A 130,833-nucleotide genomic window follows, 5' to 3' on the forward strand; every position below is an offset into this window, starting at 1 on the left:
TGTGTGAGCCCGTAGCCGCGTGCTGCTGTGTATGGCACGAGTAACAGCCGGGTCGAGCCTCCTCGGGAGCCCGCCGCGGCCCCTCTCCTCAGGCGTCGCGCCAGGGTTTCCTGTCAGTGATGTACCGAAAAAATTGAATTTTCTTCTAAGCAATAAAAGTGAGCCATGCGAGCCTGGCAGAGCAGAATTTGGCGGCCAGAGGAGGCAGCTGAGAGATAGGGAAGCTTTTTTTTTATGACTGTATCCTTGAAGAAGAGCTGAGAGGCTGACAGAAGCAAACATTGCACCTCAGAAGACACCAAGAAGTGGGTGATAAAGTGCATAGTCAAGGAGAACTAATTGGGATGTTGATAAGAACTAAGTGTCCTTTACGTGAACTATCCTCATTATAATACTAAAAATCATGCCCATAGGCCAGGACCCCCCTCACCCCCCAGTCAAATAAGCACCTCACTCTCTGAGCATGGTGGTAAATTTAAAGGGAGCTGAAATGAATTGAGATTTGAGTTGAAATGAGAAAGAAACTAACCAATGATTAGCTGAGGGGTGTGAATGTTACCTGTGACTGACACACTGAACTGTATAAATGCCTTGTAGCATCTCGGTGTGGGGTGCAGCTGTGTGGGGTTACTGCCTGGCACCCACCTTTGCGCAAAAACGAGTTAAATAAAACGTCTCCGCTTTGTGTGGAGTTTGGCATTTTGCACACCGGGCAAACAGACCTGCATTTTGGGATAACAGCCATGCAAAAGACACCTCTAGGCTCTCCTGTGCCCGCAGGCTGTGGTCGCTCCTTAATCCATAAACTCCTACCAGGCAGCACTGAAAACTAAACCTTTGCTAATTCAGCTAATGGCATTTAGAATTTGCCTGTAAATAACCTAGTGCCTTGGCTTTTTCCTTGACACCTTCCAAGCTGCCCGCGGCCTCAACATGGGGCAGCCGCCCCTGATGTTATCAACTCAAATTTCAACTTATTTCAGCTTCCTTTAAGTTTACCACATATGCTCAGAGAGCAAGGTGCTTATTTGACACAGGCCAGGTGTTTCCTAGCCTATGGGCATGATTTTTAGTATTATAATGAGGATAGTTCACGTAAAGGACACTTAGTTCTTATCAACATCCCAATTAGTTCTCCTTGACTATGCACTTTATCACCCACTTCTTGGTGTCTTCTGAGGTGCAATGTTTGCTTCTGTCAGCCTCTCAGCTCTTCTTCAAGGATATAGTCATAAAATAAATGCTTCCCTATCTCTCAGCTGCCTCCTCTGGCCGCCAAATTCTGCTCTGCCAGGCTCGCATGGCTCACTTTTATTGCTTAGAAGAAAATTCAATTTTTTTCGGGTTATCGGAGGGAGGGAGTCCCGTTACCAGCCCGCCCCCCGCAGCAGGGCCCTCCCTCAGGGCCCTGGGCTGCTTCTCCGTGTTGGAGAACCGGGGCGGGCGCCCACGCAGCAGCACCAGAGAGGGACCCCCGGTGCTTGCAGGGCCACCCCGTCCCGGCATGAGTGAGTCACGGCGGCCGACAAGCCGGGCAGGTTCTCCGGGCCACGTCCCCGCCTCCCGGTGGGGTCCCGGCCGCCCTTCGGCAGCGGGGAGGCCCGGGAGGGCTGCGTGCGGCTCGGCGCGTAGCCGGCGGCGGCCGCGCCCCCGGCGAGGGGCGGCGCACGGCCCGGTGCGGCTTCTTCAGCCGGCGGTGGCGGCGGCGGGGACGGCCTGGGAGCGGTGAAATGGCGGCGGGGAGTGCGGCGCTGCTGCGGGCGCTGGGGCTTGCCGTCTTGCTGGTACCGCCCGTCGTGCCCCGTGAGTCTCCCGGTGCGGCGGAGAGACGGTGCTTCTGCCAGGTGGGCTCTGCCGGAGGGACGGGACGGGACGGGACGGGGGTGCTCTCTGTGTGGGGCTGGGGCTCCTGCCCCCGGGGAGGGCCCAGACCCTCCCGTGAGCACCGTTGGGTGCAGGTGTCTCAGTGCGTCGACTCCGAGCATCCGAAAGCCTGCTGGGACATGCCTAGAGCAAAGGGACTCGGGGGGCGACTTCTGCCTGCTGAGCGGCCCCTTCCTTGCCCCCTTAACTATATTTTTTCTCTGTCCCTAGCAGGAAAGGTGAGTGTTTCAGATAGGGGAGCAGTTCTTCCCTAACCACACAGGTGCCTCTCGTCGGATGTTTCAGGAATATGTGTTACTATAATGTCTGGGAGCTGCCTCATCCTCTCTCCTGCAGGTCTGCCTTGCTGTTTCTCCTGTCTCCTCTGTCCAGGAGAGAGCGTGGCTGCAGCAAGTGTGCCAGCACCTGCTCACCCTGCCATGCCTGGGGGTGAGCTGGGCTGTCCGGCTCATTAAAGCTCTTCCAGGGTTAATTCCCCTTACTGATGTGCTAGGAGTGTTATCATGTGGTGCTTGGTGCACCTTCTGTTGATGTACAGCAATGAGAACTGGGTATAGTCAACCAAGAGATCAGACCAAGCAGCTGGATTTGGGGCAGTGGTCGCTGTACAGGCTTTTGACTTAGCTTTGCACAAGCATGTTTGCATGATCAAGGAATGAAGACAGTAGAATGTACTTAGTGCTTTGGTTTTGTTGCCTTTTTTTTTAAAAAAAGGAAGTTATTGTAGAGCTGACTGTTGTTATATTCAAAATTCAGTGCTTAATTGTGAGTCAGAAATTGAGACTGGAGAAAGAAGGCAAATGCAGTTGTGTGCTTGGCTTCGCCTTGTGGGTGGCTCTCAACAGTTTTGTGTGGAAATGGTAAATACAAGCTATGCTGATAAAGAATTAAAAATCACTCATGTAGATTCTCTTATCTCTATGGGGGTTTTGCTTGTACGCTTCCTGTTTAACAGTGAATTTTGTCTCCTAAGGATCAAAGTATGAGTCAATAGTGTGGTAGGGGATAAGAAGCCCTAACCACTCAGTGAACTGGCGTTCTGGCATAGTAACAGCTAGCAGGCTTTTTTCCTCGGAAGAGGAAGTTCCCTCCTAGGAGGAACGGGCATTGTACTTGGTATGCTCTTGGTTTCTTGCAATGCGCTTCTCGTTTGTGGAGTGGTGTACGCTTCAGTTTAGTTTTCAGTACAAATGTTCAGGTTCAAGATTTTTTTTTCCAGGCTTTATGGCCTTTGGGAAGGCATGTTATGTAGGGCAGCATTTCTCAGCCTTACTAACCACTTAACCTTCTAAAAAGACACCTGAGGGCTGTCTCATCTTTTAGTAAAAAACAATCTGCCAATCATCTGGTGCAGAGCTGGTCTGGTGGTTTTTATTTACCACCGAATAAAATATAGGGCAAGCCTTAAATGGTATGTTTTACCCTCCTTGGCTTATATACTTAAAGGCCTGGGTATAGCTTTTGGTTTCCTCCTGTGAACCATCTCCTGCTGTCTCATGAGCTTGTCAGATAAAGAAACCTTGATGTAGGGTGAATGGAAGCGCTTTGACTTGTCTGTCAGCCTGCGCTGGGAGAGTTGACAAAGGCCACTTCTGAGAGCACTTGCTGTAGTAGTATTTCAAATGCTGACTTAAGCGGGCCATAATTCTGGAATGGATGTTGTGCTCTTGTCTGTACTAAGAGCAATGCCTCACCTGCTTTTTTTGTCTGTTATTTTAGCTCTTCATTTACTTAGAGAGGTTGCTAACCAGTCCTGAAACTTTTATTAGAAACGTCCATCTGTTACTAAAACACTTAAGTTTCATGTACTGTTCCTGCTTTCCAATCTGTCTCGTTAGCACTGAATAACATTTCAGTATCAGAGTTTCCTCGAACTTTGCAGGCACCTCATCCCCCACCCAGATATTCCTGTTTGCGTTAATGCTTTAGTCAGCCATGAATCAATTCTCTGTATTCCTAGTAATTATTTCTCATTTGCTGTTTACAGACTGATGTAGCTGCATTAAGCTGATGTGCTGCAGGTGTCTGGCACACTGGGATTTTGACTAGGTTTCCGGTCTGGCAGAGGGCTGGTTTTCTTCAGGGCCATTTCTGTGGTCAGTGAGCTGTCATTAGGGGTGAGTCCAGGCATGGAGAGTTACCTTGCTGTTACCTGAACAGACTTTCGAGCCGCTCTTGCATTCTTGTTGAATTGGTGTTCACCCAACAGCCTTCAGGGCAGGAACTCATACCTAGCACAGTTCCCAGCTTCTATGGGGTGGCTCAAGAGGCAGCGTCCAAGTCCAGAGCAGCTGCAGATCCGTCTTTGCCAGCAGCTGCTTGGAGGTGCCATCTGACAGCACTTTGGCTTCTGCGGTTTAACCCCATCCTGAGGCTCCCATGTGAGGTTTGCTTCTGTGTGAGCTCCAGAAGCTCCAGTCCTTGTTTTCTGGGCAAAAGATAGGGGGGAAAAGCACTGAGCCGGCATATGCTGCTTCCAGGGCAGATGCTGGGCATGACTGGCCTCACCTGGCTGCCAGCTACGTGATCCAAGTGCGCTGGCAAGGATGAAAGGGAGATGTAGCCGGACTGAGTGCCGCAGGCAGAGCCACAAATCCCTTGTGCGGGGCGATGGCAAGGAAGAGTCTGCTGGGGCGGCAGGGAAAGCATCGGCTTGCCATCAGCCTGGGACTGGGGTGGCTTGACTACAAGGGCAGGCAGCTGCCAGTGAAGTTGGTACAGGCTAAAAGCAACTACTCAGCCACTGTTGTATTCCTGTCCCTGTACCCTACTGTAGCTGCAAGTCGGAGTTGCAGAAAAGAGTTTGCTTTGTTTCCTGCCCAGCTGTGCAGTAGATGGTGGTGTATGGGTCTGGGATGGAGCCCGTAGCAAGAGAAGAAAGCCCTAAATCCATGGCCTAGAGGATATTTCTGTGACACTGGGGGAAGCAGAAAGAGGTGGGGAGAGACAGACCAGCAGAGCAGGGGAGAGCAGGCTGTCAGGAGCCTGGGATGGAGGTAAAGGAAGTTGAAGCAAAGGCCAAAACCAATGATTACACCGAATCCTCGTTTGGGGTGTTTCAGCCTGTGTTATGTCCATGAGGTGGGTACATCGGTGTTAAGGGGTTGAGAGCGGCTGTTGCAGAGGGCCACCAAGCCTTCCTCAGTGCTTACTCAGCATCTGGAGCCACTTGTGTCACATATGTCCCGGCAGCTCTGTTGCATCTCTTCCACTGGGCAAACCCAGGCCTGCCCGTCAGTCTCATGCCAGGCTCTCACACCCCAGCTGGGTGGAGCGCGACCCGCCGCCGCCACTTGGCTCGGTGATTCACGGATGCCAGCAAGCGTATGGCACATGTTTGGGACTGGATCAATGTGGATTTCATCTTAAACAACTGTTCTAATTATTACAGGCTGAAGATGTAGATAAATATTTTCAGGAGGTGGGGGGGGAAAGTGTTTTAAGGCACCACCCATTGCAGGGCATGTTTGACAAGTGCTCAACTGCTCTGATGGCAGGAATTGAAGTGCAAAACAAATGAGTCTCTGCCTGTGTGCAGGGCTGACAGAAACAGGTTCTTGGGTGGCAGGCAGTCACAGAGCAAGAGGGAACTTCTGGGGTGAAGACCATGCCCTGCCAAGTGGTCCGATGCTGCCCGCTTCCCCGTGTCTTAAAGCAGGTCAGCACTGTTTGGGGGCAGCATTGCTGGGGCTCTTATCTTGGTCTCTGTGGAGCCTTGGCTCTTGATGCCGTCTTCTGTACTCCTTTGGCAGTGAACTTTGGTAGGTTGGGTGCCTACAGGGGCTGTCACCCGGCCTCGCTGAGCTCTCTTTCTCAGCAGCCTGGTGGCTTAGGAGGCAGAACAGGAAGGTAAGCAGGCCAGTGATACCTTATTAGCCATGTGCAGGCTAGGGAAATTGCCCATTTCTGCACAGTCTGACTGAAAGCTTGGAGGAGGAGGAAGTTTTCCCTCCAACTTGAGCAGAGCTCGAGTTCTCCCCAGCTTCCCCTTTGCCCGTGCAGCCCCTGCAGGTGCGTTCTTGGTGACATTGTGGCTGCTCTTCCCACCAGTGCTTTTCTAAACCAAGCCATGGATATTTGGAGATCTCCAAAGCATGACCCCCATCTACTCCTGGGTATTGTGGGAACATCTGCAGCACTTTGCCCCACATTATTTTCAGGATGATGTTTTGCCAGGTTGGTTCTGGCTTGAATTGTTCACTAGGCACAGCAAAGGCAGGCCTGGTGCAAATGGTGTGTGCTGCCTCAGTTGAGGGCTGGCTGGATGCCCCACTGTTACCTCTCACAGGGATGTCACTCCCTTGGAGTGACATGTTTGTCTAGCGTGGGTATAGAGAGCAGCTGAAGATTATCCACGAAGCTTTTTGTAGGCCACTTTTAGACCCAACCTATAAGCTGCTTGCCTCAAAGGATGCCAAATTTTCAGGAAATAAAAAATGGTTGGTTGGGGTTGTTGTTGTGGTTTGGTGGTTGTTGTGGGTTTTCTTTTTAATTTTGCCATAGCTTTAAATTAAATTGGGTAACTGGACTAGCAAATTGGTGCTGTTTTTCACAGGGGCAATTCAGGCTAGTGCAAAGCTTAATTGCTATGCTGTTAATCTTTGTTACCATGCAAAATACATGACAGAATATGGTACACATGTAAGGATGAGGCGGTGGGCTTCAGTGTGAATACAAGATTTAGAAGTGAGCTTCCAAATAAGGTGTCTTAACAAAAACTATTTGCTCAAGTGAAGTGGGGCATTCTGACACACTCTGATAGATTTTTCCTTTGCCACCCCTTAGATTAGTGTGTCCAAAATATCAAAGCCCTTTTGAAAAAAGCTGTTTCCAAAATACAAATTCCTGCTATGGAGCAGTGCGTGTCTAGAGCCTGGGTTCCTTCCTGCTCTGTCCAGGGTGGCAGGAGGAAACTTATGCTTGCCTTGAAGGTGCTCTATGCTTAATCCAGGCTATTTTTCCTCCCCCCTTCCCCATTTCGTGTGACTGTGTGACCTGAAGTCAAGTGCTCCACTTCTGCCTTCCTTCTGGGAAGGAGGGCAGGGAGCTTCCATTTCCACAGCAGCAATTATAATGGTTTTATTTATGCTGATGTGTAGCTTTTGCTGAGTTACCTGAGGGCTCTCCAGAAATGAGTCAGGGCAGGTGGCTCATGTTTCTCATGTGGCGCTCTTTTCTCTCTGTACGCAATGTGTTTTGCCCTAATTGCAAAGGCTGGAGTAGCACCTTTACTTTGGATTTAGGGAGGCTTTTTCTTGAGGCTTGCAGGGTCTTACTCCCTCTCCTGGTCCTGACTGCTGAGATGCCTGTGAGTTTGGTCAGCTGCTGCCTTTCCTGCAAGAGGGGTGATACCTCCTTCTCTTTGCTGTCCCACAGTGTTCAGCAACCCTTAGGCTGATTGTGTGCTTTAGAAGTAAGAAAAGGGGGAGCCCCTTCTTAGTCCAGCACCTTCTTAGGTCTTGTGCATCCCCCATCTGCCTGCTTGTTCCTGGCATCCCCTGGGGAGCTTTTATGCCACCACTCTGTCATGTTTCACAGGAGCTGCCTGTGCTGATGTTTCCAGGCTTATTCTGCTTGCCTCTGCTTCCAGCTTTCTTATGTACAGAGAGCAGGTGGAGGTTGGGCACAACCCCTGGAACAGTAGTGTGGGGTACATCATTTCTGTGCTGTCTGCTACCAGGGTTTTGTAGGCTTTCTGGGATGGAAGCGGCAAGAGGGTTTCTTATCACAAACTGTGGCAAACATCCCATTCTTTGCTTCATAAATTAATAATATCAATTTAAAACAACTGCCTGATCTTAAAACCCTGAATTTATCTGATACTGGGGAATGGCAGCTTGCCATGTGTTGTATTACTACATCAACATCCAGGAAAAATCCCTGGTGTGCTGTTGAGAAGGAATGAGTAGTAATACTTGATTTTGGCCAGGGTCATTTCCCCAAGTACTCGTCAGGGGTGTGGGGGAAGCAAAACTACTTCTGTGTTGTGCAACTTTGTCATCCAAACAGTAATCTACGTGTCAGAAAGCCATAGCTGAATTGTGCTACTCTTTTTTTTTTTTTCTTTTTTTTCTTCAGGACTTGCACACAGCTTGTTGAGTCGTTCAGGATGATGCAAGAAGTATTGGCTTTCTACAACAGATTTAGAACAAATGTTTTCCTGCCAAATGGCTCTCTGAGGCAAGGAGAGAGACTGTTGCAGTTGCTGTGGTTCTGATTAAACCAAACAAATGGCTACAGCGCAGTTGGTTAACAACAAGGACTTTCTCTGAGTGCTGTAATTTTTGGTGGCATTATTGTTGCCTAACCGGTCCCTTAGGCAAATGCCAGCTCTCACCTGCTTGCCATCGTGCCAGGAGTGGCATGCTGAGGTGGCTAGTCTCACATGGGAACCAGAGCTGGCAGTGTGTATGGCTCACCGCTGTTACAGCAGCCGATACGCAGAGTCTTGCTGGATTTGGCCCTGATGGAAACATTTGTGACTGGTATAACTCTGTGTGGAGTGCAGACAAGGGCTGTGTGTGGTTTTGTGTGTGTGTGACACAGTCTAGTTGAATGTGTCTGTCATCTCTGCATTTTAGAGGTGGAAGTGTCTGTCTGATGCCTGTTGCTCAGACATCGGCGAATTCGAATACATCAATGTGTGTTAGAGCAAAAGTGTTCCCAAATAAAACTGCAACAAGTACAGGGCGTGTCGTAAAGGTTGCATCAGAGGAAGTTCTATGCTAATTCAGCACAGTCTGGTTTAATGTTGTTTATTCCTGGTTAAACTTAACTAGTTGACTCGCTGGTAAAAGGGAAGAAAATCGTGATTTGTTTTATTGTCTGCAGTGTTAAAAAGTACTGGCTAAGTGTTCATATTCAGTTGGTTTTTTTTTTTAATCCAACAGGTTACTGGTCATTTGGATGACTGCACCTGTGATATAGAAACCATTGATGCCTTCAACAACTATAAGCTTTTTCCTAGACTGAATGAACTTCTGGAAAGTGACTATTTTAGATACTACAAGGTAATTTTCTCATACGAGAATTGTATTTATTATGTGTGTTGCTGTTCTCTTTTTTTTTTTTTTTTTTTAATCACCCTTGATGTTATTGCTGATCTCTTTAAGATCAGATATCTACATTTCAATCCTGATCTTTTAAGAATGCAGTGAGTAAGTGGGACTCTTCTGTTATCAGGAGAATCTTAATGTGGTACAACATCCTTACGCGATGCACAGTTTTAAAGATATTTTCTTAGGCATTTCTCCCCCTTAAGAACTTAAGCAGCAGGCTAATGAAATGGCTTTTCTTGAGCTGTGGCTCAAAAATGTCAATGGCTGGAGATCCGCACTGCATGAGAGTGTTCATAGTGTCTCCCCATCGACATGGGAAGCCCAGTTTAGTTACCAGACCATAGTCATGAAATGGACTCTGCCCCTATTCAGTGAGGTCGCATGTATATGACTAAATGTGGGGCTTGTTTGAGTGTGCTTGGGTTCTGGGGCAGTATTTTACCTGCTGCATACAGGTACCAAACAGTGACTGGTGTCTGACTGTTTCCACAGACAAAACAAGTATTTACTCTGCTGTAAAAACTTTATAAAAGCTTCTCAACTTCACCACACCGCAAACTAGAGCAGGCCCATATATAAAAATCACTGGGGTAGAGCTACTTTTTCCCTGTGCTTTTTCTCTACCAAACCCACAAAATCTTGTTAAATATTAATTGTTCTGGAAGAATGATACTTGATACCAACTCAGAAAAGACTAGGACTTTTTAAAGAAGTTAATGTCCTTTCAGTCTTGAGATTTGTATTCCCAAGAAATGCTAAAATTGGCCTGAATGAAGCATGAATGGAAATGTCTGTGTAAAAGCACCAGAAGAAACAGCAGAGCATGGATTAAAAGAATAGTCTGTACTGATGACAGGGGCAGGAGCGATAGCAATCGATCTGGTAAATGCCAAGGAATTATTTGTTCCTGTCAAGCCCAGAAGGCTTGCACACCAACAAGTCAAGAACACAGATGACTTGACAGCAGGAGAATCATAGAATTGTTAGGTTGAAAAAGAACCTCCAGGATCATCAAGTCCAACTGTAAACCTAACACTGCCAAGCCCACCACTAAACCATGGCCCCAAGTGCCACGTCTACACATTTTTGAACCCCCCCAGGGATGGTGACTCCCCCACCTCTCTGGGCAGCCTGTGCCAGGGCCTGACCACTCCCTCAGGAAAGACATTTCCCCTAATATCCATCTAAACCTCCCCTGACGCAGCCTGAGGCCGTTTCCTCTCGTCCTGTCACTGGTGACTTGGGAGCAGAGACCAACCCCCCCCTCACTCCAGCCCCTCTCAGGCAGCTGCAGAGAGCGAGAAGGGCTCCCCTCAGCCTGCCCTTCTCCAGGCTAAACCCCCCCAGCCCCCTCAGCCGCCCCCCAGCACACTTGTGCTCCAGACCCTGCCCCAGCCCCGCTGCCCTTCTCTGGACACGCTCCAGCCCCTCCAGGGCCTTCTTGTCCCGAGGGGCCCAAACCTGAGCCCAGCATTCGAGGTGGGGCCTCCCCAGGGCCGAGCACAGGGGCCCCATCCCTGCCCGGCTCCTGCTGGCCACACCAGTGCTGACACAAGCCCGGGGGCTGGTGGCCTCCTTGGCCACCCGGGCACTGCTGGCTCATGCCCAGCCGGCTGTCAGCCAGCACCCCCAGGGCCTTCTTCGCCGGGCACTTCCCAGCCCCTCTGCCCCAGGCCTGGAGCGTTGGATGGGGTTGTTGTGGCCCAGGTGCAGGACCCGGCACTGGGCCTTGTTAAACCTCACACAATTGGCCTTGGCCCATGGATCCAGCCTGTCCCGGTCCCTCTGCAGGGCCTTCCTACCCTTGAGCAGAGCGACACTCCCATCCAATTTGGTGTCATCTGCAAACTTACTGAGGGCACGCTCAGTCCCCTCATCCAGATTGTTGATAAAGATATTAAACAGAACTGAGCTCTGGCCACAGGAAGATGGCAGCAAGGCTCCAGCACGTCCTCTTCCTGCTCCTCTAACAGGGAGGCAGATCATAGTCCGAAGACACCCAAAAGAAGGAAACAAAATCAATGGGGAGCAAACTTCCCCTAAGATTCATGCGGGATGAAGTGAGCAATATTCCAAGGCCAAAGATTGCCCCATAGTAGCTGTTGGCTCCTACAGGGTAGAAACCACCCAACCAAAACCCAGTTTGTCAATGCTCAACAGGAGCCGCGGGATGCAATTAGGAATCAGTGCTCTCTGTGTCCTGTCTTCTGTGTTACCGCAAACAGTCCTGGCTGGGCTACACGGGCACATGCATCTCACATGAGAAACGAGGGAATGAGTGTGATCAACTTTAAGATAAATAACACCATCCATTTTCACACTCTCTGCACTCAACTCTGTGTTGTTTTGTTACCTGAAGTCTTGCACTAAGGTGCTGAATATGTGTGTTGGTAAACTGGTGTGGAAGGTTGGCTCAGTTGTGTGGAGGAAACATTTAATAGGATAATATGTTCTTTGTAGGTAAACCTAAAGAAACCTTGTCCTTTTTGGAATGACAACAGTCACTGTGGAATAAGAGACTGTGCTGTAAAGCCCTGCCCATCCGTAAGTACCAAATCCATTCTTTTACCTATTTTCTGTATTTGGCTTTTGCAGACCAAGGGGAAGAAGCGGGCAGATGACTTCTTATTCTCGTTATTGTAGCTATAGTAAAACTGTGGCTCCGATGGAGCTCTCAGGTGCAGTAGTACTGGTATCCATGAGAAAGGTCACAATACTAAAGTCTGAAAATTTAAAGAAAGGCTAGGCTTTTAATAGCTTGACCCTCTGTGAACAGCCAAAAACTTGTCCTGGTAACTCTTTTATTTTTTATTTTAGTGAGGTGGTTTTGGGGCAAATCCACTGTTGTTATAATAAATGCCTTTTGTGTTAGTTGCCAGGATGTTCACCCTGTTGGCCCATGAGCTACACTGTGATTGACAGTTTTGGCTGATGAATTTGACTAAGCCCTTTCCAGCCCTCTCTCTTCACGTGAAATGGCTCTTTCCAGTTCTCTGTTTCTCAGTACAAAAGCAAATACTCTTCTCCCTGTATCCTGGACGAAAGGGTTTTATTTGCTGAGGTAAAAGAAAACATCTTGCCTGCAGGTGTCTGCCTGAGAAGAAGGAGCCAGGAAAGCCAGTGAATCAGCTTGGTTGCTGGGTCGATAGAGGTGGTGAAAATGCCACCCAGCCTGGCATTGTGGATTGGTAGCCAGCAACAGACCGCCTTATGCTCTTGCTCCTGGGTCTCTAGAGCAGTCAGTGTGTGTGCTGCTGGTGTGCAGGGCTGTGCCATGCTGCTGCTGTGATGAGTGCCCTCGATGAGAGGGGCCTCCCGATGCTACACGCATGCATTTTTCCAATTCGCTGGTTTATTTTCCTGTATGATTTAAAGTATGCTGCAGTGAAGCAGGTGTCTGTCCCCCTCATCTGGTAGCTCTGTGGTAACCTGATGTAGTGTAGCTGTTGGCTGAAAAAATATCTAAGCTCATATGGTACCGTGAAAGATTCTGGTACAGGTGTGTGTGTGTGGAGCATCAGTTGTTAGATAAATTCTCATATGTATGTTAAATTCATTTGTCCTCTCAGCAACTACCCTACCTCTCAAACAAGTGTTCTTTGCTTCCCTGGTCTTCAAAAAGCACCTATTTTAGACCCAAAATGGAATGATGATTCCCCCCCCGCCCCCCCCCCCCCCCCAAAATAACCATAAATTTTGTTTAAATACTTTTTTCCTTAAACAGGATGTTTTTGGTGGTGATGATGACCAACATGACAAAGTAACATTACAATTACATCAGTATTAGCTTGAAGTTCTGATTTTAAGAACTGTGTCACTGCTGGTTTTAATTATTTTGATTTGAGTCTATTTCATCCTGAAAGCACAAAAATAACTGTTATTCATTGCTTAATTTTTCTCTTCCTGTGCTGTTTGCCATCATAGGATTTGCTCCTGCAGTGTAGAAGTGGTTTTACTGCCTTCTTACTGCTGGAGGAAATGGAAGTTGAGCAGAATTTAGGACTTGATTGTCTTGCATGTACTGCTGGGGTTGTGCGGGGCTGGCAAGCCTGACATCATGTGCTGGAGTGGTAAAAGGGAAGTTTTTGAATGACGTGTATCGGGGCTGGGAGTTGCAATATCTGAGGAGGCGCCTGGGCTCCTGCCGGGAGCGCCGGCATCACCAGGAGGCAGGATGCCAGACATCAGCTGACCGGAGGCAAATCCAGCTCCTCTGAAGTTTATACCGGCTTCCCCAGCTTTGTGCTTGGGTAGGCAAAACATAACCTGACATGGCACCTGTGGAGGGCTGCTGGCCTTTTGAGAAGAGGAGTCTTGCGAAAAATCAAAATAAAACACGAAGAATATTGCTTAACCTTAGTCTGTGGAGGAGCCAGAAACTGGATATGTTGTAAGCTGGGCTGAGTGCTTTGATTACCTTCTGATTTCTAGAAACTGTGATGACCTTGCTAATCTTTCTCAAAGATTAGGCTGAAAGGCCTCATCCGCCCCACATGTAGCACATGCTCAATTTTGCCTTTCAGGATGAAGTCCCGGATGGAATCAGATCTGGAAGTCACAAGGTAGGCGTGCCTGTGTGCCCAAAAGGGCGCAGCTTATAGGGCCATGGTTGTGTCACTGATAAAAGCTGCCTTAACCAGATGGGCAGTGTTTGTCGGGATGTACTTCGTGGCTAAATTTTTACCCTCTTCAAGTGTTTGGCATGCCACAGAGCCTTAGAGGTGATGTCCTGAAGTCAGGTGTTCCTCTGCACTAGCATAGGGCAGTTTGGGAGACTCCTCCAGGAGCGAGTACCATCAGGCACAAAATGCTCCTCCAGCAGTGCCAGAGGCTGCTGTGAGTCCCTGCAACAATCATCACAGTTGCATAAGCCTCTGAATATCTGCAGGCATCCTGTGGAAACACAGGGTGGGATGATTCATAAAAGGGTTTCTGATGCTTAAATTGGTTAGTGCATTAAAGGCAGAATTCTAACAGCAGAAAAACTGCTTTTAATCCTCCTCTCTCCCCACCCCTTTGCTTTTCAACCCAGTATTCGGAAGAAGCCAACAGCCTTGCTGAAGAATGTGAAGAAGCCAAGAGACTTGGAGCTGTTGATGGCTCTTTGAGGTTTGACTTCTTTTTCCACGATCCTTACTTGTCTTGAAGGAAATTTCGTATCGGTCCGCTTTCTGATAGTCTTTCTCCACTCTCCCTGCAGCAAGGAAACCCAGCAGGCAGTGCTCCAGTGGACACAGCACGATGACTCTTCAGACAGCTTCTGCGAAGCTGATGGTATAGGGACCTGTTTGATCTGACAAGTCTTGTAATGGGATTTTAAGCTCCTCTGCAGAATTTCAGGCCAATGAGTAATATTTCAGCAAATCTGGAGTACATATAGCATTTCTTCTGTTTTCCACCCCCCTGCCCTCAGTATTTTGAAAATAATATGGTGCAAATCTAGCTAACAGGATGCTCAGGGGACTGGAGCATCTGCCTTATGAGGAAAGGCTGAGAGACCTGGGTTTTTTCAGCCTGGACAAGAGAAGGCTGAGGGGGGATCTCATCAATGCTCATAATTATCTGAAGGGTGGGTGTCAAGAGGATGGGACGGGACTCTTTTCAGTGGTGCCCAACGACAGGCCAAGGGGCAACGGGCACAAGTTGGAACACAGAAAGTTCCACCTAAACATGAGAAAAAACCCCTTCCCTGTGCGGGTGCCAGAGCAGTGGCACAGGCTGCCCAGAGAGGCTGTGGGGTCCCTTCCCTGGAGACATTCACCCCCCGCCTGGACGCGGCCCTGTGCCCCTGCTCTGGGGGTGCCTGCTCAAAAAGGGGGTTGGACGGGGGGTGATCATCAGAGGTCCCTTCCAACCCCTACCAGTCTGTGATTCTGTGAAATATTTCTGATGAAGCTTCGTTGCTGCTCAGGGTCTTGCTGTGTTTAGCAAGTTAGTGGCTCGGATGGAGAATGCTCAGAGTCTGCTTTGCCATCAGCAGCCTTGCACTCCGATAGCTCCAAAGGCTGGAAAGCTTTGCCCTGCTGCAGTGGGTTGACATGTAGCAAATATTATGCACCTGCCTCCCTGGAGAGGGATGAGCTGGTCTCTGCTGGCAAGGCTGTTCAGAATGCAAAGGGGTGGCTGGATCATTCTTGGAAGATGTCGTTTTCCTTCAGATGTTTTTGTCACTGACCCAGCACTCTGCTTCACAGACATCTATTCTCCTGATGCGGAGTATGTGGATTTACTCCTGAATCCTGAACGCTATACTGGCTACAAAGGACCGGATGCCTGGAAAATTTGGAATAGTATTTACGAAGAAAACTGCTTCAAGTAGGTGCTTCGGGAGACAGGTTCCACAAGCCTGCATGTGCTAATCTTGCAGAGGGGCTGCATGTGCTTTAACCGCTCCATTAATCCCCATCCTCCTGTCTCTGCTGCAATGCTTGTGCGATGTGGACTGTCAGAGGAGGGGACAAGCTGTGTGGCTGCCTTGTGAGCTGCCCTTGGCTGTGCTCTGCACCACAGCTTGCCCTGGTGCAGGCTCCCAACGCAAGCCCTGCAGTGTGGCGAGACAGCAGCCTGGCAGGGGGTGCACATCTTGTGGGTGATGTGGTCCTGGGCGCACAGTCCTGTCCTCCCTGGTCATTGCAAGGAGCTCTCTCCCCGCTCTCCGTGCTGGTTTGAACTCTGCTATGGGTACCCCTGGGGCTGATGCCCATGTCGGTCTGTAGTCTTGCCTGCTTTCATCTCTCTAGTGATTTCCTCCCCATTTTTTCTAGTGTATCCTGTTGCACCAAGGCCATGGGATAATGTCCACTAGCACCTCTGTTAAACACTTGAGTTTTCCTAGCCATTCTTCCTAAAGAGAAAAGGGAAAGCCACATTTTGCTCTACCCCTTTCCTGTCTGAGCAAAGCTAAAGCATGGGAGGGGTTCTTAGATCTCCTTAGGCTGTTTGACTGCAGAGAAGTAATGAGTTCTGCTGTGCTGTGTTTCTGCACAGCAAGGAGACAGTCACTCATTTACATATCTTATTTAAATTAATTTTTTTTCCTCTTAGGCCTCAGAGTGTAAAAAGACCTTTGGCATCTGGTAGAGGTAAGTAATTTATTTATCTCACTAAGTGGTTTAGTAGTGTGCTGATCCTAGCTCCAGCAGCCGTAAATGCTCTCTGATCTACTCCTACTGAATGAGAAATATATTGTAGCTCTCGATATCAAGTCTAGAATTTTATGGCTAATGCAAGGGCACCTGGAAGGGTGGCTTTCTAGTATCCGTCACGGAGAAAGGAAGTCTGATCCTCCACTCCTGGAAGAAATGTGAGCTTTGGAGGGACTGGGAGCAGGACTGAACCCTGAGCTGTTCCTGGGTCCCTGGTTTCTTTACTCGGCAATGCCAAACCATCTGCGACGGACTGAAATAAGAACCTGGCTGGGATCCTCTGTGGAAACCATCCAGTAAGAGAAGCTCTGTCTTAGAGACTGAGGCTGAATGTGTAAATGAAAGGAGGGAAGGGCTTTGGAAACATAAGAGCTTCTTGCCCAAGGCTGCAAAAAGACCCCATGTCTCCTGATGTCCCACCCTGCCCAGACATCTAGAACATCATCAGTCTCACTCCCCCTTCTTTTGACCAGAACACCGCTCCAGCAGGTACCCTCTGGGATGATCTCTTGACTTTTCCCTAGAGTACGTGCTTTCTCTGCTCCGTTGACCCTTGTGCACTTCAGGAGCAGCACTGGTGAAGGAAATGTACAGTGTCCTTTAAAACATCAGTGCTTCCCTTGACCACCCCTGTTGTTTAGGGCAATATCTGACTGAAATAACACAGGTATGTTGAGGGGAGAGGGAAGGACTGCTGTTTTGCAGATGAGGAAGCAGGAGGACATGAAAACAGAGGATCTGACCTGCAGAAGTTGTTGTAAATGACTAATAAACTGCAGGAGACAGGGATGGGATCCTTGAGGATCTTGTCGGAGGTCATGCAGGAGATTCCTGGCAGAGGCAGACACCTGTGTCCCGTTTTCTGGCCTCTACTTCAGCCATGCAGTGGTTTTACTTCCTTTGCAACTATTGATCCCTCCTGCGTTGGTCAAGTTATTCGGTAGCATTGTTCAACTGGTGCATTTGCTGCTGTGGTTTGAGGTGATGTTTTCTGTGTTCAGAACATTTCTAAACCTCCCTGGAGAGGCTCGCTCTCTTGTCAGAGCAGATTAACAGAGCAATCTTAATGCTTGTGCTTTGGAGTTTAATTTTGGTCATGTGTAATTTTTAATCTCTTTTCTCTCCCACCACCACTCATGGTTTTTTTTCATCAGGAGATGATGGAGGTGAGTGGCACTCTGTTTGCTTTTACTGATAACAGAAACAAATGTGGCATCTTTATCATGCTGTCACAAGCTGTACCATTAGATGACACACCTGGTTAGCAAAAACATTATTCAGGTAAAATCAGAAGCTGTCTTGAAATTCTGCTGAGTTTGTGACCCTGCAGAGAGATCCCTCTGAGCACCCTGGCGTTGAGGCCAGCCCATCCTTGTGTGGAGGCCTTAAAAACCACCAGCAGTTTTTTAAGAGTACAAGTCCTATTTGAAGGTAGCCGCTGAAGTGTCGTAAGCCTTCAGGAGCAGGACTTGCGGTGTGGGTTTTGTTGTTTTTTTTTTTCCCCAGCACTTCTTATTGCTGAGAAAGCAGCTCTTGGGTTGGAGCTTTGGCAAGATTCATAGTCCCAGCTGCCTCTGACAGCTGGTAGGAGGTAGATGCCCAGCTCCCCTAGGCCCTGCAGGGCTCATGTCTGGGAAGGGCTGTGCCCTGAAGCAGTTTGCCCTCTGCAGCGCTGGGTATAAGGCTTGTCTTCAGTTCCAAATTATCTCCAAATCATTTTATGTTCTCCAGATTACTTTCAAGCATATAGCAGATGTGAAACACTGACTTGTGTGATTGTACACACTTGATTGCACTGTGTGGTTCTTGGTTTGTTGTGGGGGGTGTGTGTTTCTTTTATAAAAATACCCCTCTCCCTGCCCTGGCTAGAAGAGATCCATAATCCTGGTTTCCCCCTATGCTGTGCCATTCTGCAGTGCTGCTGAGATCCCACCCTTGCTGAGATGGGTGGGAATGCCCACGTGTTGTGTTTTGCTAGTGCCACACTGCATTGTAGAAGCATCAGCCAGAAGGGTGAGGAGGAGAACTATTTTCACGCTCTTCTAATGCTCCTTTACCTGCCTCTGCAAACTGGAGTGGGCAGAGGTCCTCTGGGGGCTGGCCTCAGAGCTGGTTTTGGGGTATCAGGCTTGGGTGTTACCCTCCCCTCTGCTGGTGCCCTCCCACGCCGCAGAGGGGAGGGCACTGCCCTGTTGCATTCGTGTATCATCCTGCTGTGCTCTGAAAGGTGTGGCCAAAGAAGTAGCCTAAAACACAACACAGTGTGTTAAAGCCCTCCTGCTGCTGTAAGGCATCTCAAACTAATGTGTTTGTTTTCCTTTTGTTTCCAGGGCATACGTTTTACAAGTGGCTGAAAGGTAATGCTTTTTCTAAACTTGGTTGCTCTTCCTGGCATGAATACAAAAAGGCACGGAGGGGGTGGGAGTCACTGGCCATGCTTAGACAGGATTAGATTTCTGTCTGACAGGCAGGAGAGGGGAGAATTCAACGTATGCTTTCAGTATCTTACAGTGCCGTTTCTTTTCAGGTGTTTGTGTAGAGAAACGAGCTTTCTACAAACTCATTTCTGGTCTCCATGCAAGCATCAACATCCATTTGAGCGCCAGGTACCTTTTGCAAGGTAAATACTACTTTCTGCCTTAGCTCTCCTGCATCAGTCCTAAATTGATGCTTCTGTGGCTCTGCTAAATGCTACCTGGAGCCCATTCCAGCAGGGTTCAGGCCTACTTCTGTGCTCTTCTTCCTGCCTCAGCACAGAGGTTGTGTAACAGCATCAGGAATGCAGTTACCATGTGCCTTCAGGGCTGAAAATGGCTGGACTGTGTTCTGTACCAAGTCCTCCAGCATGTGTTCCTTCTATTCTTCCTCCAAGGTTATTTTGGAGTGGGTTTCTAACTGCGTATCGAGGCTGTCCCTTCCTAGCCTGTCTTTATGACAGTCAGTTTAGCAATAATCTCACCTAGACTGTGACATGCTTGCCTGGGCTTTCCCAAGAGCCTTGGTCCCTTTCCGTATGCCACGTCCATTTCCTGTGCGTGCCTTTGCCCATGAGTAGCTATCTGAAGAATCTAAATTTCAACCCTGGGGTTGAAAATTCTAGGGTGATGTGAAAACATGATATGTGTGCTTACGTGGCCAAGGGCTGTGGCACACCGCTCGTGCAGTGTGCGATGTGGGTTCTGACTGACTTCCTGAAGGAGTTAGTCCTGGTAGTTTATAGAGTGCTACCAGTGGACCAAGCCTACCACATTTATCCTGTTAAAGCTTACAAAAATCAAGTACAGATTTAGAGATAGCTGTTGGAATTTGGATAAGTAATTTAGATTTAACTAAGTAATTATATTTCAGTCTCTACAGCCCATGGAGACCTCACCTTGATGTCAGTTAGACTACATTAGGGTTGGGAGATTGATGGTTCTCTTGTTATTCTAAGGCAAGCAATGAGTCGGGACTGCAGGGGGAATTGGCAAAATAAGGTTTGATAGACAGCCAAGTGTCTTTGCTTGGCTTGTGTAGAAGGGGGTAGCTTCTGCTGGTGAAAGGCTGCCCAAGGCGGTGTCTGCTCCGAGCCGGTGTTCCTTGGCTCAGTGTGGGTCCATGCAGGGATTCCCACCTGCAGGTGCTGTGATTGCCTTGTCGAGAGGCTGCCTCAGCTGGGGGTTGGGATGGAGTCCTTTCCTGCTGGGCTGGTTATCATGCGGTGATTTAGAAAATAGTTTTAGTTTCTCCACCTCCCCCCCCCTTTTTTTTTTTTTTTTCTTTCCTCATTTTCATACATCAGCTTGATACAAGTGTGTCATATCTTCCACTGCATACTTTATATAATTAAGTACACAATGGAATGAGAAAACAGAAATATTCTTTGTGAAACCTGTGGTCTAGATCATGGAAAATAGAGTCCAGTCTCCTCCACTCCGTGGCTGCTTTTGTTCTCTTGCATTTCCACAATAGAAGGAGTTGTCTTAAGACATCCCTGCTCACTAGGGAGCCTCCCAGCCCTGGCCCCCACGCTGCTCCCCAGCGCAAGGTGAGCAGGAAGCCTGCGCCGTCTGCCTCTGCAGAGGCTCAGATCAAAGCAGAGACCTGTCCCGAGTCCTGCACTAAGTTGGTGGCTTTTGTGGGCTGGAACAAAGGGGCCCTCACGACCCGTCCAATACTTCCATCCAGCCCTCTTCACTTGCAGACGAATGTTGAGCTATCGCCAGCTTACCTAGAACTGCTCTCAGAGGCAGTCAGCTCACCTGATGAGAAACTCTTCAACTGATTTAACTCTGTTTAAAATGGGCAGCCTCAGTTTTTAGCTTTTGCTTGTAAGCCTGGCTCATGTTTTAAACCAACTGACAAAGGTCTGCGGGAGTTCTGCATTTGTTGGGATTTGAGTTTGGTTAAAAGCATGCCTCTCAGCTCTTGGAACAACTTTCAGTTAGCGAAGAGGCTGAGACTGTGGTAAAGCTTGGATCACCCTGGTTAGGGTTTACATTTCACCATTTAGCATGGGATGGTGGGAGGAGCTGAACCAGAACTATACCCACCCGCTGCGTGTCTGTGTCTTCTTGCTCTCCCAGATACGTGGTCAGAGAAGAAATGGGGCCCCAACGTTACCGAGTTCCAGCAGAGATTCGATGAAGTCATCACCAGAGGGGAAGGTCCCAGAAGACTCAAGAACCTGTATTTCCTCTACCTGATAGAGCTACGGGCCCTCTCCAAAGTGCTGCCGTTCTTTGAGCGCCCCGGTTTCCAGCTGTACACAGGGAATAAAAGTCACGATTCGGAAATGAAAAACTTCTTGCTGGAAATTCTCCACCTGGCCAAGTAATTACATTCGGTACCTGGGGAGAATGGCTCGCTCAAGACCAGCATCTCTGAGCGTGCTTAACCTTTCACTTAAAGTGCCTAGAAAGGTGGGGTCTGGGTTCGTTCTTGCAGTGGGGTAGTGTGATTTGTGCAGTCGGGTAACATTGCTGGCAGTACGTTGGTATCTGTATTCAAATTGCAAAACAGGGTAATTAAGCCTACAGTTTAATAGTCTAAGCTGCCTTTTTGATTTAGCAGAACTGAATTTAATAACCACCTATGTGTCAGCCCTGAAACTGGCTACCTGTCTGACTCATCTGCGGAATACCAGTGCTGGCTTCATGTTTTTGACTAAAAGAAAATCCCAAACATGTTGCTTAACAGAGGTTTGGGCTGTTGGACAGAGTTTGGAGTAAGAGGAATGGAAGATAGCGAAGCCAGATGGAAATGCGTGTCTTGTAACGCAATTGATGTTTGAATTTATCTTGTCACACTCCCGTGCCTTCAGTGCTTACGTCTGTTAGAAAACAGGCTACAATTGCTTAGAAACCGTAGAGCAATTGCTGAAAATGTCTCTAAGGTGAGATGAAAGCTGAGATTTACAGCCTCCAAGAGATTTACAGAACAAGCAGCTTGGCTTAGAGATGCCCAGTGTGTAACAGCTCTCAGTTCCATTTGCGTACCTCACCAGAGACTTCCTTGGATCTGGACTTCAGCCGCACAAACAAGCTGTGGAGAGATAAGACTCTTTCTCATTCTCTTTCAGGTCTTTCCCACTGCATTTTGATGAAAACTCATTCTTCGCAGGGAATAAAAAGGAAGCTGCTAAACTAAAGGTAACTGGCCAGCCCTTCCCTTTGGGGCACTTGCTACATACAGGATATTTTACTAGGGATAATACTAGATCTGAAAGGGACCCCAGCACACTCATGGTACCCGATCAGGTATTTCCATTTCATATTGCTTTCTGAATGGTTTGGGTACCTGTGGGTCACTACAGACCGTAGGGTGTGCCGTAGGGAGAGAGGTGAATTCCTGCTGAGGAATTTTCCCTAACGGAGTCCCACTGAACTTAGCCTGAAGTCCAGAACTAATATGTTATTGGACTTGGATTAATACATGGAAGAAAAGTGCTAATTAGTGCATAACCACGATCAACTTGAATGTCTTTTCTCCTAGGAGGAATTTAGGCTACACTTTAAGAATATTTCTAAGATAATGGACTGCGTTGGCTGCTTCAAATGTCGCCTGTGGGGGAAGTTGCAGGTACGTGTTGTCAGCAGCCGGGGACGTGTCTGGAAGCACCTCATCTGATGGGACTCTGGTGCTTAGGTATCGGTCGGCTCCTAGGCATAGGCCAGGGCTGCCTGAGCCGGTACCCGGTATCGGTCGGCTCCTAGGTACAGATCAGGGCGTTACCCAGTCCCATCAGCAGGAAGCAGCGTGCTGATTCCAGCTTGCCGGGCCTGGCAGCAGCTGCCAGTTGCCTTTTGCAGTTGAAAACTGGGTTAACCTGGTACAGCTGCTCCCTGAGGGAGGGAAGGGGGCGCAGAGCCTCTGGCAAGTGAGGCAGAGGGTGCTGTAAAACTGGGGGTTCGGTAATATCTGCACTGAATGTTACACGTGGTCAAACCGAGACAGAAAGCCTCTGTGGGGCAGCTCTGCTCTCACAGTAGCGCTCAATAATTGAAGCATCGTGGCCCTGTTCTGCTCCCTTCTCTGAGCTGTGGTAAGTGAAATCCACGTCTGGCTCTCTTAATATGGTGTCAGCAGGAATCCTTGCAAAGATGAAGGAGGGAAGTTAAACTCTGCTTTAGTAAAGTCAGGCTATCCAAGATCAGAGTGAGAAAGACTATCCAAGTCAGGTCCTGGATGTTTCCCCGCTACTAAATGATCTTGTTTGTCGTGTACAGACGCAGGGCTTGGGCACGGCACTGAAGATCCTCTTTTCTGAAAACCTGATAGAAAAGATACCTGAAAGCGGCCCTTCGTACGGATTCCAGTTGACAAGACAAGAAATCGTTGCCTTATTTAATGCTTTTGGAAGGTTAGTTTGAGACTTCTTCCTCTACTTTTACACAAGCTGCTGCGTTACATCTCATTTAAGCTTAAACAGCCCGTTCTCGTTGGCGGTATTTGTGTTAACTCTGGCTCTGATCATGCTGTCTCATAAAGAAGCTTTCACATGTCAGATGATGTTAATGTGGAGTGCAACAGTTGGAACAATTTAAAACAACTTCTTTGTTGTTCTGTAAGGAATTCAAGGAAGCATTTGTATTAAGATACAAAGAATTTGGTGATTTTTAAGAAACTCTGTGGCTCTGTCCTCGGAGCATGTTGTCCCCAGACAAGGGTTGCTGTTCTTGCTGTACATTCACTTGAGAGCTATCCTTCAAGCTTCTCACTTCCACCAGTTCGTTCCCAGATCTCTTTGCAATGCTTGCATTTAGCAGGAATCCATCAGTCCGGCCCTTGTGGAGAGCTGGACGAGGAGGTTTTGGCAGTGAAGGAGGGTAATGAGGCCTTTAGGACGGAGAGGAGGTTGCAAGTCACTCCGGTTATATGTTACTGCTTAGCGGTGTTGACAGACCTGGCGTTTCTGGCAAACGGATTTTTCAAAGGATTCCTCGGGTTTGATGTTTGAAGCTCAGGGGTTCTGCTGTGTCTCACTTCAGACCCACCATCTGTGCCTTCTGCGGTGTGAGCGGCCAGCACGGGCAGACCCCGATGCGCATCGGTCCAACTGGGAAAACCCAAAAACGCTCTTCCCTGGGGATGTTGTGGTGCCCCCCTCTGGCGCACAGCTGCTGCGTTCCCCTTAGGCCAGAGGAGCAGGGCTTCCTCCTGCCTTGTCGACACAGCCTTTGGAAGCAGTGTGCAGGAGACTGACAGACCCTCTGACCATCTGTCTGCAGAGGGAGCTGAGGGCTGAGGGCAGAGAGCCTTTTTCTTTCTTCCCTTTCCCGCTCTGCTGTGTGAAAAGACCGGGGGCGAGGCAGCTCACGCTCAGACTGCAACCTCAAGTCCTACCTACCTGGATTAGAGGAGCCTTTTAAAACAGACCTCCACCTTTTGCTTTGTTGTTCACAAGGGATTTGGGTTATTCCAAACTTTCCTAAACCAGAAGTTTTTGCTGGCTGGGAAGGGCCAGGCCTCTCCTTCACGGAAGAGGTGCTCACAGGCCACGTCCTCGGAGTCCAGTCTGGCACCTTCCCCAAAGCTCCAGGGGCACAATGCATTCAGCAAGAAAATGAGGTAGGCGATTTAAAAAGAGAAAAAACCCTTCAGAAGAAACAAGCTTATATTGCAAGGAGACCTGCCCACACAGCTTGTAGTATTATGGTCTGTTTCTTGACCTCTGGTTAATGGGTTTGTCTGATCACTGCTGAGCTCTCTGTAACATCCTGTTCCGCTGCGTTTCTCAGTGTTTGCTTGAAAAAGAGTCTGCGAAATTAGTGAAGGGCCTGGCTGTAACCAGAATCTAATTTAGCTGAAATTCTAAATTCTCTCTTCCCAAGCACTTTTTGGAGCTTTACTTGATAGCAGTCCCTTTCTCTTGAATTTTAAATAAGGCGTGATGCATATGTTGCTCTAATGCTTTCCTTTTGCTTTCCTTTTGCTTTCCTTGCACACAGGATCTCAACGAGCGTTAGAGAACTGGAAAACTTCAGGAACATCTTACGAAATATGCGGTGAATTCTGCTGGAGAAAGAGAGACTTAAAGCGTTACTGCTCGGCTCTTCTGGGTTCTCTAAAAATGGACAAGCGCCTTTGTTCCATCGCACTCCCAACCCCTACGTGGTGAAGGCCTCTTGCTGGAGTGCCTGTTCACAGCTGTTAGTCTGTAACCTGCTGATGGCCAATACTGTGTATGGGGGGGAAACTACTTTTATACAAAAAAAAGGTGGGGACTATATGTAAAGTTTATTTTATATATTGGAAGATCATTTTGAATAACTTCTTTAAATATTGCTGTGCTGTTTTGATGGATGAAACCCATCTCTGCCTCCAGAAGCTGAAAAGTTAGGGTGAGAACTGTGCCACTGAATAAATTTGGGGAAAATTCCTTGTCCACTCTGTGATTCCACCTAGCCCTCACTTACGGTGTCTCCGCACTAACAAAAGAACTGCAAGCGACTGTCGGAGCCCCCCATGCTTCAGTGCTGCTGCTGCGCAAAGGTGCCTTCCTCTTCCTCCTGCCACTTGTTCCTGGTCGTCTCCACAGTGCTGACTGCGTGTTGTAGACTTCAGCAATCACTTCCTTGGAGAAGGTGAGGGGAGACAACCCAAGCAGCAGCGCGTGGAGGAGCCCTGCTATGTGCTGCTGGGGCAGGAGTCAGTGGGTGTTCGATGAGGGAAAGCAATCACAGCCCTCTTCTGCCTGCTCTGCTGTTGGGAACCAGGGCTGTGGCAGAAAGCAGGGCTTTGTTACAGACCCTGCAAAGCTGCTCTGCTTCCAGCCGGCACCTGAAGGCACCCCCCGCCTCATCTAGGGAAGGGAGCCCACAGCCAGCTGCACCTCTGCACCCCACCTGACCAGCTGCTGCCAGGACCCAAGTCACAACCTCACCTGCCTGTTAAAGCAGGTTTGCTCTCTTTTGGGATTGTCTTGTCTTATGCTGGTAGCCAGATGGGGCTAAAATGGGAAAGGATGTACCCGCCACAGGGCTGCTGCCCCTCAGAGGCAGTGCAGAGCTGCTCAGCGTCTGAAGCCAAGTTGAATTTTGCCACTCCAAGGCCAAGCGGCTGGAGAACTGCAGTGGCAGAGCAGAGGTCGGGTGCAGCCACCCATCTAGCACAGAGAAGGAAGGGATGAGCCGCCCCATCCTGCTGCCAGCCAGGTCCCGCAGGGCTGGTGCCAGCCCCCATTGCACCATCCGCCTTCACAACAGGGGCAAAGGACAGGCTTGCACATGGTTGGCGCTGCCAGATGACAGACAGCCTGGGCAGGCATCCTGCTTTTCACCCCAAGCCCCCAAAACACACTGCAGGGGGCAGGCGCTGCCGCACAGGAAGATGTGGTGTGTGTTCCAGCTAAGCCACTGCTATTTGTGGCGACCTCAAGGCCGCACAGATAAACCCATGCAAGGAAATAAGCACTGAGCTGGGGTTTTCAGCCCTGAGAAGGGGACAAAGCACAGCCCGTGCCTTGGGAGCCATGTGTGCAGAAGGCAGGGAGGTACAGAGGACATGGTTTGAACACCTTGCACCTCACAAGGTGGGGACGAGGGGAAGCCCTGCACACCTCTAGGCCACAGCCAGCCCCAAAAAACCCCAGAGAGTAAAGCACACTGTGAGGGGCAGGAGGAAGGAAAAGTGGTCTGCCCTCCCCAGCCCCAGAAAACCACAACTGCAGCAGGGAAGCTGCGCAAGGGCCCCCTTGCAAAAACCACCTCTGGGTGTTCTGCACCCAACCACATGGACACCTGGTGAGGGACACACTGACATGAGCTACCCCAGCTACACCAACATGTCGCAGCAGAGCAGTCAGACGTTGGGGTCCTGCGCTGGCACAGGCAACGAGGGGGACAGCAGTCACACCAAGCTAGGTCCTACCGAGCGCAAAACACAGCCAGGCCTCCAGCAACTGCCCAGAGAAACTATATTTTTTTTTTATTTCAACAGAGTAGTGCTTGGTTACAGTTTAGTGAAGAACAAATAGGTACATTCATTGGCCACAGCTTCCTGTTGCAGCCAGCTGCTGCTGCCTGCAAAGCCAAAACACTGTTAAATCATACCAAAAAGAAAAAAATTTAATGAAAGGCAACTATGCATTAAAAAAGTCATTGTACTTCTCAGCTATAAATTACTTCAGTAAAACATGGGACCGGCTCCAGCAGGAGCAGTCAGAGTTTTGAAATCACCGGCCATCCGTACAAAGGAATAAAACCAAAACGCTTCCCCAGTCACTCACAAGTATGTTAGCAACGAGACTCACTGCCCTGACCTGCCCTCCTAATGCCAGGAAGATCGTAGTGTTGTTGTGTGCTTCAGTGCAATATGAACAATGAGCCTGTAGCCCTTTAATTTTTTTATTTTTTAATTTTTTTTTTTTTTGCACTACACTCCTTTCCCTCCAAAGAAAAACTTAAAGTGCTCCTAGTGCTTTGGAATTTAAGCAAGAACAGGGGCCACTAGTGTCACTTACTGTCTTTGGTGACTTATGGGAGAAGAAAGAAGGGCAACGCATCAAGTCCGGGCCCTTCATTAGCTTTGCCATAAGTCAAGCGGTGATTGAGATGGAGCAACCTGTTTCCGCACCTCAGCCGGGGCACGGAGACTGGTCCTGTACACCACGTAAGGTGGAGCAGCCAGGAGAGCCACGGCAGTTGGGGCAGAGCTCTCCTGTTCAAGTACTAGAGCGAGAGGGGTGTGCCAAGAGCCATCATCTCAGAGCCTTCTCCAAAAAGAAGCAGGCATTGCTCCTTTTTTGGGGCCAGCAAGAGCGGAGCAAGCGAGCAGGGAGAAGCCCACAGGCCAGCACAGACCACGCAGAGGGACAGGGTGTGCTCTGTTGCTCGGTGCAAGCCAGTTGGGAGCACATGGCAAGCGAGGAGAGGCCGGGGCTGCCTCAGGGTCCCTCTGGCACACAACGCCAGCCCATCCTGCACCCAGAGCCAGGCAGCACCGCACCACTCCATGTGTGGGCAAGTCCTTCACCCCAGCTGGGTCCTTCAGTGTCAGACTTGGCTCCAAGCAGCAGGAGCAGCTCTGGGCAGGCTAAAAGCAATTCCAGTTCAGGTTGTCACTGGAGGCCCCTCCCTGGACCAGTGCCTCCATCCAAGTCTGTGTCCAAAGCTGCTTTGCTCATCCACGCACAGGGCTCAGCAACAAGCCAGGAATAACATCAAGCCTCATCACAAAGAGCCCAATGGAGCCATAGGCCAGGTCAAACTTGGCTGTTTTGGTTAAAGAGACAGAGAAACCTCCTCCCAGGCTGACCGAGCACACTCAAACCCCCTGTACACCACTAAGCCCTGCTGACACAGCTACTGGGGCAGCAGGAAGACCCCAGGCCCAGGGTCCTGCCCCACAGCAGAGGAGAGAGCAAGGAGCCCAGGAACCAGATCTCTGCTACTTCCCTCCACAACAGTGGGCATTGCCCCCACAAGCAGACAGACACCTCCTGTGCCTCAGCGGGGACCCCACCAGTTCACATTCACTTCAGGTTAAAACTCTTGGTTATCTGGTAAATGCAATTTAATACTGAGGGGGAGAAGGGGAGCCCCACTGCAGGTGACGAGGAGGAGGGAGCAGGACTGCTCTCACCACCCACCCATTCAAGCAGCCCTGGTTTTACAGACGCTTTGGGCCGCACACGTTCCTGCACGCACGCTCTCGCTGAGCCAGCTCCAGCTCTCCCGCAAGGCGGCAGCCTATAAAGTCTTGCCTGCTCCCTTCCTCTGCCATAAGCTAGTGGGTTGGTTACAACGTAGTGATCTTAATGCCAGTAGGAGCACTTGATCTCGCCCTCACAGGCCTCTGCTAGGATATGCTTTGAGCTCAGCTTTGAGCCTGCAAGTCGTAGGTAGGACAGTTCAGCAATCAGGTGCAACAAGGACCGGCAGTCAGAGCAAGACCACACTCAGCCCAGAGGCATCAGCCCCGCTGGGTGTGAATATGGCACAGTACGCTTTGACATTCACCGCAGGAGGCCCTGCCCATAACGCGCTCGGCTGACGGAGCTTCACACTCCCAAGTGAGTCAGGATGCAGAGTACTTCACGGAACACGTCTTTGCAGGAAGACAGTGCCTCTCCCAGCTATGGATGTGCAATTAAAAGAGTAACTAGAACAGTCTCAGACCAAGCACAGTCTGAGCAAGATTCATTCCTTCCAAGTGTGCAGATAAAAGTGCAAATATGCATTTGATGTTTCTTTTCTAGTGAGGAAGCTCTGGTGCATTTAGCTGCCAACATCTTGAAGACCAGACCAAGAAAAAGCTTCCAGAGAGTTCAGCTTCACTTTGCTACATGGTACCTTAAAGTCACAGTTCTCTTGCTTACCGCCTGCAGCCATAGGCTCAGTCCCGCTTACAGCTGCAGCAGGTAGTGGAATGTTTGTGTCAATGAGTTAGATGCTTCAGGGAAGGAGGAAAGAGGGAAAAAAAACAAACCAGGTTACAGTCCTATACATGAATGCCACTTCTGGAAAGAAAGGGACCTCACCACCTCTTCAGTTCTGTGGTGCAGGGTATGAGCTGTGGTGATTATTCATCTCCGAGCTGCCTGCAGCAACCAGCAAGGGGGCACTGTCTGTAGCGGTTCCACCGAGATGGGGACCCACCGTGTAGCTGTCATTGCCAGCCAGGGACCCATAGCAGCTGGAGCACTGAGGGGTAGCCAAGCTGTGGGGAGAGACAGAAAAACCAAACAGACTCTTAGAGGTGAATAATTTGGCTGTGGCAAGTCTCTGCTGCTCGGAGGAACTTCTGCTCCCAGCAGTGACCAGGGTAGCCAAGCCTGCAGAAGCAGGCTATGACATGCAGGCACAGTATCTCCAAGGGACCCAGCTTTGAGGAAACAGGTACAAGAAGAGCACCAGGCCCCATGAAACTGGTCAAGAAGAGCTAGAAGCTCCAAACCCCTCACTACCCCCAGGCAGGCAGAGGCCAGGCCCCCTGAGCAGCAAGTGAAGGACAAGGCTGTCCAGTTTCCCCCCACTGTTTTGCTGGGGATGCCAGACCATTCTCCCCCACACCAGGTTTTCCTGCAGGGCTCTGTCCCAGTTGGCTCCCAGAGGCCACATCCCTGCCAGGGCTTCACCACCGCTCACTTCCCAGTGGAGGGGCCCCTCTGGAGGACGTTTAAGAGCCTTCTGTGCCCCCAGCTGAGGAAAGATATCAGCAAGATCAGCCCTCCTGGATGAGGCCTCCTGTCTGTAGCCGCTGTGCATTTCTACCCGTGAGCACCCAGTGCAACAGCCCCCTCTCCGAGCTGGTTGCTTCTAATAAAAATAGCTCCTTGTGAGCTGCCGAAGGGAACAAAACCCAGCTCAGTCAGAAGGCTCCTTGCCTCACCCACCTTGCCCAAGCTGCCTCTTACACCAAGATTTTTTCCTAAGAGCAGAAGCCAAGAGCTCTGTTGCTTCCACACAGCGCAGCAGAATGGCAGCTGTGCTTTCAACTTGCCCCGCAGTGCTTACCCTCCTTCTCTGGCCCCAAGCCGCGACAAGTCATCATCACTGTCATAGCGCCTCGGATTGTCAAAGAAGTAGGCTCTGGAGCTGTAACTGTGACTATTGACCATCCCTGCAGGAGTCTGTCAAAGAGAAGGGAGTTAGGCCAGACATGAGGTATTTCTGACAGTCTTCCTAAAGGCCTGCCACCCCCACCCCAGGTGCTTCAGAGTCCTCAAGCTACAGCAGCTCACTCAGGCCTACCAAGTTCTGACTCAGTCTCTGAGCCCGGAAGAACAGCACCACAAAAGTCGTTGGCACCAGCTCCCAGAGGAAGAGGACCACTCCAAACACCACGTATTCTTCACTGCTCACTTCCACGTGCACCTGTGGGCAGAGGTTAGAGGTCTCTGTATAATCCTAGCCACCGGCAGAGCTACACAGCTCCTGAAGCTGGACACAGCTTAGAACTAGGAATGCAGAGAAACCCTTATGAAGGCAGGAGTCCCTAAAGCAGAACAGTGACCCTCACCTGACTGCTGCTACTGGTTTTAGTGAGATAGTTCTCTTCAGTGTGCTACCAGGATGCTGTTCACTCCCTCCCCACACCAATGCCTTTCCCTTCCACACTGCCACACCTGATTAAGCATTGCTTTTCTGCACTAGTTGACTCATTCCTCCTCTCCCCCAAAAGAAGAGTTGGCAGACTGAAAATGAAGAGCACAACAGGGAATCCCTCCTGAATAAGTAGCCAGATAGAGGAAGATTCAGGTTTGCTCTGGTGGAGAGAACAAGCGGGCTTCTCGAGGCATGAAAGCCAGCTTGTCCGGGGATTCAGCGAAACAACTCCGCCCCCCCTAGCCCACTTTGCCCCTACACACACCCTCACAGAACAGTTGAGTTACTGCCTTTCACTTCACTAGCTCTGCACTGGGGGTCACAGACACTTACCTTGTCTGAAAGGTTGTCCCAGCCATAGTTAAAAGGACCAGGAACATTGTCTGGAGATATGGCCACAGCTACCAGGTTATAGCAAGCCCTTGAGGAGTACAGAAGAGCGACTACAGATCCCACAAGAATAGCCTGGCAGACAGATGTTCCCTAGAACAGGAACAAAAACAGTTTTAGCACAGACCTTCCTACAAAGCTGCAATTCCCCCCACCCCTTAAATGCCTGAGAAGTTGCACAGGCAAGAATGACCTAGAACATTTGCATGTTGTTGCTAAAATATTCAGAGCCAGTTAAGTGCTTCCGTGTGTGAAGGGTTCAGTGCGGTAGCAGAGCTATACAGCCAGTGTTGACAGGGAAGAGGGAAGACTTGAGGCACAGCAGCATCATTCTCAGGATCTTAGTTTCAAAATTGTGGTCCAGAGAGATGCAATCGCACCCACCGCCTTATTGTGGTAGTCTGCATAAGGGCAACCAACACCATTAAGAAAATCTTACTGCTTCTACATCCTCATCAGACGCTACAGCAGAGACATCCACCCGGCTCACCCACTCTGCAGCAGTTTGGCACCCCCGACATCAAACACAGGGTTTGCCTAGGAAAAAAGCCCAAATATCTGGGGTGGGCAACTCAGAACGGGCAGAAAGACCCAGCACCTGAACCCCAGTGCTGCTGTGGGGCAAACCAGGCTTTGCTGTGCACAGAGCAACATGCTAAAGGGTGGCTAGATGTTGCAGGACCGCTGCCTCCTGCCAGCTGTCCCATGCTGGTGAAGGACAGCTTTCTCCACAGCATTTCAGGCACAGTGCTGTCAGAGGGATAGCTGCATGACATTCCTGAAGGTCACGGTACCTACCTTTCCTGGATGGTTAGCCTTGGGAGAGGAAGCCACTTGAAGATCTACAAGTGTCTCCATTTCTTTGCTAAATGCACCCACGAAGCCTTTTAACAGCTTCTGGTAGCCACCAGTCACTGCACAGCAGACACCAGTAAGCAGGCAGACAAACATCCCAGCAGCTGACTTGCCACTGTATTTAGAGAGACATTCAGCTCAGGAAGAACGTCTCATTGACCTGCTCCATATCCAAGCTACGGGTATGCTAGCTCTGTTTTCCCAGCTTTACAGCACTCAGGACTGTCTTGGAAGAGTCAGCGTGAAAGTGCCGCTAACAGACAAGTACCTGTGTCACTGCTGAAGCACAAGAATGCCGCCTGTTCTAGCACTGTTAGCTGACCCCTTGGTATTCAGGGCAGAAAGGCTAGGGAAGCAAGTCTCCAGCTGACAAGGACCACAGTAGAGGATCTGGCAGCAGTTCAATAGCACAGTCTCTTCTCAAGCATCAAATGGCTCAAACCTTCCTACCTTCAGTGGAGGCAGCAGCCTCACTGGGCCCCTCCAGCCTTGCTCTACTATTTTGAGTCAGCAGGTTCACAGCTGGAGTTCAGGAGGCAGGACAGCCTCTTCAGGCATTTGGGTAACACTTCTGCTCATCTCCACCCTATTTTTGCAGCTTCTCCACACCACAAAGTCAGGAGATGCCTCCAAGGCAGGGAAGGGAGACAGCATTTGAATGCAAGAGACCTTTACCAGACAGTCAGGTGGAGCATTCAACCTGAGAGCAGGCTTCTCTAGAGCATGTTGTACAGGAGCACAGCCCCACAGGCAGCCTCAGGCATGTAACTAGAGGAAGTTACTGCATTCATAAACTACTGCTGGGTGAGCTTGATAAGTTAATTAGTGTCCAGAGCCAGTCAGAGCTGGATACGTGGCCCATGCAAGCAGGGGTGCAAGCAGGTTCTCAGCTTAGTCATGGCTCCTCTGCCTCACTTCAGATCACCTGGCTACGATCTGCAGCCCCTGTGGACAGCTGTCACAAGAGCCAGCTAGGCAGCCACTCCCAGCAGCCCATGGCCCACACACCCTGGATTCTGGGCAACCACCGATGCTCTCTGCTGCCTAAGAGAGTCAGACTTCTATGGAAAGCCTCAGCTTCAACTTTGACAGCACAGCTCCAGCCACCCTCTCTCAGAGGACAGTCCCCCAGGCAGTCATGCAGCCGGCCTGCTAAGGAGCAAGGAGATGCCTCCAGCCAATGCAAGGCAGCCATCTGGATCCAGACTGTCTTTGTAGCAGCGTCTGCTGCAAGGTGGCTTGTCACCCTCTTCCTGAGGGGGGACAGAGCCATCCAACAGCCTCCAGGAGCTCTACACTCCAGGCAGCCTCTTGCCTGAGCCAGGCATGGCAGTGCTTTAAGCCCATATTGATTCATCTGACTGAAGGCCCATCAGAAATAGTCTCTGCAAGAGACCTGAAACACAGCAATTCAGAGCATATGGGGTGAGGAGCTACACTACTGGGAAAAGGCAGTCACTCAAAAGTACTAGGGCCAGGCAGCTGGCTTCCCTAAGCCTGACTAAGCTCAGGTGCTCAAGTTTTATCCCCACAGATGCTTCCAGGCTCATCAAGAGCCTGCTGTCCACCCCCCTCGGCAGGCCAGGTCCCTACCCTGCAATCACTGCCTTTGACAGGAGTGATAGGGCTTCCCAGAGGAAGAGGCGGCAGCTCAAGCACACGCTTAGCAGCAGCCTACTGCGACTGGCTTATCCACTTTCCTCCCTGCTTGAGAAGTGTTGTATATTTCAGACCCTCACCTGTCCTTCTGCTTTGGGGCAGGACCTAAAGCAACTTCTCTTCCCCTTTTAAGACACTCATCACTGCCTCCAGCTCAAGCAAGGAGGCAGCTAAAGCTGGACTGCTGGGGGGATCCCCTTTGCAGAGAATAATTATGCATCTGCCAGAGATAACAATATGCTGCAGACTTTACTGTCCTTAGTGGCAATACACTGCAGAAACAGCATCTGCTACTCTTAGAGAACCCTCTCTTCCAGTCAAACCCTAAATTATACTTCTAAACTGGAAAAGCATTAGCAGCTCATGAGTCTCCTGTCATGCCAGCAAAGCTGCAGACAATGTATTCCCCTAAAACACGAAGGGCATTTCATTCCCACAGCAGGAGCATGCACTTTCTGGAGGGAGGAGTCCAAGAGCTGCCACAGCCACATTAGAAGGAGTATTTGAGCAGGAGTAGCTTGGCCACCAGGCCAGCATTGCTCCAAGTAAGCACACACAGACCTAGCTGATGATAGTGCAGTTCCAGCATAGTTGTTAAGGCATTTACCTTAGACTCGAGGTAGACATTCGCTGAAGACATCTTTCCCAGTTTGCACATGCAGCAAGCCAGCGAGATGGCACAGAGGATGAAGAGGCTGTCGTTGACTAGGGCACGAGCAAGGACGGTCCACCTCAGCTGGTTCTCCGGGACCTCACCGTGGATTAACATTGCACAAGTTAAGTTCACAACTAAGAAGAGGAGGCTGGTAAATATGGAGCCCAGGTACAACAGGACCCTGGAGAGACGGAGGGGAGAAAAAAAATGGAGTTCAAGTCAGACAAATCTAGGGTCTTTCTTCACTGCCCTGCTGTCTCATCAGGCAAGAGGACCTCCTGGCACGCCCAGTGCTTTGCTTGCTATGAAGATCAGACATCCCAGCAAGTTTCGGTGGTTGTATTGACAGCCCAAGCCTGCAGAGTATTTGTCTGAGCTGCTCTTGTAATCCATGAGCAGTGTAAGTAGTCATGAGCTGCAAGACATCTTCTGACAGTCAGGTTCTTATCTTGCAGATTTTAAGTATTGCTCTAGCTCTGCATTAACTTCAGTCAATAAGCTGTGACTCATCACAACCACTGCAACTTCTTTACTGAAAGCCACTGGAGCTTGCATCTTCCATTGTGGGTTCCCCTGGAAATGGCTAGGAAACACCTGGGCTGCACAAATACAGGTCCAACCTATTGCTCAACCTTACCCTGCAGACCTCTTTGGGGTGGGACAGCTCAGAATGACCTCAGGAGTCCATCTGGTTTGCTAGCAGCACCGGTATGGGACGCTGATGACATGTAGTGAGGCATGCAGCACACGCTTTAGCTTCCTTGGTACCCTTGAAGCTCCAAGGTACAACACTGATCCTTTGTCAGAGCAGAGCCAGGTATAGCGTTAGCTCTGTTCAGCCTTTGGGGTCTGAAGCTCCCATTCCTAGCACTGCAGCGTGAGTTCACCTTAAGCCAGCTTTGGAGGTAACGTTCAAAAGATATCACTTACTTGTATTTGTTGAATTCAGCTGCACATTTCACTTTGAATATGACCTAGGGGAAAGAGTTGTACAGCATTACTTAACATGACCTACAGTTCTCCTTTAAGCTTAGTAAAGATATATACAACAGGAGAGCCAGCATCCACTCAGGCATCTTGAAGGACTCTAGATTATCTGTTAGCACCAAGTCTTGCACTGGAGCTACTTGTATTCTTTTTCCTGCAAAAGCCAAGCCCAAACATAGGTGTTCAATAGGCACAAAACCATTTAGGTTGGAAAAGACCTTTAAGATCATTGAGTCCAACCATAAACCTAACACTGCCAAGTCCACCACTAAACCATGTACCTATAAAATTATTTAATAACCCATATGCAACAAGGACTTTAATAACAACCACACCTAAGGACTTCAAGAAAAGCAGGGAGTTTAGCACTCAGTAATCACTAAGATAATTCAAAAATACATTTCCTTTGCCCAGTGTTCTGTGCTGCATATTTTAGGGCCTCAATCATGCTTGATTTCTGTTAGAGAAGGCTGCTCCCTCTGCCGTGCTTTAGCAAGACAAGTAGCTGATCTGAAGTAGCCCTCTGGTATTGGATTATGGACCTGCAGGCTGTAACAAGCATTTGGAGCTCGCAGCTCCTCCACCCTGAAGATGTTTGCAGGCCAAATACACCTGAAAAGTAACTCTGAGATGGTAGGAAGTCCTCCAGAGGTGGAAGGCCCAGCCTACCAAGTTGCATGGCACACTTGACAAGTATATGAGATGAGTCAGTCACAGACTATTTCACTCCTCAGAGAAACATGCACTCTGTCCAGGAGTGGATCTGGGTTCTGTGAATCTTCTCACCACACAAGGAACTGGGAGACTCAAGCTGAAAGTTGCCTAAGAAGGACCAGTGCTTCAAAGCAGAGGCTCACAGGCCTCTCCTGAGACCGCAGGGGACTGGAGCCATGCCTGCACCCCCAGCCATTTGGGTTGGAAAGGCTGGAGGACAACCATCAGCTCACACTCAGGCAGCCCTACAGCACTCTCCCCAAGATGGCAGACAAGCCTCCATGTTCCTTGGGGCTGGAGGATGGCTCCTGCTGAAGCATACAGGGGCAGGACTTTTAGCCTAAGGAAGTACAGACAGTTTAGGAAGGTGCAGACACACTCCCAAGCCACAGCTAAGTTAGGAGCACAGAGGTCCTGCTGCAACCTCTTGCAGGTGACCAGCGCTCACACATGGTCAGGACAAGCAGCAGGAAAGCAGCATGCTGACAGAGCTCTGTGGAGCTCACTTGTCACACACTGATTCAGCCCAGCCATGGCAGGAACTGGGTTTTGTCCTGTAAGAAACAGATCCTGGTACAGACGCCACCAGGAAGGACCCCAGAGCTGAAGGTCACATTCAGTCTCAGACAAAGCTCGCGTCCTGACTAGACTTTGAAAGAACTTGGGAAGAGGTTGAGAGCCAGCCAGCCAGCACCAGCAGACATGTCCTCATGGTCAGCATAAAACCACTGTGGGGTCACTGCACCAGTGCAGAGGCTTAGTTTCACTGCTTCTGCAAGGAGTCCTACCCATCAGCTTCCAGACTGTGGCTGCAGTAAAGGATCACTCATCTCTTACAAGGCACCCTTAGTCAGCTTTTTTCTGATGGGATTTCTTGGCTCCTGCCTTCCAGTCAGCACTGAGGTAGCAATGGCACTCTGAAGCTTCAGAAGTCAGGCTCCTGCCAACAGGAGTTGCAGAGACATTTCAGGATTTGAGGGTCATCTGATCCATTGTAGTAGTTTCAAGCATTTGAAATATCTCCTACAGGGCATTGGTCAGCTTCAGCAACCTGTTCTGAGAGCCTGTTTCACTGTCTGGCTCCTCTCCCCCAGTCTGAGGGAAGACTAACTCAAGCAGCACTTTGTGGGGAACAAGACAATCCCTCAGCAGAGGGAGGTACCCAGCCCCCATGGCAGAGGGGCACACAGCTACAAGCCATCCCTGAAGCCCTCTACTCTGCTGTCCCGGCCTGTTCCAGCCCAGAGCAGTACAGAAGTGTGGCAAAATCCACACTGAGCCCCAAAGCCATCCAACAGGCCTTGGAAGGACCATGCAGTGACTTCAAAACAGAAGAATCCCTGAATCCTGCTCTGTCCTTAGTTTGCCTGTAGGCTGTATTCAAGCACTTTGGGAGCACTGGAAGACATCAAGGACATCCAGAAGGGAAACCTCTTGGTTCAGCACCCCTTCACGCAGCACAGGAATCCATCCGAGGTTTGTATTTCATCCTGACTCCCAGAAGAGCAGTCTGTAATCGCAGTCTCCGAAGAGCAGAGCTAACGAGTCCCTGACTTCTATTCCAGCAGATCACCCTGGGTGAGAACAGCCCCTCAGCTGAGCAGGGACATGCCAGTGGCTAACAGAATGGAGATGCTGGCTTCCACTGCTACAGTAGCCCAATGCAAGACAGTCTCCCACAACTCTCCCCCACAGTCCCAAGCCTGGAGACACAAAGTTGTCTCAGGATTAAGAGCAGAACAGCAACCTGAGACTCACACTTGGACTGCTGCCACTAAAGAGTGGTCAGAGACCATAGCACCAGCCTTACGCTTTTATTAGCCCCCAGGTATTTAGCCCCTTAACTTCAGGAAAAGAACAGGCACCGCTTAGTTTACAGTGGTTTGAGTTATGAAGACATGATAACTCATCTGAAGGTTGCTTTTTCCTCACAGAGGCTGGGTCAGTAGGTGACACTAGTAGCGTTCACAATGCACCTTTGGATTCTCATCCTTGAGATAATCTTGCAAGCCTTTCAGTGCTGGACTAGCTCTGCTGCTTTCAAAGCTCAAGGACAGCTGATGGAGAGGGTTCTGCTGTGAAGCAGCCAGTGCAGAGCACTCAGGGTAGTCCTATTCCTCATAAAAATAGGAAATCCAGACGCCTGCCCTCAAACAGGTGCATTATGCTATGTTGCTAGTAGCAAGCCTTGCAAACTGAACCATTCCTTCAGTTCCCAGCTGAGAGGCCAGCCCCAGAAGTCATGCAGTTGCCTGCTGAAAACAAGGAACGGACATCTCTGCTAGCCCAGAGCAGCAGGACTGAGACTGTTTACTCCTAAGCAAGCCTTTTATAACAGTTAGGCAATACCCAGTTGTCTTTCTGGAGCCACAAGCCCTTTGAGCACTTCACATCAGCCACAGACTTGGGAGAAAGGGGTGGCCAAGAAGAGCTACAGACCTCAAAGTCCCCTGTGATGCTGGAGGCTTTTGTTTGTGTTGAGTGGATATATTTCACAAAAATGAATACCTTGCTCACATCACTGAGCCCAGAAAGTAAACTTGCTACAGGTTCACAGAACAGGTCTCAGAACATTGTTTAAGAAACACACTCATCCTTAGAAGGTGTACTGGAGGTGTCACAGCTGCTAAGAAGATGAAAAGTGACAGATGCTTATCCCTCAGATGGCTCTAAGGACCACTTCCAGCACCTGTACAAGCCAGGACCTTAGCTCTAATGTTGAGCTTCAGACAGCACTTCACCTTGGTTTTAGTACAGCCAGTTGCAACAGATCTGAGAGATCCAGGAAAGCCAGAAACTTGTCCAATAGAATCAAAGTGTCTTTTGCTCCCTAAAGAAATCATGAGTTTGGGCTCTCCAGCTCCAAGACAACCATGTCCTGCCTCAACATGAACACCGCCCTCACTCAGTGGCACGAGCATCCACAGACAGATTAGATTCCTTCTCCCACCACAGTAATTCAGCAGCAAGCGTCAGAGCAGAGCACAGACTATTTTGGGACCACACCCCATAGCAAGTGTTCAAGCCCCCACCCGCCCCTCAGGAAAAGCTGGAACTATCTGTGAGGAGGATCTCTCACCATCCCCACTAATACTGATATCATCCTAGGCCGTCGTGAGCTCAGGGTGCCACTTGCATGTACCCTCATTTCCTGGAACAGCTGGTCGCTGGCACGGCCACCTGTTCGTTTGGGAACCATGGGGCCCATGGGAATCATCAACTGCAGGACAGAGGAAGTTCTGAGTTTAAGTGACCCCTTACCAGCCATCCCACTGAGGCAGAGGGCATGTGCTAGGTGTCTGCTAGGCAAGGAAGGTGGAAGAGGGCACGAATGGATGGAGGCTTTTCTGGTTTTCCATCTGAGGAGGCAGGAAGATACAGGAGAACAAGGACAAACAGCTCCCAGGCTGGATGCTCTTTCCATGCATGTCTGCTCCAGCACAATTAGAGCAGCAAGGGATGAAAGAGGCTGATGTCATCCCATCGATGGAGCACTTAAAGCAACCCAGACAGGTTGAGGGTTACGGCCACGCCAGTCTGGCGGAGCAGCCTGTCAGAGCTCACCACTTCAGCAGAAGGCCTTACTCATTGTTGCACACAGTTGCTGACTCCCAAGTGAGGCAAGGATGCCAAGCACTCAAAGAGGTCTTTGAAAGGGTCAAGATGGAGGTTGTTGTGGCTACGTTTCCATGTACTGTGCTCCTGACAGCGACCTGGGGAAAAGCAGGAACTGGCAGACTCTTGGGGAAGGTGGCATTACTCAAGCAGATGTCTAGCTGGCAGCAAAGGAGCTATCCCAAGAGGGAGAGAAGCACCCTAGGTTGGATATCTGAGCCACTGTTCTGCCTGTTTGAGGCAAGACTAGAAGTGGATCTGAGGAATTCTGACCTGATGTACTCTGAACTCCAGATTTCCTAGAAAGGAACTCATTCTGTTACAAGCTGAAGCAGAGAGGAAGAGATGCTCCCAAGGAAAAGGCATTACACCATTTGATGTTCCAGGTGGAAATAAGACAGTGACAAAAAAAACCTGTCACCACCACATAAGCATCCCACACACATTTTGTCAGGCCTCCATGTCCCCTCAGGGATCTCAGGGCCAAGAGGGGATAGGAAAAGCCGAGCCTCTCCCCATAGAAAGGAGGAATGCAAGGCAGTCTCATGAGTTTGAATTTCAGACCCAGAACAGTCTGGAGTGCAAAATAATGTAGTTTTCCATGGTTATTTGTTGTTTCCTGGAGCTCTTCCCCCACCCAGCACCATTTCATCCTCAGCTTGTACACAGCCCGAGGAACTCCATAAATCAAGCAAGATCAGCTCAAATAACATAGCACAGGACACATTTTCTTCCACTGCTTACACAGATGCCATCTCTCCAGCATCTTCACAAAGGAGGCACTGTGTACAAAGCCAGTTAGCCAGACCTTCAGCACAGACACAGCCTATGCTTTCATCTGAGGACCTCTCAGCCCAGGATGCTGCCTCCAGAGCAGCAGAGCCCCAACATCCTTCTACAGGTCACTACCAACTGGTCCTTAAGAACTGGGAACGGATGGGCCCTCCACAGCAGGTCCTGCTTGAAGTCACACCAGTGAACATGCCAGACATCTCTAGATCTAGAGCTACTTCAGCTGAACTGCTGTGGTTCCCCCATAGCTTCTCTCCTTCCTCCAGGTATAGATAATTTTGTTTAATTACACCCTAAGCCCCCTTAACACAACTCCTCCTGCGCTTTAGGAGAAGCACTGAGCAGATCCAAGCCAGGCACACCTCATCTACCAGCACATGGCACCCTTCTGTCAAGGAAGAATGGGCTAGTTTTATCAGCCTGTTCTCCAAGCAGGGGAGGCCAAATATCACTACTTGGCATTACTTTTGTTCTTAAGTGGAAGCCAGAAAAACACCAAAGGCTTTCAGTCCGCCTAAGCTGCACTCTTTGTCCAAACCTCTGGGCTTTCAGCACTTAACCACCACTGTGAGATCACCCACAAACATCAAAGTGCTGGACACCCATTCTGCTTGCAACAGCCAAGCGTCAGACCCTCTCTGTAACTAAGCCCACAGACCCATTTTAATAAGTCATTTTAGCCTTTCCCAATCTAGATTCTGAGCTCTTATTCCCTCAGACAGGATTTCCCTTGGCTCTAGGTTTTCAAACAGAAAGAAATGGGGTATATTCAAGCAGGGTCTACTGAAAAACAGATATTGTGGGAGGAAGGGAAGCCTGGGAACCGATTTGAATTGACTTTGCCATTCTTTAAAGGAGCCTTCTAACAAGCCTGCAAAAAGGCAAATCTGCTGTCAAGTCAAGTGACTTGGAGGAAAACAGAAATCCAGCCACTTTGTAGGACCAGAACATGGGATCCCTTCCTCAGCTTGCCTTCCAAGGAACACAAACACCTACTAGTTGGAGCAACCAGTAGGTCAGGCTCCCTGTAACAGACAAGATGGATTATGCATGTTATGCACCATTTGGTATTTTGCTGCCACTCAATCAGCAGTGTATCTAACACGGACAGCTTTTGCAACGGGCATTTTATCCCAGCTTCCAGGTGTTTATGTCAGAGGGGGAAGAACCAAACAGCTCAACAACCCAATTGCTCCAAGTCTCACATCATCATGTGAGCACTGATGTCCTCGGGAAAATGAAATCATAACTCCCATCAGTGACACATCGGAGCGATGGAGCGATTTCGCTGTGTGTTAGCGATTCCTTTGTGAGGCTGGTGAACAGCTGAGAGCTGCAGAGCAAAGAATCTGAACAACAACAACAAAGCTGGAAGGAAAGTACTGCCTATTTATGAAACAAGTCACCAAACTGGAAGGCAGGCAAGCAAAGGGCTGCTCACAAGAAACTGGAGCAGAAACAAAATATTCAGAGGAGGGAGGGGAGAGCCAAGGCTTTAAAAAGATAAAGACAAGTGAAAGGACTAGAGAAAGAAGGATAAAAATCACAAGATGAGTGATGGGAAACCCAGAAAAGGAGGAATACAGCTCAGCAACAATAACAAGCAGCTCTGCACTGTCCCGGTAGCAATCATTGTGCTAGGAAGGGGCCCACCTCTCCAGCCCCTGGCTGTTGTCTGAGGAGACAGGGGGATCTCAGGGCTTTTGTCTGACAACAAGCCGCAGAACAACAAGCCCAGTTCACAGCAGAGCGGAGAGATGGAGAGAAGGAGGGAGCGCAGCAACAATAGCAGAAGAGGCTCTAGCTGGTGACGTAATGGTTGGCATCACTCCAGGCCAGAGCAGCCCCTGCTGCTGCCACTTTCTAGTCCCCTCTAGAGAAGGGGAATCAATTAAAAAACAAAAAGATGCAAAACAGTACCCCCCCAAGAGAGCCCCCGTGGCACCGCCACCCCTCATAGGGCTGCAAAAGGGGGAAAGCCCCACCGGGGAGCAGGGCACATCTCTACGCCCCCCCCAACCCCAGATTCAGGGCATGAGCCTGCCTGTGTCCCCCCACCCCGTGCCACCCTACAGAGCCTGCATCCGAGGCACACCCCTGCACCCCACCACCCTGAAGCTTCGGTGATTCGCACTTTTTGTTCACCCCCATCCCACCCCCAAACCTGGATTCAGTGCATACTCTCTATGCTTCCCCCCCAGCCTGGATTCAGGGCACACCCCTGCATCTCCCCCACCCACCCCGAAGCCTCCACACTGAGGGCAGACCTCTCAGCACCCTCTCCCACCGAGCCAGGTCAGAGCACAGCTCCCCCCCACCCCCAGCAAAAACCCCCTCCATCCCACCCCAAAGCCTGGCTTAAGGGCACAGCTCCCCACACACAAAAACCCCCTCCATGCCACCCCAAAGCCTGGCGTCAGGGCACACCTCTCCAAACCCCCAAGTTTGGGGGGGTTAGCTGAAGGGGAGGGGGGGGGGGGAAACTTACCTCAGCGAAATAGAGGTTGAGGAGGCAGAGGCTGGAGAAGAGCAGGCAGCCGGGCAGGCAGTAGAGGAGCCAGTGGGCGAAGGGCTGCTGGAGGCGGAGGGCCTGCAGGGAGTTCTGCAGGTAGAAGGAGAAGAGGGTGGTCCTGAGGGCTGCCCAGAGGAGGCAGAGGAAGAGGCAGAGCGTGTGGTAGCTCAGCCGCCGCTCCCGGTAGTAGAGGAGCAGCCAGAGCTGCAGGTAGGCGAAGAGGAAGAGGGCGGCGTAAAGCGCCGTGTGGAGCACGGTCAGCCCCAGCTCCACCGCGTAGGGCACGGCGGCCCCCTCAGCCAGGGCCGCCCCCTCAGCGAGGGCCGCCGCCGCCGTCGTGCTCATGGGGCAGCGGGAAGGCAACGGCCCGCCAAGGGTCGCGGCGCCCGCCCCTGCCCTCCCCTCAGCCCCGGCCGGACACCCCCATGCAACAAAGGGGAGCCCGCTCGCTCGCCCGCCCGCCCTCCTGGCTGCGCGGCGCGCCCGCCCGCCGCCAAACAACTCTCCGCCGGGGACAATCAGCTGAGCCCGATTATTTGAGGCGCTCGCTCCTGACAGCGCGCGCTCCCCATTGGCTCCCCGCCGCACCGCCCCCACCGCGCCCATCCTCTTCGCCGACTGGTCGCAACCGACTGTCACTCACAGACGCCCCCGTCGGTCTCTTCTTTGCTTCTTGGGTTGCCGCCGCCGCCCGCCTCCTCGTTCTCACTCCCCGCCTACCTCCGGCGGCGGGAGGCGGCACCGCCCCCCACCCTTCCCTCTCTCCCTCCCTCGCTACCCCGCCCACTCTGGGGCGGAGCGCGCGCGGCGCCGCTGGGTCTCGCGCCGCGGGGCGCGCGCGGGCGTGGGTGCTCCTTGCAGCGGGGTGCGCTTTGCAGCGGGGTGCTCCTTTCAGCGGCGTGAGCCTTGCAGCTCCAGGGCCGGCCCTGGGGAGCCCCGAGCAACTGGGGGTTGGGGGCAGCTCTAGGGGTCCCCGCAGCAAGAGGGGCAGGGAGCATCTGCCCTGGGTCGGCTACCTCTGGGGGCTCGTCAGGGGTTCCTGTAGGAAGCAGGGGGCTTTCCTAAAGGGGTCACTGGAGCTGTGCAGGGGATCTGGGCACCCCCAGCAGCCTGCGTGGGTGTGAGGGGGGTGTTGTCTTTTCTGTATGGGCAGCGATCCCTGTGGCTGTAGGGAAAGCTCAGGGATCATAGCAGTCCCGTGAACAGCTGAGAGACCCCGGCTACCGAGACGTCTCAGCTCGGGTCTCAGAGATCCCACCGCTGGAAGGGCCGGACTGGCACAGACCTGCCAGCTTCATTTTTGGCATCCCATTGCCAGTGTGTAGGACGAGGCCGCCTCGCAGATTCTCCAGCTGCACAGCCAGGCCGCCGACCTCAGGGGGCTGCTGGGGCCAAGGGGAGACCTCGATGCGTGATGCTCTGCTAGCAGCCGTGGTGGAGGGACAAGGACTTCAGCTCAGGACACCCAGGTAGGTGACATCCATAAGCCATCTTGGAGGCAGCTCGGCAATGTCCATCGTCACAGCGCCAGCTGCTTTCCAGGGATTTTGGGGGGGCTGATCCCCAGGGACAGATTAAATGGGGGCAGCGGTGCGGCAGCAGTGGGGGATGCTGAGGGCTGTCTGCTGCGCACGGGCATCAAAGCGCTCCTCTCCCAGCATGGGCAGAGGGAAGGGCTGCAGCGTGTCCCTCCTGCAGCCTTGGCTAGCAAGCGAGGCCCAGCAGGGCTACTGGGTGCTGGGAAGTGGGTCCTGGAAGTGAAAATGAAAGTGAAACTGTCCGGGAAGTGGCAGGAGATGAGGCAGCATGGGAGCATCACTGCAAAAAAAAACAGTGAGGCAAAGCACGCTGGGCAGCAGGCTGGGATGCACTTTGATGTCGATGTGTTTCCCACCTCTGCTGCTGATCCTTGGGAAGGATCCCTGCGCTGCAAGATGCTGCTCCCGCCGCTCACCGCAGCCGCCCCTGTAGGCACCCTTGTCCCCTTGACTGCAGGCCCGTATCTTGCATTTGCACTGAAAATCAGGCCTCTCTGGTGCAGGGGGCCAGAGGCTGGGGGAGAGGCGGCGGTGCAGAGTGGAGCTCCGTTATCATCTGACATGATGTGCCAGATGTGCCTCCGGTCTCGTGAGCTGCCCTGGCATGGATTTGCGCCATGGGCTGATTACGCAGCAATCTGCAACGTCCTTAAAACGCTGCTGGATGAAAAGTGTGCCTGTCTGTGCACAAAAGGCCTGGCAGCGCTCTGGCTTGAAACAGCCTTTGTGGATAAATGCAGGATAAATACCGCTGCAGCGAGGCTCTGGTTTCTGCCTGGAAGCAGTGCACGAGTCTGCTGTGCGTCCCAGCGTTGCTGGGAGGCTTGTCGGGGTGTCCAGCACGGGTGGAAACATTCCCACAGCTGTAGGGACACGGCTGTGGCAGCACACGATGCGGGGGCACAGCTGCCAGAGCCTCGCAGTTGCAGGTTGCAACCCCTGCCTCCTCCGCAGGCTGCTGGAGAGAAGGGACAGGTGGGAAGGGCCAGCAGGTATTTTGGACGGATGATTGCAGGCCCATCCCAAAGTGATGGGGAGCAATCTCAACGCTGTCCCAGCTCCAAATGCTGAGGAACAGCAGCTTCTTGACCTTATTCAAGCCAGTCGGGTCAAAGAACTTAGCTTTGGAAAATTTGGAAGGAGCTGGGTTGAGCTCCTTTCCAGCAAAACTGGGCAGTGATAATTAACCTGACCTGTCTGCTGCTTAGGAGAAGGCTGGCGCTGGCTGCTTTCTCAAAGGTGAGCAGGAAAGGGGAGCATGTAGTGAAAAATGTGCAAAAAAATTTGCAGTATTTGGTAAGGAAGTGAGGTTATTGCTGGGCAGCCACAGGATTCCATAAAACTAACAGATAACCCCACCCGGCAGAAAAAAAGACTTAAATATTGTTTGACTTCAGCGATATTTCAGCAGTTGTCAGCAGTATATGTTCACAGTTATCAGGCAAGTGACTTGGAGTTGCGTGGTCTTCTGATGATTTAAAAACCCACAGGACAAACCTACCCCCCCCAGGCAGCGAAGTGGCTGCAGGGTGACAGTTTCACATAGTGAGTTGTCACCAGAGAGTCAGCGCCATCCAGATACGCTTCAGTGGGATCCCAGGGGTGGTTTCTTTGGCCCCCAAGAGCCAATTTATCATGTCTTCAGGAGAAAAGAGATTTTCAGACAATGCAGCTGTTGGGACAGCTTCCGTCTTGGGGCAAGCTGGCTGCAAGCAAGTTGGATGTGTTTGGGAAGGGTTTGCTGGTCGGGCAGTGACGTGTGGCTGAAGGGATTCTCATGGATCCGCAGAGCAGAGGGCTGGAACGGAGAGCTTTTCAGGGAGTTTTTCTGGATCCCCTAAAGGAAACCTGTGTGCATGGTCCAAAGTGCAAGAAGAGCTGTCAGCGTTATGCTCTCCCGTGCATTTTTCAGCAGCAGCAGCAGCAGGCGGCTGATTTGGGCTGGGGCAGAGTGCTTCAGCCTGCTTAGCTTGCTGTAGCTAAGGAGTTGAGTTGGCTCCGCATGGATGTTGCGTGTCCCCTCTGCCAGCAAATCTGGGAGGGCAGCACACTGGTTAACTGCTGCAGGAAGGGCATGAAAGGCAGGCGAGTGCGGCTGCCAAAAACAGTACCAGCTGGGTGCGGGGTGAATGACCTGCTGCAGCAAAAGGCCTGATCTGTGCTGATCGCCACAGGAGAGGCTGAAGTGGCTCCTTTTAGGAGCATCCTAAATGCTCCTGATTTAAGAACATCTGCCTTAGGAGTTAAAACTTGTTAACTGAAGGTTCTGCAGGCTGGAGGATACCGATATCACAGAATCCCAGAATCCCAGAATCCCAGGTTGGAAGGGACCTCAGGGACCATCTAGTCCAACCTTTCTAGGAAAAGCACAGTCTAGACAAGATGGCCCAGCACCCTGTCCAGACGACTCTTGAAGGTGTCCAACGTGGCCGAGTCAACCCCTTCCCTGGGGAGATTATTCCAATGGTGACTGTCCTCACTGTGAAAAATTTCCCTCTGGTGTCCAATCGGAATCTCCCCAAGAGCAACTTGTGTCCATCCCCCTTGTCCTCTCCATGGGACTCCTTGTAAAAAGGGAGTCTCCACCTTCTTGGTAGCTGCCCCTTAAGTCCTGGTACATGGTGATGAGATCCCCTCTGAGCCTCCTTTTCTCAAGGCTGAACAAACCCAGCTCTCCCAGCCTACCCTCGTATGGCAGCTTCCCAGTCCTTGGATCATCTTGGTGGCCCTTCTCTGGACCCCTTCCAGCCTGTCCACATCCTTTTTGTACAGCGGGGACCAGAACCGCACACAGCACTCCAGGTGTGGCCTGACAAGCGCTGAGTGGAGCGGGATGATGAGTTCTTTATCTCTGCTGGCGATGCCCTTTTTGATGCAACCCAGCACCCTGTTGGCCTTCTTGGCCGCAGCAGCCACTGTTCGCTTATGTTGAGCTTCCTGCCCACCAGCACCCCCAGGTCCCTTTCCACAGAGCTGCTCTCCAGCCGGGTGCATCCCAGTCTGTGCTGCACTCCTGGATTATGTTTTCCCAGGTGCATGACCTTACACTTGTTCTTGTTGAATATAATGAGATAAAACAAAGGGGAAGCAGCAGTGTAACATATTTGGACCACATAAAGCGTAGGTTTTTTGTAAGAAGGTAGCTGAACACCAGGAGGAAAATACCCTGCTGAGTGATGTGGGAGATTTTACATCACTGGCATTTAAGTCCAGGCTGGTGGTGTTTCTCCAGGGTTCAGGGAGGTCCATGGATGATGGAACTGGTACACGGCTGGCTGTGCAGCCCAGGACAGTGGTTCTCCCTTGCCTTGTTTATCTTAAAAGCCACCTCACATCACCCTCTGTTGAATGAAATATGCTGCAGCTTCCTCAGTCATAAATATTGGCAGCCAGGGCCTTTGTGAGCAAGGTGTCAGGGAAAGCAGATGGGAACACAGAGGTGATGCTGGGATCCCAGCCCGTGGTTACCGCTGCAGGATTCCCAAGCAAAACTGATGCTGCACGAGCAATTTATGCCAACACAAGAGTTTGTGCTGGGTGTCTCTGGTGTATTTGGTTATATTTTAGGTCATCTACAGTGGCCGTAACCACCTTGCCTGGCTCTGTCTTGGAGATACGACAGTGAACACACCAACCAGGTCTTCCGTACCATCTATGCTGTGCTAGGCTGCCCTGTGGCTCGTGGTCTTAAGGGTTTCCCGGCAGTGACACATTGCTGGTTCACACATCCCTGGTATTTTCACACATCTCTGATAATCCTGCAAGTGGCTGCGGTACAGGGTTCTGGCAGTTTCCAGCCCTGTGGTGTTAATTTGATGTCGATGGAAAAAAGGTGACAGAGGAAATGACCTAAAAGCTGAATATTCAAGTCTGGATTGATGGGGCACAGGGGCAGACAGGGCTGATTTTGGGAGAGGTGCAAAAAGCAGCAGTCACACAGGGATGTGGAGAGGGCAGAAGGTGGATGCTAGAAAAACTACAAGAGCCAGAGGAGGCATGAAGAGTGATCGGGGCTGGGTAGAAGCTGGAGTTGGTTTTAAACTGCTGGCACCCTCCAAGTATACTGCCGTGAGGTCTTTGAGTCATTGAGGGCTGCTCCTCTTGTCTCCTTGACAGTAAGCTTCCCCATTTGACCTGGGCTGGTTCCCACATGCCAGGATTGAGTTTATTTTTCCATCCTGCTGTAGCCAAGTTTGTCTTTTAATAAACATCGCCCCCCCCGCCCTGATCTCTGTCCCCTCTGAAAGCCAGAGGAACAGATGGGAGGGCAAAGGACCGGAAACGCCTGGCACTTCCCAAAGCTGGAAGGGAGAGAACTAGAGCTTTTTACAGATGAAAATTAAAAAATTCATGCCTTTCTCAGCTCTGTCTTTGTTCCTTTGTGCCATTCAGGCCTGATCCAAGCACCCCACCTACATGAGAGGGACCCTGTGAAGGTTGAGCATGCCTGGCTTTCACTAACTCCCTGCTCTTGCAGCAAGGCAGAGGGGCTTTGCCTGCTTGTTTTTGAGCTTTTGGGTTTGGGTTCATCACAGAACAGCGATAGCAAGCTGGCAGTATCTGGGTGCTGGAGGGAATGACAGTCCATGGACACAGGGGCGTTTGTTACCGAAAAATGCTGCAGCTTATGACGCAAACAGCTTCTACATGGCTTCAATTCCAGCTTTGTCTCATTGTTGACCAGGGGCCAGCGATGCTCCAGCACACTCAGCAGCAAAAACCAATACCTGAAGAGCAGGCTGCGAGGAACCTGGTATTAAACAGGGGAATGAAGTGCAAAGAAGGTGTTCTCTCATCCTGTAGTAGTTCTCCCCATGAAGCTGTCCTGAGCCCCTTAATTTAAGCAAGAAGTGTTAAACAGCTGTGGCTGGGCAGCCTGGGGAGGGCAGCTGGTGAACCCTGGCAGCAGGCTTGCACTCTTGGTCTTTGCCCCGCTCTCTGAAGCATCTCACAAATTTCCTTGGCTCCTTTCCTAACCAGCTTCACGTGGAGACCCGGTGTGGAAGGGAGACTGCTGGGACTGCCCCGCAGCCTGGTGTGGGTCATGGGCTTTGCTCCCATGCCACCGATGTCAGAATAACCTGAGGCTGGACCAAGCAAGGTGTGATAAGCCTGAGGAGTTTGCACAAACCCCTCTCGCATTTGGTGTGGCTGAAACCCCGAATGGCGGAGGGATGGGGCAGGCACTAGAGGAGGGCTCTTGAACCTCCCCCCATCATTTGGCACGGTCTGAAGCAGGCAATATGGCCTGTACCTTTGTGAACACCTCTTTCAGTGGCACATAAAAGGCTAATGGCTTCCTCAAAGCTTTTTAACAGGAATTGGGACAGTTTGGGTGGGTTTTTTTTTGTATGATATGGCCACTGTTTTCTGCCTGTGTGTGTAATACGTGTTTGACTTGAAAGAAAAAAGAATAGGGAAGAAAAACAGCACTAAACTGAAAGCACGGAGGGTCCATGTGCTTGCAGATACTGCTTAAGGAAAGGGAATAGCCTTTTCTATCATCTTTACAGTTGTCTGAATCACCTGCTATTCTAGTGACTAATTCATGATGTCCTCGAGACGTTTGTGTCACATCTGGAAGTTACAGTCATCCTGCACCTACCTAAGTGGAAGGCACTCATATATATTTGTGCATATATGTGTATGGTTTTTATTTGTTTTTCCCAGCTGTGACTCTCCCGTGCCTGTAGCTGATAACAGCCATGTCAGCCCGAAAGGACAGATGGGTTTTTTCCTTCTTTTTCCTGCTCTTCTGTGCTTCCTCCATCCGGATGCAGGGAAGTGCAAGGCTGCTGCAGGAGCTGAGCCCCCAGGAGTATTTCAGTAGCTTGCAAGCCGGCAGAGCATCCCTGGCTTATTTCAGCCACAATGGTATGTATTTAGCAGTATGCGTTTACATCAGCCCGGGTTTGCAGCAAAGGCATGTGTGAGGGTGTGTGTGAAAGTGGGACAATGGGGAGGCAATTCTTGAGACTTTTAAACGCAAAGTGATTTTAAAGAGCTGGCCGAGCTCAGCTGGTGAATCTGTGTTTGCACAGCTCTGAGTGCTCCTGACAGGCAGAGACCTCCTGGGGTGGGATCTTTCCTGGCTGAGTCCCCAGGCACACTCCTTCAAGCCTCTTCATTAATTTTCTGGTTTATTTTCTGGACATACCATGGAAGAGAAACCCAGCCTCCTAAGGAGTTGTCCCCTCAAAGGGGCTGGGTTTCTCTTCCACGGTACCTCCCACAGAAAGGGGGATCCCCTGCACAGAGGGGAACTAAGGACTGTCAAGAATTACAGGGAGATCCTTGGCCTTGCCTTTCTTACTCTGCTCCTGCATGACCCCCAGGTATGGTCTCCCAGAGATATTGGCATGGGCTGAGACACCAACACGGCTCCCACGCCAGCATCAAGAGGCTGGGCTTGGTAGAAAGGAAGGTGGGGAGTCTGTGGGCGTTGGTGTTGTTGCCCATAGTTAGCTTTGCTTCAGTAAATACCTTACCCTTTTTGAGTAAGAGCAAGACCATATCGTGTCAAGCACTGTCTCAGTGTGTGGCAGGATGATGCTCTTGACTCTGAGGACCTGTGGCCCAGCCCAGCAGCACCCATCTGACAAAACCAGTCCCAGTCCATCTGCCTTCCCCAGCCAGCACCCAGCCCCTCTGCCAGCAGCACGCCACAGCTCCCTGCTTGCCCTGCTCAGGTCAGCTCGGATGTCCCGGGATGTTTGCATGGGGACCTCAGCATGCTGTTACCATGCCAGAGCAGAGACGGTGCTTGCCCTGAAGGTACTCTCAGCTGCCTCATCTGTAAGGGGAAGGGATGGAAACCAGGGGGTTTTTTTTGTGTTTCAGTTTCTCCTGGTGCGCAGCCCTTCTTGGAGCAGATCGAGAACTCAGCTGAGGCCCTCCAGGACTACGGCATTTCGGTGGTGAAGGTAAATGGGGATGAGGAACGGGACAGGCTATTTCTGCAGATTTATTTCTGCAGGGCTTCCTGTGGGGTGAACAGAGCTTCTCTTGACCCACCTTGGGGACTGACAGCAACGGGACCCCACAAGAAAGCAGGTGTTGGCAGACCAAGGCATCCCATTTTATCCTGGCCTTACATCTACTGCCTGTGGGTTGTGTCACACCTTCTGCCTGCAGGACACGGGCAGGTTCCTGTGTCCCAGAGAGGCTCAGTGTTGTGCCTGTATCTCCAGACACAGCAGAGGACTGGCAGTGCTGAGGGTCAGGCAGGGGCAGCCCTGAGCTTCTCCTGGGCTCCCAGTCACAGAATCCTGGACTGGTGGGAGCTGGAAGGGCCCTCTGGAGCTCATCCCATCCCACCCCTGCGTGAGCAGGCACCCCCAGAGCAGGGGCACAGGGCCGCGTCCAGGCGGGGGGTGAATGTCTCCAGGGAAGGGACCCCACAGCCTCTCTGGGCAGCCTGTGCCCCTGCTCTGGCACCCGCACAGGGAAGGGGTTTGTCCTCATGTTCAGGTGGAACTTGCTGCGTTCCAAATTGTGCCCCTTGTCCCAGCATTGGGCACCACTGAAAAGAGTCCAGCCCCATCCTCCTGATATTTATAGGCCCTTCAGATAATTATGAGCATTGATGAGATCCCCCCTCAGCCTTCTCTTCTCCAGGCTGAACAAATCCAGCCTTTCCTCCTAAGAGACAAGCTCCAGCCCCCTCATCATCTTTATAGCTCTCTGCTGGACTCTTTCCAGTAGTTCCCAGTTCTTGAACTGGGGAGCCCAGAACTGGATGCAGCACCCCAGATGTGGCCTCCCTAGGGCAGAGCAGAGGGGGAGGAGAACCTCCCTCGCCCTGCTGCCCACACTCCTTTCCATGCACCCCAGGACACCGCTGGCCCCCTTGGCCCCAAGGGCCCGGTGCTGGCTCAGGGTCACCTCGCTGCCCCCCAGCACCCCCAGGACCCTCTCAGCAGAGCCGCGCTCCAGCAGGTCACCCCCAGCCTGTGCTGGTGCGGGGGGTTGTTCCTCCCCAGGGGCAGGACCTGGCACTTGTTGAATTTCATCAGGTTCCCCTCGGCCCAGCTCTCCAGCCTGTCCAGCCTGTCCAGCCTGTCCAGGTCAAAACAGTTGATCAACATGTGCACATGGGCTGAGGGAACATTCAGCTACTCACATTTTTCCCCGCAGATTGGACTTTTTCATGGGCAACCCCGTGTATTAGGCTTAGCTGGCTGATCTAATCTGGCCTCCCAGCAGCTGGGTGGGTCTGTGGAGCTGCCTGGTCACTGCTGTGTACCTGTGGGCATGGTGCAAGGAAGAGAAGGCCCCCCAGCGTGCTGGACAGGAGGGCATCAGCCTGCTCGTCTCACGCAGAAGGTGGGACTTGCCCAACTCCCTCCACAGCTCCCTCCTGCCAGCTCAAAATGCAAAGAATGATGGATGGGTCAGTTCAATTCTTCTCAATTAAGTGCAATAAATATTTCATATAAAGGGGTTTTTAGCTGAAACTTTATGCAGATTTAGGTGAGGGAATGACAAATTCAGGCAAGTGTAATTAGATTATAAGAAGTGCTTATATATGCATGTGTTTGTGTTTAATCCCCTCCAGACACAGGCTGGGTTTGATAAGCAAGCATCAATCTGTCACTTTGAATATGCTGGGTGGATCATAAGATCTCTTGATCCTGTCTGACCCAGTTCAAGGCAGGCTGAGCTGGAGAACTGAAGTACACACTCCAGTCCCCAGCTCTGGACTGTGTTTTATTGTATTTTCTCTCCCAGCAGGTTTGGAAAGGCTGTATTGACACCCCTGAATGGAAGTGAGCTGTAGTGGTATGTTTGTAGTCATTTGTAGAGCTGAATGTCTAATTACATGGTTTCAATGTCTAGGTTAATTGTCCCAAAGAGGATGTCTCAAGATATTGTGGAGAAGAAAACGCATTAAGGAAAGCTTACCTGTTCAGGTGAGGGGGATTTTCTGGGCACCACACTATGATTGCTTTCCAGTGCAAATGTCTGGAGGAAAAACGCTGTCAGTGATTGGAGGGATGTCTGCACAGGAAGAGAGGAGCCATGAGGACGGCAGTGACATACAGAGTTCAGCGAAATCCTCCATCAGCGTTGTTCTGTCCTCGCGGCCTCTCACCACCAGGTCTCCCAGAGTTATGCTGTGTTTTGGATCTAGTCCTAGAAAGAAACACACTTCGGTGCTCCTCCTGTTGGTGTGGTTAGCTCGTCTGCCCTGGACGCAAAGGTTTAGCTCCTGGTCTCTCCATGGGTTGTCAGCTGGATCTTGTCCGTGTGTCAGCTCAGTTCTCATTGACTGTTGTACATGACTCACAGAAACATTTCTGCTGCTGGGGAGGGTCTACAGGGTGATGCTTGGTATATGAAGACCTTCTGTCAGTCTGGGCTAGGCTTCTCATCAAGGCCCCAGAAGCTGAGCGAGATGGCAGTGACCGAGGTGACTTCACTAAAACAGCATTGCCTGGACACCTGGTCCTATGAAATCCCCAAATTCAATCCTGACATTTTCTCTCCAGTCACACCTGCCAGCAGATATCTGGAAGTGTTCAGCAGGGTGAAAATTAATTTATTATGTGTAGCTAATCTTTCGTAGTTTCTTTGGTGATACTCTTTCTTCTCTCCCCAGAGGTAACATGCTGATCAGAGAGTTCCCCACCGACGCCTTGTTTGACGTGGACTCCATTGTTGCTAACGTTTTGTTGTAAGTACCGACCAGATGTATCTCTGTGAAATCCTTTACTTCCCATTTTTCCTTGTTGATATAGAGTTATGCATAAATACGAACCCCACATATTCCAGAGGCTGATCTCCGCCCAGCAGAAGGCTGCCTCTCTCTCTGGTATGATTTGACCCTGTTAAATCTATATCCTTGAGACGACTCACCAACGCACATCTGGGCAGTTGTATTTTGCTGTGAATCTTCAATCTGCCAGCAAGAAGCTGGAATTTTACCTTGTTTTTCACATCACTGTTACGTGGCAGCAAAGTCACTCTTGAAAGAAAGCAGTGCTAATGAGGTTTTTTTTCTGACTCCTCAGTGCCCTCCTCTTTAATGAAGTTAAATACGTTGAAACACTGGCAGATCTTCAGAACATTGAAAACGCGTTGAAAGGGAGGTCAAACATGGTCTTTGCCTACGTACCAGCTACCGGCACAGCAGGTATTAACACTCAGCTTTTCATCTTTGCTCTCCTCCCAGAGCCTTTTTTACTGAGGTACAAGGGAGCTGGGTTTCTGACCCTAAATCCTGCAAATGGAGGATCAAAGAAACCTGAAAGGGCCAACTAGACACAACTTCCCCACCTCTCTCTGTCTTGCTGTGTTTCCAAACGGATCGGTTGCAGCAGAAAAATTTTGCTGTGAGCACAAAAACTTTCAGGACGTGGAGGTGCTGGAGCATGTCCAGAGAAGGGCAGCGGGGCTGGGGCAGGGTCTGGAGCACAAGTGTGCTGGGGGGCGGCTGGGGGAGCTGGGGGGGTTTAGCCTGGAGAAGGGGAGGCTGAGGGGAGCCCTTCTCGCTCTCTGCAGCTGCCTGAGAGGGGCTGGAGTGAGGGGGGGGTTGGTCTCTCCTCCCTCCTCTTCTTAAGAAGAAATGGCCTCAAGTTGCATCAGGAGAGGTTTAGATTAGATATTAGGAAAAATGTCTTCCCTGACAGAGTGGTCAGGCCCTGGCACAGGTTGCCCAGAGAGGCGGGGGAGTCACCATCCCTGGGGGTGTTCAAAAACCATGTAGACATGGCACTTGGGGCCATGGTTTAGGAGGCCTGGGGGTGTTGGGTTGGGGGTTGGACTTGATGATCCTGGAGGTCTTTTCCAACCTTAATGATTCTGTGCTTCTATGATTCAGAGCTGGACTCGAGAGGTTGCTGTCCTAATAAATAAATGAACCCTTTGGCAGACCTCTGGTTATGCAGTAGAACGGGTTCGCTTACACCACCTGTGTGTTTACTGGGGGTCAGCAGCTGGGTTCAGCGCCAGTTACTCAGTTACCTTCATAGTGTGTCTTCAGACAGCTGTGGCTTTTTACTGAGAGTTTCTGAAAGCCTGAGCCTTGATATTTACAACTGGGAAAGATGAAGAGAGAGGTCTGGAGGGAGCTGAGATGAGTTGGGCTTGCTTTTCTCTTTCCAGAGCACAGAGCTGTGATGGAGGCAGCTTTTGTCTATGGGACTGTCCACCAGTTTGTTCTGACAACTGAAGCAACGCTGTTGAAAGACACTGGGTATGTCCAAACACACACCCACCCACGCCAGGTAGAGCTGCTCACGTGCGCTTTTTGCTCTACTCTTGGTTTCTCAGATCCCCATGTCAAATCTGGGATGGTGTTAGGATGTTATGCCAAGGGTGGACAGTCAGATCTGTTTTGCTTTTCCAAAACCAGCTGCTGCTTGTGTTCCTGGACTTGGACTGGCCATGTCATTTGTGACCAGTCATTGAATAGGATTTTACAGGAGATGGGCCTACTGTCTCCTTTCCAGAGCTGACTGATCAAACCTTAGCCATGGGTTTTCGGTGAGGCTGATATAGCTGATGTTACAGTCTTAAAACACTCAGCCTTGTGCTTTGCTGAGCGAGCCTGGCCAGCTGAGAAGGGTAGGAACTGTTATAGTGGGTCGGAGCAAAGCCCACCCAGCTCCATATCTCACCTCTGTGGTGGCCATAATGCTTACCAGGGGTGTGAGGGAATAGGTGTGTGTTGCCTGCAGCCTCCCATCTTCTGGCAGTCAGATGTTTAAGGACTTGCAGGGGTGGGAGCTGAACCTGTATCATGGTGTTAACGGCCACCAGAATTTTTTAAACACATTTTTACTTTTCACCTCCACAACTCCGGGCAACAGTGAGTTCTGCAGTTCAGCTGCGTGAGACACGGCTCCCTGGAGCTCTGCATTTGGGAATTCCCACCCAATGGCTTCACTGGAGCTGGCCGGCTCAGGCCATCCCCTTCCCACGCGGGAGGAGCTGCATTAGAAGGGCAGATCCTCCTATGCGGCTTGCTGCTGATGTGACCTACTGCAGTCAGGAAACTGAGAGGGAGCAAGGTTGGAATATCACAGAGCACGTTGCATCTTCAGCAAAGCATTTATACAACAATTTGCCTGCTTTCACAGGTGACACTAGGGCGTCCTTGCAGGGTCACGATCAGGGATAGCATTTTGTGGCTGCCACTAGATGGCACGGTTGTCATTTGGACAGGAATTGGCTTCTTTATGCTTAAAGCAGGGAGGACACCAGCAGGCCACCTCCTTAGCTGATGAAATGGTGGTAGCTTCACCGACGTGAATAGCTTTCAGCCAACCAGGGTGGCAGGCTTCGAGGTGTTAACACTGCACCCTGCTCTTCCATAGAGAGATCTTAAAACCCTTTGCAGAGAAGGTGATCCCTGTTGTAGAGACGGGGAATGGGTGCGTAAGGAAAGTAATGTGACCACCCAAAGCTGACCTTCAGGCTAACCAGCGATGGTATCAAAGCAGGAACCACTAACCAGGGAACTATCCAGGGAACTCGATCTCACTGCTTCCTTTGGTGCAGCCAAAACCAATGCTGTTATAAGGTGCAATATCCCTTATACAGTCTGTAAGATGTCATCAGTGAGGTAAAAGACATAAGCAAAGCTGTACTTCAGCTGTCCTCCTCTGGCCAGGGTCTCCACTGCAGTGGCACGGCTGGTTCCGCTGAGAAAAGTTCAATTTGTGTCCTTCTTGAGCCAAATATTCCTGGATTGAGGTCATTTGCACCCAGAGAGCCAGAGTGTTTATTAGATGGCCAGCACAATTTTGAAAAGCACCTGGACACAATTGTACCTATCAGTAGCAGGGCTCTTGAAGAGGTCCCACAAGCCTGCCAAACCCTAAACAGGGTGTTTTAAAACCCGGCAGTGGATGCCTAGCTCAGCATGGTTTTTGTTTTCTCTCACAGCAATGATGAGTCTGATGTGTTGTCTGCTCGGCTCTTGTTCTGCCACTGCCAGCAGGCCACGGACTTGGCGCAGCCCTGCAGGAGGACGGCCATGGGGCAGACTCTGACGATGCTCAACATACACAGGCACCTCAAACTCATGGGGGCTCCTCTGGTGGTATGGCTGGGGAACAGGAGCTACTTGGGCTGTTTGGTGTGAGGGCAGCTGGGGTGGATGTGAGGACGAGGGAGGTGTGAGCGGAAGGTAAGGCTGAGCGTCAGAATCTGCCCCTTCCCTATGAAGTTAATGACAAAGCTCCCAGGCTGGGTCCAAGCAAGGAACAGGCATGGGGCTGGATGGGAGCGACACTCATTGCACTGCTCAGCTTCCTTACACCTTTCCGGGGAGCCCTGGCACCCATGTATGCTCTTCTAGTTGTCTGTAAGCACTATGAGTGGGAACGGGGCGGAGGTGCCCCTTGGACTTGGACATCAGGGAGGGGAGGGGAGAGGAGAGGAGAGGAGAGGAGAGGAGAGGAGAGGAGAGGAGAGGAAAGGAGAGAGCACAGTTCAGTTGGAAGGGACCTACAACAATCATGTAGCCCAACTGCCTGACCACTTCAGGGCTGACCAAAAGTTAAAGCAAATTATTAAGGGCATTGTCCAAATGCCTCTTAAACACTGACAGGCTTGAGGCATCAATTGCCTCTGCAGGAAGCCTGTTCCAGTGTTTGACCACCCTCTCAGAAAAGAAATGCTTCCAAATGTCCAGTCTAAACCTCCCCATGCGCAGCTTTGAACCATTCCCACATGTCCTATCCCTGGATCCCAGGGAGAAGACATCAACACCTCCCTCTCCACGTCCCCTCCTCAGGAAGCTGCAGAGAGCAATGAGGTTGCCCCTCAGCCTCCTTTTCCCCAAACTAGACTAACCCAAAGTCCTTGGCTGCTCCTCTAGGCTCCCCACAGGAGGCTCTGCACCCTGGGGAGTTTGATACCAGTCATTCCTGCCTTGGTGAGCACAAGGGGCTTGAGGCTCCCTCCTATCTCCTTTTCCCACTGGGCAGGGAACTTCAGCAGGCCTCCAGTTCCCACAGGTGACATCTCTGCCCAGCCAAAAGGACGGGTGGATGAGCTGGGAAGTGCCGCCTTTGGCCGGCCCCCTGGGTTAGGCGCGTGGAGGGAAGGCACTTCGTTGAGCAGCTCCGTGCTGTCATGAAGCAGCATGTCCAAGGCAGGAAGGGAGAAGATGCCAGCTCTTGCATGTTGCGGCTGCGGTTTGCAAACTGCTCTGGGGAATGGATGTCAGGTAAATAAAAATTAATGGAGATTTGACATCTGGAGTTACTAAGTCACAAAAAACATGCATAATAAAGCCCAGGTTTTTAACAGGGAGGGTCGTGACAGGTTGGAACAGTTTAACCAGGGTTGTGTGGGTTCAGCTTTGATGGAGGTTTTAGAATTGGGGTTGGAGGCTTTTTTCTCGAGGGTATCCTTATTTCTGTGGCTGGGGAACACATGGTGGCTCAGGCTGTGGAGGGTAAGAGTTGAGGTACCTTCAACAGCATAGAGATGTGCTGCAGTATAACCATGTCTCTTCTCCAGACAGAGGTTGCTGAGGACCCAGAGAAGGTTTCCACCGTTCACTTACAGCTTGGGCTACCACTTGTGTTCATCCTCAGCCAGAAAGAGACCTACGAGGCTGACAGGAGGACAGCAGAGTTTGTGGCCTGGCAGCTCTTGGGGAAAGCGGGAGTTGCTCTTTTGTCCAGGTATTTGCTCTCAGGTGTTTTGGGGTTCTCCTTGCTTCTTGTGGTGTTCCTGAGCTTGGTTACCCCACCACCAGGACAATAGTCAGTGGTCTTATTCAGATTTGTATCAGAGGCAATAAAACTAGGTTATATCCTGTGAGAGAATGTCACATTTAAGGACGTGTCCAGAATCAGATTAGGTTGGTTTCAGACTGGCTGAAAGTGTTTGAGGCTTTTGCTGACTTAGAAGTGGAAAAACAGTCAGACTAAGAGATATTTTGGAAAGGAAACTTAGCTCAGATGGTATTTTGCCCTCGGATTAAGGGCACAAGATCTGGTAAAGGAGGTGGACTGCGGGTGCTGGGACATGGCAGGGGTCTCTGCTCAGTAAGTGGTGCCTCCTCAGTCAACAAGGGCTCTCATGAATTAGACCAGCACACTTGTTCCCCAGGAGGACCGGAGGAGACACTTGTGGCTGGCCGTAGGGCAGCTGTGCTGTGGAGATCTGTTTGCTTCCTCTGCAGTCGACCACTGGTTGCTTATCTCTGCTCTGTGGGCTCAGGAGTAGCCTGCGTACACCAGACTGGCTTGTGATTGCAAATGCTTCTGTGGTGTCTTGCCAAAAGAGGTGTGCGGCCCCCGTAAGCGTGGTTGTATGGCCTTTGGGGATGTCTGCTGGCAGCCGTGAAAATGGGAGGAGATGGAGGAAGGATGGGTGTGGGCTCTCTTCTACCAGCTTTCTGCCACCGTGGTACCTCCCTGTACGTAGGCACTTCTTGGCCATATTTACTCATGAGCTGAAATCCACCAGCAGATCAGCTGCACTGGGACGTGGCTACCAGTGCGTGGGCAAAGACCCAAATCACAGAAAGGGAATCCAAGCCCCTTGTGAAATAAGCATATTGTGTACCACACATGGTGTCAGTCCCCCCAGGTCACTTGGAGCCTATTTCTCCACCGTTGATGCTGATTCTGCGTTCCTGCAAGTTCTCTGGGCACTGAAGCACGCCGCCGTGAAGACGTGGTGCTGCTGAGAGAGGCGGGCTCGCCAGCCAGGCAGGCTGAGCGGAGGGGGTGATCTTGCATATCACACCATCTAATGTTCACTTTGTATTTTGAAAGGGACCTTGTAGATTTGAATATTCTGCTCCGGTCAAACGTCGCTCTCAAGACACCAGATGAGGTTAGATGCTGGATTTCTTTATTGTACAACTCTTGTTTCCCTATCTGGGCATGGTGCTCTTGAGAGGTGTTGGGGTGTTGCTCACCTCTGTTGTTATTCGTCAGCCTTCACAGAAGCTCAAGGGGAAGTGTCTTTCCCTAGATGCACGCCTGTATTTGGAACTGCCTGAGTTTGGTACTGCAGAGCAATCGTGCCTACTCACCAGAGACAAAGGAAACTGTTTATTTTGGGTTCAAAATGTAGGGTGACATCTCCGTTACACCTTAAGGCAATGGAAGGTTGTGAACTACCTAAGGTAGTAGTCCAAGTGCAAATTCCCCAGAGATTTGGACTTCTAAAGGCCCTTGGCCCCTTAGGAAAGGCATTCAAAAGATGGGGATGAAAATGAGTGAGAAACTAAGAGCAAACTAAGAGCAAACAACCAAAGGTTTGTGCTGAACTGATGTAACCACATGCCTCTGGCAGTGATCTGGGGAAAGGGCAGGGTGTAAGTTAAATGAGGTTGATGAAGATGAGCTAAACTCTGGAGGGACCTGACCCAGCTTGTGAGGCAAGATGGAATTCAGCGCCAACAAATGCCAGGGAGCACACATTGCCCCAGATTACCTGGACTGTCACACTTGTGATTGCAAAGTTACAGGATCAGACCTGAAACTGAGTGTCCCCTGAGGGCTTCCCCTGCCCTGGTGAGAGACGTGCACGTTGCGCTTCTCCTGTTAGAGCCAATGGGAGGTGCCAGCAGTTTGTCATTTCTCTCGGCTCATTATAAAATTCATTTTCTCTGAAGTGCCTTTTGCTGAGACAGTGCCAGAACTGGTTTTAAGCCGACAAGGTCTCATTTCTGAGAAATACATTTTGCTCTTTCTTTCCATGGGTTGGCAGCCCATGTACACTTGGGAGCACTCTTCTTTGTTGAGCTCTGTGAGATAAAGGACTTTTTGTGCCAGTTTCCGAGGCTGTGATGGGCTGCTCTGACCCAGCCTCACCCCTCTAGAGCAGGGACAGCCAAATGGACCCTGTACTTCCCCGCTCCCCTTCACTGTTTGGCCACAGGCCTTTTTCTCACAGTGGTGGGTCCAGGTTAAGACGCTGGGAGGTGGAGCATGTTCACTTTCACCACAGGATCCCACATAGCCACAATTTCTTCCTGGCAAGGAAAAGTCAGTCTGGAGTGAGAAAAACTCAAGCGCAGGTGAAATTGGATCATAGAAACACACCCCAGAAGCTCCCCTGTTTGGCAGGAATCTGTTGACATACCCCAAAAATAAGGAGTTGGGTGACGGTGCCCAATCAGCCTTGAGTTTGGTTTGCAGACAGAATAGGCAGAGGGTGATGTTCTACCCCCATTGATTCATTCTGTTTTCTTTAGGGAGAGCCAGTCAAATACCTGGTCTTGGAAGACACTGATGAAGTTATAACCCTGGTGGAAGATAAGAACAAGGTTGAACAAATCCAGGAGGATGAAGAGGAGAATGAGGAAGATGAGGATGAAAAAGAGAATAACAATCAAGGTGTGCAACTAAACAGTGAAAAGCTGATTGTCATCAGGTAGGACATGCAATCAGCATCTGCTAGAGACAGCAAACGTATGCTAAAGCATTAGAGAACACTTTTGCAAATCCATGGCAAACCGTCAGAGTCACATCAAGGTTGTACAAAGTGACTCTCTTATTCTCTGCAGATCACTGAAGTTTTGTGACAGACAGGCAAAATTTTTAGGGAAAACACCAGGAGAGAAAATCAGCAGCTGTTAGAGGAACAGTTGCGGAGGTGCTGCGTGAGGGAGAGGGGGGCTTCTGCGTGAATGCATCCAGCTTCACAGTTTAAAGTGCACCCAACGCTGTCTCCTCTTCAAGCATCAGACAAAGCACCTCAGAATTATCAGTCCCTTCGGAAAGGTTTGAGACATGTTTTTTCTAAAAGCTGTTCCAGACTTGCCTTCCCCAGGAAGAAAACACTGGCCCTTGCAATGCTTCCTTGAAAATGCATTTGTTTTGTATACAAAATTGGTTTTGTTTTAAAAAAAAACCTGGTGCAGGATGCTAGAGGAGCCAACATGTTTAAAGAATAGTGTTCAGATCAGAGGGCGCAACTGGTGTGAGATGGCATAAGTGCATTTCAGTGAGTTTGCATGTCTGTGCTGGTGCCTCCACTCCCCCACACGAGGCAGTTACTTCTCCCCTGACTGACAGTCACCGTGTCTCTGCTGAGAGGTGCTGGCTCACAAAAACGCGCTGATGGGGCGGCACAAGGGGCTGCAGTTCCCTCTGCCCTGTGTTCATGCCTGGCCATGGGTCCCTTGCAGACGTTCAGGATGATCAGGTGGTGGAAGCAGTTTCCAGGGACAAGAAGCGAGAGCTGCCCCTGGAGCAGATCCTTGTCCTGACGGAGGAGACCTTCCACTCTGCCCTCTTGGAGACTGCCCGGACAGTGGTGCTGTTTTATGCCAGCTGTAAGTATGAAATGTGGCCTGGCCGTCCCTTCTATAAGCTTGCGCTGCTCACCACGCTTTCCATTGTATGGTGATCCTGTAGGCAAGTTTAAACGACAAGTAAGTGCCGCATCCTGCCCAGTGGGCCTCCACCCACTGTTAGCAATCAGATTAAATCAGTTCTCATCGACTGATATGGTGTGAAGACAGTATCTCTCAGTATAGTAGATACCGATGTTTATAGGTGTTTAACCTTCATTTTACAGGGACTGAATGTAGGACATGAGGGGAGATTGTGGTAGCATGGGCTCATGGGATAGCCTAGGCAACCTGTTTGCTGTCTGCTGCGCAGAAGCAGAAGTCCAATTTTCCATATTTCTTTCAAACTTTTCAGAGCTTAAAGCAGCCTAGGATGCAGAGAACAATAAAGTGACATTGTCAGAGAGCAAGATGGGGCTGGTCTGTCACTTGTACGTCCCTTAGGGCTGTGTCTCTCCTGTGTTTCAGGGGAGGCAGTGTCCCTGGCAGTGCTGCGGTCTTACACCGAGGTGGCTGATCACCTGAAAGGTAAGGTGCCACAGGTCTGAGTGCTTTACAGCTGGTACGTGCCTGCCCTGACAGTAGGAACCAGAAGACTGGGAAGATATTGATGGTACCTCACTCCCACACCCACTAAATGCTCATTTTTTTTCCCCTCAGACTTTTAAGGAAGGCATACCCATCAGGTTGCTTAGGAAAAGTCCTTTGTTTCTTATTTAGGGATCTTTGCGGTCCATTTGTGCCTCTGTACAGTCACGGGACTGGGAACGCAGCCTTCTGCCTTATGTTGTTGGTGTAAATTGGTACACACCAGCTGCCCAAACTGCCTCGCAGCTGGGACGGCGATGTTGGTGGGCACAGTGACAGCGTGGTGGGTGATGGCGATGGTGGTGGTGATGATGATGACGGTGATGTTGGTGGGCACAGTGACTGCGTAATGAATGATAGTGATGGTGGTGATGATGATGACGGTGATGTTTGTGGGCATAGTGACAGCGTGATGGATGGTGGTGATGGTGGTGATGAAGATGATGGTGATGTTAGTGGGCTCAGTGACTGCATGATGAATGCCCAAGAGCATGGGGAAGGCCAGGGCAGAGCACCGGCAGCAGTGGGTGACACAGGGTGGGCTTCGGAGCGAGGAAGGGCAAACAGCAGGCACCGTAGCCTGCATCATGGAAACAGGGTCCTGTTTTGTGCCCCTCAGTGCTAGGTCCTGCACAGACCAAGGAGATGCAGTATGTGCTGCACAGCAAATCAATCTGCGCGGTGGCCCATCAGTTCTCCTGGCCTTGGAAGTACTTGATCTGGAAACAAGCAGCAACTGGCCCCAGCTTTGGTGGAAAGTGTGACAGACAGGTGTGGGCAGGCCCAGATCCACCAGGGCAGGACGGTGTCAGAGGAAGAATTCACAATGATGGTGCCTTCAGGGGCTGGAGACTGCTTAATTACATGGGAAGTCTCACAGACGGCCACAGAACTCCATAAATAACACGTGACGGTGAAGAATCAGCAACCCTTAAAGAGAGCACACATTGGGTAGTCTGGTAGTAATGGCAGGAGAGGGTGATCCTTCAAGAGGGTCTGGGCAGTTGAAGCCCCAATTCAGCTTCATTCAGGTCTTCAGCCCCATCCCTCTCTACAGTTACTGGAAAGAGGTGGGTTCTTCTGCACATCCATCATTCCTACCTGGGCTGAATCTCTTCCAGAGATGCCTCTTTCTTCCCCTGGCTGCAGGGGACGCTCAGGTGGCTTCATCCCCAACTCATTGCACCACAGCACGGAAGTCACATGGATCTGGGTGAGAGCTGTTCTGGCACCTCTGGAGGTGGGTGGTGCCTTCTCTTGGTTTTTCTTCTTCACCAAGGCTCATTTCTCCTAGTGATGGCACTCCCTTGGGACTGGGCACCATGTCCTGCAGAGTTTCAAGCAGGATTCAGGCTGGGCTCTCAGCACTGGGGACACATACCGAATCTGCAGAGGACCCAGCCAGCTTTCTGGGAAGCAGATGGAGTGGGAGTTGCTTACAAGAAACCCTCCTGGGAACACTACAGACAGTGCTGTGGTTTGGATGAAATCAGTTCTGCATTCATAGTTTGCAAGAGGCGAAAGTCATCAGCAGCTTTGATCTGGACTGAAATCACAGGAGTAAACAGGAAAGGTCAGGGAGGGTTGTTGTTGTTGTTAGAGATGTTATGGTTGTTGATGGTTTGGGGTTTCTTTTAGACTCCCCAGTGGTCAGACCAGCTAGAGGAGCCACCTGGGAGAGTCAGTGGATGAAACCCAGCCTCTTCCCAAGCCAGTGGCCAAGCCTTGGCTGATTCTGTGTGGCCAGGCTTTCACCATATGCTTTTCAATTCATTTGATAACAATCTCGGTATGTGGAAGTAGCAACAGACAGATTCTCAACAGAGATTAGAAACTGATTGGGGTCAGGGCCTTTCCTCTGTGATCAGTGAGGACCCATCAAAGACTCCCAGGCCAGATGTGACCTGTGGAATGACTCCAGAGGATGGAGAACAGCTGCATTAGTGGATCTGGAGAACCTTTGTCTCTGCTGCTGAGAGAGCCTCAGCCACAGGCAGGCTACCAGGGGAGCTGGAAGTCATAAAAGGATGGTGGTTCCTGGGCTATCAGTTATGGCCAGGATAAGGGAAGATACAGCAGTGCAAGGGAAGGAATTCTGGATCAGGAAGAAGATCTTGAGCTATGCAGGACTGAGAATAAAGTATGGGGTATGGCTTCGGGGCAGTCTGCCAGATCCATCAGAAGCACTGGTCGGAAAAGACCTCTAAGATCATCAAGTCCAACCCCCAGCCCAACACCCCCAGGCCTCCTAAACCATGGCCCCAAGTGCCACGTCTACACGATTTTTTGAACACCCCAGGGATGGTGACTCCCCCATCTCTCTGGGCAGCCTGTTCCAACACCTGACCACAAGCCCAGATGCCGTTGGCCTCCTTGGCCCCCTGGGCACTGCTGGCTCATGCCCAGCCGGCTGTCAGCCAGCACCCCCAGGGCCTTCTCCACCGGGCACTTCCCAGCCCCTCTGCCCCAGGCCTGGAGCGTTGGATGGGGTTGGTGTGGCCCAGGTGCAGGACCCGGCACTGGGCCTTGTTAAACCTCACACAACTGGCCTCGGCCCATCGATCCAGCCTGTCCAGGTCCCTCTGCAGGGCCTTCCTACCCTTGAGCAGAGCGACACTCCCACCCAATTTGGTGTCATCTGCAAACTTACTGAGGGTGCACTGAACACCCATATCAGATTCAGAGGACAAAAATTCTCACTGTTGCTGGTTTTAGTAGCATCTAAAGTCTCAGAACAGAAGGATATTGTCTTCCTCTTTCACCTTTCTTCCCATCCAGCAGCTCAACAGTGACCACAGGGCTGAACAGTCTGTTGCCAAGTTACTCAACTCCTGAAACTGGTGCTGATAATTAATAGTGTGGTGTAGATTGGGATGGGAGAGTGATCATCCTGTACAAGGTGTTCCTCAGGCCAGATGGCAATCCTTTGTAGCACTTTTGGTACATAATCCCCCGAGGCAGTGTCCAAATACTGAAACTCCTATTTGAGTTAACAAGACATCAAAGCCCTATTTCCATGTCATTATTTTTCAGAGTTGTGCAAGACACAAGATTGTGTGGTAACAGATGATAAGAACCAGCTATACTGGATCAGAGGTGTGAAATAAATCCAGGGACAGGCTTTTAATTTAAGACGTTATTTCAGAGCCTGGAGAATGACACAAACCATTTCTGCTCTTGTGGAGTGTTTTGACAACGCCTGACTGAGCAGAATTGCAGCCCCTTAGCTCCGTGGTGCTGTTAGCTTTTTCTGTACGTGAGTTTGACGCAAGACAGAAAAGCAACAAACTCCTCATGTGAGCTGCAAAGCAGAACCTAAAATTAAAGTTGCGGAAAATGGTCCGGTGGGATGCCAAGGACATAGGGGTCGGGGATAGGAACACATGCTAAGGTCACCTCTGCCTTCACCCTCGTCTGTGGAGATGCCTTCCCCATCCCTGGCAGGCATGTTTCCAACCTGTGATTAAAACCCTTCCACAGGTTCTCGGCCAGAGAGACTCAGCTGTGCTTGGTCCTCAGTAGCTTGTTTTAATATTTGGTCAACCCTCGCTACCTGGGGATGGGTTGTTGCCCAGCTGGCAACAGAAAGTGATCTCACTGTCACCTCCAGAGCAGACTTTACATATTGTTAGATTTTGTTGTTTCTTTCTTCCAGGCAATTTCCAATCGAAAGAAACACAGTTCTTTGGGTTTTTTTCCCAGAAGCCGTGTCTTCCAAACTTCTCCAAATTCTCTCTCATCTGCTTAATCCTTTCCAAAAATATGCTTCCCAGCCCGACTTTCTGGGCTCCGCAGAGGTCTCGCCAGGACAGAAGAGTATAGTTTTCCTCCCATGTCTTGCAGACACTGCTGAGAGTTCATCCCAGAATGAGCTTTGCCCTTTTCTGCATCACTGATGATATCTGTGCATCCTGCCTGTCATTACAGAATGCTGCTGCTGTTACACTTTGCCCTTCAAATTGCTTTCTGGCCCTCTGAGATTGGGATCACTTGCAGATTGGATGTGTGTGTTTTATTCCATCAGCCAGGCCTTTAATGAAAATAGTGATCAGAATCAAACCCGGGACAGACAGAGAAGAAAGCTTGGCTGGTTTACTCTGCTGTACTCTTGAGAAATCCTCATCGCCTGCCCTGACCCTGGTTTCTGAAGGATGCTTTGCGATGGTCTGCCTCCATGTGTGTACTTGTCTCCAGGTTTCATCCCATCTTTCCCATGTAACTCTTGAATCGTCTTCAAACAAATTTAGGGAAGGCATGAAGATTTCTGAGATATGGCATTCCTGCAGTGGGCATGGACGACGTATGGCCTGAGGACTGTACACGGCCCTGCTGTCCTTCGTCAAGCATGCAAGTAGGTAGGAGGCAGGTTAGGCGAGGCTGGCAACCAAGGGGTGGTGGCTAGTGAAGCCGGTGGTGGTTCACCTCCCAGCTGGTTAGCACAGGCTTAGCCGTGGACCAGCAGCAGCGTGTGCCGGTCATCGCCCAACCTGCAGATGAAAGAAAGGCTGATGAGGACATGCTGGAGCTGCAGGCACTGTGTCTTGGGCTCATGGAGAGCATGCAGGGAACCGACCTCCATTTGTTTCACTGTTTATGAATCCTTTGAGTTTATCGCTTTGGTGAGACCCATAAAAAGCTTTTTTAGTACCAGGAACCAAAGTTGGACTGACTGCTCTGTAATTCCCAAGTGCTCTTTCTTTCCCTTACTTGTGAGACCCCAGGCTCTTTCTTAAGGTCCTAAAGGTACCTTCTAGTGGCTTGGAGATGAGCCCCTTGCATAGGTAGGATAGGGTGACTGTCATCGGACTGCCAGCCTCTATTGCTTCTATCACGTCTATGTGACCTTTAACTGCTCCTCATGCATTGGGCTCCATGGTTTAGGTAGAGCAGACGCTTTTCAATACTGGGCACCTTAATAAATGAGAAAGCCTTGAATACATCAGCCTCCTCCATGGCAAGCTTTATCTTCCCTCTTTCCTGTAAGCAGGGGCCTGCATAATTTCTTTGTCTTGGCCTTATTCCTAAGGTATTTCCAGTACCTTTCCTTACTGCCTTTTATGCTCCTGGACAGTTGCCTGAGGGTTTCATGGTGTTCCTTTGAGTAACCAGCCAGATGTGGATATCTCTGGGAATTTCCTTCGGAGAAGTACAACCGACCACTTCCCTGAGTTTATTCTCTCCGTGGTTTGTTGTTTGGATCAACCCACTCCTGCCGGGGTATTTAATACATTCGCAGGCTAGAAATAGTTACTATTATGCTCAAAAGTGTAAGGCATATCCATGAATGATTTCAAGAGGGAGATAGCCTGTACTCAAAGGGATTGTGTATGTGGGGCTGGATTTTGACATCCTGCCCACATGAAGCAGCATTTGACTCAGGAATGGTCTGGCAACTTCTCAGTGGTAGCCCACCTGGGCTCGCTCCGTATGCCTGCAGTGTGTTAGGATCCAGCCCTACAGGATGCACACCAAAGCAAATAGGAGTTCTGGCAGCATTAATACAAATATATGCAATAATATCCAAAGAAGCTCACAAAAAAGAATCTCTTTTTGAATAATTTCTTTTTTTTTTTCCATATTATTAGTATGCATTTATTTTCCATTCTAGGAACTCGGGGGATTCTGCTCTCTCGGGTAAACTGCTGGGACTGGCCTGGCGTTTGCACAAAGGAGAATGTCACTCAGTTTCCTACCATGAAGATTTATGAGAAGGGAGGGCGATCAGTGATGTACAACGGCATGTGGGGAACCGAAGAACTGACCAGTTTCATCATGCTGTAAGTTACAGAGTCCCCACACAGTAAGACTGGCACATCTGCTGGATGATATTCTGGATACTTTATGGCCTGTGTCATGGAAATCCTTTTTGGAAAAACAATGTCAGATCTGATTGTAGACCTGTTTTGGAAATTGGCTTAATAACTGTTTGTGCTTTTCAGCGTCAAGGAACATCTGTTCTTGGACAGTGCATCTCTCTGTTGTCATTGACCGTCTCTCTTTGCTGGGATTCCTCCTCTGTTATTTTTAATGGGGATCCCAACAATCTCAGAGGAACTGGTTTGGCTCAGGGCTGTTCTCTCTTCCCCATAACCAGCTCCAATGCCTTTCCGTGACCAGGCGTTGTCCTTTCTTCCCAGGCGAGTGATTTTTGTCTCTAATGAGGCATAACAATTGTCATATTGGCTTGGGGCATTGTTGGATTGAGGTTGCCCTTTTGTCTCTTCATCCCAAAAGTGAAGGCGGCGGCTGCCTATGTTGATGTTGTTTCTCTGACTTTCCATAGGAACCAAGTTTCCTGCCCTCTGAGGCTGGCCACGATTGATGAAGCAGAAGGATATTTAAGAGGAGAGTTTCCACCTGAGCTGTCATCCTATCACCACACTTCGCTTCTAGGAGTATTTAGCACAGCCACGAGTGAAGGTTAGTGTGGTATTTGTGGGTTAAGCACTCAGCTTCATTCCTGGTGGGAGAGGGATGATTCCAGGTGCCTGAAGTTCCTCTGTGTTTCATTTTCTCTAAGTGCGTTTGCTCACATCACAGCCTGCCTGGCACCACCCTTTTTATTTTCACAAGAAGAAGATAGCAGGTGATCCCAGATGTGGGGCCTAAAGTCCATGTCCTGGCTCAGGGGACATTCGGTTGCCAGACACATTGACCCAGTGCGGTAGCATCTAACAACCCCACAGAGACAGAGAGATGCTGCTTGGTGCGGCCCAAAGCAACGGTGCCCTGGGCGACCTGCCTCTGCAAAGAAATTTTTGCAGATGTCCACTCTGAACTTACCAAGCCACAGTTTGTTCCTGTTGTCTCTCCTGCCCCTTACTGTGAGGAGTTTGGTCTGTCCTCTTTATGAGTCCCCTTCAAAGTAGTCATAGGCTGCCATTAAAGCCCCTCTTAGCCTCTGACTGAACAAGCCCAGATCCATCAGCATCTTCTTGTAGTCCGTGTACGACATATCACAACATACTCTTTCCACTTCACCCTTTCCACTCTTGGATTGATAGTTATCTTGCTGACTCCTCCTGCAAATGCAATAGTCCCAGTCCTTGCAACCAACACACAATCCAAACCAGTTTTTTTAAATAAAAGCAAAGCAGCAATAAGGTAAAATACCAATTTCTTACATCAAAAGGAATGAAATGTGAATAACTCAGTGAAATCCACTTGTGGACTTTGAAATAGGTGGACACAGCCCCCAGACTGGTGGACAGCAGCTAGAAATGCTAAGCAAAGTTACTGGAAGGAGGATTCTGAACTTGTTTGAATTTGTCTCACTTTGTAGTCTCGGTCGGTGTAGTCCTTGACCAGTGGCTGAAACCTGGAGCGGTCATGCTCTCCCTCCCCTGCCTGCTGCATGGGGTGCTGTTAGACACTCCGATGCAGCTCCAGTATCGTTCGTTGCATGCCATCGCTGTGGCCCAGGATCCATTGGGTTTCCACAGCCTTTCGGAAAGATAGGAAAATTGACCCGAGAGCTACGGTGATTTTTCATGTGACAATTGTACATGCTAACAAGGGAGAGGGTTTGAAGTCAGTCTGGAAAGGGAACAGCAAATCCACAGTGCAGAGCTAGGACCTTCCAATCCCACAGTCTCTCAGTTACCATCTACCCCGGAGAATTATTGCATTGAAAAAGGAGAATTTTCTGATCTGTCTTAAGGTGAACATTTCAGACTATTTTTCATTGTGAAGCTCTGTTGTGCCCCTAAACTTTGGTTAAATGCAAACCAAGCTACTTTCTCACGTGGGGAGGTCCAGAGGGAATCTGCTGTGCTCAGAGGTGAGAACAAAATAAAATGTCTGGAACCAACGAGAAAACACTTGGGCTGTGTTCATCGAGCCAGTTGACAGCTAACATGCCTGCCTTCTTCTGGAGAGTCTAATTCTGTTAAATACAGCAGAAAATCTTACTGATCTCAAAAAACCTTTAGCCCGTTTCTGCCTGGTTTTCATCAGCTGACCTCCAAAATCTCCCCTCTATTCCACATATTCCACCCTCTGCAGCAGCGGAGCCTGGATTAGCCCCATGACAGGACCTTGGGCAACATGGGGATGGTGAGAGGGGTTCATGGAAGGAACCTGCCCAGATCCAGGTGGATGTGTGAGCTCAGACTCTTTTCTATATAGAAGTTAATTTCCTTCCGTGCAAACAAGAGCCTTGGAGGTTTCCAGATGGCTCTGTGCGGAGCCGGCAAGACTGCCTCTTCCCTCAGGGCACACTCAGTCTGCAGTCTGGAATGGCATCCGCAGTCTGGGGTAACTCAGCCACAGATGCCAAGGGAGATGAGCTACGTACGTGGTGCTTTCACTGCCTGTAACCTGCGGGGTGCTTGAGCGTCATGCAGAACGACCTGAGGGAGCAGAAAACTGGAGCCAGCTGTTCTGGCACCAAACCCAGGCCAGGGCCAGGGAAACCACATTGCAGCTCTTATCAGCCTGCAGACTTATCTGGAATTTCCACTTATTTTCTCACAGCAAGAATTCCTGCTCTAACCTGAACCAGCAATACACCATGTCGTAGCCATTTGTAGTTAACTGAAACTGAGCAATAAGATGTCCAGTTAAATAAAGCCCTGGATTTTTTCCAACACTTAGTGGCAGGACTATGTTAAGAAGCCCTTCAGTGGGTTGGAGCTGGAAGAGGCTTGTCGGAAAAATTGTAGTTGGAATTTATTAAAAGAAGGGAATGGTATTGCTAGGGCAATGAAAGAGCATTTTCCTGGAAACTTGGAGAGTTTATATGAGAGAAGTTTGTTTGCTGTGCAGAAACTGGAAGCATACTTGGAAGTAAGACTCTGTCCTAAACCGTGCAGCAGATGTTTAAAAATATACCTGTGTCCTGCAAAGCTCTGGTAACATTGTAGGGCTCACCAGCAGCAGTGTGAATCAATTGAAGAAGGCGTGCAAAGATGCTACAGGTGCCTCTGCAGAGCATGGTTTTCATGAGATGCCTTCTGCTAGAGGGATAAGGTGTTGTACTCAGATCCTGCCTCCGAAAACTCTGCCGGAACTGTAGACCCTTCCCGTCTGGCAGTTTTATTCCTTCTAGTTCCCAAATCCTGCAGTGAAGCTGTGCTTGTGCAATTCACGGCAGCTGTTGTGGAGGGCAGCTGGGATTCCAGCAGCTCGAGGCGTGTGCTGCAGTGCACGATCAGCCCCTGTGGGGAATTAAAACTATGCTTTCAGGGGGGATGAATTTTCTAGGAAAACAGCTTCTTTGGAAGCGCTGCGTGTCTGTAGCGGAGCTGTGGGAATTTGGTGGGTTCTTGCACAGAGCTAAGAGACCGTCGCCGTGAGCTGTTGAGAAATGAAGGCTGGTGCCTGGCTCTGGCTCTGGCACAATCCCCAAAACACGATAAAATTTGGAAGCGTGACAGGGAGGGAAGATCCCATCAGGAATGACCCTGATGACAAGAGTAAGCCTGGACTCCGCTGAAGGTTGTCCTGATTTAGGAGAGAATTCCTGCAGCCAGGGACGCTGCAGGGCAGTGCTTCAGCATGGGCTTACATCTCAAGTGAGGGTTTAAAGTTAAAAGCCTGTACAAGTGCTCTCCTGAGGAAGTTTGGATGTGAGCCTGCTCTTTCTGCATCAGGCCGTGTCCTTTAGTGCCTTACGGCACAGCGAGGGCTGATGGTCTGCCCGGTGGCTTTTTTTGCAGTCACTGGGACACAGACAATTTCACAAGGGGTTTGTTGGTGAAGTTCTCAGTGATCCTTATCAGTTGGTCCTATGGGTTGCTTTTCTTTCAACACTGATAAAACCAAGTGACCAAAGAGCTGGAAACCAACATCAAACCCATCCAATGGTGGTTTCTCAATATCACAAGATGAACCAGCCAAGCTGTGTCACCAGCTTTGTTGTCTGTGTGTTTCCTACAATGTCTGAGCCCTCAGTGAGCCAATCCTTTTAAGGATCTAAGCTTCCATTTGGAAAGGAAAATAGTATAAAGGAAAGTTTGTGGTCCCTGTGGTTCCAGGGAAACACAGTGGAAAGTACGGCTTTGAGTGTAGCTGGAAAGCAGGAGGCAGAGAACCAAAAAGTGACTGGTTGTGAGCCAGCCTCAGTCTATTGAAGTCTGAGTCACCGGTCCCAAGAGCTTGGGCTGGCCACTTGTGATATGACGGCAAATGTTATGAGGAGCACTAAATAGTGTCTGAATGAGGTCTTATTTAAATTATAAAGCAATATATACCATAGCTGTATCTGAGGTGAAACCTTAACTCTTGGGAAAACCTGACTTATCTTAAGAGTGTGATTTTTCTCTCCCCTTAAGTCAGAAGAGCTGGTTTTGTTGCTTCCAATTGCTCAATACAAAGGGGGAAGGGTGACGGTGTTGAAATCCGCCCTATTCTCACCCTACCTTTGGCAGCAGCGGTTTTGATCTCTGTTTTATAACTGTCTTTTACAAGCTCGCACACTACGGCTTGCATGTTCTCACAAAGCTTGCCTCTCCCATGGAGCCAGCTGCCTAAAAATGAGGATGTTTTGTACAGGCATTAACGAGCTCTGGAGCCAGCTTCATTTCGGGGCTTTGCTCTCAGTCTCTCAGCATGATTAGATTCGGCTGTGATGGATCAAGAGAGCCCCAACCCGGTCCTTTCCTCCTCATCCCCTGCCTGGCCTCACCATCTTGGTAAGATAGGTGATGGACTCCAGCAACCACTGCGCATGGGTTTATGCTGAGCTGCGACGGCAGAAGTGCTGCCCTCTCTTTGCAGCTGCACAAAGCGGTGGAGCATGGTGTTTCTGCAAGGCATTTAGCTTTTTGATCCTCCCTATCCTAGCTGGATGCCTCTAACAGACCCTGCCTGCTCTGAGGAACTGCATAAAACCAAAAGACACTTTGGGGAGAGGCTGGTTTATTTGCTGGGCACTTAGCGCTACTCCAGTTAAGTCATCGTCAGTCATTTCCAAAAGGTCACTGGGATTTATAAGATTTCTATTTAGATTTGTAATTGTCTCCTGTGTCTAAAACACTTACGGACTTTAAGTCCTTAAAGACATTTCATTTTCCATCAGTGCCTCTGTCATGCAGATCCTGGAAACTCAGTGCTGGTGCTAAGTGCAAATACTGTTTTCGTAATAGGAACCTTCCTTCTGATCCTTTCAGGGGCTGCCAACTCCTCCTCCCGTAGCCTGCGGCCATGAGACGCATCCATTTCTCATGGGCCTCTAACGATAGTTTTGTTCCCAACCGACAGTTTGCTGTGGGAGGATGCTATGTACACAGACAGCGATTCGGTTTCCAGGAGGAAGCTGACACTTCTCTTTCTATTGTTTATTTTTGTATCTTTGTCTTTTTTTTACAGCCAGGGAAGCTTTCGAAGAGGCAGGAAACCTCTTAAGTGGCCATGTAATGATGGGGATGTATTTTGAAGATGATGCCTTGGCTTTGTAAGTTGTTTTGCTTTTTCTTTGGTGCGAATTCAAACAGATCTGCGTTCAGTGAAAGCCAATGCCTAGAGCAAATGTCACTGGCCGTGCTGAGTGTTTAGCAGCAGCCTCGAACAGCTACGAGTGACTTAGTCCTGTAGGGAGGTTGGTCGGGGCTCAGCCAAAGGGAGATGTAGCCCTGGCTCTGCCACTGATTTGCAGCCTGTCCATGGGCAACTCGTATAGCCCTGGTGTAAATGGCAGTCATCTCCCTTCCTGCTGTTCAGGTTCACTCCAGGCATTTTCAGTTGTCCAGCTGTGCCAGCCCCCCACACATCTGCTGTGTTCCTCATACAACCAAGACCAAACTTATATGGGGGAAAAAGCAGGCTGGAAAAATTATATCCTCTAGCTAGGGTCAGTGTGTGAGGAAGGAAAAAATCTGTTCTGCCCTTCTCTTTCCATCAGGAAGGAGTAACGAATTGTTACCCGTCTTCCTCTTGCTGCAGTTCTTTCTTGTTTCCTCTCCCCTGCCCTGATGCTGCAAAAGTGCTTGCTCAGGTGGGGATGGGGAAGGGGAGCGTCAGAGGATTGCTGCAAAGCCAGGGGTGCAAATGTGAGTCTTGCTCTGATGGTTGCCCCCAGCTGCCAAGAGCAGCCAGAGAAGAGGCTGCTTGTGACTACTTGCAGGCATTCCTGGCTAGCGGTGGAGTGGGCATTGTGTCTGGGTGCTGCAGAATGGTTTGAAAGCTCTGAAATAAATGCTGTCTTTCCATGGAGCTGCTTTTCTGTGGGGACAGGCTGCCTTTCTGCAGCACTGTGAAAGGCGTTAAACCCCCTTGGTCTCATCCAGCTTCCCGGTGGGCACTCGCATCTGGCTGTGAGATGTTTACAATTGCCAAGGATGTGGAAGAACCTGCCTCTATCTTTTCAGCAGTTAAACTTCCTGTGGATCTTTTTTTCTTGAAAGATGTGCCCACCCATTTCCCTCCCCTCGGCCAGAGCAAGATATTACCACCATTTCCAGACAGAGCTTTGGGGTGGATGCACCCTCTTTCTGGAGGAAAATTGCTGGAAAAATGTGGCAGCCTTCCTCCTGCAAATATTGTGAAGGCGAAGTCAAGGCTTTCTTAGTCAGAACCTGATTGAATAAGGTCATCAGTTGTGGTCCTAACTTGTAGCCAAATTGGAGCTAATGGGATCTGAGCATGTATCAGTCCATGCACTTAACTGTGTCATTAAGACTCACTCCAGCAAGGGGCAAAGTGATTTGGATGAGACTGTGAGAGATGCTTCAGTGGCTATAAATGCAGCTAGATCCAGAGGGAATCTTCAGCTTGTCCTGGCATCTCATTTCCATCAGGAACTGGCTATCAAGGCAGAGTTAAAAATCCCCGAAGGTCCTTGGCCAGCTATGGGTTTAACAGCCAGTAATGCAACAGTGAATTATTTTCATAGAATCATAGAATCATTAAGATTGGAAAAGACCTCTAGGATCGTCAAGTCCAACCCCCAACCCAACACCCCCAGGCCTCCTAAACCATGGCCCCAAGTGCCATGTCTACATGGTTTTTGAACACCCCCAGGGATGGTGACTCCCCCACCTCTCTGGGCAGCCTGTGCCAGTGCCTGACCGCTCTGTCAGTGAAGAAATTTTTCCTAATATCTAATCTAAACCTCTCCTGATGCAACTTGAGGCCATTTCTTCTTAAGAAGAGGAGGGAGCAGAGACCAACCCCGCCCTCACTCCAGCCCCTCTCAGGCAGCTGCAGAGAGCGAGAAGGGCTCCCCTCAGCCTCCTCTTCTCCAGGCTAAACCCCCCCAGCCCCCTCAGCCGCCCCCCAGCACACTTGTGCTCCAGACCCTGCCCCAGCCCCGCTGCCCTTCTCTGGACACGCTCCAGCCCCTCAAGGCCCTTCTTGTCCCGAGGGGCCCAAACCTGAGCCCAGCATTCGAGGTGGGGCCTCCCCAGGGCCGAGCACAGGGGCCCCATCCCTGCCCGGCTCCTGCTGGCCACACCAGGGCTGACACAAGCCCGGGGGCTGGTGGCCTCCTTGGCCACCTGGGCACTGCTGGCTCATGCCCAGCCGGCTGTCAGCCAGCACCCCCAGGGCCTTCTCCGCTGGGCACTTCCCAGCCCCTCTGCCCCAGGCCTGGGGCGCTGCCTGGGGTTGGTGTGACCCAAGGGCAGGACCCGGCACTTGGCCTCGGTAAACCTCACACACTTGGCCTCAGCCCATGGATCCAGCCTGTCCCGGTCCCTCTGCAGAGCCTTCCTGCCCTCGAGCAGATCGACACTCCTGTGCAATTTGGTGTCACCTGCAAACTCACTGAGGGTGCCCTCGATTCCCTCATCCAGATCGTTGATAAAGATATCAAACAAGACTGGCCCCAACACTGAGCCCTGGGGGACCCCGCTCGTGACTGGCCACCAGCCTGGTTTAGCTCCGTCACCACAACTCTCTGGGCTTGGCCATCCAGCCAGGTTTTACCCAGCGAAGAATTCACCCATCCAAGCCATGAGCCGCCTCCTTCCGTAGGAGGTGTGGGAGACAGTGCCAAAGGCTTTGCTGAAGCCCAGGCAGACACATCCACAGCCTTTCCGTCACCCACCAGCCTGGTCACCTGGTCATAGCAGGAGATCAGGTTGGTCAGGCAGGACCTGCCTTTCATGAACCCATGCTGGCTGGGCCTGATCCCCTGGTTGTCCTGCATTTTTTTTATTAGTTTCTTACAGATGTGATGCATCTCTAGCATGTCTGATGAGACATGAGCATTTTTTGTGGTATGCATGGAGAATAAAAAAGCAAATATCTTGATAGTACATCTCTATTAACCAAACTGCACTCAAAGCACCAGCTGTGGTTGGGTCTTAGAGGTGAGGCAGTGTTAGGCTTGTTCAGTGCTGGGGTGAGAGACCACTGGGCAATGGCAGGTAGAGAAGTCACAACCAGCAGCATCAAAGTGAAAAACCTGACCCTCCCCCCTAGCTAAAAGACCTCTCCCCTAAAGATCTCAGCCCAGCTGATGGAAGGAAAAAAAGCAAAGGAAGGCAGGGTGATGTTACAAAACACGATACCAGTAGAAAAAGCCTGTGTTCTCTCAACAATGACACGTGGAAGGATACACCTCTGTCCTTCTGCTCCAGCCGCAGTTTGTGGCGTGCTCCTGTTCAGTTGGAATAGTTATTGCAGTTTATATAGACACTCATTCTGCCCAGTTTGGATTTTGGCTGTGATTTGTGGGTGAAGCTACTGTAGATGGTTGTCTTCTCAACTGTAAGTAGAAAGCAAACACTTACAGGAATTCCTTATGCAAGACCCAGGCTCACTTCCTTTCTTAAGAAAAGCTATTCTTCTACTAAATGCTCAAGGAAGAAATGTTTGTGGCTCCCAGGTCATGGCAAGCTGCGTCCCCTCTTCCCGGAGAAAAAGTTGCACAAAATACAAAAGAATGCTGTTAGAAAAACTGTTTGCTCAGCAAGCACCTGCTCATTGGTAACTAATGAAAAAAAAAAAGCATTAAGGAAGAAAAGTTTTGAATGAAGTCATTCTTTAGTTCTCAAATACTTAGATGTCATAGATTCCTGCCAAGTATTCGTTTGCAGATGTTTTTGATTTAAATGCAAGTCTCATATTACCCATTGAATGCCCCTGCTAGATAAAGAGAAAGCTGCCATAAGCAATAATACAACCACTCAGTACCAGTAAGAAGAAAAGTGACTTCAAGGTAGGCTCTAGCTATTAGATGGGGAATTTGTTGGGTTTTTGGCAGTGTAACCTCTTTAAAACCTGTGGAATTTTGAGACGTTCAAAATCCCCAAATTTAAAAATTTTTAGAGTTTTACCATTCTTAATCGATGGCAAATACAGGTTAATTTGAAAAACAATGGAGAGGAAAGTTAAGGACCTTCCTAATACATCAGAGGATCCCCAGCCATGACCAGAAGTGCAAAACTCAACTTCCTTGACTGGCGGAGCTCGGGAGTCTGGGCAGAAGGGGGAGAGCTCAGCTCAGGGCTGGATTTACGAAGATTAATTAAAAAAAACAGAGGATACTGTAAAATGAAACTGAAGTGGCTCGGATAAATCCAAGAACAGTTTAGCAACAGGATTCACAACATTTGAAGGCCTCAGGAAAGTCCAAGGTCATTCATCACTGCTGCTCTTTATCAAGACATCAGTGCAGATCTGGGGCGCCCCTTAGAAACTTGCAGTGGGTGCATTATTTCCAGACCGATAAGAGCTGTGATGGAGGAAGTGAAAGGTTTACGAATGAGCTGAGCATCATGGAAATGTGTTATCTGCAGTTCCCTCCGCTTGCTTTGTCATCGATGACCTAAAACACCAAACACTGAGATCTCCATCCTATTCAGAACTGCTAAAACAAGCACCCAAACTGAACTTGCCTGAGCAAACCATGGAGGGAAGTGCAATAGGTTGTAACATGGCATTTCTATGAGCTGCCTTTCATTAACAGTAAGTACTTTGTTCTGCAGTAGGCTGAGTCTCTGTTGCATCTTTCTCATACAGGAAATAAAAAGATGGACCAGATTACTTCTGAAAAGGGAGTAAAAAGGCTTTCCACCTCTACAACCCAAAACATCCTTACACCTCACTCACTTTCCCAGCACTTCTGGTGTCACAGCCTTTGAAAAATTGCCAGCAGCCTTTGAAAAATAACCCACAGACACCTCCAAAAGAACTGCTGGGGCAGCTGACTTCTGTCACGCCCTTCCTCTGGGCACTGACATCTGGAGCCTTCAAGACTGAAGTTCCTCAAACTTCCAGAAAATTGCTCTCCCATCTTGGTGTACCCCCTTCCCTCTCATTGCTCAGACTTCTCCTATTTTGTCTCTTTCCACCTTCTCAGCTTTTCTTTAAATACCCTTGAACCCTCTTACCAGAAGAGCATTGGGGAACAAAGGGTAAGCTGGCTTCTCCACGCAAAGCATATGTGTGCAGGCTGTGTGTGTTGCTCTAACATGGGGCTGGACTTCAGCAAAATTGCCCGTGTTCACCAAGCCAAAAATCACATCTCCTGGAGCTTGTTTTGTGTAGGTTGGTGCCCCTCGGATGGGGTCTAAGACATTCTGTTTGCCTTGGCTTGGGAGGCAGAGTAAAGCGCTGGGTGGGTATTTGCACCACCTAACCTTAGGTGTGAAAACAAAAGAGAAGTGCCAGCAAATAGTTTAGACAATGGTGTTTTGGATTTTTCCTATTATTTAGCTGCTGATCTCTTCTTCTAGAAGAAATTGCTGGGCGGCTGTGTGTATATATTTAGTGCCTGGTACGAGTTGGGTAAGTGACAAGCACTTACCCTCGTCAGAAGGGGACGAGGGAACACATCAGCCCCATTTCTCCCCATGAAATCAGGACTGTCAGGGACCAGAGAGGGGTCGATGGGGAGCATGACCCTTTCCTCCTGCAGGTGCCTGTGCCTCTAACAGCAGCCTTTCCCTCCCCTACATCCCTGCCCCCACTGTTCTCCATGAGGATGCCAGCTCTGCGTGCAGCAGATTTGGTGCGTGCCAAATCCCCCAGCCAGATCTTGGTCTTGTTACCATCCCTCTTTTTCAGATCCCGTAAATACGCAGTGTCTCCCCCAGCCCTCCTCCTTGCCAGGAGCAGAGGTCAGAGCGTGGAAGGCATCGCTTTGTCCAAAGAGAGCGTGCAGGACATGGTGCAGATCATCAGATATGAATTGCTGGACGTTTTTGTAAGTCAAACAAAAAAATAGTGTCCTTTTTCCTTTTTCCACCGAGGTCATTTGCAGAAGCACTGATCATAGCACGGATCTGTGCAAAATAAATATGTTTGTTCATTATTTCTATCATGCTGAGTTACATTTGTTTTTAAACTTTATGTCTTGGGTCAGACAGTCTGGACAGAAATCTGCTGTTTCTGTGGTTTCATGGGAGGAGACCCTGGGAGTCGATGGCCTGGCTTGTGCTCATGGTCACAGACCCACTGCTGTGGCAGTTTGGCCTCTCGCAGGGTCCGCTCTCTGCCTCTTGCACATGCCTTCCAGAGACTGGTTATAGCCATAACATGGAGCTGGGGTGAGCTGGCCTTGCTTCTGCCTTCTCTGCTCACACCCCTTCCTCTCAGAGTTCGCAGCTGCTCATACAGACTTGGCTTGCGATGAGTAGGGGTTGGGCGTAGACATCTCCAGTGTGCACCAAGATCCCAGCACCCACGCTTGTTTTTGAGCTGCTCGCATTCAACATGGACCCTACAGCCTTGCTTAGCCCTTGCACCCCTCACATGAGGACAGAAAGTCTAATTTTGTCCTACTCTCTCCTCCCCATAAACCCCAACTTCTCGTTTTGACATCTTGTAGCCAGAAATCACCGTGCAAAATCTGCCCCGCTACTTGCAACTCAGAAAGCCCTTCCTCATCTTCTTCAGCGATGGTGACCTCGGTCAAATGGAAAGCAAGGAAATGCTGAAGCTGGCAAAAGAAAGACCCCAGCAAGCATTTGTGGCTTGCTGGTTGAACTTGTAAGTGTGTAAAAACCTCTCCTCTGCTTTCTATAAGCTCACTCTTAGTATTTCAGGGCAAGAAAAAACAGTCTGCAATTACTGAAAACACTATCTAGCTTGTAATGTGCTTATTCCATCTGAAGTCATCATGAGATGGGAGGTCAAATCATTTAGCAGTGATCCAGTATGTGCATTCCAGGCAGTTGCAAAATTGTAGGACCAAGTAAAATTAATAAATATTTAATTGATTGCAGAAATAATTTTCAGTAGAGTAAAATGTTCTCAAAGCTATTGCATGGTAGCTTGACCCTGGCTCTCGTGTTATTTGTATTTTTGTCACATTTGGGAGAAAAAAGCAGATTTGCCTTCCTAGAGTGTCTTATGGTGATTTTTCCATCGGCAATTAGAGGGAAGCACGGCAGGACAATTACTGATTGTTGACTGGGAGAGGGAAGGTTTTCAGAAGAAGGGACAGCCAGAAGAAGCCCCATTAGGCAAACTTCAGAAATATTCAAGAAACAAAATGAATCCAGGAGCTAAGAAATAGAAAGTTGTAGGATAAGGGACTTTTTTTAATCCCCCCTCCCTAGTTGTGTTTTCAATTTTTAGCCTCTGTTTGTTTTGCCCAAGCCTAGAGACACCTCACTGTCTTAATCATAACGTGCTTTGAACTCTGGGAAGCGCCTCGCAGTGTGGGCTGAAGTTTAGCTAATGGGGAACGCACATGTTTTCATAAAGAAGACTATCTGTTTGCCAGTAATGCATAAGAAACGAGAGCCCCTGGAACTTCCCCACCTACACATCTGCCTTTGTTCTCCCTTCCTGAGAAAGAAAGAGCTGTCCTTTGACAGAGCACAAAGGTATTGCCACAAAAAAGGGCAGAATATGGCCCTTGGCTCAGAAAAAGTAGCAGTCCTAGAAAGAGGACCTCATTCCCATGGCGAGAGCCAGCTCAGACCTCAAGCATCACACTCAGCCTGAAAATAGTGCCAGAAGGACTCAGCATCTTTGAGTGCTTGCTGTCCCTCCATCTCAACATCCTCTTTTGGCTTTCTGTGTCTCTTGGGGAAGCTGCCCTTCCAGCTCCCTGGGCTGTGGGGAGCCACCTAGCAGCTACCGAGGGGCTGGCCCACCTGAGCACAGCCCTCTGCATAAGCACCTGCCTTTCCATCCCCTGCAGACTTGCTGCAGCTGTGGGGCGGTGGCAGCAGATGGGCTGGAAGGAGCTGGTAGCTCTCCCTGCAAACAGGGGTAACCACGGTGGGCTGCAGGATCTGTCCCTCTCCTGTCTTACCTATTCTTAAAAACTTACAGTGGAGAACATTTCACACCCTCCTACAGAGTTTGTCCCAGCTCCTCCTGCTCGAGGATTTCTTTACACATCTAGTCTGCTGTCTGCTCCCTCTCCATTGGACCCTAATGCCCTGCTTAAGGCATTGAACTTGTAAGTAATGCGGTGGGCTTCTACAGCTGTCCCATAGGCAAAACTGTGTGCTTTGCTGGTGACAAAGTTGAATCTTGTCTTTCCAACAGAATCACAGAATCATAGGATCATTAAGGTTGGAAAAGACCTCTAGGATCATCAAGTCCAACCCCCAACCCAACACCCCCAGGCCTCCTAGACCATGTCCCCAAGTGCCATGTCTACAGGGAAGCCAGGGATGGTGACTCCCCCACCTCTCTGGGCAGCCTGTGCCAATGCCTGACCACTCTGTCAGTGAAGAAATTGTTCCTAATATCCAATATAAACCTCCCCTGACAGGAAGAAGACTCCAGTAGGACGCGGTGTTCTGAAGGCGTACTTTGCCACCATGCCTTCGCTGCCTGTTCTCATCTGGGTGAACCTTCATGCCGGGGGTCACGTATTCAAGTTCCCATCAGAGCTGTCCATCACTGAAATGAACATCTTGTCTTGGCTAGAGAAGCTAAAAGCAGGACTGGAGATTCCCAGCAGTAAGTGGACACATATTTCTAATGTTCCTAAGCGCACACTGTTAGCTCCAGTCTGTTTATGAGAAGATGCTACATGCAATAAATTGTCTGTCCTGGAATTTAATGATGGAAAAACTAGCTATGCTCGTTTGAGCTGGAGAAGTACAAATAGTCCGGCCAGAAGAGAATACCTGCACTCACGAGTTTGCTTCGGGACTGTTTAATGTTCAGAACCAAGCACAGATAGTTCTGAATCGATATCTCTTCCCCGCAGTAATCCCCAAACCTGGCTGTGCTCTCCTGTTCCTGCAAACAGACCTTCTGAAACACAGCTTGCTAATAAAAAGTCTCCTGGCTCCCAGTTGTCAGCAGAAGAAATAGCTGCCCTTTAGGTGCCTTCCAGCATTTTTCGGATGGGAGAGAATAAGGAAGCTGGTGCTTTGCTGCGATCTTTGGAACATAAAGGGTTGGCTTGTACCACGAAGCTTTTCACTGCATCCCTCCTGCCGTGATCATCCCTCTGAAGCTTTGGAGGAAGGCAGCAGGGATGCACCTTCCTCGTTCGTTATGCGTAGCCAGAGGGTGCCGCAGGGATCTTGGGAATTGCCAGCTGCCAGCCTGCGCCAGGCTCCAGAAGGGCAATGGGGTTGGGTCCACTTGATCCTTCTGAATTTTAAAATGAGCCTTTCAAAGCAAGTCTATCCAAAAGCGTGGTGGGGTAGGTTGTGTAGGCTCTCACTGGAGCTGAAGACACCATTTCTGACCCAGTAATCACTGGGAGAACCCCGTGAGCCAGCCGTCCTCCCACACCTCTTTCCATCACCACTGCTAAAGGTACCGCGCTGTCATTTGGGTCTCTGGATAAGGATCTCAGTTTTCAGGGGTGTCAGAAGGGTGAGCTGATGGCTGAGCACCTTACTGCATGGCCACGGGCTGAGCCAGCCGTCAACAGCCTCCTTCCCCAAGCTTTTAAGTACTATGAACTGTGTGATCAGTCTTAAAAGCATAAATTAAAGAGCTTCCTCCCCGTGTAGAGAGCAGTCTCCCCTCACTCCTAATGGTGTGTCAGTAATGCGCAGTCATTGACACAGATATCTGAGACCTGAATGAAACATCCACCCACTGGTAAACAGATACCCCATGTGACCTTTGCAGCGTGACCTTTGCCTTTGGGAAGTGGAGCCTTGGCCAGCTTTGGTAAATATTAATGCACATTTGGCTGGTTTAATTTGGCTGGCATTATTAGTTTTGGAGGAAAGAGGGTGATCTTTATGAAAAGATCTTTAAAAAAGTCATGATTGCTTTGAAAGGGAATTGTCTGTGGAGTGGGACTGCATAACTCTTAAGTTATTAACATGGGACTGTGTTCGATTCTCAGGTACCTTGTCTGAGGAAGACTGGAAACCACCTCTCCCTGCTTATGACTTCCTCCAGATGATGGAGATGGCCGTGCCGGAGCCCCCCCTCCGCACATCCCACCGCCACAGGGACGTGCCACAGCAGCACCCACCCGAAAGCTCAGGAGGGGACACTGGTGTCCAGGAGGAGCCGCCCCAGGACAGCAAGGCAGAGAAAGTCGGGTCCCCTGGGAGGGACCTGCGGGGGACAGCCCCGAGGCTGGCGGCGAGGGAGAAGCAGGGCAAGAGACACAGCGAGCTCTGAGGGCTGGGCATCCCCCTGCCCGGGGCAGTTAAAGATGTGGAATGGTGGCCAGAAAACCCTCTCACTTTCCCAGCCCTCCATGAGCCTTTACACCAAGGAGAGAGGTGCTTTTAGCTGTAAATTAATGGTAAAGGGATAAACCAGCCCCTAAGTCTCAGTGCAAGTTCCCTGCTGCAGTGTGTAGGTCGTTCTGCAGTGACTGTGGTTTCTGATGCCAGAAATGTGTCTGTACCCCCCGCACCTTGGCACTCCCATTGTTGGGATTGCATTTCACAGCAGGCGGTGAGAGCAGATCTGCAGGGAGGTTGCTGCGAGGGACCTCAGCCCGCCCCGTAGCTGGAGGAGAGATGGGGTGAGCTCACCACATGGTGGAGGCTCGCCCGCGTGACAAACTATGCTGGAAAAGTCGAATCAGCACAGCCCTGCTCTGTGGTTTCTGTATGTCTCACATAGGTGCTTCAGTTGACCCCAACCAGGAAGGGGTGAGTGATTCCAGGATAAACTGCACATTTCCCTGCCCACCCCCCACTGCAGTAGCGGCTCTACTGATGGGTGTCAGCAAGATCTGCTCTCAAAAAGCAATTACATCTGCACTGTAACCATGTGGAGCTGGGAGGGCAAGCGTGCCACCCACACCAGGGCTGCTTAAACTGGCACCCGCTTGCGTTTACACTTGACTTCTGAACTGAATTCATGAGCATGTTCATCTTTGGGGGTAACAGGAGTATTTGGTTAAAGCCGTTTTACTACAAAGGCCAGAGCTCAGGTCATCACAACAGTTGTGAAGAGCCGGGACAAAACACTGCCAGTAAATCCCGAGGGCAGGCAGGCTGGGAGGTGGTTTTGCTCAATGCAGGCATTTTCGTGGTTACAAGCCCAGGGGGGAGTTACTTGCAGCCTTGATTTTTGTTTGCTCCAGTGACAGCAGCAAGATTGGTGCTTTCTGAGCTGGGGACGGTACGGGGAGTGAGGTCTGCAGAAAGACCGGTGCATCGGAAACGGGGGGAAGGAGGTGAAGGACAAGGCTGGCAGTGCTGGGGACAGGCTATGCCTATGTGGGATGGAGCTGCTTCACATCTGTATCTCGATGGGGAGACACGGGGCCTGGGGAAGTGGCTTTCCAGCCTGCTCATCTCCTAGGGACAACAAAAGGTCTGTCGTTCCTTGCTGGAGGAGCTGAGCCTGCAGAACAGCGTGGGCTGTGGGCTGGGGAGAGGCGTGTGTTTGGAGGGAAGCTTTGTCTAATCCCACGTATGCCATGATGATCTTCCCACCCCCCTTCAATAAGGGGGTCTTATTGACCATCTGCTCCTTTCCATAGCACCACTGAGATGTGCCAGGAGGGCCAGATCCTCCTCCTCACATCTCTGAAGTTACTGGGGAGGGGAAGAAGGATGGTAAGAAACCACTGAGAGCATTGTGAAGTCTGTATTTCTCATCCTGCAAGCAGCCCACATGGTTGGGAGTTTTTTGAAATGCCCAGAAATAGACCATTAGTCCTGGGCTCTCCTTGAAGCCCTTAATTGAAACAGACTATTTTTGGACTTAATGACAGGCTTAGAGCCAAAATGTATGTATTTAAAGTAATAAATTGTAGCATGCAGATCAGAGCCTGCCGCGCAGCTGAATATTCCCAAGGGAAGGAGTAGGTCAGGGCGCGAACAGATCCCCCGTGAGTTCCCGTCATTCCTCTGCTGTATAAGGTTACACTGCGCTCTACGAGCTGTACATCAGTCGTTTCTCGTCCTGTCCCCAATGACACCACTGCTGCATCACTCTCCCACTTGGTGCAGGTGAAGTGCGATATTTGGGCTTCTCACTGATGTCTTAAATAAATTCTATCTCAAGGACAGTCAATCTGCATCTCTCTTGGGCGCAGCACGGTGAGCGGAGGGGCTGGTGTCCTGGGCTGGGGTGGCTGCATCCCTACGGGAATGCTCCGCCAGCCTGCCAAGCCCTGCAGCAGAAGGATCCCTTCCTTCAGCAGCGTTTGTGCAACACAAGAAGCATTCCCACATCCCTGCTCTTGGCCGTGCGTCCTTTTTCAATCACATCCTCCGCTTGTGCAGCATCGGGGCAGGAGCTTGTCACTAGGGGTCAGTGGCACATCTTGGTTATGGCTGCAAAAATTGCTGCCTCTCTCGGTGCTGCTTAATGGAGGTTGGAGCCTTGCCACCAAAGCGATGGGGGGTTGGGAATCGCTATCGGATGGGCTCCTGTGGGGATGCTGAGGGTATCTTTGCTCCCAGGGGCAGCGGTGTAGCACACCTGGAGGGCTGGGAAGTCCCCACTCTACAGGCTTCAGCCCCCACATCAACAGCGGGATCCATCAGCCTGAGGGTCCCGGCTTGGGTTGGGGGTACCAGGAGCCCCGAGCCGAGCCCAGCCGGTGGGTCCTTGCAGGTGCCAGCACAGGCTCCTGCGGTGACTTGGGGAAGGGACGTATTTGCCCATGTCCCAGCGCTGCTAGCATCAAAGTGGGTCGGCAGCTGTTTGCTGGAGCTGCTGACTGCAAGCACGGGTGCGGGTCAGGGTCCTGGCCCATAGCAGGGTGCATGGGCCTGGCTTTGAGTTTGTTGGTTGGGTTTTGTTTTTTAAATACAAAATGTCTTTTCTATTACATAGCACAAGCAGGCACTTAGGGAAATCTATCGAGGCATGTATGTGCCAGGAATTGTACATATAGGGAGAAAATGTTAGGGATATTGGGATCAGTTTGTGTTCTGCATCCCACAGTGTGCTCATTCGCTGGAGGAAACACTCCTGCACTAGGTTGTTCTTAACAGTTACGGCTCTGGGGACAGACCAGTGCAGAAGGAAATATTCAGTGGGTGTTTACGGCCTTGAGTGAGGAGCTTGTCGGAGGAAGGAGAGCTCTGGACCTGGGGGGCAGCTGCGAGGGACGGGGAGCATCCCACCTGGCTTGAGGAGCCGGGTGCCGCCCCGCACGCACTGCTCGGCGAACAAGTGGAAGGCAGCCAGCAATGGCCTGCGGACCACACGTGTATCTGCCACCTCTCTGCGTCTCAGCACATACGAATGCCAAACGGAGGTAATTTCACAATGAACACTGATGCTATCAGCTCCTTTTTCAACCATTTAACACCAAAAGACCCATGTCTGTTTGGGTAAACCACAGATCTATCTCCCTAGATGACATCAATGAGGTGAATGCTGAGCTGAAGAACAGAGGTTTCCTCACTGATACAGTATTGACTGTTTACAGCTTCAAACCAAACTCTTCTTTTGAAGACACTTCATTTCAGTGATACGCAAAAGGTGGACATTTGCATGTGCTTCATGCACTCTGGGAGCCTTTCAGGGGGTGTTTATATGTCAGTGGTTCATTGGAAGATAAAATGATGATACACACACACACAGAAAAAGGATTACGTGCTTGTCCTGGAGAGCAAAACAATTTAAATTCTTGTCCTAAATAATAGGAAATTCTCCATACGTTGTGGTGTGACTGGCCTTTCACCACCCTCAATGAGCCCTGCAGAGCCACCACCGTCAGGAGGGAGGAAGGCTAGCGGAAACATTAAGGGTGCACATTGTGTTTTCCGTGTTTAAAGAGCTTTTGGACAAATGGTTACGGAGGTACCTGCTGCGTGGCTGGACCAAGGGATGGTGGATTGAACAGCAGGAAAGCCCCAGGGACGCGGCTGCAGGATGGATGTTCCCATGCCGTCTGCTGCCCTCGGGCGTTCGGTGCCAGCTGACTCGGGAGCCGGCACGCTCCCACCTGCTCCCACTGATGTCTCTGCTGGGTGCTTCCCAAACCATGGGACATCGGGAAGCAATCACAGCATTTCTCCCAGCTTTTCAGCCCTTTGAGCAAAAGGAGGATGGTGAAAGACAAGTCCTTGCAGTGGAAGATGAATTTTTCCGGATCGGCTGTTTTCAGACCATCCTGGACCACTGATGGCCACAGTCCCTCCTGGTAAGCCTTGCTCCGTGGCCAGGCTCTCATCTGGCTCTGCCAGAGGGATACGGCTGCAGGGTGGCGGAAGAGAAGGCTGTAGCAGGGAGGAGGCAGGAGAGGACATTGCCCCCAGGAGGGAGATGCTGCAAGGCAGGAGCGGAGGCACGGGAAGGACACATCTGCCTGCGTGCAGGCAGCTGCCATGCCAGCGATTCCTGGCAGCACTGCCAGGATGCAAAGCAGGACACAGACCTGGTGAGCTGGCTTGTGTCTCTTGGGCTCATCGGTGCCTGGTATGCACAGGGATGGGGGGGTCTGGCAGGGCTGGGGGACGGTGAGGACCAGTCACTCCATCCCACCTGGTGGCTCAGGGTGGCAGAGATGCTTTCTCCGCTGCCACCTGGCAGGGCAGGTTCCTCGCCACCACAGCTTGGCGGTGATCCCTGCCATGTGGCACCCTCCCCTGCTGCAGGGCACCCTTCCTGCCAGCAGTGATGGAGCCACGGCCAGGGCTGTTTGCCTGGAGTTGCTGGGTGAGGCTGGTCTCCTGCTGAGGCTTTCTCAAATTGCCTTGGGCAGGCGGACAGCCAGATCTCAGCCCACCTTTGGGGGCACCCAGTTTTACAAGGGTGATGCAAACCATCATGGTACCCTGGGGCTGTGATCCCCGTGCCCTTGGTATTGCCTGAAGGGATGGGAGAAGGGTCCTGTGGCTCAGCAGTGCCTGGCGTGGTCATCACTGCCAGCAGGTCCCTCTGCCCAGACCCAAACCAGCTCCCTGAGCACACACAATGCCCTTGCTGCCTGCTGATTTGGGGCAGGACAAGTGGCTGAAGCATGGGCCGGGGGGCATATGGAGACAGACAGGCAGACAGACGTTGGTCCAGGGGTGGGACGGGAAGTGGTCAGTGCTGTATTGGCACAGCTGGAGGTGGCAGAGGAGCTGCACTGGGGAAGGGAGGGTGCAGGAGCAGGATGGGGCTGGGATGTGAGATAAAGGGTGGTGGATGGGCAGGATGGATTTCTGTGTTGTGTAGGGTGGCTTTTCGCCTGGCGCTTCCATTGCTAAAATTACAGCTGTGCTCCTGGTGCAGTCCCAGGGCAGGTACCCACAGCACCCAACCCCACGCTGCCCACGGTGGCCTGCAGGGTGGCTGTGATGGCGTCTCCATCCCTTCTGCCCTAGGCTCAGCATGGGCAGGGGTTGGGTCTCAAGGGCATTGCTGGGTCCATATTCCTGGAGCAGGGGATCGCGATGGAGCCCGAACAAGCATCCCGAACCTCATAGAACACCTCTGTGTATTTTCCCATCCCAAAAGAGAGGTGCTCCACCTCCAGCATCTCCTTCTGGAACTACACCCACAGCTACAGCATCCTGCTCTGCTCCCAAGCCAGGTGAGATGTGTGTCTCGCAGTAACCTCACTGCTCATGCCGCTGGCCGGTCAGGGTGACTCTCACACCCAATGGGTCAGTCAAAGACGAGGCTGGAAGAACAGCAACCACAGCGGACCATCCCATGGCAACCCCTTCACAGTGTCTTTCCCCCACCCAGAGAGCAGAAGCCCCCTGTGTTCCACGGGGCTGGGAAGGGCGTGGAGGTGGCATGTCCCCTCGTGCCACCTTGCTGGCTCCATTGTTCTTTGTTCCCGCTTGGCTTGGCAGAGCCAGTGTAGGAACAGGAACTGATAAGGGGGGAGAGGGCACTGCACCAGTTCCTCCTCTCTGGCATGTTGTTTCCCCACTTGCCCGACCTCTCCTTAGGTAAACTCGGTGCTTTGCCTCCCTTAGAGTTTGCTTTGCTCTCCCACACTCATCCAGCACAGCACGGGGCCCAGGGAAAACAGCACGGCTCTATTAATAGCCCGTGGGGTTGCCAAATCCCTTCTGTATGTTGAAAGAGCAGTGGTGGCTGCAATACCGTGATTCAGCCGTCGGTGGTAAGACACGGGACAGTTCCCCGGCAGGGCCATGCTGGGAAGGCTCCCAGCTTCACTCCAGCCCTGGAGGGCAATGCTCAGCTCTCTGGTGGACTGGGGACATGGGGAAGGGCCTTTGCTGAGGATTTCTTGGCTTGCTTGCAAAACAAATAGTTGTATCGTTAAACTTGGTGTTGTTCCTCTCCTTTGGCAGCTGCCCAAGCTCATGGGCTGGACTCACTCTGCCCATGGACCCACGAAGAGTAAAAACCAGGACCCCCAGTGAGGGCAAAGCCATGGACCCCTCACTGCGGCTCCTGGCACCCAGGGCTGATCAGGCTCTCAGGGATGAAAGCCACGGTGTCTGTGGCCCAGCTTTGCTCCCTGAGCAGTCCTGTCTGGAGGAAAGCAGACAGCAGAGCCTCTTGGTGCAGTGCTTGGAGCATCTCATCAGGCCCCTTTTGAGTTTTAAGTCTTGGGGACTTCTTTCCCGCAGCTGGGCTTATGAGTGAGCCATGTTGGGGAGTCGGAGCTTTGAAGGGCTGGGTTATTCTGGAATGATTCTCTGGGTGATCCTCTGTGCACCCTGGACATGCTGTGGGGAGATGGGTGGGAGAAGTGGCCCATGGGGAGAGGTGGGATCCTGGACATGGAGGTACCACAGGGCTGCATGAAGGATGCTGTGGCTGGGAGAGTTCAGCTTTGCGCACCAGTGAGCGGAGGAGGGAGCCCTAGCTGCAAGCAGGGCCAGGCACTAACACCAAGGCAAATATTTGGAAAGGCGGTTACTGCCCAAAAATAACTGCAAATGCTTTCAGGAGCAAAGCTGGAACAGTGTCCATGGACAGCAGCCAGAGTCCCCTGGCCCAGGGCAGCTCCCAGTATCGGGGACAGATGTAAGGCAGGGACATGGCCAGTGCCTGGCCATTTATTACCCTTCCTGGGCCACTGTGTGGGGACTGTGGAGCTTCTTTTAGCTGAACTGTTTGGAGACACCACATCCCCATGGACCGAGCAGCTGAGGAGGTGAAAAATAGCCTCTCCTCGCTTGTCAGTACCTGGATGCTGAAATGTGGATACCAGCATCCAGACAGTCTCCTTGTTCGCTCCCAGGAATCAGTACCTTTAGGTCCAAATTCAACCTCTCTGTTTAACTACAGCCAGGGGAAGATATTTGAGAGCCTAAAGGGATTAGCACCAGCCGGGGGGGGGCCTTAGGCAGGGGTCCCTGTCCCCATGGACCTGCCCAAACCTGAGCACAGCAGGGCCGGAGCCAAGGCAATAGCTCAGTCTCGCTGCACAGGAGCCAGATGTGCTGCTGGCAGCTGCCTGCAGGCAAACCCAGGATCGTAAGCACAGGCTGTGACTCACCAGCCTTTCACCAGGCAGCATATTGCATATTTGCAATGTCGGGCAGCCTGCTCACTCCCCCTGGGTTTGCAAGCCCCCTGGGAAAAGTGGGGTGCTTGAGTCGCCCAGCCAGGTGCAGAGTTTTTGATCCCATCATGAGGCATCAGCCCAGTGTCTGGGTCACCTGGGAACTGTCTGAGCTCAGAGGTGGCAGGGAAGGGACCATTCCCTCCCCAGTGCTTGAGCAGCCTGATTCCCTGGGAACTGAGCTGCCCTGGGAATCAGCCCTGCACCAAGGACAGGAGGGCACTGGGGTGGCTCATGGGGACACAGGGGTCCTGACAGAGCCACTCTGATGGAGTATTTCTACTGGAAAGCCAGTGTGACAGCCACAGGCTTCAACTGAGCTTCAGCCCCATCCTTGCCAAGCATCCAGGGGGCCCCAAATCTTGTTCTTGTGTCCCCAGTCTGCACACCATCCCCAGCAGCAGCCTGGCCAGGCAGCCCTGGGGTGGGACATGTGGGAAGCACTGACAGCAACTGTCACAGCTCCGCTGCCACCACCTCCACTGGCAGAGACCCATCTAGGGTGGGACCCCCCTGCAAGGAGCCAGGCCCCCCAAGCCAGGGGTCTGGGCACAGCCTCTTTGAGGGTATCCTGCTGAGAAGCATCCTTCAGTGTCTGTGGGTGGGTCCAAGGTTCCCCGGGGGCTGTGTGTTTTGGGGGGGGGCATTAGATGGAAGAAGCTTAGGGGCGCAGCAGATCCCCACTCCAGACACCCAGCTTGGCGCTCCAACTGGCTCAGAAAACCTCAGCCAAAGACCCTGCCTGCTCCCACTGAGATGGAGCTGCGTGTAAACCTGAGCAGGCACTGGGGACATCTGGGTGTGATTCCTCGCTGGGCTGATGTGCCCAGAGCCCTGATCCTCCCTCTTCCTGAACCACCCCTGGTTTTCCACCTTTCCCTCTTGCTAAACCACCCCTCTCTGTCCCCAAACCCCCACCCGCTCCCCAGGAAGAAGAGAGCTCCCGAAAGGACATGCAGCGTTGAAACCCATCTCCCAGGTGTGGGAACGAGCTAAGATGGCAAGTGGGGCGTGAACAATTGTGGTTTGACCCACTGGCCACTGTTCCCTGGTGTGGTCCCCACCCTGGTGGCACTCATCCTTCCTCCTTGCGCTGCAGGCAGCAGCACCCATGGGCTGGCACCGCTGAGCATGAAGAATATAAGCTTGCAACCCTCTAACACACAACCTTCAGGGGCTCTGGCTCCCGGGGGACACGGAGGCCAGCTGAGGACCCCAGAGGGACAAATCCCCAAAGCTCCAGGTCCTTGTGCCTCTCCTGCAGCCTCTTGCTCTTCCCCTCGGGTCAGGGAGGAGGCAGCAGTGAGGCACCGCGGGCTCCGGGTGCAGGCAGGAACCTGCTTCATTTCTTCTCTGCAGAGGACGGACTGAGCTCCTCACTAGAGCCTTCCTCCCCAGGGATGCACTATATGTGCTGGCAAAACCTGTGACTCCACGTCGGGGCTGGCTGTGACATTCGTGTGTCCCTGGGTCCCACCTAGCTGTCAGGCAGTGCTGCTCCATGTTCCCACTGATCCCTGTCCCCGGGGGATCAGCAAAACCCAGAATCCATGAAGAAAAAGCCACCAGAAACCCAACCTGTTCGTTTAACCTCACCCCACGGTTTGCAGCAGGGCTTGAGTCAGGAGCTGGGGATGTTGTGGCTGCCAGCTCAGCTGTGATGCCACAGTCTCAGGCAGTCAGACACTGGAGCAGGGCTCAGAGACTGGTCCCAAGGGGCTCGGAGGTCCCAGCACCCACGCTGGTATGGGTCACCTCCTGTGTGACACCCTCACCAGCCCCAAGGGCACCAGGATGGCCATCCTGGGACAGACCAAGGCTGCTTCTACAGCAGAGACTGAGAGCAGCAGCTGAGGGCAGGGCAGGGTTGGCACCCAGCCTTGCTGCTCCCCGTCCATCCCGAGGGACACCCAGTCCTTTCTCCCATTTTACAACTGGTGGGCACGGGCCTTTCTGCAGTGGAGGCAGACGGGTCCCTCACTCCCTGTGCCTCGTTGTGGTGGGGCTGGGATACCCGGCAGGGACTGTGCCCAGTGCTTGGACTGGGCAAACGGGGATTTCTCTGGGAACGCAGCAGGTCAGGACAAAGCCGGGCCAAGCGTGGAGAATTAAATGGGAGGATGGGAACGTGATTCAGGCTGCATCACGCCAGGGCAGCGCTGCACTGGCCGGAGGAAATCCCTCTTGATTCATGGCTTGGGAAGTGCTGTGGCTTAGTGGGACCGCGGTAACGCAGCGATGCCACCCCACAGCAGAGGGGGCTCTTGATGACGGGGCACGGCCAGACACCAGCATCTCTCCCCAGCTCGCCTGCAGACTGGCCGCAGAGGATGCAGCAAGGCAGCGAGATACCAGGGTGACACACAGGCTGCCAAAATGATGCATGGGCTGAGTAAGAGAGAAAGCTGTGATTTCTGTCTTCCTCTTTCTGCAGCCAGGAGCACAGCACGGTCTGTTTTAAGGACTCAGCCCCAGCTGGGACAAGGTCTCAGATATTTTATTTTATCTCTGCAGTCTGATTCCCATGGATTGGGAAGGGCTTCACAACACAGCCCAGCTGTCCCTGGCTCCTCGTGGCAAAGCTTCAACTATTCCCCTGGCAAGCTGTGTCCTGCGGTACCGGAGGAGCAGGGCCAGCTGGCTACTCTTCCCAGCCTTTGCCCAATGATGATGGCCCCAGTGACCCAGTATTGCTAGGGGGGGGTCTGGGTTGACACCCCACCATGTCCCCTGTCCCTGCCAGGTTGGTTTCCCACCTGTGGGTACAACCCTGGTTAGACCCTGAGCTCCCTGCTGCGGGGTGGTGGTCCCTTCAGAAAGGGGGCAGGTGAATTCAGGGGGGCTGGACTGGCTCTTGGTGGCTGCTGACCATCACTGGCCGAGGTTGCTCTGACTTGCTCAGTCCTTGGTCTCATTCCCTAAATCCCAGCTAGCGTCTGCTGATGGAGACAAGCTTCAAAGCTTGGGAAACCTTCAGCATGAGCCAGCAGGGCCAGCCTTATATTCCTCTTTCATAAAGGGGTCCCAAAGCAGATCTGTTTTTAAGTATATAATTTAAAGCCATTTAAATTAATGGCTATTAATTTATTTATTTATTAATTTAAAATTAAAGCCATTTAAATTAAATGCTATCCATTTCCTGTGGACCCCCCTGGCTTTCCATGAATTTTTTCTTGAGCAACATCCCTCAACCTCCTGAGGATGGTTGAAAATTGAGTCATTGGCAGCGAGGACCACTTAGCCCTGCTCTCCTCTCTCCCACGCCACGGGTCTCTCCTGATCCACCACAATGAGCTGAGGACAAATGCCTCTGTGCATCCACTCTCCCATGGTGTGTCAGGGATTTCCAGGGAAAATGAGTGCTCTAGCGGTGCTGGGAAGCATCCTGCAGTCTCCCAGGAAAATAGGGCTGGGCATTCAGCCTGGAGGGTTTTGCTTACCCTTTACCAACCACAGTGACAGTTCTGGCTCCACTGGGGATGAGGTCCTTGCCACCCAGCCTCAGCAGGGAGCGGAGCCAGTCTTCATACAGGGAATTGTTTTATCTTACCCAGCACAGTCCCCCTGACTGTGTCCACTGGTGGTGTCCCAGTGCCAGAGGCACATTAATGTCGCCAGTCCCTGCACCAACATGCACCCAGTTGCCCCAGCTCTTCACACAAGCCCTTTCATCTGCTGCTTGATATCAAGTATTAGAGGTATTTTTCTTGGACTTAGCAGATAGACCCCCTCCTTTTTCTTTTCCAAATAGAGAAAGGCATTTTTTTTGTTCCTCCCAGCCTGCGAAAATCCAGCTGGCAGCAGGCTGACAACACTGCTGTCATCATTTTACTCTCTGCAAAGCTCAGCTCTTTGCTCGCCTGGCTGCTGCCTTCTTGCAGTGACCTCCACCTGCCCTGTGCTGCTCTGATGCCCTTTGCATTGGTCTGCGTGGGTTTTTCCAAACCACAGCAGCCACCGGTCTGCGATGGGGCCAGCTGGGAGTTCCATGAACCACGGTACGGCATGCCACAGAGCTGTGGGCTGACAGGGACTTTTCATCTGACTCCTTGTCCCCCTCCATCCTGGCTGCCCCTCTGTGTGTGCCAGGCCCTGTGATGTGGTTCCCTGTGGGAGGCAGCCCTGATCCCCCTAGCTGCTGCAATCATCTATGGACCCCCTAAAAGGACAGGGACCCCCTGTGAGGCCAAGGGCACCCTACAAGGGGCTTAGACCCTCTGCAAGGGTTAGGACCCCACAATGACACACACAAGGACAGGGACCCCCATATGAGAACAGGGACCCCTATGCCAAGACAAGGACCCCACAGTGACCCCCTAAAAGGACAGGGACCTCCTTGGAGGGCAGGGTCTGCTCTGCAAGGATGGGGACCCCAAAGGTCTCCCCTATGAAATCTGCTGCTCCAGCAGCCATATGATCCCAGGGGCTGCCAGCACCCTTCCATTCCCAGAAAGGCACAAGCAAGTCCATTCAGGGGGGAAAGGACAATTAAATATGATTTTAAAAATGCACTGGGCGCTGCTGTGCAAAGGCAAATCTCAAAGCAAACAAGCCCACAAGAAGAAATCCTTCCCAGCTTAGCGTGTCCTAAAAACACAGAATGACTTCAGAAAAATGTGAGAAAACATGAGCCGATCCCCTCCGAGAGGGAAAAAAAAACCACAGAGCAAAGAGCAACGTGATGGTGTTTGCTGACTGGACCTGTGTCCTTGTCCTGGCAGGGGACAGGGACTGCACTCCCGGGGCCTTTGGGTGGGCTGGAGGCAGGTGCAGGGGCACTGGCAGAAGATGCCCCAAGAGCACCGCTGCAATGCCCAGGAGAAGCTGTTCTCCCTTAAAAAGTTGTCAGGTGCTGAATACTCGCTTGAATGCTCCCAGACATCCTGCAGAAGGGTCCTTCAGCTCCCCCTGAAGAGAGATTATTGGTTATAAACTTTGCAAATCTTCATGATTTATTCTAATAATTACAGCATGTTAATCATAACAATAAATAATTAAAGGAATCAAGAGCCTCTTGCGTAGATATTCGAGAAGAGTTTGGCATCACGGGAGTGCTGGCTATTTGAAGCTGAGCCCAGCTGCTCTGCGGGGCGGCTGTAGCTGGTGCTGGTGGGAAGGAACACCAGGAAAATGCTGTGCCCAGGAGGCAAAGCTGGTGCCGGTGCCCTGGCTTGCACACACAGCTCCACCAAGGAGGAAAGTGCTGAGCAAGCCACCCTGGGAAGGATGCTCGGAGGGAAGGACGTCTCTGAGGGAGCAACCAGCTGCTTGAACCAGTGGATATCCTGCCCTGGATTTCCTGGCATTTGCTTTTGAGCCCTGAACCCCTCTCAGACAAGCCAGAGGCTCTGCGTTCTGGTGTCCTGGGATGCTCCCAAATGCCCCAGCAGTGGGAAGCCTCCAGCTCCCAGAGCATCTTGTAGGGAGCACTTGGGTTTCTAGGCTTATTTAGCTGCCAAAGGTCAGGAAGGCAAAAGGCAATGAACAGAGGACTGATGGCAAAGTGCAGAGAAACCTTCTGAGCACAGCAGTTTCCAATGGCCAAACACACCAGCACAGAGCCTGGAAGCCTTTCTCCTTTCCCCTTTCCCTCCTCTCTTGCCCCCTTTCCCCTGTCCCCGTCCCCATTTGCAGAGCTGCAGGAGGTTTGCAGAGGCTTCGTGCTCCTTCTTATCCAAGTCATGGATGTGGTCCTGCAGCACAAACGAGGGACGGTGACAGCCTCGCTGGGAACAGCCCCAGGGGATGTCAGGGACAGCGCTGACCCGGGGTACTGGCGGAAGCAGGAGCACTCTCACAGGATGCAAGAGGTTTCCAAAACTGGTGTGATCACTCCAAGACCCCAAGCAGCTTCCTCCAACAGCCTCGTGGACCACTCAGCAGAGCCTCTCAACCAGGGCACGGGCTGCCCGTGCCTCCCCCAGGCACTGGCCATGCACCAGTTTGCTGAGAGTAAGTGCTGAGTGCTCGTCCTCACGGAGCTACGGGTTGGTCCGGCCTCCACAAGGCCCTCAGAGAGTCCTCACAGCTGTAAATGAGCATTTCCCAGTCCCAATTGGATAAAAAAGGTCTTTAGCAGAGGAAATAGCAGTTGCTCATGACAAATAAATGGTCTCTGATGTATACATCCACTTGGCATGACAAACCCCATCACTCCTAATTAGCTGCATGGCCAAAACTCTAGTAGCACGAATGTCCAGGGATAAACACAGGCAAATCAAACAGCCCTGGAATGGCTTCTTGTAAACACAGTTACTTCTCTTTTCAAAATGCTTTCTGCTTTGATGTTTCACATCTGTCGCGGTCAACACCATCTCCTCCTGCCCCTCCTCCTATAGAGAGAGAAAAACTTGTCCCCAGGGTGCCGTGGCAGCAGTACTGGGGTATTGGGCTCCCAGTAAAATGCATCCTTAGTGGGTTTTATCCATCCCAGTTCTGCTATGCTGCTTATTCAACATCTTCTAGGTGGCTTTTAGGGCTGAAATTACAGTGCAGTTAATCACAAAGGAAGGAGGTCAGTGAGGATGGTGGTGCTGGAGAAGATTTGGGGAGGGTGATGGGCTCAGTGAGCTCTGGGGATTTCTCCCAGCACCATTTCAGTGCCTCTAGGCAGCGGACGAGGAGGCAGCAGGGAGCAGAGTCCTCCTCCTGTGCATCCTTGCAGCATTGTGCATTGATCCTGCCTCCTCCCTGGCATCCCACCTGAGCAAAGAGCCACACAAAAAGAAAAATAATTCAGCAGCTAGGAAGGGCCCGCTGGGAAAATCCCAGCAGGAGACATTTGCATCTGGTGGGTGCTCTTTAGAGCAGTCAGTGGCAGAGAGACATCTGTGGGTGCTTGGCATGAGGAATGGCTCCACCAGCCCTACGGGAACCTTGCTTGGCCGGGGCCGGGGCCAGGGCCGGCACGGCCGGGCTCCTCTCGGCATGGCATGATGCCAGCAGTGTGGGACTGGCTGCGGGAAGGGAAAGTTGAGCCAGAGCAGGGACCATTTGTCACTGCAAAAGCTGTCAACGCTAACAGAAACAAAGCCGATCACAGCTGGGGGCTGGAAGAAGCCAGCAGCTTCAGGCTGGCAGAGCCCTGTGACCTGGGGCAGAGGGCAGAGGGCATCCCCAGACCTGGCACCCAGGTGGTTTCCCCATTATTATTTCCCCTTTTTATTCCCTTTATTATTTTCCTGGAGTTTCCCCAATTGATGCAGGGCGCTGGGGGAATGGCCATGGGAGGGATGCGGCTCCGATGCCAGGAAGAGATGCTCCCAGAACATGGAGGGGAAACAGAGGCAGAGAAATGCAGCGTGCCAGACTTGTACAACTGCAAACCTGGTGTTTTGACCATGTCAGGACCTTGCTTACAAACTGGCTGCTGAGAAAAACAAGCTTTTTCAGGTGGTTTGTTTTATTTTTTTTTAAGAGGGTTTTTATTTCAGCCACAAACTGGCACCTTCTGCAGCTGGGCCACCTCAGCGCGAACTGCAGCAAAACCAGAAGAGGCAGTGGCTGCTCTCGGCCACAGCGTTGGGACCCAAAAACCTCCACAGATTTATGGTCTGACTTGCTGAGAAACCCTGGGACCTTTGCCCTCCTCACATGAGCACACGAGGCTGCTAACGGGGTCCCGTTTCTTACCTAATAAATGGGGTTTGCAGGCGAGGTCACAGCATTTAGCACATGGGGCAGGGTGGCAAGCCATCCATCATGCTCAGCGATGCCTTACAACTTTTAAGGCCTTTTTTGAAAGACAGATGCTTGACATGAGCTTGACATTGTTTAGTCTCTTGTTTTTGAAGATTTAGATCTCTTCAGGAACTGCACCAGCGCTGGCAGATCAGCGGCATTTCCCTGTGGATTTGATGGGCTTGGATGTTTCCACATTTCAGAGGAATCCGGTTTAAAAAAGCAGCTTGGCATGAAAAAACCCTTGCAACTTCCAGGAGCCTCCCCAAACTCATGCCCACCTTGGGCTTTCGAGTAGGGACAGAATGTCCCCCTTCCAAATCTCTGGCAGTGCAAAGCCCATGAGTGTCATCGGGGAAGCGTGGTCCAGCCACCACCAGCTTCTCCTGCTCAGGGAAAGGCGATGCGTCGCCCTTCAGCATGCATCAGCTGCATAAAGAGCAGCAAGTGAGAATATATATTATCATATGCCTCATCTGGATGCTCTTAAGAGAGCGGACTTTCTCCAGGGGCAAGTGCCAGGCCCTCCATGCGTGCACACCGCCACAGCAAACAAACAAGCGGTGGCCTTGGACGGCTCACTCCCTCGCCGAGCCGCAGCAGCTGTATTTTTAGCTCCTCATCCCAGTTGGGTTTGTAAAACTTTCCCTCCTTGTGTTTTTAATCAGGCATAGATCATCTCCGAGCTCTGGCTGGATTTTTCCCAGCCCATCGGTTGTCCCCTCGGTTGGTCTGCCTGCAGCAGCACATCCCTCAGATGGAGGGGAAGGACCCTGGGGGCCTCTGCTCCCTCCGTCCCTTCCCCTGCACGTGCTTTTTGGCCCGAGGATGGCTTGGGGGACAGCAGGGATGTGAGGCTGCCCTCGCCACCCGGGGGCACAGCCCCATCCCCAGCATCCTCCAGCTCACCCCCCAGGACACCTGGATCTGCTGTGGGGAGAAATGAGCCCACAGGAACAGCGGGAGGGCTGGACTTCCATCCCTCATTCCTCCCTTATGCATCAGCTCCCAGGCTGCAGCCAGGTACCGGGGAGGGACAGAGACGCAGGAGCATGCCAGGAACCAGCATGTCCCCCGAGCAGCCAAAACATTTCAGCCAATTTTGGGGAAAACTCAGGCAAGAACTTTAACCTCTTGCAATGCTGAACCAAAAAGTCAGAATGCAAAAAATTGTTATTGTTCATACATTGCAAGAAAAGCCTGAAAATGTGGCTGCAGAGACATAACCCTGCTACAGCCCTGCTGCTTCCCAGGTCTCATAATCCCACTGCAGTAATGACAGGGATTGGGCCATGAATTACTTGGTCTTGGTGTTAGTGTTGGGTGGCAGGCTCTGATTTTATGCCTATGATGTTTGGGGTACCCCAGCAGCCTTCGTGGAAAGGGCTCATACCCTTGCTTAGCAGGCTGTAAGGTAAAATACTGCCTGATTTAAACTGCAAGCTCTCCCTTCTGGGGATGCTGTAGGACAGTGTTGATTCCCGGTGACCAAAAAGGGACCTGGTGAATCCAGGGAAATGGGAGACATGGGGTGATCTGAGGGACCCAGAGTTGCTGGAAAGATTTCACATTAATACATGAGGATGCAGAGATCTGAAACCAGCTGCAGAAGCAGAAGGCAGCTGTGGTAAAGCCAAATGCTTCTCTTCTTTTCCCCGTGTTTGAGCCGTGGGGAATTGCCATCAGCTCTGACATCTGATGCCAAGGTAAGCCCTGGCACTGCTGCAAAGCTGGTTTGGGAGCCCAGCTGGGCCATCTCCCCTTAAGTCACTTCCTTGCCTCATTCATTTTATCCGGTTTAATAGCTATCATGCCGCATGCCCTCCCGGAGCCCAGGGAGATGGGCTTGCTGCCCGTCCTCTGCCTGGAAATGCAGCCGCCTCTGCAGGGCAGCTGCCTCCCCCCAGGCTCTTCCCTCCTTCCTGGGGCCCTGTTTTCCTTCCAGCCTCCTGGAGGACCCGCCCAGCAATCCCCGAGGTGCTCCGCAGGGATGCCGGGGCTCTGCTGCAATGCCGCACGCAGCGCATCACATCACCCACCTTTGCAGGCTGTCCCCAAATGTTGCCCGCATTTGCTGACGCCCATGAATGGAGTTGTGGGGTTTTCGTGGGCCCCAGCAGACCCACGGCCGAAGCACTCAGGCTCAGCCAGGAGGCTAAAGTAGATGAAAAATGAGGGCTCGCTCCTTGCTGACAGCACACAGATCTGGAGGAGATGATCCACACAAGCCAGAAAAGGAGAGAGCAAGAGGGCAGCTCCCCTCATTTCTTCTCTACTCTCCAAAAATAACCATTTCCCTGAAAATGATGCACTGCATCGCCATCATTTCCCATCCAAAACATGCCTCACCACCTGGACCCTTTGGCTTTTTCTTTTTAAGGGAGACAGCCCAGAAGGAGAGGCGGACATTGGCCTCCGAGCTGCCACAGGGCACAACTCCGAGCTGCCCCTGGGCTGCTCCGGCTGGGGAGGTCCTGATCCCCCAGGTCCCACAGCTCCCCCTTCCCTCAGGCAGCTATCGAAAGACCTTCTCCATTTTTAAGAAGCCTGGTGAGCAGCTGATGTCATCCACTCCACCCAAGGGGTGGCTTCGCCCTCAGTCCTCTTCAGCAGCTTGATTTCCAGATGGAAATGGGGATGTAAAGACCTGCCTGGTGCTTTTTTTGCACCAGTGGGTTCCCAGCTCCGCTCCACAGTAGGAAAATAAAAAAATCATTAAGGGTCAGACAACAAAATGACACTTCGGCACCTTGCGTTTATGTTGAGCAGATGTCAACTGAGCTGAAGAGAGTCAAATTAATTTGTGTTCCTAATGGTTCTTCGTGATGCTAGTAAAAGCAGTGCTGGCTCATGGCTCAGAACACAGAGGGATTCATGGCCCTCCTTGCCCTCGCAGAGCTCTAATTAAGGCCCTTTTCTCAACTGAAAGAAAGAGCTGACTGCTTTTTTCATTTTCTGGGCTCAGGGGCAGCAGGGGCCAGGGGTAACTCACAGCCAGCAGCTCAGAGGTTGGGCAGGGCCAGCACACCCCGTTCAGGGGGGCTGAGGCCGCATCCCTCCCCGAGGAGCAGTGTATGGAGCGGTCCCCAAGCAGAGCGGTGTCCTACAGCACCTCTGGGTGAGGGACAGGTCTGTGCAGGATTCGTCACGGCAAAGGGACTCGGGTCCCGGGGGGCTCCTCTCCTAGCATGCACCAAGCTTCTCCTTGGCTCAAAACCAGTTTATCTGTTTTATTTTTGCATTCAGTTTCAGCCAAATCACTTCTCTGACCCCACTTGCCAAGATTGCTGGCCCTTATCGGGGACAGCCCTCATGCGAGTGACTCTGTGGCAGCATTACCCTGAGAAAAGCAGACCCCAGGGGGATGGATGCCGGGAGGTTGTCTCCCAGCCCCGCGTTTCCTGATGAGGAGCCATAAAACTCCCAAAAAAACAAGCAGCTGGCAATTAGCGGTCAGCAGCCGAGCTGGTGGTCAGCAGGAGTGGTTCCTCGGAGTGAAAGCCACTGGGAGCATCCCGCCTTCGGGTTGTCCCTGTGCTGCCATGGGTGGCCCCGGGTCCTCTTCCCACCCCTGTCACATGCCCTGGTCGGCTGTTCTCTGTGGGATGTGACACCCCGCCCCCCCCACTGCCATTTGCAGTGTGATGGGTTTTTTCCTTTTCTTTCCATCTTTTGCATGCCAGGCAGCCTTTCCTTCTGGCTTAGGAGAGGATTAGGCAACTGGTCCCAAAATTTCAGCATGAGCAACCAGGTCATGAGCATCCAGGTCATGAGCATCCAGACTAACAAAGTGCAGGGACCCACGGCTCTTCCGAAGCTTTTGGTTCCTTTTCCAGCTAAGCACCCACTGAGACACAACAGGGTGCACAAGCCCTGAACTCAGAAAGTGCCTTTGCTGCTGCTGCATGCACAGATGGGGAATTAATTGGGCAGGCGGGTGACCATGACCTCTGAGCGGCACATGGGAGTCTGCTAAATCTCGAGACCCAGGGCTCGGCGACAGGGTGAATGACTTAATTGCATGAGCTACACGACAGTGTGGGGAGCACCCCAGCTGCAACCCCATGCACTAGGCACATCTTGCAACCCCCACCCCCACCTGAAATCCACCCCCTGAAACTTCCCAGCCACCTCCCCAAAACCTCCCAGCCACCCCCCAGCTGCAGGGCGCTGCCAGAAACCCGCCAGCAGGGCTTGAGCAATAGCAGCCCATGCCTGACATCTGCCCACACACATTTTGGAGGCCAGTAAACTTCCTGTGGATATTGGCTGCCTGACAAAAGTGACATAAATTCTGCCTTTTTTTAGGGTGGGTATTTTTTTTTTTTCTTTGTATTTTGATAACAGGTAGGAGCTTGGCCTGCCTCTCCCTGGCTTCAGGGTATGTAAGTTTTAGGGAAGAGCTCAGAGGGGGTATTTCTGTAGCTCAGGGGCCAGGTTGCAGCGGTAAGGCAAAACTGTCATCACACATCTATAGAACACGGTTTATATTCACTTTTCAGGAAATTGTAGGCACACATTTCCCCTCTCAGGCTCCCCTCCTGCCCTCTCCCCCCGTCCCGGAGGCTTCATCCCACTGATGCTCCAGGCAGGTGACACATTTCCTCCAGGAGCCAGATCTACCCTGAGGTGTATCTTGAGCACAAACCCACACAGGATTCAGCCGGCTCCTTTGAGAGACGTTTATTATTTAAATAATAATATATTCTGTTACATCACCTCAACTAATGAACCACAGAAAAACTCCAAATCTTGGCACCTTTGGGCTTTCTGAGCTGAGCTGCAGCTCTCAAACGGACAACGAGACACTCTACTTGCAAGAGCACGACACTGTTTGTTGGATCCTGCAAAAACAGGACCCACGAGCCCTCCCAGCAATCCCTAACAGCAGCGATGGCCTCAGGACAAACCCAGCTCACCCACAGGGTCGGATGCTCCTTCCCCTGGTGGGGACCAGCCCAGAGCCCCGAGGAGCAAAAGGCACATCCCACAAAACAAAATAGTGGCACTGAAGGATGCTGCCCGATAGAGCAGGACTGACGACCAGGATGTTTTCACGCTTGGGTTTTTTGGTTTTGTTGGTTTTTTTTGGTTGGGTTGGGTTTTTTTTTCCAAATAAAACCTCTAGAGAAACGATGCCGCTACGCAGGTTTGGTCCAGGCTGGCAGGAGGATGAGCAAAGGCTCTTGGTCAGGCAGCCCAGGAGGATGAGCCCTCCCCTGTGCCAACCCAAAACCCATCAGCGGCATCACCCTGGACGTCAGTAAAGCTCATGGCTGTGACCAAAACCTCCCATTCCCCCAGCGGGGTCTTTAGCCCCCTTGTTGGCTCCTGCACAAACTACCGGGCAAAGAAAATTGCAAATGGGTGTTCAGGAGGGGCCACACAGCTCCGCTGGCCATCACAGCGCAAAGGAAGTGCCACAATTTGGCTTTTTTTCTGTCCTGGTGCCCCTCACACATGTTGGGCTGGCACCCACCGGCACCTAAAATCTCTGGGGACAGGGAACAGACAGACAGACACATGCACACAAACCTACACCTGATAAAGTGCATTTTTTTAGGCAACCAGGCTACTTTATCCAGAAAATAAAGGGGAATATTTGGGGATACACTGCTCCCTTCCTCTCCTACCCTATCTCTAGGGATCTGGGGGCATAGATAGGCACTTGCAGCAGCAGTCACCACCCAGCCCCATGTCCGGGTCCCGTACCCCTGCCTGCACGGCTGCCTTCAGCCTGAACAACCACGGGGACCTTGCTGGGAAGCACAGCAGCAGGAAGCTCCGCTCCCCAACACTGCCCCCACAGCAGTAGTGTTACAGCAAAGCTCTCCACTCTTCACCCCCCGACCCTCCCGCAGCGTGGCCGAACACGGCCTGCACCCTTTGCTGGGTGGGAGCAACCCATCTAAGGGTGACAGCAATATCCAGGTACTCATCAGCCCCTCCAATCCTGCCCCACTGTGTTTTCTGCCCTGTGAGAGACCACGCTGGCTTTGCAGGGGGTTCCCAGACATGCAGTGACACCTGGCCAGGCCACCCGTACCTGCAGCAGATACGTCTCTTTATGGGCCATAAGGCAGAGCTTCATTAACATCTGCCAGGGTTGCGCTTCACCCCAGGCTGGCAGATGTCTCCTGGACAGGCTGATGGTTCTATTGCCCACTGGGGTCCAGCCGTGCTGCCACTTTTGTCTTTGCGGGGGATGGAGTCCGTCTGTCCTGGCTCACGGGGGTTACCTGGCAGCACAGCATGGAGCGCATGAACCTCAGGACTGGTGGCCTCAGGATGGCAAAGACCCAAGGGTCGATGATGGAATTAATAGAGAGAAACCTCAGGGCTAGGAGGTCCCAGCTGAGGCTGTTGTTTGTCTTGCTGAACTTGTTCATGTAGGCGCAGATCTGTAAAACAGGAGGGGGAGAAATAACACCAGGTCTGGGCTTCCAGGAGTTGGCCTCTGGGCAGCTTCTTGGGGAGATTTGGGCTGTCACAGCATGCTTCCTGCATCCACAGGTTTAAATGAACTTCTTGAGAAAGAAAGCCAGGCCTGTGCTCTGCTCTCAGCACATGGTGAGGCTTCGTTTAGCCCAAACGCAATTAAGCCGGCGGCTGCTCAAGGAAGCGGTGGGTCTCACCTTGAAAACCCCATGGGACAGATAAATGTGCAAGCTGGAGAGGATGCGGGTGCTGGACCGCTCTGGTCCTTCCTGCAACATGCCAACTCATAGCAACTTACGGGGCTTCCTGGAAGTGTGACTCAGCACTCCTTACTCATACGGCTCGAATCGCCACCCCCTCACTTTGGGGGGAGAGGGGATGCTCGGATCGGGATGGGAGCTGGGGGTGCAGGAGGCATGAGCATCCCTCCTCCAGCTGAGATCTGTCAGGTACCACCCAGGGCTGGTGCATCCCATGGCACGAGGTGGCCCCGGCGCAGCCAGCACCTGGAGCTGCCAAGAGCGCATCATTTCCCAGGGCTGCCCTGGGACTGGGGTTTTTTTGGGAAGGATTTAGTGGTGCTGTGGCCTGATGCTCTCTGGGTTCGTGTGGCCAGGCTGCTCCTCAGAGGGTGGCTGCTGTAGGCAGCCCCAGCAAGAAGAGAAAGTGTTGCACCAAGGAGGCTCTGGCAGCGTTCGGCAGCTCGGTTTGAAATGGTGCCAAAACGCAGCCCAAACGCAACCCTACATGGGAGCCAGGCAATGGGAAAAGGAAAAACCAGCTGTGCTTCTGGGTAAGACTGTATCTGCTACCACAGGGCCCATGGGATCCCCATCAGTGGCACTTTCCTGTCCTGTCTGCCCCCAGCAAACCCGTAGAGCCCTTTCCATGTGTCCCCACCAACAGGTTCCGCTTCGTAGCGATCATGTCACCCAAACCTGGGCTTTTTTTGGGACATGGGGAGAGCCGCCCACCATGTGTGGGCCCATTGACCAGAGGTGAAGCATCTCTCAGGATGTTGACTCTGGCTCTCGGGATGCTCGTGAGCACCCGGACATTACTGCTTTGTCTTTTCTCTGTCTTAAAGCCCAGGCAGCCTGGCTTGGCTACAGCCTGTGGTTATTTTATTTTCCCTTGGGAAAAGAAAGGGAGCATGAAGGGAAGGTAGTGTCTGCTTAACTCCATAGACACAAAATTAGCACTGGCTGTGCTCCCAACCTTGGTGGGGCTCGCTTCTAATGGGAATAAAATGACCTCCCGCCACAGCAGGCTCGCACACATGGGCAGGGGACACGAGTAGCTTGATGTGCTCTGGACTCAGCGATGCTGCTGGTGTAATATGGCTTGGATGGATGAAAAGCATCTCTTTGGTGGGGAGAGCATGGGGCAGAGCCAAGGGACTCACTCTCCCCTTCCTCACTTGGCTACGGTATTTCAACCCCGTATTTCTGCTGGAAGCCTCGCAGACGGACGGGAACATGAGCACAACCCTTGGGATGAGGCATGCTGTGGCCCATGTGCCCAATCTCCATTCCCAGCAATCGCCCATCTCTGTGCCTGCACCCCAGTATTGTTGCGGAGGAGTGGAGACCTCCGTATGACAGTGAGGTCTGTGCTGCCTGCTCACATCTCCAGCTCCATCCTTCCCTCTTGCCACAGAAATCTGGGATAACTACCCGTCCAGCGCAGACACTCACTGTCTCCAGCCCAGCGGCATCTCCTTCATCCCCACCTTTGGATGTCTAATTTATTGTTCTGCCACCCCTCACACCTCCACTATGAGTGCCCAGCTCCTGGGAACCGCAGTGATGCCGTGTGGTCCAGGGGACCCCTGCCCTGGACCCTGCCTGGGCCATGCTGCCTGGCCTCGGAGACTCTGTGGGATGGGAAGGCATCTCTGCTCCTGCCACCCTATCCTTCTGCCACCCCGTCCTCCTGTCACCCTGTCCTCCTGCCACCCTGTCCTCCTGTTAGCCTGTCCTCCTGCCACCCCGTCCTCCTGCCAGAACTCAGGATACGGGGGGTGATTCCCCCAGTTCCCCATGGGATGTGCAAATTGCCTAGAGTTTGTGACAGAGCCGGGCTCTCCTGAGCTTCAGGAGGAGCCAAGCTTTGACCTCAGCCCTTGAGGTTTGGGCAGCGGAGTTATAAAGGGAGGGAGAGAAATGGGAGTGCTGGGGAGGGAGACCCCACCAGGGAGAGGCAATCGCACTCACCGTGATCGGCAGGGAGCAGATGACAAAGGTGATGGTCATGATGGAGAGGAGAAGGAGATGGTCGATCTCCTCAGCCATGGAGAACATGCATCGGCTGCCACCACCGGCCACTCGGCGCTGTTCGAGCGTGGCCAGCCGGCGGGTCTTCTGCCCACGGCGATGCATGCCGACCAGGTTGATGATGACGCTGAGGTTGCAGAGCAGCACGGAGAGGATGAGGAGGAGGAGCAGGGTGGCGTAGAGCAGCGAGAAGGTGATGTCCGACCCAGACACCTCCTTGGCACCATTTTTCCGGAGGTAGCCCACATGCATCTGGATGAAGCACCAGGTGCCGGGGTAATACTGCACGTACTGCCCGAAGCCCATCAGCGGCAAGGAGCAGAAGGCTGCAGAGAAGGTGTAGATGGCGGGCAGGGCAACAAACCCCACGCGGGGCCTGAGAAAGCGGTTGTAGAAGTAGGGCTGCCCCAGCGCCAGGCATCGCTCCACCGCCATGGCGAAGAGGATGAGCATGGTGGCAAGGCTGAAGAAGCTCATGGCGAAACCAAAGTAGAAGCAGATGTATTCTCCTTTGGTCAGGGTGATCAGGGTGCAGTTGCGGTGATAGGAAGCCAAGACGAAGGGGCTGACGGAGCAGGTGCCCAGGAGATCGGTGACCACAAGGGCCAGCACCAGGACGTGGAAGAGGGAAAGCGGGTGGGCGCGGGGGCCGCGGCGGCAGCGCAGGAGCAGCCCCAGGGCCAGGAGGTTGCCCAAGAGCCCGGCGGAGAACATGACGGCGCTGACCAGCGGGCGGGCCCCGGCCGGCAGCCCCCCGCCGAGCCCGCACAGCCCCTGTCCCGTCCCGTTCATCCCGGCGCCGCCGCACGACTGCGCCGCCGGCACCGCCCGCCCCCGCCGGCACCGCCCCTCCCCTCCCCGCCATCCCCTCCCGCCCACCCCCCACCCCCCCACCCCGCCCCGCCCGCCGCCCCCGAGCCCGCCCCGCACCGCCCCGGACCCTCGCGAGCGGCTGGGGGGCCGCCGGACACCCCGCGCCGGGCTAGAGCCGGGGCCGGGGCCGGGAGTCCCGGGGCCGGACCGACGGGGCCGGTGCTGCTGCGGGAGCCCCGAGGTACGGGAGTCCCGGCGCCGGGCCAGCCCCGGTGCTGATCTGGGAGCCCAGCAGCATGGCCAGCACCGGCGCTGGTCCAGGAGTCCCAGTGCCGGTTCGGGAGCCCTGAGATAACAGCCAGCCCCGGTACCGATCTGGAAGCCCCAGGCTCACAGCAAGACCCAGTGCCAGGTTGGAAGCCCCGGTGCTGCTGCGGGAGCCCCAACACTGGGCCAGCCCCAGCACCGATCTGGGAGTCCAGTGGCACGGCCAGCCCGGTGGTGGTGCGGGAGCCTCTCGCATAGCCAACCCCGGTGCCGGTGTGGGAGTCCTGGTGCCAGTTCAGGACCCCCAAGATATGGAAGTCCTGGTGCTGCTGTGGGAGCCCTGATGCTGGGCTAGCCCTCATGCCAATCTGGGAGCCCAGCAGCATGGCCAGTCCCGGTGCCAGTCCAGGAACCCTGCACACAGCCAGCCCCAATCCGGTCCAAGAGTCTCGGTGCAGCTCCGGGATCCCCAAGGCACGGCCAGCCCCGACGGCGATCTGGCATCCCCAAGAGGCACAGCAAGAGCCGGTGCAGATCTGAGACTCCCCAACCCACGGCAATACCCACTGCCAGTCTGGGAGCACCAAGTTCACATCGAGCCATGGTGCTGGTGCTGCTCCGGGAGCCCCAGGTGGGCTGCGAGCCCTGGTACCGGCCTGAGGACCCCAAAGCATGATGAGCCCCAGTGCTGACTCTGCTGGCCTGGTGCAGGGCAGTTACTGTAGAGCTGCAGCTGAGCCTGGGCTCTGCAGGTGGGTCCCCCATAGCCCCAGAGGCACCCGGAGCCCCCGGAGAACACCCTGCCCCATGGCCAGCCCTATGGTCATCAGAGCTCCGCATGGGGGTGCAGCCTGCAGCCAGTGCCTGGTCACGAGTGGGGTGTGGGGGGGACATCGGGGGGGAACCCCTCTTCCCACTGCAAGCCTGGCTGACTGTGGCTCACCCACCCCAAATACCAGATCCAGGAAAGCTCCTTCTGCTGGGGCTTTGGGCTCAGCAGCTGGTACAGGAAGCTCTCGCTGTTGTGTAGTATTTCCCCAGTGATGATCCCAACCCTCTCCCCACCTTGCTGAGAGCAAAGCCTTTGCCCTCGGCTGCCGAGCTGGGATCCAGCTCAGTTGGGGGCCAGGCAGGGCTCAGGTACAGCCCTTCATCCATGATCTGGTGTGAAACTATCCTTGCAAAATGCTCTGGTCCCCCCAAACCCCAGGGAAATGGTGCAGCATTGATTGACCCCAGCATGGACACAGCAGGTTGCTGCCACAAGTACATTTTGGCTGTTGTTTTTAAAGCCTTGCTTTTGCAACAGGAACTTCGTAAAGGAAATACGGTATACGGCAAACTCCAGGGCTGGGTGAGCTGCGGTTTGTTACAGCACCTCCATTTCCGACGGGCTGCTCCTATTCTTTGCTTTGGTTTTGTTCGTCACAGCACCTCCCTGTTCCCATGGCCAAAGCCAGGGGTGTGTTTTAGCCCTCTCCAGAACCAACCCTCTAGGCAGATGGGCCAGAAAAACACACACTCCAGGACCTCTTGTTACATCCCTCCCAGCCCTGCAGACCTGATCCAGCAGAGCATCAAAGCCTGTAGACACGTCTGATGGTGAGAGCGATCCTGTCGGCTTCCCGAGGGTTGGATGGGACCCTGGCACGTTCTGCCTTCTGTGGTATCCGCAAAAATCAGGTTAAAAAAATGGTCCTGAGGCCAAATCCTGGCCTGATCCATGGGAGCAGCTTACGGAGGCTGCAGTCTGCTCGTCTGGAGACCTTTTCCGAGCAGAAGGCACCGCGCAGGGTGATTGCTCCAAGGCTTTTCCCAGTGTCCCGCTCCTTTTTGGCATTCTGTGTCACAGCTCAGGAAAGGGTTTTGGAATCTTCTGGAGCTCATTTTCCTGGCAGCTATTGGAGCCTTAAATACCCATTTGGGGCTTCAGGCTTCTCAACCGACAGTCGCCTCTGATGGGATATTTTTGCAATAATAGGAAAATAGCTGGGCTTTTTGTTTTTCTCCTTCTTTCTGAGCTCAAAACCAGGAACATGCCACTTGGTATAATCTGTTTGTTTCTTGGGAAGTCTATTTGTTTTCTTCCTTTTGCTTCCACGTTTATCTCGAGTGCCTTGCCTCTAACAAAGACCATATGTCCTCCCAAGGGTTGTTGGCATTGTCTTCCCTAAAAGAAGGTTTCCAGCATTGACCCACTTGGAGAAAAAAAATCTGGGATTGTTGGAAAGTTGCATGACTTTCACAAAAACCCTGCAGTGAAGAGGACTTAACCTCTGGAGGTTGCTGCCTATGATTAGGTAGGGCACTGGGGTCCTGCTCCACCCCTGGTTTTAAAGGACAGCTTTGGCACCGTGGGCAGGGAGAAGACCAGTCCTCCTGCACATGGAGGGTGTATTTCACAGAATCCCAGACTGGCAGGGGCTGGAAGGGCCCTCTGGAGCTCATCCCGTCCCACCCCTGCGTGAGCAGGCACCCCCAGAGCAGGGGCACAGGGCCGCATCCAGGCAGGGTGTGAATGTCTCCAGGGAAGGGACCCCACAGCCTCTCTGGGCAGCCTGTGCCCCTGCTCTGGCACCCGCACAGGGAAGGGGTTTGTCCTCATGTTCAGGGAACACTTGCTGTGTTCCAAATTCTGTCCATTGCCCCTTGGCCTGCCGTTGGGCACTAATGAAAAGAGCCTAGTCCCATCCTCCTGACATCCACCCTTTAGATCTTTATTTATATTTATTTAGATATTATATTTATATTACAACCCCTTTAAACCAAAAACTCATCTGACTTGTATTTAGCAAAGCCAGACATAATTTTTCTTCCAAAGCCTTCCCAGCCCCGTCCCTTATCTCCCACAATGGTGCTCCCAGCAGCCTCACTCGCCACCCTAGGAAAGCAGGGTTGAGCAGTGGCACGGCAGGTCCAGGTTTGGGTGCCTTGGCTTGCCATCCTGTGCAAGCACCTGGGTTCATGTGTTAAAAAGAATATCAAACTGCTCTCTGGCTGGTTGTGTCTTACAGCCCCGCAGGCTGAGAGCCCTGGCTCGGGTGCCTGGCAGCTCCAGCACTGCTGCCTGCCCAGGCACGTGCCTTCCTGCTTCCAAAATGGCTGAAAAATGCAGGCAGACAATTAGAAAAAAAAAAAAAAAAAAAAGGCTTTTTGCAAGAATAATTTGCCGGGAAATGAGTGAAGTTGTGCCTGGATTTCATGAGCTAAAAAAAAACAAATCCAACCATGCTCAATTTATGTCCAGGAAAGGAGCAGGATGCAGGATTAAGTGATGCTGGTGACACCGTGAGCATGGGATGGGGCAGCAGGCATGGCGCAACAGCTCCAAAAAGAGCGTCGTTGGTGTGAGCCACAGCCTGGAGCCGAGCAGTGTCTCTTTATGGCCTCCATTAAGCATTAGGTCCATCCCTTTGGGGATCACTGGCACAGGAGCAAGCTGGTGTGGCGGGGGCCCGCAGGGAATGACTGAGCAGCACGAGAAGCCAGGAAGGAGGATGCAATCAGGGAAGGCTCTTCAGCATTTGGCTGGAGAGCCCTGAGCCTCTGGGCTTTTTTCATTCCTGCTTAGCAACATTTACAACTAAACTGCATGTTGCAGGGATTTTTTTCGTTTAATTTTAATTTTATTTTAATTTTATTTTCATTTTTTTTCCAAGCTCAGTAATAGGAAGGGGCTCTGAGCTTTGATGTAACTCTTGAAGCCCCAAACCATATGTGTTTGGCCATTAAAAAGTGGATTGTCCAAGGGAGCAATTTGGGGTGGAGAGTGGCAGTCCCTTCCTTGCAGCTGTTGTACCCAGCATGCTCAGGCCAGCTCGGTGCCCAGCCCTGGCTGGGGACGTGCTGCCATCTCTGGAGAGGACCGTGATACGGCAGTCCCAGGCCCCAGGAACACACCAAGGAGTGATTTATCTGCTCGGAGGGCAGCCTGGCATTCAGCAGCAGGTGCAAAGCTTGTTCGCTGCAGCCAGAGCTCAGTCCACCCAGAGGCAGCAGTGGCCGACTGGAGACTCTAAGTCTGCTCCCAGGGCAGGTAGGACACCAGGAAGGGCACAACACAGATTAAAAGCACTATCAAAGCCAGATGAGCGTGTCAAGGTCACCAGGATGTGCACGGGCCCAGCAGGGGAGTGGGGACGATGCAGGGACAGCAGGGGTTACCCCAGCAGCCTGCAAACCCCCACTGCTCTTGGTGACTCCATGATTTCTTTCCTCTGATGATAAACTCATGGACGGGTCAGACACAACGGTGTGCTCATCATCTCAGGGCTCAGATGGGGTCTGTATTCATGCACCTTAGTAAAGAACCTGGGTGGTTTTTTAAATTTAATGGCTGCTTTCCGTGGAGCACAGTTGCCCTGGGCTCTAAATACACATATTGTGGGGCAGGGACCTCTCCTGGGTAGCTCCTCAGGAGTTAATCCTCGCTGGGGTCATGGGCAGATGATAGCCTGTCCCAGCCTGGGCACAGACCGAGCACCCACGGCTCACGTTGCTGCACGCTCCTAGCCTGGCCATGCCTGGTCTGTCTGCCCCGAGCGGTGCATGGATCCATGGGGTGGAGGAGATCCCAGGCCAGGTGGGACAACAGCAAGATTTTGCAGAGCTGTTATCTCACCTGGCCTTCATCCTGCTGTGGTGAAACATGTCCGGTGAAGGTGAAAGCCACAGCGCAGGCTCAGGCTGTTGACTCTGTGGTCCCACGTGAGCCATCTCCAAGTAACGTGCCAGTAACATGAAACCGATAGGTGGACCAGCGCTCATTTCATTTCTTTCTCCTTAGAAAACTCTGATGAGAGGCACCAAGCAGGGAGCTTGCAGGTCCCCCAAATACATCCCCAAATATAGGTCTACCCTTTTCTCCAGCCAGGAGAGTGTGGCTGGTCAAACAGCCAGAGCCAGCCCAACCAGGTCACCTCCAGAAAGCACCAAGATAGATTTGCATTAGTTTCTTCCTTCAAAAACAGAATCCGTTTGACACCAAGAGTAAATATCACGTGAGAACTGGCAGAAGCATGACCATACCTTGCAAGGCTTACATAAATTGAGAAAGATAAATATTTGCCCTGTCTCCTCCAAGGACACTAGGCAGATGGGGACTTCGGCCATCATCATTTTTTTGGCCTAAATGGTCACTTGAGGCAGATATTAAATTCAGTTAATCCATGTGGTTGAGGGGAAATGGATTTTTCATTAAAATGATTGTTTGCTTACTTGCTTGCACAGTGAGGTTATACATCCCAGGCTCTGTATTCTCTCAATTACTGCTCTTATTAGGGCTCAGGATCATCATAAATACCAAATTAAAATAATTATAGCCGGACAGGAAGCCATCTCAGTAACAAAAATGCAACATTACCACTTAGAGGAATCAATGTGCAAGAGAAAAGCAAGCTGCTGCGGAGACACCACAGCCTTGCTCGGGGAATACAGGGTTACGGGAGGGATGATGGGCATCCCAGGGAGGGATGATGGATGCGCTGGGGAGAGATGATGGGTATCCCAAGAAGGGACCCCACCAGACCTCCGGCTCCTTGGTGTGGCCATGAGCCGCTGCTCAAGTTTCTGCGTCTCCACAACCCCAAAGACTCCCTCACACCCCCTCGCCCAGGCTGGGGACACCCCAGACCAGCCCCAGATAGCCTCCCTTGGCGTGGGAGGGGATCACGCACAGGACAAGGCGATGGAGCAGGGCTCCAAACCACTTTTATTTAATGGGGACACACACAACTCTCCTCCCTGTGCGTCCCTGCTGCCCTGAAACCACATGCCAAAACCCTCCTGCTTTCCTGGAGCCAGGCGCTCCCAAAACCCTCCACAAAGTGCTGCTGCTTGAAAGTATTCACAGGTTCCGGGGAGCTCCCCTGGTTCTTCTCTGCGGCAAAATGCATCCCCAGGGAGGGGGCAGAAACGCTTCGTGCCCGCCCCTCACTGCAAGCCGGACACCGTCCCCACCTGCGACATCCTCGTGCTGCCCTGAGATGCTCCGGAGTGGGGATGCGGGGCTGAAGGCTCACTCCTCATCCTCACCAGCAGCTGCCAGCTTCTGCAAGACCCACACGCTCAGGAGAAACTAAGCTGTGGGGTGTCTGTCCTGCGCCAGCCCAGGGAGCAGAACTGGCCATCCCCTCCCGGGCCAGGTCCTTTCAGGGTGGCTTTCCGGGAATTCAGCCGCCGGCAAAGCCTGCGGACGAACATGCGGAAGACGGAGGTGCGGAAGATGATGAAGACCCAGGGGTCCACGATGGAGTTCACAGAGAGAAACCGCAGGGCACTGAGGTCAGCGTTCTCATTGAAATCAGCAGCAAATGCCCCCACATATACCCGGATCTGTTAAAAAAACAAGAAATAGGGAAAAATGAAAAAAGGTCTCACTACTGGGGTAAAGCTGAGAGAAAACGATTCCCATGGGAGCAGCAAGAGAAGTTTTAACCCCCGATATCCTTATGCATTGAATTGGCACAAACTGTGGGTTGCAGACCCTGAAACTGGGAGTTGGGGCATCACATCCCCATCAGGACCAGGAGGTTAGAGCTGGAGAGCTGGTCCTGGCAACTGGGCTTTTTTCACAGCTAAAGGGAGCATCTGACCTCTTCAGGCTGCAGTGGTGGGTGCTGCTCTGCCCCCGAGGCTGGGACACCCCACTTGTGTTGCCCCTCTCCCCCGATGGGTCTCAGACCAGGCATCCATTGGATAACTTGGTTGGACCGCAGCCAGACGGTGGCTCTTGCTGGCTCAAGGTCCTTCCTCCACCTCCAGGTCCAGGCTGAAGCCCTGCTTGTTTGAGGACCACAGGGATTTTGCTGAGGTTATTACAAAACCAGTATGAGCCCAGTCATTCCAGGACTGCTGGTGGCTGGTGCATCATGATATGGCTCCAGAGCATGACAGAGGGGACAGGGAGCGGAGGTGGAAGTTGTCACCTAGGGCAGTGGCAGTACCTGCACCCCTGCCCCCAATTTTGGGATAGCCACTGCCGTGGCACCAGCCCTGCTCACAGAGGCGACAGCAAGGCGGTGCTGCAGGATCCGGACCCGGGATATTGGGCACTGCAGGGGGGGCAACAAGGGCTCTGTCATGCTGGGGGTCTCCCACCCCACCACCCCACCAGTGGGACCCCCATCCCCGGGGAAGAAGGGGATGGATTTCAGGGAGTATTTCCCGCAAGTCAGGAAATCCAGTGCGGTTCAAAGGGAGCTGGATCCACCCAGCACCTCAGGGTTAGGGTGAGTGGGGATGGGGTGTGTGTTATTGAACGGTCTAATGCAATAATCCGACCTCCCTAGGAATAGACACTGGGGAGGGGGAGTTATTTCAAGGAGGTAAAGCAATGAACCAACCCCCCCAACACCGCCAACACCTCTGGGGCAACCCCAGAAGAACGGGGGGGCGGGCTGTGATGGGGCAGGGGGGGTTTGTTATTCCAGTGTGGTTAAAACAACGACCAGACCCCTGGGATGGGGTGGGGGATAGTCAGAGGGGGCCAAAGTAATTCTCCGCCGCCCCCAACACCTCTGGAACAGAGTCGTGGTGATGGGGGTGTTATTCCATGGGGGTTAAAGCAATGAAGTAATCTCTGGGATGGGATGGTGCTGGTGGTGGGTATTCCAAGAAGGGCAACGCAATGACTCGACCCCCTGGGACAGGGTGATGATAGTGGGGGAATTTTATTCCAAGGGGGTTAAAGCAATGAACTAACCCCCAGGACCACCATCCTGGGATGGGGGGGTGGTGCTAGGGCTTATTCCATGAGGATTAAAGCAATGGCTAGACCCTGGGACAGGGCGGGGGACACTCAGAGTGTGGCAAAGTAATGACACAACATTCCCGACAACTCTGGGACAGAGTGGTGGTGATCGGGGGGTTATTCCATGGGAGTTAAAGTGATAAATGTAACCCCTGGGAATGTGGTGTTGGGTATTCCGAGGGGGGCAACCTCCTGGAACAGGGTGGTGGTGATGGGGGGGGCTTATCCCGTGGGGGTTAAAGCAACAACCTGACCCTCGGGGATGGGGCTGTAGTGGTGGGTTATTTAGAGGGGACTAAAACAATAAGCCTCCCCTCCTGACATCTCCAGGAGCGGGTGATGGTGCCAGAGTTTATTCCAAGGGCGACAGCAACGACCTGACGCCCCCGGGACTGAGTGGTGCTGATGGGGGGGCTATTCCAAGGAGCTTTAGGCAATGACCTGACCCCCTCCCTCCATCTCGGGGTGAGAGACTACGCAGAGGGGACCAAAGCAACAATCCAACCTCCTTGGGAGGAGGCGGCAGTGAGGGGGAATTGTTTTCCGGGGGGGTTAATGCAGTGACTGGCCTGTGGGGATGGGGTGGTGGGTATTCAGGGAGGGCCAAAATGACCACCCAAGCCCCTGGGGGCAGGGGGCGGGGGGGCTGTTCCGGTGGAGGGGGCCAGTGGGATTACTCACAATGAGTGGAACGGAGCAGATGGTGAAGAGGACGGTCATGAGCCCCAGCAGGATGAGGTGGTCGAGCTCCTCCATGCGAGGGGCAGCGGTGGCAGGGGGGCCACGGTGGGGCTGCCGCCGCGCCATGCAGTAAAGGTGCTTCATGCTGCTCACGTTGCAGGCGCCGATGGCCAACACCAACAGGCCCATCAAGCTGGCGTAGAGGACGGGGAAGCCGAGGTCGCGTGGCCCGTCACCGGCCATGCGGATGAAGCACCACGTCCCCGGGCAGTACTGCATGGGCACCCCGAAGCCCAGAAGCGGCAGGGCACAGAAAAGGGCGCAGAGCCCCGCTGCCACCAGTCCCAACACGGCACCCAGCCGCCGGGTGAGATGCCGTCGGTAGAAGTAGGGATGCCCCAGGGAAAGCCAACACTCCAACGCCATGGCAAGCAGCAGCAGGGTGGGAGCCAGCCCGAAGAAGGCCATGAGGAAGGCAAAGAGCTGGCAGAGGACACCCGGCTCGTCCTCCGTGCGCCCTCCTGGTCCCAGCTCGCTGAGGCTGCGGTTGTAGGCGTAGGCTGCCAACACGATGGGGCTGAGCAAGCACTTGCCCAGCAGATCGGTGACTGCCAGTCCGCTTACCAGCACGTAGAAAGCGGAGACCCGCGGCGGGCGGCCACCGGGGGACCGGGAGCGCCTCCGGTGCTGACCCAGCAAAAGCAGAGCCAGCACGTTGCCCAGCAGCCCGGCGGCGAACAGCACCGAGCCGGGCACCGCCGACTGCCCGCTCTCGATGTACTGGTTGTTACGGCACCGGTAATCCTCCCCCATCGGGATATCCCGTACCGGGATAAGCCGTACCGGGATGGGATGTCCCGTAGCTCACCGGGACGCACCGCACCGGGCTACGCCGCGGCTGCCGGCGGCGACTGGCCCGGCGGGGCGGGTGGCCCCCGCCGGCGGAGGGAGGGAGGAGGGAGGGAGGGGAGAGGCGGGGCGGTAGGGCCGGGCACGGCCCCCGGGGCGGCCCCTTCCCGCCGCCCGGCCCGCCCTGGGCCGAGGGAGGGCGGCTGTGGGGCGGGGGTGGGGTGCGCCGCTCCCCCGGGAGCCCCGCGGCTGCGGGCGGGGGGCGAGCGACGGCGAGGGGGCTGGGCCCGGGGGTTCCGGGGGGCGCGGGTGAGTCCCTGGGAAGGGGGGTTACAGGGTAGGGAGCCGGAGCCGGGCGGGGGTTGCAGGTAAGGGGTCACGGTTGGGCCCCTGGGGAGGGTTACGGGTAAGGGGGCCCCTGGGGGGGGCGGTATGGGTAGGGGGTCACGGTTGGGCCCCTGGGGGGGGTTACGGGTAAGGGGGCCCCTGGGGGGGGGGGGGTATGGGTAGGGGGTCACGGTTGGGCCCCTGGGGGGGGTTACGGGTAAGGGGGCCCCCTGGGGGGGGGATATGGGTAGGGGGTCACGGTTGGGCCCCTGGGGGGGGTTACGGGTAAGGGGGCCCCTGGGGGGAGGGTATGGGTAAGGGAGCTGAGCCCAGGCCCCTGGTGGGGTTACGGGGTGAAGGGCTGGGGCCAAGCCCAGCTGCTCCACTGGAGTAGGTAAGGCAGGGAACAGAGTTCCCCCAAGAGTATTTTGCTGCCCAGCGCCCCGTGCTCCCTCGGGGAGCAGCATGCCACGTGCTCTCGCTCCTCGGGGTGTCTGTGCCTCCATACATCTCATGAGACATCCCACACTTGAGCCTTCTCTTGAGCATCACTTCTACCTGCACCCCGTCCTGCTGCCAGCCCGCCCCATCGCAGGGCTCCCAGCCCCTCCGTGCCCATGTCAGTAGTCCGCTATCCTAGAAGCAAACTCCAGGAGAAGCCCCCAAAGCTTCTTCCAGGAAAAGAAGTGGCTTCTGTGGCCTTTCTAGCCACAGAAACGCTGCTGCATAACACATACTGCAAGCTTGCAAGGTACATGTGATGATGAATAAGCGTGAAACCACAGTTGTCTGCTTTCAGGCCCCTTTTTGCTTCTCTGTGTGAGTATGCACGGAGCACAAGAAAGTATCAAGATGACAGGAGGTGTGGGAAAGGTGATCAGACGTCAGCCCTTGCATGTTTTAGTGATGGACTGTATTTCTCGTGGTGCATGAGGGGAGATGGTGACTTCAAGCCTTCTAAAGCAGAGAGGGCAGGGACTTTGTGGCTGGTGCCCTGTGCTGGTGAGAACCCCAGTTCTGGAAGAAATCAAGATAAAACTCGTTGCAGCTTGTCACTTGCATGCATGTGGTGTTGAAGTGCTGCCCTCGCTAGGACTGAACGTGAACCCAGTGGCTGCTTCCTGCTTGGGGCCCTGGGGAGAAGAAATACAACCTGCTTGGGGAAGCAAACTGAGAGATATCCTCCCAGCCAGCGCCTCGAAAATGCACCCGCTGCCTTCTTTAGCAGACCCAGCACCCTGGCCTGTTGTCAGCTCCCTGCGGGTGACAAGCTGGGGAGGCTGCTGGGGAGGACGAGCAGGCAGCTTGCCGCTACCCCAGTGAGTGTATTCCTCGGCACCTCTTTCCAGGTCTGGGATCCTCCTTTTGGGGTGATCCCAGCAGCATAGAGTAAGGGGAAGGCTGGGTGGGATCCCTCAGGTTTTCCCCAGGATGAGGTTTGGGAAGAAGAGCCCAGCAGCTAGTGAGAGCTGGTTTACCAACTCCCAAGGAATTGCCCCCTGGAGCAATTGGTGCCAGCCCTGCTGCAAACACCAAGGAGGACGGTCCTTGCTCCAGACTTGTGTGTGGGCAGAGCCTCTCCACTCCTTCTTCTTGCTCGGAGCAGAAACCTGCCATCTTGAACCAAAAACCCACCCTAGGCAAGCTGTCTCCACCCGCAGGAGCCACCTCTCCATGTGAAACGCCTGGGCTTTGCTTTCCTTCCTGCCCTGAGGGCGTTAGGGGATGCCATCTCCCATCACAGGGGCACAGCAGGTCCCAGGGCAACGCTGGCGGCCGAGCCATGGCACCGCACGTCCCATGAAGGACAAGTCCCATGAAGGACACGTCCTATGAATGACACGTCCCATGAAGGACATGTCACCACCAGTCTGCTCTGATAGAGAAGAGACCAAAGTGCTGGGCTTCCCCATCGCTGCTGGGAAGTCCCTCAACAGACACCAGCCTGCCAGAATTCAGCAGAAATGGGTTGCTTGGGAAAAGGAAGAGGAGGAACTGTGATAAAATCCACCCCTTAATGGGGGCAGGTGATGCCCCTGGATGCACCAGCTGGCTGGAAACTTTGAAGGACCAGGGGACACTGCTCTTCCTGTCCTCATGCTGCTTGGTGCTGGGGCAATGGGGGAAGACTGGGATGAAGAAGGCTTTTTGGGACTATCTCCTGCTCCTGCTGTGCCTCGGAGGTGCTGGGTGCAGGAGGCCCAGCCCGGCCGTGGCTGGGGGTGGCAGAGCAGCCAGGCAGGGGGCTGCTCCTTCCCCTGTTTCTGGAAGGTCTGATGCTGAGCACGGCACCATGGCCGTCCTTCTCTGCCGAGGGGGATCCAGCCCCCAGCGCCATCGAGCCAGACCTGGGGCCAAGGTAGGTGTGCAGCCACAAGTGTAACTGCAGGCTCATCTGCCTCCTTCATCTCCCCTGGGAGAGAAACCAGTGTGGGAAGCCAGATGCACCGAGTCCCTGTTTAGCTCTTCTTTTTGTTGATTTGCATAAATTGCAGCTATTTTGGGGGGAAGGGGGGAGGAGAGGGTGATTTTGAGAAAGTCTCGTCACCACATATGACGAACCTCTTCTGTTCGTCATGCTTCCGATGTGACCCTCTTCACGCAGGTCACATTCCTGACAAAGAGAGGGGAAAAAAACCCCAGAATAAAACCAACCCAAAGCGGAAGAAAAAGCAGCATGCTGCAAAACCCAGAAGACAAATGAGGAGCTGGAAAATTTCGAAGCAGCCACAAGGAATTTCAGGGTTGGCTTTTTTTTTTCCAAAACTCTTGCTGACCCCGTGTGGCTTCTCCTTGCCATCCGGCTTGCGGGGAGATGCAGCAAGCGGGTGCCTGCTCCGCCACCGTGCCGTCTTATTGCCAAGCCTGGCTTTTCCCAAAGAGCCGCTGCTGCCTGGAGGAGCCGTGTCTGTCTGCTCTTCGTCAGCAACACGGCTCAGGCGGCCGCACTGCGATTTTCTCGCCTTCTTCCAGCTCAGCGCTCCCTTTGGAAGTGTTTGTAGCGGTGTCTGAATAACCTAATTTAGAGTCCGTTAGATGGGGAGGGTTTTGGCAGGCGGCGCTGTGCCGGGGAGCCGGATGGAAGGATGCAGCTGGCCGGGAACGTGGCTTTGGCAGCTGTTGCTGGATATTCTCATGGAGAGAAAACAAGACTGGGAGGGTCCTGCAGAGAAAAGCCAACCTCCTCCCTGCCCGGGAGCGCTTGATCACTGCTAGCTGGTGCTTCCTCACCCATCCCAGCCCGCTCCCCTTCCAGGGGGCCTGGTCCCCTCCCCGTTGTCCTTTCCTGACTGTTCCCACATCTTCCCCAGCTCCTGTTTCCCCAGACTAAACACCCACCAGGCTTTTTACCTTTCACTCCTATCCAGGTGGTTGGATTTAGGGCTCACAGCTCCCCAGCGTGGGCAGGGGGGTGCTACCATGGCCCAAAGGATGCAGCAACAGGTTGGGGAAGCACCCGGGGGGCTGAGGCACAGGGATGAGGAGCACCCACCTGTGCCCAAGCTGGTGACGCCCTGGTGCTTTTCCTCCTGGGATTCTGGGTTTGCTGGGAAGATGCACCAAACGTCTTAAACGTGCCCAAATGCCCCGATTTAAACCGGATGATAGAGGTAAAAGTGGCAGTGGGGGCAGCCTGGCACCAGGCAGGGCTGGTCCCCATGTCCCCTCATCCTGACCGTGACCGTGTCACTGGGAAGGTAGGGTTTTTTGGGGGGTGGTGGGGTGGTGCTTGGGTGCAGAACCCCTCCAAGCTGGGAACACAGACCCACTCTGAGTCATCAAGTGACCCAGGCGGGAGAAACCCTGCCGATTGTTTCCAGCTGCGTTATTGCAGCGCTGCTCGCCCCCGAGGAGAAAATAGCCCTGGCCGGCCGGGAAACCTGGCAAAAGCCACGGGGAAGCGGCCGGCTCAGGCCATGGGGGGCAGCGGGTCCAGGTGCTGTGGCCACCTCCTCCTGCTGCGTTTTGGGGAGCTGCCGGCATTGCCGCTGCGGCCGGGTCCTGCCAGCTCTGCCAAAGGGAGGAAAAATACGGGGGAGAAAGCAAGCGGCCCCGGTTGGGAAGGTGTTGGGCAAGGAGGGGGCGGTGGAGAAATGTTTCCCCGATTGCACAAGCCCCGAAAGCCCGGGGCAGGGTTTGGCCCAGCCGTGCGATGACCGGAACGAGCGAGGAAAGTGGTTTGAGCTCGGTGGTGTTTCCAGCACAAGCGAGGACGAGTCACGGGGCATCTGCTTCATGCGCTTCCCTGCGGTGCTTCCTCAGGCAGGGGTGGGGGGTGGGAGGGGGTCCTGTGGCTGGGGGACCCCTGCCGGGGGGGAGGATGGGCTGAACTGCGGGGGGGGTGGGGGGGAAGGGAGGGAGGAAAAGGAGGAGGAAAAGGAGAAGGAAAAGGAAAAGGGAGGGAGGGAGGAAAAGGAAATGAAAAGAAAGGAAAAGGAAGGAAGGAATAGAGGGAGAGAGGAAGGAAGAAGGAAGAAAGGGAGAGAGGAAAGAAGGAAAGAAGAGAGGGAAGAAGGAAGAGAGAGGGCGAGGGAGGAAGAGGGAAAGGAAAAGGAAGAAAAAGGAAGGGAGGGAGGGAAGAAAGAAGGGGGAGGAAGAGAGGGAGGAGTGGAGGGAGGAAAAGGAAAAGAAAGGAAAAGGAAGGGAGGAAGGAAGAGAGGGAGAAAGGAAAGGAGGGAGGAAGTGAGGGAGGAAGGAAAAGGAAAAGTGAGGAAGGAAAAGGAAGAGGAAGGAGGGAAAGACAGAAGGAACAGAGGAAGAGGAAGGGAGGAAGAGATGGAGGGAGGAATGGAGGGAGAAAGGGAGGGAGGAAAGGAGGAAGGAAAAGGAAAAGGAAGGATGGGAGGAAGGAAGGGGGGATCCTGCAGCGTGTGTGTGAGGCTGTGTGTCCTGCTGTCTGTGTGTGTGTGCGCAGTGCGGAGGGCCTGGATGCGCACAGGCGTGTGCCTGTGCAACCCTGGGGGTGGGTGGGTGTGCTTGTGGGGCAGGAGGGGTCCTGGTGTGACACGCTCCACCGGTCCCACTCCCCCCTGCCGCCCTCTCCCCCCCCTCCTGCCTTGCACCATGGAAAGCATCCGGTTGGAAAATTATCTTTTCTTTTTTTCTTTTTTGTTTTTTTTTTTTCTTTAAATTGGGGCTGTTCCAGCGGCTGTGCTGCCGGGGCAGGGGCTGAGCCTGGCCCGGGGTCAGGAAAGGGATTTACTTCGCTCAGTCACTGACCCAGCCGCTGCGAAGGGGTGAGGACCATTGCCCCGGGAGCTGCATCCAGCCATGAGTTATTCTGCAGCTGCAGCTCCCTGGGTGCAGCACCCCACTTAGGGTTGTATGAGAAACCCCTCAATTCTTGCCCGGGCCTCGTGTTCCCGCCCTCCGTTCTGCTCGCCCATCGGCGCACCCCAGCTGCTGTGGGGAAGGGACCCACGTCCTGGGTGAAAAGGGACCCGTGTCCTGGACAAGAAGGGACCCACGTCAAGGCAAAAGCACCCAAGAAGCCCAAGCAAAGCCAGGCATCCCTCGGCAGGGTTAGACCCGCTGCGGAACAGCGCATGCCTATGTGGAGAAATATCCTGGTAGGTTTTGAAGGTCACTTTAAAGAGAAATGGATCCTGAAGTGAAAAAAAAAAGAGAAAATGTAAGGGGATAAAAATAAAAAAGAAGTTAAATTAAAGCAGCCTGGGTTGCTTCGTTAGGCATGGGAGGCTGGTAAAGCCTACATGTGGGAGCTTACATCCCTCTGAAACTCGGTGGGTCCGCAGAGCTCCCCTGCGGATGAGCAGCCTGTCCCGAGGAAGGGGAGAAGGCAGCTCCCAAATGTGCTTCCCATGTGTTTTGCTATTTCCCATTGAATTTTAGACTAGCCTGAGCACTCTGTCCCCATTTAGCTGGATCGCTCAGCCCTAAAAATCCCTTTATAGCATGAAACGCCCCTGGGATCGCAGCAGTCTTCAATTTAAAGAACAAATCCTATTGCCTCCAGTTCGAGCTGCCCCAACCGCTGCTGGGGGCTGGAGTGACCTCAGCGCTGCTGGGTGCTTTCTTTTTGGTCACCGGTTTGATCACAGCAGATGGAAGGGACACGTGTCAGGGGAAAATAACCTCTTCACCCAGCTTGGAGAGGCTCTGCGGGACAAAGGCTGGCGGGAGAGCCAGAGCCAGGAAAATGTGGCTAAAAGCATATTTGCTCGGAGAGGCTGTCAGGGGGAGACAAAGGCAGGAAGCAGATAAACACAGGGAACGAGGCTAATTGCTGGGATTAGTCACCCCGGAGCGTTCGGGTGCTGCAGGGGTCAGGGCTGGAGGCCTGAGGGGATCAGGCAGGAGAGATGAGCTGCAGAGAGGTTTGGTTAGATCCATGGGAAGAGCTGTTTGGGCAAAGGGTGACCAGCACCCAGACCCCATCTCTAATGGTGCTCCCAGGCCAAGCCATGGGGTCCCAGCTTCTCCAGGACTCCCTGCCCACCCCCAGCTGGGGTGAGCATGTCCTAGGGACACCTAATTCATACATCACATAAAGCCTAATTCTGCAGAGGACTACTGATTCAGGGTATAAACACCCAGGGAAGTGTCTCAAAGCTACATCAGCTCGGTCCTGTGCATGCCCAGGGCCACAGCCCTGGGATGGGGATGCAGCAGGACTGGACCTGCTGCGGGGTGCGATGGGGAGAGGCAATCTGTCCCTGCTGTGTTTTGTGCTGCAGGGGAAAACAGGAGACCCCCCACCGCGGGGACACAGGAGCACAGCCACACCAATGGGCTGATTTTATCTTTGCTCTTAACATCCTCCCTCCCTGCTGCCCCGGCAGATGCTCCCAGCCCCAGCATGGAAGACAAAGCCATCCAGGCTGCTCTCCCCGGCAGATGAAACCCCCTCTGCCAGGGAGTTTGCTGGAGCCCGGACCAAATAAGGAACTTGTGGCTAATCTTGGGGGAACGGTGCGCAGGGCTCAGTCAGCGTCAGGCATGCTCGCGAGCTCCCTGCAAGCTCTGCGCCGAGCTCCCGGCACACCGGCAGCATGGGGGGGCTCGCAGGGCTCGGCACGCTCATCTGGCAGCTGCGGTACAAAAAGCAGCTTTGCGGCAAAATTTAGAGAGAAGAAGGAAGGAAGGAGAGCCCCAGCTATTATGAAAAAACAAAAACAAAAACAAAAACAAACCACCAACTATTTCTTTACCTTTATGTCTTAAAATGCATTCTAAAACCTGGAGCAGTCCTTTGGGCTGGGGCTCACATGCCTCAGGAATAATTTCCTCGTGGGAGCAGCGCTTCCATCCCACGAGTCTCTGGGTCCCTGGGGTGCTGGGAGATCCCAGCTCCGCTACTTTTCCCGCTGGGAGGGCTCAGCACTTGCTATCTCGCTTTTTAGAGTAGTGCTTTAATTATTTCCCCTCTCCATGCATGGAGCTGCTTTCCCACACTTCTGCTCCAACCAGGCTGCCCAGAGCCAAGAAGTCCTCCTCTCTTTCTATAAAAACCCTTGTTTTTTCCATATTATGGACTCACCTGTGATGTAACACCCCATCTTCCCAGCTCTCTGTAAGAACAACCTCTCTCCCAGAACACTCCAGCTGCGGCAGGCTGCCATGTCCAAGTCAGAAACCCTGGATGGGGGTGGGTGGCTTGCGATCACTGGGTATCCAGTGGGTGCTCTTGCTGCTTGGGGCTGGTGGCCTCCAGACCCACGTGGGCAACACGTGCATCCTCAAGGATGCACCTGAGCAAGTCCTGATGTATCTCCTGGTCCAGGCTCGCTGGGGAAGGGTGTCCCTGTGCATGGGAGTGGTGGGCGAGGGTGAGAAGGTGATGAGTCATGAGGTGAAGCTTATTCAAAGAAGCAAGACCAAAGTCAATGAGAACCGTTCCCAAAAATGGAAATGTCAAGAGCTGGGTCCTGTGCTGGTGAGAATCTGCCCGGCTGCCGCAGCTTCTCTGCTGTCAGCACCCGGTGGGATGCTCCCGGGAAAGGAAACAGTCGGTCTCAATTCTGTGCCTGGCAAAATTATGGAGAAGATTATTCTGGGAGTTACTGAAAAACACCTGAAAGAGAACGCAGACATTGGTCCTGGCCAGCGCGGGCTCATGAGGGGAAAGTCCTGCTTAACAAACTTAATGTCTTTCTATATCAAGGTTACCCACCTAGTTGACCAAGGGAAGCCAGTCGATGTGATCTTGGATTTCACTAAAGCTGTCGATATCGTCTCTCACAGTCTCCTCCTGGACAAAATGCCCAGCAGACAGCTGGATAAACACGTAATGCAAGGGGTGAGCAGTGGGCTGATGGGTCTGGGCTCAAAGGGTCATAGTAAATAGGGTTACATCGGGCTGGCGGCCGGTCACTAGTGGGGCTCTGCGGGGATCCATCTTGGGCTGGTGCTCTTTAATCTCTTTGTAAATGACTCGAAAGCAGGACTGGAAGGAACACTAAGTTTGCTGGTGATACAAAACTGTGAGGAGCTGTTGACACTCCTGAGGGCAGGGAGGCCCTGCAGAGGGATCTGGATGGACCGGAGATCTGGGCAATCACCAGCCGTATGGAGTTTAACAAGGGCAGGTACCGGGTGTTGCCCCTGGGGCTCGGCAGCCCTGGCTGCCCAGACAGCCTGGGGAGCGAGGGGCTGGGGAGCAGCTCTGCAGGGACCTGGGGGCTCTGGTCGATGGCAGGCTGAACATGAGCCACCAGCGTGCCCTGGCAGCCCAGGGGGCCGACCGTGCCCTGGGGGGCACCGAGCCCTGCATCGCAGCCGGGCGAGGGAGGGGATTGTCCCGCTCTGCCCCGCGCTGGGTCGGCCTCACCCCAAGTGCTGTGGGCAGCGTTGGGCGCCGCAGGACATTGAGGGTATAAAGCTACAGGAGAGTGTCCAGAGGAGGCCACGGAGCTGGGGAAGGGTTTCGAGGGGAAACCGTACGAGGAGCAGCTGGAGTCCCTGGGTTTGTTCAGCTGGAGCAGAGGGGGCCGAGGGCAGCCTCATGGCGCTCTGCAGCTCCCTCCCGAGGGGAGGAGGAGGGGCAGGGCTGGCCTCTGCTCTCTGGTGACCAACGCCAGGCCCCGAGGGGATGGCAGGGAGATGTGCCAGGGGAGGGTTAGGTTGGGCGTTAGGGACAGGTCCTTCCCCCAGAGCGTGGTGGAGCCCTGGAAGAGGCTCCCCAGGGAGGCATCACGGCACCAGCCCTGCGATATTCCAGAAGGACTTGGGCAAGGCCTCAGAGACATGGTGTGAATTTGGGGTGTCCTGTGCAGGGACAGGAGCTAGACTCAATGATCCTTGTGGGTCCCTTCCAGCTCAGGGCATCCTAGGATTCTATAACTCTATGGGGAAGGCAGCGAGCCCAGCCGGGAGCCGTGGTCCTGTGGATGGAGCCACCAGGAGAGGTCCCTCAACACAGCCCGAGGTGGAGCAGAGCCACCCCACGGGAGGGGCATGGCCACCCAGCAATTCCCCCTTTGCCACTGGCACAACACAGAGGTTGTTCCTGCGGCAGCACGACGGCAAGCCGGGCTCACCCCAGCCGTGCACCTGTTGTGGGTTCTCAGATGGCTTGTAAGGGTTGAGCTCAAACCCAACAGCTGTGCCCATGTTGTCAGGCAAGGGGGAAGCTAGCAGGGGTTTTCTTTCTTCTCTATGGTTTTACAGACCCTCAGAGATGCTACTATCAGATTTGACTGAAATTAGCCAGCTGATTCCAGTTATTAAGAAGGGAGGGAAAAAACCCCATAGATATCTCTTTTTCTTAGGACATGAGGCCAAAAAACTTGTGCCTGCTGATTCAGGGAGCTGAGATGTGCACAACCTCCCCTGTGAGAGTCCTTTCCTACTAGGATGATATTTAAGGCACTAATTTGTTGCCCTTCCTGCCAAATAGCTCAACCACAAGCAGGACTGGTGTCTGATAACCAGGAAGAGAAATGCTCCGAGGGCATTATTAAGGTGACCCACTAACCCAGCTGGCAGCGGGACACTGCAGGCAGGCCCCATGCTGGAGACTGCCAGGGCCACACTCTTACCCTAGCCCCCCACCACCCCTGCTCCTGCCTGACATCCCAAAGCGCCGAACGGTCCCGGTGCATGCTGCAAGCACTTGCTTTCTGCTGCAGCCCCCAGCCCCGTTCCAGTCACCAGGAATCAAGTTTCCTTTCCCAGCCACCCCAGGAGAGATGCACATTTCCTGCTGTTTCCCTTATCTCCACCAGCCGCAGCAGTTCAGCAATCCTCCCAGCACTGCCAGGCCTCAGGGAAGAGGCTGCTGGGATTTCCTGCCCAAAACAGCCTCCACGCCAGGGATTCTCCTGCCCTTCGTCCTCCTTGCTGGGAGCTCAGGGCGAAGGCGAGCCTTTGACAGGGCAGAGGGTTGCTGCCCCCCGCCCCAGCAGCTGCACGTGGCAGGAGCACATCAGGGGGTTTGCTGGGCAGTGAGCAGTTTGTCCTGGTTTGCCCAGTTTAGCGGGTGCCTGTGGTGGCGGGGGCAGGAGCCCTCCCCTTCCCTGTCCCGCAGAGCATCCTCCACCTCCTCCAACTTCAGCACATCTGTTTCTGCACAAAACACTGCCAAATAAATGCCTATTGATTTTTTTTTTATGCCCAAGCTATGAGAAGAGCTAACCCCCCCCAGCCAAAGGCTCTGCTGGGGCACATGGAAGTGATTACAGGGATTGGACCCCATGAGCATCTTCTTTTGCAGCACATGGTGTGGGCGAGCATAGCCTGTCCCCTCACCATCCCCATCCATATCCCTGTTCCCATGCCCATCCCCATCCTTGTCCCCATCCCCGTCTCCAACCCCATCCTTGTCCCATCCCCATCTTCATCCTCATCCCTGTCCTCATCCCCATCCCTATCCCTATACATGTATCCATCCCAATTGTTGTCCCCATCCCCTTCCCGATTCCTGTCCCTGTCCCCATCCTCATTCCCAACCCAATCCCCATCCCCATCCTCATTCCTAATCCAATCCCCATCCCCATCGTCGCCCCCAGTGAGGCTCCCAGCTGCTCCTGAAGCCACAGGGATGCCCACACCAGAGGGACTCTGCTCCGGAGGCCAGGGCATGACTCCAGCTCTTCCCAGCTGCTGCTTTTTTTTTTTAACTCACTGGTGCCAGTTTTGCTGAAAGGGTGGTAAAAAGCATTTTTAAGCATTTTAAAGGTTGTGCACAAAGCCTGGCAGCTGCCCCTTCCAGGTGGCAGGGGGTCCTCAGGGTCCACAGGGCCCCTTTCTCCTGGGGCTGGACCCTGTGCAGGGAACACGTGGGGTCAGCAGCTCCTCCCTTGAGAACCCAAGTTAATTTACCCCTTAAAAGATATATTAGAAGGTAAGTGTCTTAATGAAATGTCTCAGGACAGCAGCCACAGCAGCTTGCAAATCACCCCCCCGAATCCCCTGCGGTAGCAAGGCATTTTATAACTGCAACATTGCCATCCCACTGGGGACAGCTAGCTTTGTGTTTTGGATAGCCCCCCCAGCATCCCAGGGGGCAGCAAGGCTGTCCTCCCCCCTTTCCTGCCCCCTCTGCCCATCGCCACCTCCTACGTGCCACCACATGCCAGCTTTCCCCATGGAAGGGACACTCTGGGTAGGGGTCTCACCAGGCAGAGGGGCTGCCGGCCCCTCGTGGTGCCTGATTTCCCCAGAGAGCCCCGGAGGATGCTTGAGCTTCAAAAAAAAGCCACTTTTTTTTGGCACAGGGAACTCCTTGAAGGCTGTGAACTGCATCCAGCTGGCCTGAACCCCCCTTGTAGCCCTAACGATTTTCCGTGGCCAGGCGAGGAGTCTCCCTCCAAGGGCTGGAGCCGGCCAGCTGACTGCAGCTGAGGGGGGTCCGGATGCGGCCCC

General features: G+C 52.5%; 5 protein-coding genes and 1 long non-coding RNA gene across 10 annotated transcripts; 3 read left to right on the forward strand and 3 right to left on the reverse strand.

Moving 5' to 3' along the window:
- The first annotated feature begins 1,599 nt into the window (after window positions 1-1,599).
- ERO1A (endoplasmic reticulum oxidoreductase 1 alpha) lies at window positions 1,600-24,958 on the forward strand. 2 transcript variants are annotated; one of them, XM_075104346.1, is made up of 16 exons: window positions 1,600-1,844; window positions 8,775-8,894; window positions 11,403-11,486; window positions 13,466-13,504; window positions 13,975-14,051; window positions 14,143-14,216; window positions 15,137-15,257; window positions 15,987-16,024; window positions 17,242-17,253; window positions 18,418-18,444; window positions 18,615-18,707; window positions 20,653-20,899; window positions 21,648-21,717; window positions 22,061-22,147; window positions 22,795-22,928; window positions 24,517-24,958. In XM_075104346.1, the coding sequence occupies exons 1-16, from the start codon at window positions 1,731-1,733 to the stop codon at window positions 24,575-24,577; spliced, it is 1,398 nt and encodes a 465-aa protein (XP_074960447.1). In that variant the 5' UTR covers window positions 1,600-1,730; the 3' UTR covers window positions 24,578-24,958. The 2 variants fall into 2 exon arrangements, with proteins under 2 accessions (XP_074960447.1, XP_074960448.1); XM_075104347.1 differs by lacking the exon at window positions 17,242-17,253.
- A 1,511-nt stretch (window positions 24,959-26,469) lies between these two features.
- On the reverse strand, window positions 26,470-43,219 carry GPR137C (G protein-coupled receptor 137C). Its single transcript, XM_075104349.1, has 7 exons — window positions 42,771-43,219; window positions 35,105-35,148; window positions 34,127-34,355; window positions 30,949-31,098; window positions 30,262-30,384; window positions 30,025-30,140; window positions 26,470-29,227 (listed from the first exon to the last, which is right to left on the reverse strand). The coding sequence occupies exons 1-7, from the start codon at window positions 43,137-43,139 to the stop codon at window positions 29,056-29,058; spliced, it is 1,203 nt and encodes a 400-aa protein (XP_074960450.1). The 5' UTR covers window positions 43,140-43,219; the 3' UTR covers window positions 26,470-29,055.
- A 355-nt stretch (window positions 43,220-43,574) lies between these two features.
- TXNDC16 (thioredoxin domain containing 16) lies at window positions 43,575-86,497 on the forward strand. 4 transcript variants are annotated; one of them, XM_075104323.1, is made up of 21 exons: window positions 43,575-43,693; window positions 43,948-44,263; window positions 50,003-50,206; window positions 51,173-51,255; window positions 53,171-53,244; window positions 53,934-54,008; window positions 54,346-54,467; window positions 55,439-55,529; window positions 57,224-57,380; window positions 58,808-58,974; window positions 60,076-60,136; window positions 61,506-61,647; window positions 62,442-62,588; window positions 63,075-63,134; window positions 68,803-68,971; window positions 69,478-69,614; window positions 74,505-74,589; window positions 80,148-80,286; window positions 80,911-81,071; window positions 82,816-83,006; window positions 84,364-86,497. In XM_075104323.1, the coding sequence occupies exons 3-21, from the start codon at window positions 50,038-50,040 to the stop codon at window positions 84,645-84,647; spliced, it is 2,514 nt and encodes an 837-aa protein (XP_074960424.1). In that variant the 5' UTR covers window positions 43,575-43,693; window positions 43,948-44,263; window positions 50,003-50,037; the 3' UTR covers window positions 84,648-86,497. The 4 variants fall into 4 exon arrangements, with proteins under 4 accessions (XP_074960424.1, XP_074960425.1, XP_074960426.1 ...); XM_075104324.1 differs by having other exon boundaries at window positions 44,113-44,263; XM_075104325.1 differs by having other exon boundaries at window positions 44,120-44,263.
- A 17,777-nt stretch (window positions 86,498-104,274) lies between these two features.
- Window positions 104,275-109,149, reverse strand: PTGER2 (prostaglandin E receptor 2). Its single transcript, XM_075104328.1, has 2 exons — window positions 108,261-109,149; window positions 104,275-106,007 (listed from the first exon to the last, which is right to left on the reverse strand). Exons 1-2 carry the CDS (start codon window positions 109,110-109,112, stop codon window positions 105,762-105,764), a joined length of 1,098 nt encoding a protein of 365 aa, XP_074960429.1. The 5' UTR covers window positions 109,113-109,149; the 3' UTR covers window positions 104,275-105,761.
- A 3,855-nt stretch (window positions 109,150-113,004) lies between these two features.
- Window positions 113,005-118,774, reverse strand: PTGDR (prostaglandin D2 receptor). The gene is made up of 2 exons (XM_075104329.1): window positions 117,832-118,774; window positions 113,005-115,733 (listed from the first exon to the last, which is right to left on the reverse strand). Exons 1-2 carry the CDS (start codon window positions 118,642-118,644, stop codon window positions 115,467-115,469), a joined length of 1,080 nt encoding a protein of 359 aa, XP_074960430.1. The 5' UTR covers window positions 118,645-118,774; the 3' UTR covers window positions 113,005-115,466.
- A 521-nt stretch (window positions 118,775-119,295) lies between these two features.
- LOC142062199 (uncharacterized) lies at window positions 119,296-122,364 on the forward strand. The gene is made up of 2 exons (XR_012662401.1): window positions 119,296-121,366; window positions 121,613-122,364. It is a non-coding gene; the product is annotated as an uncharacterized LOC142062199 (long non-coding RNA).
- Window positions 122,365-130,833: the final 8,469 nt, after the last annotated feature.

The sequence above is a fragment of the Phalacrocorax aristotelis genome, chromosome 9 (assembly GCF_949628215.1).
Source record: "Phalacrocorax aristotelis chromosome 9, bGulAri2.1, whole genome shotgun sequence".
Taxonomy (NCBI): domain Eukaryota; kingdom Metazoa; phylum Chordata; class Aves; order Suliformes; family Phalacrocoracidae; genus Phalacrocorax; species Phalacrocorax aristotelis.

What these genes read in the sequence shown, in the direction of transcription:
- ERO1A (XM_075104346.1), top strand. Translation starts at nt 1,731, where the DNA reads ATGGCGGCGGGGAGTGCGGCGCTGCTGCGGGCGCTGGGGCTTGCCGTC. An exon ending in ACTATTTTAGATACTACAAG is followed by an intron (nt 8,895 to 11,402) that starts GTAATTTTCTCA and finishes TGTTCTTTGTAG; the next exon opens with GTAAACCTAAAGAAACCTTG. An exon ending in CGCCAGGTACCTTTTGCAAG is followed by an intron (nt 18,708 to 20,652) that starts GTAAATACTACT and finishes TTGCTCTCCCAG; the next exon opens with ATACGTGGTCAGAGAAGAAA.
- GPR137C (XM_075104349.1), bottom strand. Translation starts at nt 43,139, where the DNA reads ATGAGCACGACGGCGGCGGCGGCCCTCGCTGAGGGGGCGGCCCTGGCT. An exon ending in GGGACAACCTTTCAGACAAG is followed by an intron (nt 30,385 to 30,948) that starts GTAAGTGTCTGT and finishes CTCTGCCCACAG; the next exon opens with GTGCACGTGGAAGTGAGCAG. An exon ending in AGAGACTGAGTCAGAACTTG is followed by an intron (nt 30,141 to 30,261) that starts GTAGGCCTGAGT and finishes TCTCTTTGACAG; the next exon opens with ACTCCTGCAGGGATGGTCAA.
- TXNDC16 (XM_075104323.1), top strand. Translation starts at nt 50,038, where the DNA reads ATGTCAGCCCGAAAGGACAGATGGGTTTTTTCCTTCTTTTTCCTGCTC. An exon ending in AGGAAAGCTTACCTGTTCAG is followed by an intron (nt 53,245 to 53,933) that starts GTGAGGGGGATT and finishes TTCTCTCCCCAG; the next exon opens with AGGTAACATGCTGATCAGAG. An exon ending in GAAGATGATGCCTTGGCTTT is followed by an intron (nt 74,590 to 80,147) that starts GTAAGTTGTTTT and finishes CCTCTTTTTCAG; the next exon opens with ATCCCGTAAATACGCAGTGT.
- PTGER2 (XM_075104328.1), bottom strand. Translation starts at nt 109,112, where the DNA reads ATGAACGGGACGGGACAGGGGCTGTGCGGGCTCGGCGGGGGGCTGCCG. An exon ending in TCTGCTCCCTGCCGATCACG is followed by an intron (nt 106,008 to 108,260) that starts GTGAGTGCGATT and finishes CCTGTTTTACAG; the next exon opens with ATCTGCGCCTACATGAACAA.
- PTGDR (XM_075104329.1), bottom strand. Translation starts at nt 118,644, where the DNA reads ATGGGGGAGGATTACCGGTGCCGTAACAACCAGTACATCGAGAGCGGG. An exon ending in TCTGCTCCGTTCCACTCATT is followed by an intron (nt 115,734 to 117,831) that starts GTGAGTAATCCC and finishes TTTTTTTAACAG; the next exon opens with ATCCGGGTATATGTGGGGGC.